This window comes from Chaetodon auriga, chromosome 16 (assembly GCF_051107435.1).
Source record: "Chaetodon auriga isolate fChaAug3 chromosome 16, fChaAug3.hap1, whole genome shotgun sequence".
NCBI classification, from domain to species: Eukaryota; Metazoa; Chordata; class Actinopteri; order Chaetodontiformes; family Chaetodontidae; genus Chaetodon; species Chaetodon auriga.
Window position 1 is genome coordinate 24,124,630 of NC_135089.1, and position 105,658 is coordinate 24,230,287.

Sequence of the window (105,658 nt, forward strand, 5' to 3'; positions counted from 1 at the left end):
CTTTAAAACCTACTTCTCACTATTGCCAAACTCATTTTACCATTCTCTTGCCATAAGTTCCTCTGTGCAGTGTTTGTGTTAATCTATATCATCCATATAATCTATCGTATTATTCATGATTCATATTCATCTCATTATTGTGTTTAATAAATAATCTTTTGCATACCAGTCATTGTCCGACGGTGTCCTTTTGAGCTGGATATAAGCAATCCCTGTACTGAGATTTCACGCCTTAGATTATCAGACTGATCTACTGTTGATTCATTCGTTCACTACATCAGCTTTAACAGATATAATATACAAAATCCTTCGTAGCTGACGAAGGTTGGTGCCCCGAGTAATATTAACGAATGTAACATTAATTTAGAGGTAATTCCCCTACAAGTGACTTGTATAAAAGTAACACAGCAAGAAAGTTTAAGTACCTCTTTCCTCCTCCTTATTTTGTGTCTCTGGTGCCACCACACGCATACAAAGTGTGAAATAAGACCGCCTGTGCTTTTTTGAGTGAGATACGGATTTCTGAAAGCACCCTGCCTGCAGCTTCCAAACAAGCCAATCGAATTCGGGAAGTGGTTGTTTCAAAGAGAGGATAGGCTTCCGTAGCCTACAGCATTTTTGAACAGTAAGCAGATACAGGAGCTATACATTTCAACAAGCTGTAAATTGGGGCAATAAAGTACCTTCTGAATTGCCCATATAGGCTTTTCAGTAAAATGATAATTCTGTACCATGATGCTATTTACGGTGTGCAATGGTGAATTAAGTAAAACACTAAACACTTTTTGTTCATATATCCCTCATATCAATTGTTGTTTTGCAAGTAATAACCACAACATGAACATGGAAGAAAAATAGGCATTCCAAAAATTCTGTGCAAAACTTCTGAAGCTATGTACATTATTGTTACGCCCCAGCCTAAGGGAGCCAGGACGCAACATAAAAGAGTGACAAAAAAATAAACTTTGTCTCCAAATCAACAAATTACTCTAAGCCTCAAAACCAGGTACAATGGTAAACCATCTATTTATTGTTATTAACAAAAAGAGACCTGATGTACAGGTAAAAAAAGGGCCACAGCCAAAACAAAATAGTGCTAAATATATACAGTGTAACAAACTACAACCCAAAACCTGGAGAAGATCCAGAACCCACCACCAAAAACCACACTACCAAAACTAACACTGCCATAATATACACCGGAGATCTGGGGACTAAGTTCTTCAGTCAAAACGCCAGAAAACACACGAGCCACTGCTTTCAAGCCGAGTTCCCCGGTGAATGAAAAATCCCTGGCTTAAGACACGCTGGATGCTGCAGCAGGGACCAATAGGAGAGCGACACCACTTGTTGTACGGAGGAGGGCAGGACCAGCACAGCTGCTAAAAAAAGAAGAGCACACACTCACACACAAAAACATGAACAAAAGGACAAAAGGACGCCACAGGACCACACAGGAACAAACAAACAGAGCAACACGGCCAGGGCTGCAACAATTATCTAATGGGGAAGGCTACAGGCCCAGATGGTATTAGCTCCAGACTGCTCAGGGACTGCGCAGATCAGCTCTGCGGGGTCCTCCTGCACATTTTCAACGTGAGCCTCAGTCTGGAGAGAGTTCCAACCCTTTGGAAAACTTCCTGTGTGGTTCCTGTCCCAAAGACCACGCATCCCAGGGAGTCCAACCACTTCAGGCCAGTAGCCTTAACCTCCCACCTGATGAAGACCTTGGAGAGGATTATACTGAACCTCCTCTGTCACCTGGTGGACAGCGAACGGGACCCACTACAGTTTGCATATCATCCAAGCATCGGCATGGAGGACGCAGTAATCTACCTGCTCCATCGATCTCTTTCCCATCTGGAGCATACTGGAAGCACGGTGAGGGTCATGTTCTTTGACTTCTCCAGTGCTTTCAACACGATCCAACCGTCACTGCTCAGGGGGAATACAGGGAGGTTGTAACCAACTTCATCGACTGGTGTGGACTGAACCACCTGTGCAGAAATGCCAGCAAGATGAAGAAGATGGTAATTGATTTCCAAAGGACTGTACCACAGACTATACCAATGAACATCCAGGCATTGGACATTGAGATCGTGGGGGATTACAAATACCTAGGTGTTCACCTCAACAACAAACTGGACTGGACAACTAACACAGATGCCCTGTACAGGAGGGGCCAAAGTCTTCTGCACCTGTTAAGAAGACTGAGGTCCTTTGGAGTATGTAGGACACTGTTAAAAAACCTTTTATGACTCTGTGGTGGCATCTGCAGTTTTCTACACAGTGGTCATCTGGGGTTGTGGAAGCTCTGAGAGGGACAGAAAAAGATTTAACAAACTGGCCAGGAGAGCTGGCTCTGTCCTGGACTGCCCTCTGGACACCATCGAGGAGGTGGGTGAGAGGAGGATGTTAGCCAAGCTGACATTGATCATGGACAACCCATCCCACCCCCTGCATGAGACACTGTGGGGCTTAAGCAGCTCCTTCAGTAACAGACTGCTGCATGCAGTCTGTAAGAAAGAATGCTACCCGAGGTCCTTCATCCCAACATCTGTCAGACTGTTTGACTCCAGCATCATGTAATGTAACAATGTGTTGATGCTGTCTTTCTACATCATAAACCTGCTTTTGTTTTGCACTACTGTTTTCAGTGCTAATAGTGCTCTAATACTCTAATCTGCTCACATTTATTCATTTCACCTGGTGCAATTTCTAAATTTCTAAGCTGCATATTTCTGTCAGCTGTGCAATAACACTATTTATTGTCCATATTGGCAACTGTGTTTGTATAAACTGTATATATTGTGCATATACATAGACCTAGTATCTCCCAAGTATTTTTCTCAGGTGGAATAGTATTTTCTCAGGTGCAATAGCATTTCTCAAGTGCAATACCACACATCATGTCAGTACTTAGTTTTTCTCATACGACTACTAGCAACAGTACTTTTTTATGGCATTTACTACATGTACAAATGTACATATACATAGTTTTTTTTTTCCATTCTGTATCTTGTATACTTCTGTATTTTTATTTTGACCTCTTTATGCCACTGTGCTTGCTTTTTGTAACTTGTGGGCTGCAAACATTTATATTGTACATGACACAAAGTACCACAGCTCGGTGCTTTCAACACAATAAATAATGTTGAATAATCTAATAAATGATACTAATGATTCACTTTTTTCTGTGTGTCTGTGTATCGCACAGGGTATATTGATGATTTGATGGACATGATTGGGTGGCACGGTGGTGCAGCAGGTAGTGCACGTGCCTCACAGCAAGGAGGTCGCTGGTTTGATCCCCGGGTCGGGCAGGAAGCTCCAGCACCAGCTCACAAAACTCATATAGGCTAGATACCTGTAATGACTGAGAAAATTGAACATTATGTTAGTCAACATCCGTATTCACATTTTTCTAATATGGATTCAGTGAATCCTTCACTTGTGCTGTATTTCCATGTACAAATATTCATGACTGTGGTCAATAAATATTTATTGTATATCTGTAAAATGTTAGACCGGTCAATGTCTCAGCAACCTAGTAATTGCTAGAAACCCCCTCCTCTTTACGTAAACAACCAGAACCTTCAGACTCTCTGCTTTCATATGATATCAGGCTTGTGTGGTTTGTGTGACGTGTTGAAATCAGCAGACGCGCAATTTCCGTGTTTTTGTTACATGCGCATATAATTTCTTGGGGTATGGATTATGTGACTTTTGGGTGGCAATGCTTGGTAGAGGCTTTTAGCTGAGTTTCTCCCCCGTCATTCTCGTATGCTACAAGTTAGGATTGGTGCCTCCGAGCATGAGCATTACCCATCTGAACTGCGGGCCTCTCACGCTGCCCCCTGTACAGGCGGCGCTTGTATTGAAGACATACATTTAGATACACGCCTCACACAACACACACTTATACAGTTTGTTTATCACATGTCTAGAACAAACATATGGTATGCCCAGGCCTTGGAACTGACCAATTATATTCTGTAACACATATGTGATTATTGTACAGGGTTTGGTCAAACCCAACATGATAAATGTGAACTTTGACAACTGTGCTCTTTCTGGTGGAAATCCTGCGGGAGCTCTGTCAGTCTGAAACCAGCGCTGTGAACTGAAGATTGCTTCGGACCGTTCTTGGGCTTCCAACAAAGAACTGGGCTAACAGTAACATGGGTGGGACAGCAGCAGCTCATTTGCATTTAAAGCTACAGACACCAGAAACAGCACATTCTGAAAGGGACTGAAACAGAGGGAAAGAGGGGGGCGAGAATCTTTTCCTAAAAGCTATTTCCAGCAAACAGCTTCCAAAACATGTTTTATGGAAATCATAGACCTATGTAAGTTACTGAAATAGCTTCATAATATGTCACCTTTAACATCAAAAGGTTAAACAAAAAATTACAGGTGACTGCATCAAAAAATAAATAAACAATAATAATAGATCATTCAAAACATTTTGAGAGTTTCATGTGTATTGAATGCATCACTTTCAGGAATTTGCATTCCACTGTTTTATAATCCCCAAATCGATTATTTTAATTATTCTCAGCAGCACCTGTCACCCCGCAAAATATTTCTACACACACACACACAGACACACAGACACACACAGACACACAGACACACACACACACACACACACACACACACACACAACCTCCAAAATACAGCACACTCACACACTCACAACAGATGGCATTGGAAAGTGGTCCGTGTTGCATTAAAAAACATGGTGGAAATCACTACCTCACTAACTAACTTGGATTTTATCATTTAAAGCATTTATCTGGAGCGGAACAACTGTTTGTTTACTTGCCTCAATGTGCTTCTTCTGGTTGGACAGTGAGTTATTGAACGCCGAGATGTTTTGCTTCAGCAAACACAGTACGCATTTGAAAGGACCTTTGTAGGACTTTCTTTCGGTGCTTGGGTTTTTTATCCCCTTAATCATAAACATGTCTTTTAGATAAGGCTGGGGGAGTTCTGGTGGTTGTTGGTCATCATGGTCAGCCTGCTGATCCAACGTGCTCTCCTGTTCTGTTCTGAAGACAGAAGTTGTTATATTGCTAGCTGTGCATGCGTGATGACGTCCTTCCGCTTTTACGTAGATCCCAGTTGAGACCGGGTAGGCTACTGTGATTGGCTCCCTTCTGTGATGAACACAGTGTGTGGCCAATTGCATTTTGGGTAAGAATAAGACAAAAACTGTAGTGGAGTAGAAAGTAAAATATTTGTCTTTGAAATGTAATTGAGTGAAAGTAAAAAGTATCCAAAACATGTAATACTCAAGTAAAGTACAAATTCTCAAAATCTGTACTTAAGTACAGTAGTAAGTAAAGTAAATTTACTCCGTTACTGTCCACCAATGCTTGTGGAATATGTAAGTTCATGAGATAGTATGTACTGCAATGTACTTCAAAGAAGCCAATATGTATGGAAAAATTATTTTAATAGGCTGCTATCAAAAGAATAAGCACAACTGCAATCCAAATATCCTTGAACATTATTATACTTTTCCTAAGTAAATCTTGATCAAAAGTTCAAGTACAAGTATAAACCAAATATACTTGGACATTTCTGTATATAAGCCAAGTATACTTACGTATAACTTTGTTAAGTATCTCTCTGCTAAGTACATCAAAAGTAAACTGAAAGTAACTTTTTTAGTTTAAAAAAGTATACTAATAGTATACTTAAATAAACTTCTTTTTTGTAAGGGGTGGTGTGATGTACCAAAAGCTACGGTTGCAGCTGGCTAACCTTTGATGGCTGAAGTCAAATTCTCGAAGCTAGTGGTTAGCCTTACATTGTTCTCAATGGCAAAACACACGCTACAACATGCAAGAATTCACACTAATCTATAAAAGAAACACACAGCTAATTATTTGTATACTTACATGTCCCTCGTCTGCAGGTATTCTACGCAAAGTTGAAAGTGACCCCTCCGGCTAATCCTGCCTTGTGTTTCTCCAACCAGAGCGATGTTGGAGAAACAGTCAGTCTTGAAGTGGTCAGCACACACCAACAGGTTTTTGCCAACTGTAGTGGGGACGTTGCCTTCAAAAATGAATTGAATCCACACCACTCCTCTGTCCTCTGCGACTGGGAGCCGATGGAGTGATTTGTGCTCATCTTTACAGCCAACAAGAGAACAAAAATGGCGGATCTGTGTGATCTGTGCGGATCTACTACAAAGAAGAGGGTGTCTGGAGAGTTTTAACCTACTATGCTTATCATTTGTGTTTAGAAAATCAGGTCAAAGAACCAGACAGATCATATGTATGTGTAATGGAGTTAATAAGTAGTAAGATTCCACTTGCCATAAAAACTCATCACACAACACGGAAACTGGTTGAGCACGTCCTTTTTTTATAAAAAGTTGTTTGTTTTAATACTGAATGAGCAGTCGGACCTTGCTGTCTTCCTGACGTGTATGTGTGTGTGTGAGAGGAAACCAAGACTGACTGTATGTTGATCCTTCTGCCAGATGTCCGAAATAAATGGCGAGTTTGCTAACAGTGACGGTCTTCGTTCTATGAGTTACACAACGCAACGAGAGAGTACGACGCTACTACATTTGCTTCAGGGGAGATGGAAGCTGCTGCCCTGGACTGCCAGAGCTACGGCTGTTTAAGAGACCTCAAGTCAGAGTAACTTTCTATGTTCTGAAATATGTCTGAAAATGAAAACTGTAATTTTAATTAATCTTACATAAAATTCCATTACAATTTGACTGAAAGCCTTAAAAGTTTGAAATTGATCTTGAGACAGATTTTCTTTATGAACATGACTTTACTGGTCACTTGTGCAAGATACAGCCACAGCTCATACAACCATACAACCAAGTTGATCGCATCATCTGGCTCAACTTCCATATTGTACACACCCCTGACTATGGGTGCCTACAAGGCATAAAGCCTATGACACTACAACAGAGTTTTTTGCCCGCTAGTTGTTTCAATGTTTCATTACTCTTGATGTTTGTAAACTGAGCAAACTGAACTTCTCTTCATCAGAATCAGGTTTGTAACAGAGTGCAGGCTTAAGTATCCTATAGATTTGTCCTTTATACAAGCTGTTGAACTCCAGCCAGGTGATACTCTGAACAGACAAAATTGTCTGTCATGTGACGCTTTTAGCCAGAGGGAATGGATTGGGGGGGGGGGGGGGGTGACTGGGTTTTTTCTTCCAGGTGTTGCATTCAGCTCCGCCTTCCAGCCGTCCCCCGCCCCCCGTCCCCTCGGGTCCAGGCTGACTGCATTCGAGCAGAGGGGCTGGCCACCTACACGCACGCCAGATTCACCACTGCCCCAGGAGCTCACTCGAATATTGAGGCACAGCACTGAGGAGAGGAAAGGCACAGTGCAGCTTATTTCAGCCGGCTCAGTCACCATCATAGTGGAACAGTTTACTTATTCTGTTTAGGAAATACACGTTTTTTTTGTCCCCCCCCCCCCAGAGCTAACCTCTTTCTCATCTTACTTGGAGCGGCATCACGGAGTTTTCTGCACTACCAGGATGTCGGAACTTTCCGTGAATGACCACCTCGAAGGGATTTTATCAGATTTTGAAGGTATGTAAAGTGTAATACTGAATTACTTTATTGCTGTTTGTTTTGTTCGGAACAAAAACAAATGTCGGGATCAGAAGTCTGCATCAGGTTTGAATACAGTGGCCTGAAATGGTTATTCTTTCTTGTTAAGTAAATAGCCACCGAACTAAAATATTCCAGAAAAAAAAGCCACATAGCCCGTAAAGAAAATATGATTGATTACTGTTTGTTAAAACCAGAGCTGAAACAATGGTTCATTCACAGATTAATGAATCAAAAGTAAATTGTAAGAAATCAGAACGTGGATATTAATAGTATGATAGGTAATAGTTGGTTTTTTTGTAGGTTTGGGGCTGTAAAGAATTTGTTATTTGAAGACGTAACCTCGTACTCCGGGAAAAAAACATGGAGATTTCCCACTATTTCCTGATATTTTATAAACCGCATTTATAGACCTATCCATTAAAGGCAAACACAGTGGCTAGATGAATCTAGAATCAAGATAACTGATAGTGGCAACCCTAGTTCAATCATAGGTTCATCCTCGGTCAGTTTGTGTGTGAGTGTGTGTGAGAGAGAGAGAGAGAGAGTGTGTGTGTGTGTGTGTGTGTGTGTGTGTGTGTGTATCATCTGAAATATTGTACAAGAGAAGTGGTTGAAGATATTTTCGCCTTATTTAAGGTCCCTTCTTCCATGTTGCATGAGCATTTAATTTAATTTCAGTAGCAAGAAATTGTTGGATTGTTGTGTGCGTCTAAGTTAGACTCACACTATAATTACTGGAGTCTGATGTAAAACAGCCTGGACATGTAAGAGGGGAACACTAATAACAGAGTGAAGGCAAAGCCCTGAAAGGCTTTATGTATGTGCACACTGGGGCTCTGTGTGTGTGTGTGTGTGTGTGTGTGTGGGGGGGGGGGGGGGGGGGGGGGGGGGGTGTGCATCATATCAGCAAACAATAGTATCTTTTAGAAGCAGGAAATTCAGCTCTGTGAAATGGCTGTCCTTCAAAACCCCTCAGCAACATCAACAGAACCTCAAAAAGGGGAAAGCTGTATGCAGTTTCATTTTTAAAGGAATCAGTCAAGTACACATTCCAACAAACAAAAGAGACTCTTGAGGAAGACCGTGTCCTATTGGCTCCAATCAATGAGGCCCGTTACTAAGTAATTTAGAGTGGTTGATGGCAGCATTTTAGAGTTGAAAATCCTCTAACCATCAGTCAACCAGATATAAAAAAACATTTTGATAACGATTCTTTGACTATGGCTATTACAGATAATGAGATATGTAGTAAACAGGACATTTGTGCAACAAAAAAAAAACAAAAACCTGTCATTACTCTCTGGTAGGGGAAGGTGGTATACTGGTTTTATCACCTCATCGGTGTCACATTCTCCCACTATATTTGCAAAACCTTCATTACAGTGATAAATGTTTTAGCATATTAAAAATAATTTACTTTACTGTGGCTGTGATAACATGCAGGTAGAGGGCTACGCAGAGTCTCATCGGACTGGATTTATATCCAGTAGCTTCTATTTTTCTCTTTCTGATGCTGACTTCAGTAATACAAAGACGTGGAAGGTCACATTACAAATAACACATGCCAAATTCTCTGCTGTTGGCTGCAAGAACCAACAAAAAAGGCTTCATCTACACCCACTATCTATCACCCACTAAATTCCATATTACAATGCATTGCAATCCAAAAACAACACTTTTCTGACAACATGGTCGCAGAGACATAGCGTTTTGATAATCCTCTCCAAAGTGACTACTGTACCTTAAAAGGCTGGTCTTATGTTACAGTGTGGATATGGAAAATACATGACATACATGTTTGTCATGTGATAAACATTTCACAAACAGTCAGTGTCATCCCGCTTCTCATTGCCTGTGTCTCTGTCACCTCTTTGGAATTTCAGTATAATCCATCACAGGATACAGCTGCCGTCGGTGACGTTAACAATATTTTGTTGACCTCTTTGAAACACTGTAAATCAGGCAAAGATTTTGAAAAAGTTGTAAAAAAAAACAAAAAAAAAAAAAAACAAAAACAAATTACGAGGGCCTTTCAATAACTATGAGTATCTTTATTGTGAGAACAGAGAGAGTGGGAGAGAATGTCAGAATAGACTTTGTTCTTTTTCTCAGTAATCCATCATGTCCTGGGACCCTGCAGGGACATTTAAACAAAAGGTGCCCTCTCTCCTTTCATTCTTACTTTCTTTCCACATTCTTCTGTTTAGACAAGTGTTGATCTGTGCCTTGAAACAAATTAGAGTGGCCTTTGGTCACAGACTGGAAACTGTACTGTATCTTCTTTTCCACAACTGTTACCTATTGATGCTTCAAACTGCTTGACAGTTTTTTTTTATCTTCTGTGCCATAGACACAATTAACATGCTTATCAATGATAGAGGCTGCATTATCTGAATCGGACATGATGATTATCTTCCAGAACTATCCTCTCTTAAAAATTATCCTGTGTTGAGGCTGTGAACCGGGTTCCTCCAGCAGCTCGGTTAGGGTTGAGAGCCCCAGTGGTAGAAGATCATCAGACGTCATGGATCTAAATTTGATTAGGAAAGAGGGGGAGCAATTGTGCCAACCAGCTGTGAAATGTTGGGTGAAAAATGGTGCCTCATTTTCTACTTTAATCAGATGGATGAGAGTCACTCTCTAAAGCAGGGGTCCTCAACTAAATTTGTTCAAGGGTTAGAATTTGTCTAAGCAGACACTCTGTGGGCCAGATTTTCAAATATACCAAAACTCATTTTGTTTTGGCCTAAGCAGCGTATTATTGTTAAATATTTTCACTGTCTTAGAACATTAATGTTATTTTTATTAGCCTGACAGACTCCCAAAAACTAGAAACTGGAAAATGCTGTCAGACCCCTGCCAAAGTGGCAGTCAGTGCTCAATACGAAACCCACAGTTCCACTATCAATGAATGAGTCCTTATTTCAACAAGACAATCCTCTTCAGGATCTCAGGAAGCAAAAAATGTAAACTCAGTACAACAGTTGGTCAACAAAAATTACCCAAAGTGACTTCATCAAATAGGCAAGCTTAGTGATTCTCTGACAAGTCTGGAGTTACCTCACGTAGTCTGGCCAGTGCACTGCTGTCAGCTCAAGGGAATGGCCAGCCTGAGAGTCAGGCACTTTGATGTTAGATCCATGGAGTAAGAGGATGGAGTTGGAGAATAATCATTTTCTACAGAATGGGTGAACTTTTTGGCTTGTCGCCAGGGGTTGGCAAACTAATCATCGATCACTCTCAGGATGGACTGGGCCTCTTCAACTGGTGAGAAACATTAGATGTGCATTTTCTGAGTTCAGCAATATACTGCAGGCTGGATGGAAAACCTTGGTGGGCCGGTTGTGCCCTGCAGGTCACCAGTTAGTGATCATTTATCTAGAGTTGTGTGATTTAGGGAAAACAACTTAAAAGGATTTTTGTATGTGTATCTTTATACTGCAAGCAGAAAAGGTTCCTTCCACTGTGTAAAAGTGAACCATGTAATAATGCTGGTGTTCAAAAACTCCAGTAGATTTGAGGTTTTGCAGAATCGTCCAATATAAATTCTCTCTTTGAGGAACAGACGGGAATTACCTATGAATTCATGTCATGATACACTGCTCAGATTGGCTGTTGTACCATGGATTCTTCTGCCTGCATGATACGTGTATGAAAGCTACATGATGTGGCCGATGTGTGTTGCACCTGACCATCACCTCTATCCATTGATATACAGATATTTGCTGTGTTCGAAGCCTGTGGACATAGTTATGAAAAACGTGTTCTAGAGTATATTACCACCAACATGCTACATGATGGTATTTCTGAGTTGTCCAACTTCTTCTGAAAACAGCACTTACGGCATTTGGGTGTGAAGGTTTATTTCATAGCCTGGAGTCAAATTGTGATTCCATCTTTAGAAGTGAGTAGGGCTGGGCGATAAAATGATAACGATATGTTTCGTGATAGAAAAATGCGTTCGATAAATCATTTGATAATTTTTTTTCTTTGTTGGAAGAAACCAGAAGTTGCGAAGCAAGGTTGGTTGCATGAACAAAGGCACTCGCTCTCTGGTAACCTAGCAACGTAGGGAGTAGTCACTGATAACTGGGAGTGACACGCTAACAGCCAGTCATATAACAGTATCATGTTCAGTTGCACCATCGCGTTGTCTCGTGTTTGATTCTTCGCGAGGAGCGAGATGCCAAATAGAAAGTGAGTGCTGTAGCGAGCGAAGAAATTGTCGATAAAACAGGGAAAGTCAGCTCGTCAGTATGGCAGTTTTTTGGATTTTGTAAGTCGGACCGTAGTGAAACCAATGTGGTCTGTATAGTATGCAAGACCGTCGTCCCCACCAATACCACAAACTTGTTTTATCACCTTAGCCGCACTCACCATTTGGAGTGCAGCCGTATTTGCCAACGTCCAACAACATCTGCTACCGCAGCACCACCGCACAAGCAGCAGACCACCATGCAGAGGTGCTCTGCTTCAGTGCCTTATGACAAATCATCTAAAAAGCATAAAGACATAAAGGAGGCAGTGGCATATCATATAGCTAAGGACATGCTTCCGCTGAGCACTGTGGAGAAGACAGCTTATAAAAATCTCTTACACGTGCTTGACCTCAATGTTATACCTGGCCGAAAGTACTTTTCTAAGACTGCCATTTGTTTTCTGTGTTACAGATGTAAAGTGTACCTCAGTTTATTTTAATTTCTCCTATGTTTATAAAACATTGCACATATTTTAAAACACTTTATTCACCAGAAGATTAATCAGTTTGTGAACGTCCTGGCACTAAACCTGCAGAAAAAAAGTTTTCAGGTTTCTCTGTTTACATTTTTACACTTTGCACTATTTTGTTACACTTTAGTAAGCATTTGTTACGTATTCTTTATTTTTGCACCTTAATGTTAAGATATAATTGTTGAGTGTTCATTGTGATTTTAGACTTTTATTGACATTTATTACGTGAGTGTTTTCCATGGTTGTGTTCACATTTCCTTTCCTTTCTGCCTTGATAGCTGAGTGGATTATAATCAAAGGAAGGTTAAATTTAAAATAAAAATATTTAAATGTATTTATCTCCTGGTCCTTATTTTAAATAGGTCATAAAAAAATATCAATAATTATCGATATCGACTGATATAAAACACTTATCGCAATACAGTTTTCAGCCATATCGCCCAGCCCTAGAAGTGAGTATAAACATTAGAGTCACTTGTGTGAATCAGCACAGTGAAGGCAAAAGAAGGTGTGTACTTGATTGGAGGAAGAGACAGGAGGGTGCCTCTGATTGACATGGGAGATTAGAGGAGTCAGTGGGGCTGCCCCCCCACCCCTGTCACATCCTGGTACTGCTCTCGAGCAGGGCACTGTCTGTTCAAAGATCAGAGAGGGTCCCATGACTTACCGACCCAGTGATCACACACACACACACACACACACACACACACACACACACACACACAGACTTTGTTCATAACAAGTGGCACTATATCAAAAACAAAGCAGATATCCCCCTTTGACATTCCAGCCTGCATTAACGCAGTGGAGCACAACAGCCCAGGAAGCTCCAGTCAGTGTGTGTGTTTTCTATCCGATAGTAGCTATCAGAGTTTTTTACAAAATGAAACAATGCACAGTTATACCAGTTGTAATACACATGAACACACACACACACACACACACACACACACACACACACTTGCATGTAACACAAATACTTTGCCCTGATCTCACAAACTAGTGTTTCCACCTAATCAGCCTAAATCCCACTCTGTCCTGAGCCCATGATCACAGACACACACACACACACACACACACACACACAGACAGGTAGCACTTGATATGACTTGCTCCCAAACCATTCTTCTATGATGGATTAGCATTTGGCATCAGAGCAGACAGAACTGTAGTCAGACATGTCTGGAGTTGCCAGGCCAATAATACATACTGGATCAGTTCTAATGAACCAGTGAGAGAGCGGAGACAATACCATTAGTGCAGGGAAAGTATGCAGACTGTTGTGTGAAGACAGTAATCTCAAATGAACTGAATGGATCAGAACAAAAAAAAAAAAAAGGAAAATGGCTGACATGGTTGATTGGTGACAAATTTGAAAATGTGAATGAGTTAAATACCTGCACACTAGCTATGGTGCTAATTGGTGAAATGGTGTCCATTATGATCCCAAAATATCATCTGCAGAAGTTGATATAGTTGCTTGACCTGCTGCATGAATGTGCAGGTCAACTATTTGTGGACTAAATTAGTGTACAGTCCCACTGAAAAATAGACACATAGCTACAAAAAAAAAGGTGGAACAAACCATGAAAACATCCGCTAAATGTTTGTGTGCTAACATTTAAAAAAGGGAAGGTAATGTTAACCTAGCACCAAAGACTGTGGATATGGAGGTAATGTTAATGCTACTTTCAATACACTGTCTTTTGTGTTAATAGGCTGTCATTAGGATGAGTTCAGGGTTAACGTTTACAGTCAGTCATCTAAATCCTCCCCTAGATGTACACTGAAGGAGCACTTTTGCATTAACGCAAGCTGATCCCCAACAGTCACCAGTATTTTAGTGAACTGATGAGTAAATCAGCTTGTGAATAATGACACAGTTCTGCAGTCTGGAGAACACCTGACTGCAGTAATGACTGATGGGCAGAATGACTGGTACACACAGAAGAGTTTGTGAATGACAACTTTATTCAACGATACCTGTATACATGATAAAATACTGTATACATCAAATAAATAAAGCTATAGCCTCAGCATGTTTGGAAGAAAAAAGATTCATGACAAAAATTAGACTAAACGTTCACTGAAGAGAACTGACAATGATTTAAATGGCTAAACTGTTTCTAATATTAATTTACATTTTCTTCAATGTTTCTTCAATAATAAAGAGTTGAACTAAATCATTATCTTCTCAATGAAAAATGTCTGTAGTGGGGTCTGTGGGGTCTTTGGATTATTATGAGTAACAGGAACACTTTTAGTCAGGAGGACATGTTGTCATTGAGTTTTTCCAAATTTAATTTGTTACTGCTTTGTGCAAAGAAAAGAAAATGGCTGTCACATTCACTGTATTGGTTTGGAGGTGGAGCTTCACAACTAGCATGGCTGGATACCACTTGGGGTAATTGTAAATACTGATACAACATAGGAAAGAACAACACAGTAGTGACAGGCTTAATTGCTGTGTTGCTCTTTCCTTCTCTCGACAGGCATGGCACACTGGCAGTTAAACTTTAGACACACTGTCCCTTTGATAGATTCCAGCTTCTGTCTAATAGTTTTCCGTGAACAGGTGCTTTTGAAGCAAATAGTAGCCAGACATCTCTGTATGAGTGTGTGTACATGTGGCTGTGTGTGTGTTCACATGTTTATGAGCCCCAGCCCTCAAGTGTTATTTTCAGTGTTCCAGCATTAAAAATGGCTGCTTGGAATGTGTCTTCCAGATGTGCTTTTAGTAAGTGGAAGTTGTTTAATGTTTTTATCCATTGGTGCGTATGATTGTGTTCACTGCACTTGTTGTCTTCTCAGTCAGAGAGTTCCACCTATATGGAATGTGCAGTCGGGGGAGAGGTTAGACATGAACATGCCCAGACTCAGAAATCTACTCGCACTGTGTCCACATCGCAGCCTCCTCTCCTCCCAGTGCCTACTGGTTCCCAAAAATTAACTCGCCTCACCGGGGGGTTAATTTTCTGAAGGACAGAGTTATTTTTGCTTTTATTTGCTTAGGTTTGAGATGGTTGAGATTTCAACCCGCACCCCAAAAGTAACACAACCTTTTAGTTCTGTACCTGAAGTAATAAAACTTTACCAAAAACAGTTGATTGTAGTTTTATATGTTAAAAAGAATAATAAAAGTATATGCTTATTTACTGTGTATTTTAATGGTGACACTTAACATTCACTTCACCCAGTAGTGCAAGCTATTATTTACAAGAATGGAAAAGTATGCTAAAGTCCTGTCTTACTCCACTATTAAACTAACGATTTACACACAAACAGTCTGATGCCCCAGACAAAACAAAATCATTGTAACAGTGATATTGTGGTGGTTGCATCAGCACCACGGACAGCACAACACATCAAACAAGCAGGACTATGACAGCTTGCAGCTTAGGAGACATTTTGTCATACTCTTTCACTTATCTATTACTCATTATTGGCAAACACACTGAAAAAGACAAGATTTTTAACCACCTAAAAGCTGGAAGACAATTCAGAAAAACAACTTAGACAAAAAGTCTTTGACTAATATGACTGTTGCCTACTTACTCCACTTCGATTGGTCAGGCTGGGCCTAACCAAGCTGGAGAAAATGACCGCCCAGACCTCATCAGCGGAGGAGGAGAGCGGAGAGTTGATGATGATACTTGCAGCTGGTTCCAGGTTTGGGTAAATCAGTCTTGAACAGAACTGATTCTTTGCAACTAGTGTTGTTTTTGGTGGCCTGTTTAAAATTTAGTCTTAGTCTAGTGTTTGTGTCAAGCTGTCATTTTAGTTTTTATTAGTTTTAGTCACGTTCATACTCTTTTTAGTTTAGTCGAGTTTCAGTGGACTAAAAGTCTGAGCATTTTAGTCTTATTTTAGTCGAAATTATCTGTGACTATTTTCTAGTTTTAATCGACAAACACTGATGACATTTTAGTTTAGTTTTAGTCAATGAAAATTGTATTTTAGTCTCTTTTTAGTAATGCAATTCTATTTAACCCAGTCAATATAGTATAAGTAACAACTAGTATAGACGGAACCAAAATGTTCTTTTAGCCAAACCCATTTCAAAATTCAAACAAGGTTGTATTATTATTATTGTTACCTTATAGACTCAAGAATACATCCATTCCAGACACGGAAGGCGCTCTGATTTGAATTTCCAACATATTTATTTTACCATCCAAAAGCCGGCTGGCCGGACATTGGTCCCGTTCTCTGTCAGTTGTCTGTCGTTAACGCTAACCTACCGCGGCTGCATCTTCTAAATGATGCCGCGAGTGGGGATTGAAGTGACATCGCCTGTGACTGCACAGTGCGACCTGAAGCAGCCTCTGAAGTGAGACACAGTAAACAGAAATACTGCAAAATAATAATAACGAGACTAAACGAGACGAAATAATGTTAAACATTTTGTCTCGTTTTAGTCAACGAAAATGAAGAGACATTTTAGCAAAATGTCCGCTGAAGAGCTTTAACTTTATCCAAGTGCATTTGTCTTGGCAATTCATCCAGTTTAGCATGTTTGGAGCTGTAGTGCTTGAGATTTGCCTTTTTCATAAGTCAGAGCGAGTAACAATAAACAACAGTCCGACTTAGGCACACAGGTTTGCCTTTTTACTGCACCAAAGAAATAATCCTTTGGTGAACTCCGAATCTGCTTTTGTTTTCATGACATTTTCGGTGATGCACTGATGTGACATCAACCGCTACGTGTGTGTTGCATTCATAGACTACTGAGATGGACGTGTTAGTCTACTATTTTGGGTATTGTTTTTTATTGCAGAGTGAAAATAATTCCGGTTGAGAGATTTTTTTTGTATTTCTGAATTGCTTGTTTTCATTTCTGAACTTCCTCGTAGACTGGGTCAGGCAGTCTCGTATATCAAATGGCCATTTATGATAGGAGGCCAGAGGATCCCCACCCATTTCAGTTTCTGCTTGGCATTGCCACTTTTATTTATTTATAATTTTATGACTTCATACACATTCCCAGGTCTGCTGATGCTTTGTTATGCTACCACAGCCATGCCTCCACATGACTGTTCAAAGCCTAATAATGGCTGAAGCTACAGCAGGAGTATGGGTTTAAAATAGTCCTAGCAGCTTATATTTACAGACAAATTAACAGTGCACCTTGCAGTGGACTCCAGTTGAGAATGCTGGTCTGAAGTCAGGACATCAGAGATTCGTGCTGACATGAGCAGAGAAGCAAGTGTGTCTATTGTATTATTGCTAATAGGTTAAATGATATATACACACAATATGTCATCCTTCATAAGTACTGTTACACATTACATGTGTACAATTATTTTTTTAATGTTCGATCTTGAGATTGCAAATGAAGTATGCATCTCCACATAGCCTACAGACACCTGCTGACTGTGACCCCAGACTTTACTAAGAAATTTATGGTATAGCTACATAATTTACATAATACATAAATAATACGTAATTTAGCTGGACATCATGTGTACTCATGAAAATGGATCACTTCTTTCACTGAAGATAAGAAAGATTTAGTTCCGAACAGCTGAAAGCTGCTAAGATTGATGATGTAAGTTATGACAACAAAATATTTCAGGAAGTTAAATTTTGATGTGTTGATCAAGAATTGGTACTCCCTCACATGATATGTGACCAGCCACGAGAAAACCAGCAACAAGGCTCCCGGGAGGCATTTTGAGTTATTTACAGATTTAGTTTCTGAGATTTCTAACAATGTCTAACACATGGAAATCTGAAATTATTTGAAGAAGATGTGGCTATTTGAATGTAGGCATTCCTCAATCTAGTTTAGTGAGAAATCCAGCCTGAAAGATTCTCACCTACCGGGGGAGCCAGGTAACACAGTGCTGCTCATTGCATCTCATTTACATGAGTCCAATCTGGTATCTGTTAGCCCGCAGGACAGAAACTATTGTAGTAGTTTGAACAATGGTTATCAAATAGAAATGGAAATTCTTTTGTTACAAAAAGTCCCTGAATAAAAATGAAAAACAAGAAAGGTAATATACTTCAGAGTTAGAAGGAGCAAATGTACATACTTATTTCTAATATTGAATAAAATAAAATAAATTCTGTCACTCTGTGGTGCAGTGGGATGGATCAGTCTGTGTTTGATCATGTCAGTCAGAGTTTTTTTCACCAATTCTGAAAAGGGAAAACAAAGAAAACCCTTGTTTCAGATCATAGGTCATGCTAACAGGCACATTAGCATCACAGTCAATGCTTTATTCATGCACCCAAAGGTGTGTTATTCACCCGTGGCTGTGTTATTCATGCACCCAAACGTGTGTTACTCACCCACAGGTGTGTTATTCATGCACCCAAAGGTGTGTTATTCACCCACAGGTGTGTTATTCATACATTATTCAAGCTCATCATCAGGTTGGTGTGTTATTCAAATTTTTAGCAGATGCTCACATTACCATATCTAAACCTCTCATTACAGCTTATAATATAACCACCTGATCTAACATAAGTTTCGATGTACATATCATTTAAAATGATAATACTGAGATAGAGCTAAAAACAATGTAAGGTATAGCCATAGCATCTAGCATGAAAAAACAGTTTGTAATCCCTGTATGTGATTTCGAATGAACACTAACGGAACGTTCAACAGTGTATTAATCAACCAGTGAGCAATATACAGGCATGTATGTGTGTGGCAATAGTATTTAGTGCAATCCCTCAAAGTGACAGTCCGCCCCGGTATTCCCCACAGTTCAGTTCAATTCAGTGTTTTCTTTATCAACAAAAAGTACATTCAGAAGTCGACTCCGGGTTTTACCACGGGTCTTCCCAACAAAATCAAAACAGGAGATCAAAATGTTGCATAGCAGGATAGCGTCTCTAAGCGCAGTGCAACAAGTGAATAAGGCGAATATGTACAGTACTCACAATACTCGGGACCTGACAGTCAGTCAGTCAGTCAGAGACGGTCAGGATTGGTGCCGGTCGTTCTTAACTCCGCAGATGCCGGCTGCTCCTGGGAAACTCTATGGAAGTATTTGATCCTCTTCGAGTCCAGCTGCTAACGTTCCTGACAAAAGTGATCCTTCTGCTACCGACGGACTTCAAGTCCTATTCACTATCGGCAATTCGCTGCGGTAAGTTGGCGTGCTCTGGCTCCTCTCTCCCACTGGCGTCTCTCTGCTCTGCTCATATGTTTTTTCTATTGGTCTTTTTCAAAACTGCCGGGCTATGTGGAGAAAGGGAATTGGATTTTTATGCGGCTGCATAAGTAGCCATGTGGTTCCCTTTTAACATGCAGCTGGCCGAAAAAAGAAAAGAAGTATGTGAATAGCCAAAGAAAGCCAGTATGCAAATTTTCTGTTGAATCGCCACACCCCCAACTGGGACCGAGAATTTCCTCTAAAACAACCCAAATTCAAATACAAAGTTTATGGTTTTAAGGCCCCCAATACTGTTATTTGAAACATGGAGTGGCTTCTTTATGATTTCAACTTACATATTCTGCAAAAAAACGAAAATCACTAATTTAAAAAAAAAAAAACGATTTTTCTTTGTTTACACAACTTGCACCGGGCAGACTTGTTGCTGGTTTTTCCGTGGCACATCACATATTATTAGCTTAAATCAGTTGCTACACTTTCCAATATGCCATCTATGCATGCTAGCATTGACACTATTGATCGCTTATAAACATCTCAAGTAATAAGAAGATTTCTCATGATAACTGGTTGATTATCTCTATATTATAAAGCTAGTTGTCTCTAGAATAATGGCATTAAAATACACCATTGCAAACATGGCTGTTCTTGGCTTCAGTGACATGTGGATGTGACTGGTCCTCAAGTCAAATGTAAACACACCTGTAGACTATTCAGTAAGCAACTAATGAGTCACCACAGCGTTTTCACTTAATTAGCCTAAATGAGCCTTCCAATATGAGACAGTTTCAGGAAAAAAAAGATTAATTTGGCCACTTCTCTAATTTTATTGTCGACATGTCATTAAATAGACCTGGATGTGGGATTTACAACTGAACATGTTAACACTTCTTTTTGACATGTGGCGCAGGAGGTAAAATGGTCGTCCAAGTATCAGAAGGTCGGTAGTTTGATTCCAGCCCTCAGCAGTCCACATGTTGAAGTAAGATAAGATAAGATGAACACCAGATTGCTCCAGATACTGTGCCAGCTGTGTTTAAGTGGGTGTGCATGGTTAAAAGCTTGTAATGCCATGTAGATTGACTGGGTGAATACAAACTTGTGTTGTACAAGGACTGTAAGTGATCATCAGACTTGAAAAATGCTATATAAATACATTTCATAGATCAGCAGCCTGACTGAGAATCACAGAATCACAGCATACATCAAGTTCTGTGAACAGACCATACTGCCAACCCAGACTGTACACTGCTTTTCCAATAGCAAGCCCTGGATCACCAGTGACCTGAAAAGGAGTGTTCAGCACGAGCTGAGGGAGAAGCTGAGGCAGAACAGAGGGAAGGACGTGTGGACAGGAATGAAGGACATCACGGGGCTCAAGGCAAGAGACAGACCAGCAGCAGGCAGCCTTGAGAGGGCCAATGAGCTAAACCACTTTTTCAACAGGTTTAGCTCACAGCCAGGAGTGGCCTTGCATTCTCCCGCCCCCTCACACCTTACCACTGTTCACGACGGCTTCCATAACCCCCCTCTGCCCATGCTTTCTCTCTCCAACCCTCCAATGGACTCAATTCCCACATCCCCTACCATCCCCCACTGCACACCCTCCACTAACACTATCCCCTGCCTGACTACGTGCCAGGTAAGAAGACAGCTGGAGATGCTGCACCTGGGCAAGACTGCTGGCCCTGATGGCCTTAGTTCCGGAGTCCTGAGGACTTGTGCCAGCCAGCTGTCTGTGATCCTGGGACACCTCTTCAACGTGAGTCCAGGTGCTGTGAAAGACATCCTGTGTTCCTGGCGAAAAAGTCTCCATCTGGCCCCAACGACTACCAACCCATTGCCCTTACATCACTGGTGCTGGTGACACCAACAGACTGAACAAACTGATCAGGAAGACCGGCTCTTTGGCTGCCAATTAGACACCTTTGAGGAGGTGGTGGAGAGGAGGACACTGGACAGACTGTTGTTCATCATGGACAACCCTAAACATCCTCTTTACCACCTAGTAGTAATAATTTGAATTGTCAATCTCTACCAATTTCACAAACCCCAATATTTCAATTTTACATATTATTTGCACTACTGCAATATTGCACAAAAATGTTTATTATTTACATGTATTTATCATCTGGAACTTGCACATATTTTTTCTGGTATATACTTCTGGCTCTCTCTCTCTCTTAAGAACTGCTGTTAATACTTGTTTATATACTTTGTTATATTGTATTTTTATTATATAACTTCATATCTAGTTATACTTATATTTTTAACAATTGCTATTATTCTATGTTTATATACAGAGTTATATCTTAAGAATTGCTGTTATTCCATGTTTATATGCTTAGTTATATTTTATGAGGACATTCTTTTTCTCTTAGTTTTATTCTCATCCTTGTTCTTCTTTTTTGTATATATTTTATGTTTATTTGTATGTTTAAAGCTGCTGCTGCAACAAAAGAATTTCCCAAATTGGGATCAATAAAGTAAAAGTCTAAGTCTAAGCCTAAGTCTCATAAAAGGCAAGTGTCAACAGATACAGCTCCATAAAAAACTTTCTGGACCTCACTAATTTCTAAAATTTGGCTATAGCCAAACCAGCTCAACTACAACCAAGTTAGAGAAATATGATTATGCAGCTTTTTTCATTTAAAACTAGTTCACAGCATTATTTTGTAAGTGTTTGCAGTCTGCTGTCTGTATGAGAATGATGAAAGTGTCATTTACTGACGAACATCGCTTCAAAAACAGGACTTCAAAGGGATGAGAGGTTTGAGCTCAAACTGCAGTGTTGTTAGCGCAGTATGTCCAACGCTTGAGAGCATCTCTGCTGCAACAGTAGTACCTGGAAATGCTGCACAGGTTTAGAAAGTTTAGTAAAATGCTGCAGTGGAACTTGGTCAGTTTCATTTGCTAGTTCGTTTTTATCTTCACCTAACCAGTGGAAACAGAAATCATCAACCCATAAAGGGCAGGATTCAAAATCACACCGAAAATCAAAGCAAAAAAATTTAAATCACAGGCTGATCCAACTTGCATGAATTTCATCACAGCAACTCATAATGTGTCTCAGTAGTGTGTCTGGCCCCCATGTGTCTGTATCCAGTTCCGACAACATCTGGGCATGCTCCTGATGAGTCAATGGATGGTGTCCTGGGGGATCTCCTCCCAGACCAGGATCAGGGCATCGGTGAGCTCCTGGACAGTCTGTAGCAGTACTTGGTGGTATTGGATGCACCGATACATAACGTCTCATAGGTGCTCAATTGGATTTAGGTCAGGGGAACGTAAAGGCCAGTAAATGGCATCAATGCCTTCATCATCCAGGAACTGCCTACACACTCTGACCAGATGAGCCGGACATTGTCCTACACCAGGAGGAACCCAGGGCCCACTGTACCAACCTAAGGTCTGACAATTGCTCTGAGGATTTCATCCCAGTACCTAACAGCAGTCCGGTTCCATTGGCTATGATATGGAAGTCTGTGCGACTGTCAAGGATATGCTTTCCCAGACCATCACTGACCCATCGCCAAACTGGTCATGATGGATGATGTTACAGGCAGCATAATGTTCACCACAGCGTCTCCAGACTCTTTAAGGTCTGTCACATGTGCTCAGTGTGAATCTGCTGTCATCTGTGAATAGAATGGGATGGCAGTGGCGGACCTGCCAATTCTGGTGTTATCTGCCGAATGCCAATTGAGCTGCAAAGTGCTGAGCTTTGAGCATAGGTCCCACTAGAAGATGTTGGACCCTCATGCCACCCTCATGGAGTCTGTTTCTGACAGTTTGGTGAGGAACATGCACACCAGTAGCCTGCTGGAGGTCATTTTGTAGGGCTCTGGCATTGCTCCTCCTGTTCCTCCTTGCACAAAGAAGCAGATAGTGGTCCTGCTGCTGGGTTGAGGCCCTTCTACTTCCCTCAACCCAGAGTTATAAAACAGAGTTCTTTACCCGGGGGTAGGAGAGCAGGCAAGGTCAAAGGCAGACTTGGTCAATACAGAGAAATCCGTTGGAGAATAATTGCTGGAGAGTCTTGCATAAGGGCTAAGAACAATCCGGCAATGACTGAGTTAGAGCCACTTAAATCTTGTGCTTATTAGTGATGAGTCCCAGGTGTGTGTCAGGTGAATGAGCAGATGGGCGTGGTGAACAGAGTGTGCAAGAGTGCTGGCAGAGCTGTTGAGCGGGGGGGCAATTTGCTTCCATTCACCGTTTTTTCTAATTTTCCTTTCTGAGGAAAAACTGTCACGTGACACACAATTATGATTTCTAATGATCAGGGGCCATATTCACAAACATTTAGAGTTCTCTCAGAGAGCTACTAACTTGTCCTTAAAAATTATAGCAAGGAGTCCTTGCTTAGGAGTGATTTAGGAATATTCTCAGAGCAACTCTGAGCAGGACGGGACTAAACCTTAGTGACGTGGCATGGTTGACCCCCTCGGTATGACACATTATAAATGATGTGACTGGTTGCTAAAAAAGACACATCATTGTTACTGATGATGGACAGTGATTTCGATAGGCCTAATCATAGAAGTAAGCCTCTATTAAGACATGGTGTAATTATAAATACTATTTTATGTAATGAACATCTTTGTTGAAAAATTGCAAGCTATACTTTGAAAGTAGGCTACAAAATATTTGAAAACGCAGGCCTACTTGGGCAGTAACCTCTTCATATGCTGATAGTTGTGATATTTATTTGCTTCCATTTGTTACCATGCTGTTTATTTTAGTACGTGATCTATTTGATAGGCCTATTAATGGGGAAAATTACCTCAGCTTTCTTCAGTTTTGGTGATTTTTGTTGTGAGTTTTGCTGGCCAACCTATACAAGTAGCTGCCTTAATTGACATAACTGTACCATAATCATAACTTTCCCATCAATTACACCAACACTGTGGAAGCATGCTATGTCCATGGATGCCCTTTTTGTGCCTGCAAGGTGCAGACATTCAGTGGAAATGAGATGAACTGCAACACAGTATGAGGCTGCGAAAGCACTGTTGTTGTGTGATCACTCTGCTGATGATTGTGACAGACCCAAGTCATCACTGCTGCATTTTTCCAGTTGGCGAATATCCTAGAGTTGTGATCACTTTAATTTCTGGCATTATAGTGCTAATGTATTGTGTTGGGTATGAGATGTGAGTGCATTTCGACTGAGATCGATCACAAACATTATCCCTGCACCATCTAATCTGTAGCATTTCCTTAACTCACTGTCATTCAGCGTTTGGAAGATATTTCTCCTACCTCTTTCTCATTCCGCCATTTTCTCCTCTGCTTAAGAAACTCTTAAGCCTCTTCAAAGTCCTCCTCCTTACTGCCAACAATTTTATCGTGAGGAGCTTTCTTAAAGGCTAAGATGCTATGTGAATAACTTTTATCTTTACCATTAGGATCTAACAGTAAGGAATCCTTTGAAAACATCATAATTCTAAGTATTTTCTTTGAATTTCGTCACTAAGAGCAACTCTTTGGTCTTTGGGGGACAGCAGAGAAGCAGAGAGAGAGAGAAATCCCATCACTAATGATTATGTCTGTTCATATTGTGGTGGAAAACACTCTTCATTTAAAAGATTTGTGGGGTGGGCAGGTCACTTACATGATAGAGCATGCACCCCATGTACTAAGGGTGTGCCCTTACTGATTCCAACTTGTGGGCCTTTGCTGCATGTCGTCCCCTCTCTCTCCCCCTTTCCACTTTGTCACTTTCAACTGGCAATAAAGAAAAACCAAGAAAAATAAGGTTAAAAAAATATGTATATGAGTTTGTGTTGTCAATATAACTGTAATTACTAATCACTACTGTGCTTTAGTACTACACAAAGGAGGACGCAAAAGCAATTATTGTGTGTGTGTATATGCATGTGCACACAAAGGAGGACACAAAAGCAATTATTGTGTGTTTGTGCACGTGCGTGTACACACACACACACACACGTGTATACATACACGCAGCATTGATTTCCTCTTGGAGGGAACGTCATCCTGACCAGTTGAACTGGAGGTTGTTCAATGTTTTCTTTATTCTGGGATTCTGTGTATTAGTGCAGCTGCTTAAGCAGCTATATGAACTTCTGTAGATGAGATGTTTTGGGGAGGCGACGGACACTATGTTATCAGTTAGCACCGTAAGTGGTGTTTTGATAATAAAATTGGTGAGGAGATATATGACAGTGTTCACTGTGAGAAGCAAAGAAGCTCCCTTGTACTCATGACGATCATTAGGTAGGGCTCGAAACAGCTGTAAAATCTATGAGCCTGTGACATAGGTTTTTAACTGCTGCTCAGTGTCTGAATTGCAAAAAGCCACTTGAACACATAGATGAAGCCCATGCTTTGAGTGAGATACGGATTTCTGAAAGCACCCTGCCTGCAGCTTCCAAACAAGCCAATTGAGTTTGGCGCGTACTCCTACATAAGAAACGGGCACATTTGCATATTCCCACCCACCAGCCACCACCCCCCTCCCCATCTCCCGGTGTCTCTCCACCTACCAGATACAGCGCTACCTTCTCATAGATCCGCCATTTTGTTATCGAAAGCACCGTGTTAGGAATCATGATGTCGAGGCGCCACACGCAGTGTTCTGTTGTTGGCAGTAAAGATGAGCACAAATCGCTCCATCGGCTCCCAGCCGCAGAGGACAGAAGAGTGGCATGGATTGAATTCATTTTTGAAGGCAGTGTCCCCACTACAGTTGGCAAAAACCTGTTGGTGTGTGCTAACCACTTCGAGGCTGACTTTCTCCAACTTCGGTTAGTATGAGGCAGGATTAGCCGGGAGGCTTTTTCTAAACAAGAGGTCACTTCCAACTTTGCATGGAATACCTACAGACGAGGGACATGTAAGTATACAAATAATTAGCTCTGTGTTTCTTCTGTAGATTAGCATGAACTCTTGCATGCTGTAGCATGTGTTTTGCCATTGAAAACGATGTAAGGCTAACCGCTAGCTTTGAGACTACGACTTCAGCCATCAAAGGTTAACCAGCTGCTACCATAGCTTTTGGTACATCACACCACAAGTTACAGTGCAGTCCAAAACATTTTGTGAAATACGTTTCTGATCTTGCAAATGATTTAACGCATGTTTGAGGGAAATGTCAGCATTTACAAATATTTAGCTGTGTTTATTTTGCAGTTTTCCACAAATTCACCAAGTAGTGTTTTGCAATATAGCACAAGCTAACGTTAACCACTAGCTTCTAGTTAGCAATCAGTATGGTCTCCATATGCAAACTCAGTGACCCAGTCGGTCAAGCGATACATACACAGATGCTTTGCTGGGTCTAAGCTTTGGGAGTTTGAGAAAATAATGCATTTGGAAATATTTTCTAAACTGGAAAATGTTAGCATAACCCACGGCAAAATGAGTGTATGGTTGAGACTGCTACATCACAGCACAATTTACACTCCAAGCCAACCATTCTGTGCAATGAGTTTCTTGTCTTGGAGTTTATTTATGAGTGTATGTAGCTGTTGGCATAGCTATACATGTAAAATAAGGTTGATGTCACTTCCCTTTTTTATATAGGCCAGTGCATCATTACAGTTACCTGCTGCTGATCAAGTGTAGCAGTGAGCTGTTGCAGCCTTTAGTGCATGAATTTATACTGTAACAGTGCTGTCATGTATGTATGCCCTGTTATCATAACAATCATAACAATATAGTTTTGTTACAGCTGTCCAGGCTACTGTGTCCTGCAAGGAATAATGTTGTAATACCGCATTGCAGTGAGAATGCTGATAGAGGACAAGCCATCACATCATCAGGGGATCCTCTTTTCAAACTGAGCTTTCCAAAGTCCATGAAGGGAGAGTGCAGAGCCAATCAGTGAAGACTGAGGCCACATTCATAAGTGTGTTTTGTTAGTTTTCTTCTTTTTTTTACTCAAAATAAACAACCTAAGAATTAACATTTATATTGTACATGACAAGAAGGACTGCAACTCAGTACTTTCAACACAATAAATAACCCAAGAAAACACACTTAAAAACCTGAGAAACTACAAAATTCAAAGTACAAAATGTTACTATATTAACATTTGTTGAATAATCTAGTAAATGATCCTAGTGATTCATGTTCTTGCGTATGTGTGTGTGTGTGTGTGTGTGTGTGTGTGTGTGTGTGTGTGTCTGTGTCTGTGTGTGTCTGTGTCTGTGTGGCTGTGTATTGCACAGGGTATGTTGATAATTTGATGGACATGATCATGGAGAAGGTCTTTGTCAACCCATCATCGTACAGAGCTGAGATTCTGAAGATAAACATCCTGCCGGACGTGTCTTCACAATGTGAGCATCCAGTCAAGGAGGAGGTCATCAAGATTGTCAAGATTCAATCAAGGGGGTGGTTTGAAGCCTCCGTATCTTCCCTGGGCATCAGGAAACTCCCAATGTATCTGAAGTACAACGCATGATGGGATGACTTCATGAATCTTCTGCCCAAGGAAGCCCCAGCACCAGCTCACCAAACTCCTATAGACTAAATACCTGTCATGTAATGTCAAGATCTGTATTCACATTTTTCTAATTTAGTTTCCTTCACTTATTTCCATGTACAAATATTCATGACTACGGTCAATAAATATTTATTGTATATCTGTAAAATGTTTCATATGAATAATTGTGTAATAGCATTTGCTTTGTAAAAACTTGGCTATATGTTCAGGAAAAAATATGATCTGAATTTGTGGTATTAGCTGACTATATTTAGTTTATTATGGTGTATGAACAGTGAAGTTAAGTAGGTTATTATAGATAAAACTCACTGCTCTGTGCCCCCATAGCTGTAAAGGACCGTAGTCAGCACTGTAATTGTTGCATGCGTTCTGCAGCAAGAACACATTTTGGCAAACAGGTTCTAAACCTGGATGGTCCATCATGCATGGAGTTTTGTCCAGTTACTGCAGCCGTCTTGTAACCTATAATGCATAACATAAGGTGAGTATCTGCAGTGGCATGTTCTCAGGCTCTGACTGCATTGTTGCACAATTTCCACATGTGTACTGATACAAACAAATAAAAAAATCATGCATGTATAAAGCTAAAGAAATAAGAAACCTTGCATACCAGTATTTGCAACCAATGATAGCACCCACATTTTACATTTGAATGTGTGTGCTTTCGCTAGCTACTTTTTCTCAGCCTGTGGTGAATGGCCAGTAGTGCTGGTCAGCAGTGTCATCTGTGTGCGCTCTGCCCATTCATTTGTAAATGAGAAGGAGGGCTGAAACTAACAGCACCGGTCAATGTCCCAGCAACCCAATGGTCGAATTTGATGATCGACACCTCTATGAACCAGAGATTCGAGGGGCAGCACCCAAGTTCACCATAGAAATACCAATGATGATCCAGAAGGAAGTATCCGCAGAGACAGTATATCGCATGAGGAGTGCTCCCCCCACCCCTCTTTATATAAACAACCAGGACCTTTGGACTCTCTGCTTTCATATGATACCAGGCGTTTGTGGTTTGCGTGGTGAAACTGAAAGTGAAATCAGCAGACACTCTAAAGTGGACATGCGCAATTTTTGTGTTTTTGTTACATGACCATATAATTTCTTGGGGTATGAATTATGTTTCGTTTGGGTGCCAACGCTTGGTAGGGGCTTTTAGCTGAGTTTCTCCCCGTCATTCTGGTATGCTACAAGTTGGCATTGGTGCTTCCTAGCGTGAGCATTGATCTGAACTGCAGGCGTCTCACACTTCTCCTGTACAGGGGGCGCTCATATTAAAGAGAAAAAAATAGAAAGACATTTTTTTGACTAACCATTCAGAAGCATCCTGCTGAATTCTCTGAGTCTGAGGCTCTGCAGGAGCCTCCCTTCCCTTCAGGATCCGACTCAAACAGTTGAACTACTGAAGTACTTGGTCTGTTCATTGCCACCATGTTTGCTACTTTCACACGGGTAGTGCTATGTGGGGCTACGCTCTCCCCGTTACCACGGTAACACTTTATGGGCGGGGTAGCAGGAGCTCATGTACATTTAAAGCTACAGACACCAGACACAGTGCATTCTAAAAGGGACTGAAACGGAGGTAAATAGAGGGAGGTGAGAATCTTTTCCTAAAGGCTATTTCCAGCAAACAGCTTCAAAAACATGTTTTATGGAAATCATAGACCTATGTAACTTATTGAAAAAGCTTCATAATATGTCACCTTTAATCATAAACCTAGAAATTAAATTGTGTTTTATGTTGATGTTTAACCATCTTAACTTTGTAAAAGCTTTACAAATGCAGCATAATGGATGATAAAGCACAAAGAAGGAGAATGTTCACATGCAAAGGCTGTTTATACAGGAACCAATCTGTCATCACATGCATTGACGCACACTATGTGTGTGTGTGTGTGTGTGTGTGTGTGTGTGTGTGTGAGAGAGAGAGAGAGAGAGAGAGGAGTTATTGTGTAAGAAGAGAGGATTAGGGTCTGCACAACTGTGAGAACAGAGGGAGTTGTAGACAACACACACACACAGAGTGGAGACGGGCTGCACCACTGCCACCGTAATTATTTCCCTAGCATTTGACACGGTGCCGGCAATTACCTGATACCTGGACTCCTTATCTTTTGTATTGAGGGCAGGTTCACACTTGTAGACTCAGGGAACCCAGCCGAGTCCACATAGCTCTCTCTCTCTCTCTCTCTCTCTCTCTCTCTCTCTCTCTCACATGCACATGGACACGCACTCTCTATCCCTCCCCAGCCTGCCTGGAGCCTATAAAGACTGTGAGCCATTAGCTGCTCAGGTAGGAAATGAAACAAGTTAGGTGTGTGATAAAAGGCATAGTTGATTGATGATTATTTTGTTTCTTGTTTATTTTTGCTTTGTGTTTTTTTTTTTTTCAATAAATTCTTGCAATAGTCCGTAAAACTGTCAAAAAATGGCCATCATAATTCCCCAGAAACCAAGGCTTCAGGAGTTTGAGCAGATGTTTATATTGCACCAAATCACAAGAGAAGTTGTGTCAGGGCACTTTCCCTATAGAGCTGCTCAGAACTTTATCTACGAGACCCAACAACCCCCCCGAGCAAGCCCTTGGTGACAGTGACCAGGAAAATCTTCCTTTTAACAAGTAGAAGCCTTGAGTGGTACAGTTAGAGGTGGACAGAGGTGGAGAGACCCAACTTTACCCCTGAGCAAGCACTTGGTAACAATGGCCAGGAAAATCTTACTTTTAACAAGTAGAAACCTTGAGCAGAACAGGTAGAGGTGGAGAGAGGGAGAGGTAGTGAGAGTGAGAGTGAGAGAGAGAAAGAGAAAGAGATTTGACTTATCTATCTCCTGGGTCACCTTGGAATGTCCCAGAATAATCATTACTGAACAGTGTTTTGAATTGAGCCCCAGAGCAAACAGAAGCTACCAAATTCCATAACAATATATTTACTGTAATATAGTCCATAGACAGAATTACCCGGACTACAGTGTCTCACTTGATAAATTCCGTATAATGTACATTTTGACAGCATTAATTCTTTCAGTATGACAACACAATCATGTCACCAGATACTCTTTGTAATCAGCTAGTTTCTCACTTTGTACACAAAGGCACTTCAGAAGCAGCTAAGCGAAACCAACATTAGTCATTGCGCTCAGTGAATAATGCATGAATAATGCTGTGTGTGTGTGTGTGTGTGTGTGTGTGTGTGTGTGTGTGTGTGTGTGTACATGTCACCGAGAGGTCAATGGTCTGCTCATACAACACATGGAGACTGTGTTTTAGTCTTTTTAGTCTTAATGACATGAGGAGTCCTGTAATTCCACCTTATTTCTCTAAGTTGAGCTGTATGGTTGAACAGACTATCCCTAGCATCATCTAAACAAGTGTAAATGCCCTGCCTTGCATGTGTTGAAGTGCTTTTCACCTTTAAAGGAAACATGCAAAGGAAAACTTTATCATAACATTTTATCTTTGTAGTTCTTGCCTTCAGTTCTCTTGGTTGTGATAACATTGTACTCATCAAATAAATTTGAGATCTTGTGATGCAGCAGCATTGCTAAAAATGGATCCAACAGGGTATGAAACACAAACACTTAAACAGGTCGTAAGCCTGCTGTAATATTGTCCATTGTAGTGTTGTCAAACTAACTGTGATCCCTACTGAAAAAAATGGAATTAACATTATAAGTATAAATATCGTCTAACAAATATGTTAAACAGCATTGTGATTAATTGGAATCTTAGACTGTATAGAAGAAGTGAATGGAACCTCTGGATCTTAACCATGAAACCAAAACAGAAGTGCCTTGAACCTGCTTTCTTTCTAAGCAGTAGCAGATGACTCCACTGGTTGCAATAGATGTCAGAATGTATAGAAATCTATCTAGAAATCTTAACTTTAAGGCGTGGCTGCCATCTCATTGACAAGTGTCTACGATGGCAACATTGATTAATTATCAATTAAGAATTGATTTTGTTTTCTGCCTGTTTTTGCCAGCCAAATTAGCATCCCTATTAATGTTACAGTGAACGTGAATTGCAGATGCACCTTGCTAACTTGGCTGATGACTTAGCTCTTTTGTCCAAATATGGTCATATGGTCACTGGTGATGGCACAAATGCCAAACTTGAGTTCTCAAGATGGTCCACAAACCACTTGGTGACATCACAGTGCCTATGTCCACTTCTTTTATACAGTCTATGATCGGTCTCAGAGAGATATTGAGATGCAAATTTCATGAAGTGAAGCAGGTAGCAGTTGTGGATGACTCTGGATGAGATTTCAGCTCTCACCTTGGAACTATAATTAAGTGCCCCTCCTCCTGTGACCCACCCACTCACTTGTCATGTCAGATTGCAGTCCAATTGAATGCCCTGACAGCTTTGACCTCAATTCACCCTTTGTATTTGCAGCTTGAAGGAAATGAGTATGTATGTGCGTGCATGTAAATGTGTGCGTACATGCGTGTGTGTGTGTGTGTGTGTTCAACAGAGGATGGGGACACTGTTTCCATACAAATGTCTAAAATCTTTCTGAACCCAGAATATGATCTTCTGAGCAGAGACAAGGGTACATTCACATACTGCAGTGTATATGTCCACACACACAGCTTTAACCACACTGTTGGAACTGTTAAACACAATGGATACTTTGGCTGTTATTAATAGTATGGCAACACGTACACATTCAAACCAAAAATTGTCTCTGTGTGATTTTATGTTTTCATGACATTTTCTTTTTGATTGTCCATATTTTTGAAATAAACTCACAAAATAATGGATGACAGGACTCACAATTTTACAATCTGCAGCCCTTGTGGTAGCAAAAGCAATCAAGTGAAAACTACAGTTCATTATAACTGGTGTTTAATTAGCGTTAGCTTTCAGTTCTTTCAGTCATAATTACATTATACCGACCAAATAAATTCAGAGATCCTGGGACATGGTGACAACACTAAAAAATAGGTGCAATGGGTCAAAACATGATTAGTCAGATGACCAGAGAGCGAGGTGGTAAGAGTGGATGCCAGTGTCAATCAATTGGAGGGTGGTGGGGGTTGGAGCGGGGCCATGAGGTGGTAGGAGGGGGGTGTCAGTTTCAATGAGAAGGTTGTGGAAGTTGGAGGGGGGGCTGCTAGGGCACAGAGTTTAGCAGGGTAATAGCTCTGGGGAAGAAGCTGTTCCTGTGCCTGCTGATGCGGGAACGGAGGCTCCTGAGCCTCCCACCAGATTGTAGGGGGGAAAACAGTCCATCACATTAAACATCCATCATATTGTACAGACTATGGCCCACCACAGGGTGGGACATGTAAGTTGCCTCCATTAAGTAAATTTGACCACTATCTTCCTCAAGATCAGATTTAAACAAAGTTATGGTAATGTGAGAGGTCACATGCTGTATATTCAGTGGGAGCTGCAGTTCAAATGGTATATGTTAATATCATATGGGGTAGATGGTGGGGTATTTTGGATGTCCATCACTTGTCCACCTGACATATATGCTAGGTGTAAAAACTGAGACATTTTAACATACTCGTATGTTATTTCTTTCCATCTGCAGCACTGAAGAGATCCTTCGACACTGAAGATGAGGACGGCATACCATCCTTTTCCACAGCTTCCCCCATCTCCATCCCCATTTCTCCCCCTTCCTCCCATATCTTCCTCAACCACAACAAAGCCAATGAGGGGCAGGAAGGAGGTGGCCGGTCCTCTTCATTAGCCTTCAACAACAACAACAACAACAACATAGGTTCTCCAGCTCATCACTCCCGCATCAGTCTGAGATCTAATCCCAACCCAGTGCTCAAGTCCTGTACTGTAGGCAGCAGCCTGTCCTTCAACAGAGGAACCATGAACAAGCCAGCCATCCACAACAATGGCTCGTCTGTGGCCAGAGCTGCATCCTTCCAGAGCAGGTTAAACCCCACAAGTTACTCCATGTTGACTGGGCCAGGCAGTGACAATGATAGCCTTCACAGCTCCACATCCAGCTTGGAGTACTCTGGAGGTAGTGGGGGTGCCTTCACCCTTACTAAACTGGGGTCATATTACAGCCCTTTGCCTCAAGGGGAGTATCACCGAACTCAGCCCCAGTTCCCACAACAGCACCTAGAGGGAGGTGCCAACTTGGAAAGAAACCCCAACCTAAAGAAGTTCTTCTCCCATGGGAGTGTTTTTCACTCTGAGATGGACCAGGGGCCAGGGTTGATGGGTTTTCCAGAGTCTGTGGGGGTGAACCATGGCTCCATGCCTTGTCTAGACCTTCAAATTCGTTATGGAAATGGAGCAATGACGAGTATTCAAAAGGGTGCAGGTGGAGCTAGGATGTCTTCAGGGCTGAGGTATACAAATGCTAATCCCAACTGGAATGATCGTCTTCATAATGACAGTTCCTTTGGGGAGGATGGCTACTGTGGCTCCAAAAACCACTCCCAGGGGCAAGGACCCCACATTCTCAAGGCTCCCCAGCCCCAGCCCAAGGCCAAAGGGACTCCACGTCTCAACAAGTTTCCCTTGGATCTGGACAGCTTGGTAAACAGCACCTCAGCCACCTCTACAATCAAGGCTCAAGGGCAGTCCATGAGTCACATCCACCCCAAGTCTTCTCCAAGGAGCACAAGAGACCACCAACACCACACTAGCCCACCATCTACCTTGGCCAGCCCTTCAGCTTCTGTCAGCAGCTTGGACAGTTCATGTGACACCCCTTCCCACCACCACCCTTTTTTGCCTTTCTCCCCAAGTTCTCCAACTCCCTCACAGGGCTCCATCCCTGTCTCAGACATGAGCTGCTCCCCAGTGTCCATTTCTATAGCCCAGATCCCCCAGCTTGAGATTCCCTCAGGGCCTCAAGTTGTTCAGTCGGTCTCTAATCTGCCCAACCCTGAGAGTTCCTCCAGCCCCAGATCCATCCAGTCTTTGGAGGATGGTGTGGGTGATGCCAAGAATAGTGTAGGCTCAATCTTACAGAGGATCGCTTCCTTCTCCCAGCATGTCGACACCATCCCAACAGTAGAGACCCAGCCCACTACTGTACAAAGCAATGGTGGGTTGTCATGTACATTTGGGTGTCCTACAGAGACCACTCCAAGATGGAATCACAGGATGAAGAAACAAGGACTGGGAGGTAAGATGGTTTTGGGAGTTCTTATTAAGTGCTTAAAAAAACTGCATTTGCAATCTTTCTTAACCATAAATCACTGCATGTGACTCATGAGACAAAAAGGGCAAAAGGCGTGTGTGTGTGTGTGTGTGTGTGTGTGTGTGTGTGTGTGTGTGTGTGTGTGTGTGTTCCAATGCATTACTCATGTTGTGGGAACAGAAATCTGTTTACACAGTCACATTGTGCGAACTCACTGCACTTGTGTGGAGATGCCCAGAACGTAAATCATTACATTTTAGGGTGAAGACTCTGGTTAAGGTTTGGGTGAGGTTAGGTTTAAGTTAAGGATAGGGCTAGGGGTAAGCAAGTAGTGGTTATGGTTATGGTTAGGTTTGGGTAACTGTTAGGGTAAGTCTCCAGGAAATTAATGTAAGTCTATGTAATGTCCAAAAAGGATGAAAGGCGAACATGTGTGTGTGTTTGTTGTGTAGTCTGTGTTTGAATGTGTCCTAGTGTATGACCACTGGCATGACAAGACCACAACATATAGAAGCACACACACAAATTTTCCAGTGTTATTGAGACTGATTTAGTTCATACAACTGGCATCCTATTAACCAGATTAGACTTTGATCAGAGCTCTCTTTCTCTCTTCTCTTTCTCTCTGTTTACATTGTGTTTATATGCACTTAAGTAAACAGAATACTGTTGGCTTTCTGCTTTAATCTTTCTTAAACATCACCCAGTAAATTGAAATATTACCTACACAATCAAATTTGCATTACACATATATGTAGAACTAATTTGCTGCAGCAAATATATTTTGAAGTAAACAAAATGCTAAATTTCTTATTAACATAATGAAGAAAATATGAATTAATATATGCGGCAAGTCGCAACAAGTTTGACACTATCAGTAAAATATTCACTACCAAAAAACAGAATTTTTTTTAATGGTTATGTTTAGACCCTGGCAGCACTTTAGTTTAGCAGTTAAGGTTACGACCATGATCTTGGTTTAATAAAGAAAAACCATGCAGTCTGTTTATTTACAGTTAACATAAACCACAATTTTTCCCTATCTATACCTAAAACTAACTACAGACAAGAGTCAGGATGCAAACCCTAGTCTGTGATGCTGATGGTCATCTCTGCGGTGACTTGGCAGTGTTAACGGTATTTATACTTATGTTACTATGTTACTGCATTTCTGATATCAAATGCAGTTCATAGGAAGAGTCCTTCTGTACTCAAATGCAGTTGTTGCCAGAAATGCTGTACATACACGAAACATATATTCAATTATTTTAATTAAAATAGAGTAAAATAAAATAAAACAATATACAATTACTTATATACAAACATTCTCGTACAAATAGCATATACCTATATATGCATACACCCAGAAAGTTTGTACAGTATGTGGAATGTCAGTTCCATGTAATTTATATAATGGTGTTGTGCAAAGGATGAGTTGAGTCTCACAGCTTGAGCAACCATAAACCTCTACAGCAAAAACACATGTAGTAATAAAACAGTGACAGAGACCATTTTTCTGCAGAATGAGTACTTTTGCTTTTGATACTTGAGTGCATTTTGCTATTAATACTACACTTTTTCTTTAGTAAGATTTTAAATATAAGACTTTGACTGGTAGTGGGGTGTTTTCAAAGAATTGCTTTTACTTTAAGGATCAGCTTGTAAGATTGAGGGGAATTTATTGGCAAAGTATGGCAGAAATTGAATCTAATATTCCTAAGTACAATTTCATTAGTGTTTAATCACCTGAAAATAGGAATCATTGAATGAGCTCTTTATATCAACAGTGGGAGTGGATACTCTTACATGGAGTCAGCTATGTTGCATCAACATTTTTGGATGGTAGCCTAGAGGAGCCTGTTTCTGTGAGTTTTGTGGCCACATACACAGTATTACATAAACCACAGTTTTGCCATACTCCAACACACCAGCAGGTTCCCTATTTTTATTTCTCCACCTCATGTGGAACAAACATTTATCGAGGCATACATATTCATAGGTTGTGTGAAAGTAAAGAGGTTTTAAAGCTACTTGTTTGTCTCCTCCCAGATGGCCTCTGGCTCCTCCTCTAACAACAAAGTCAACTTTTCTGTGTCTCAGCATCACATTTACAGAAAAAAAGTTACAATAAATGACATTTACTAAATAAATGATCAAGCTCAAAAACCAAAATATTTGTAAATCTAAATCTACCCCTATTCATTAGGATATCTGTTTTATTAGACAATTTCTACTTAGCAGTGAGATTCCAGCTGAGGTGGCTCGGGCATCTCTATCGGATGCCCCCTGGACACCTCCCTAGGGAGGTGTTCCAGGCATGCCCCACCGGGAGGAGGCCCCGAGGAAGACCCAGGACACGCTGGAGTGACTATGTCGCTCGGCTGGCCAGGGAATGCCTCGGGATCCCCCCGGATGAGCTGGAGGAAATGTCCAGGGAGAGGGAAGTTTGGGCGTCCCTGCTCAGACTGCTGCTCCCGCGACCCGGCCCCGGATAAAGCAGGTGAAAATGGATGGATGGATGGACAGTGAAATTTCAGAGGATAATAAGCAATATACATATGTCAAACCAACTAAGTTAGAATCAATAGACAAATTTGTTAACTAAACTACAACTTGTTAGTTTGTTAGATCCTCATATTAAATCCAATGCAAAATGAGGGCAGCTATGGCTCAGGCAGAGTGGATAATCTTAGGGTTGTTTGATCCACAGCTCTTCCTGGCCACATTTCGCAGTTTCCTCGGGCAAGATACTGCACTCCAAATTGTTCCCTCCAAATTTGTTATTTTACAGCATTTAAACCAAATAGTGCCTTAATTTCATCCACACAAATCATTTTTGGATCTAGAACATGTCAGTTAGATAGATAGAGGCCTGCCTTGCCCTAGTTTCTCTTTGATTTAGTCTGATGAGACACCTGGGTGTTTACGTGGGAATCTTGTCCAGTGCAGATTCAAAAAACTCACCCGAGTTGTTTAACAAACAGGAGGCATCTATTTTAAGGTGCTTGTGGGGATTTTCCTCTTGCCTCCTCCAGTCTCATCAGGGAATTACTCCAAGTCATGTAAGATAAAAGAGATTTAACTAGAGGATCCAACTCAATTCTAGCTTTGTTCATGTTCAGATTTTAACTCTGACTCTCCTAAAGGCTCACATGACATCAAGAGAGATAAACTAGAGCATGTGAGTGTGTGTATTGTATGATATGTAGGTTGTTGAGTAGCTGATTTTTTAAGGACATATTTGTTTAATTCCTGGCAATAATCATCTCAAATGCATACAGGTTTGCTGGGGGAGGGATGTACAAAAATCAATTATACTAGCATGTAGCACTTGAAAAATGCCCCGATATCCACTTCTTTCCGATCTGCATGATACCGTGCATGAATTTAGTCCTTTTAACCACCTTCTTCAAGAGTTAGCAGTATGCCATAGGTAAGCAGTATAAGCAGACGTGAAAAAAATGCAATAGCATTGCAACATTAAGGAAAAGGACATGTAAAAAACCCAAACTGCACAAGTCTAAATCCCAGAGATGTCTTCATTCAAAAAAAGCTACTGCTGTTGCAAATGCTTCACAATTTTATATACTGTATTTGATAAAAAATGTTCTGCATATATTTGGGCCAATATGCTAAACATCTTAATGTAAGTGTCTTACAGAGGAAGGGGATTCATGTAGCTGTAGTTGACAAGATCAGCTTGGGAACTGCTTTTCTTTTTTCTTTTTTTTTTAAATTGTCTTTTTTAATTTTCTGACATTTTAAACAATAATGTACATACAGACATCTTTCCAAATGGTCAAATGGTCATGGTCACACATCCAAACAACCATGGCACAGCTAGGTGGCGCAGCAGGTAGTGCGCGTGTCTCACAGCAAGAAGGTCGCTGGTTTGATCCCCGGGTTGGCCTTTTTGGCCTTTCTGTGTGAAGTTTGCATGTTCTTCCCGTGCATGCGTGGGTTCTCTCCGGGCACTCCGGCTTCCTCCCACAGACCAAAAACATGATTGGTGGCTCTAAATTGTCCTTAGGTGTGAGACAGCCGTTGACAACTGGGGTAGTCGGGTATAGAAGATGAATGAATGAATGAATTACCCAATTTGGATAATCTAGGGCCTCATTCCCAAACCGAGGGTCGGAGCGCCCTCTAAATCTTGCCAGCCGACTGTACACTATGGTTAAAATGATCTATAAATGGTTGCCAGATCCTGTACAATTTTCCTTCCTGTTTTTTCAATGAAAATTTTATTTTTTCTATCATTTTATAACATCTGTCATAAGATTTGCATGAGTTGGAGCTGTTTTTTGTTTCCAACTGAGTAATATTAATCTACGTGCCGGTAGGCTGACAAAAGATATCATATTATGCTCAGCACTGTTTTTAACTATAGTCGAGTCAATAATTCCTAGAGTTGCCACAAGAGGGTCTGCATTTATTGGTCTGTGTAAAATCTCTGACAAAGTCTGAAAAATATTGTTCCAGTAGTTCGATATTCTTGGGCAACTCCAGAACATATGGCCAATTGATGCCGGTTCAAGTCCACATCTGTCACATGAGGGGTCAGTTTCAGGGAATATTTTATGAAGTTTTTGTTTGGTCCAATGTAAACGATGTATTATCTTGAACTGCAGGAGGCCATGTCTCGCACATACTGAAGATTTATGAATTTGTGTTAGAGCTGTCTGCCATTGCTCCTCTGTAATCTCCATGTCTAGGTTGTCTTGCCAGTCTGATTTCAGATGATCCATAGTAGCTGTGCCTGTCAGATTAGATAGGTTTTCATATATATTGTATATACCTCCTTTCTTACAAGGATCCCGTTTAAGTATTGATTCCATTGAGGATTGGTTAGGGGTTTCGGATATGATGGATTATGCTGTCTAACAAAGCTCCGTACCTGTAAATACTTGTAGAATTGTGACCTTGGTATATTTTATTTTTCCTGCACACCTTCAAATGCTGGGAATACTTCATCTATAAATATATCTAAAAAGTTATGAATTCCTTTTTCCACCCAATCATTAAACATTGTATTGTTGAATGAAGGTGCAAAGGAGTGATTTTCGACAAGAGGGCTTTGAAGTGAGCCAGATTGCCACCCATAAAATTTTCGCACCTGACACCAGATCCGGGTTAGCTACTGATTCAGGGCATGCAGTAAGTAGAGTCTTCATGAATTACTGTTGGGAGTATATTTTCTAATCTGATTGCCATATTTTAGCTAAAATTTTAGTGTCTACATTTAGTAAACTCACAGGTCTGTATGATACTGTTTGTAGTGGATCTTTACCTTTTTTATGTATTAAAGAAATTGTTGCCTGATAAAGTGTTGTTGAAAGAGAGCCTCTTTCAATCAATTCATTGAAGACCTCCTCTAGAGTAATAGGTTCTTCCAATGAGCATTTATCCTCCTGCCCAATAGAGGGAATATTCAGACTGTCAAAGAAGTCTTGCATATTTCTAGAATTTCCCATTGATTCTGTTGTGTATAGTTTTGCATAGAATTGTTTGAATTCTTGATTAATTTCAGATTGATCTTTTGTTATACTGCAGAACCTGTGCGAATTTCAGCTATATATCTTGCTGCCTCCGATACTTTTATTTGGTGAGCCAATTGTTTCCCTATTTTATCCCCATATTCATAATATTTATGTCTGGAACGATTTATTAATTTAGTTGTCTCGGATGTGGAGAGAAGATTAAACTCAGCTTGCAGAGTTGTCCTCTTAGCAAGCATTTCAGGAGTAAAAGACGTTGCATACAGATTATGTAGTTCTACAATTTGTCTAGTTATATTTTGTCTTTTCTCATTCTGTGCTCTGACCAACTGAGCAGAGTAGGAGATAATTTGTCCTCGAATATATGCCTTTAGAGCTTCCCATAGAATACAGAAATATCTGGTGTCTCATTGATTTGCATGTAAAAGGTTATTCAAGATTTTGTAAATTCTGTATGGGTTTCATTGGATAGTAGACTGTTGTCCATACACCACGTTTTGGATGAGTGCCTACAGGGGAAGATTAGCTGCATTCTTAGTGGGGCATGGTCGGATAAAACAATGGCCTCATAATCAATATGTGTTACTGCTGTAAGTAGTTTTGAGTCTATAACGAAATAAACAATTCTGGAAAAGATGCATGTATCTCCATGCTTCTCTTATCTTAGCCGAATTTAGGGGGGGGGATTGTACAAAAAGACATGTATGTAACGGGCTAGTGGAGGACCCAATAGCAGTACCAGCCGATTTACAGGGAATACGGGGAAACGGACAATCGGAGCAGAGAGCCAGCTCAGAGGGAGTTAGTGTGAAGAGAGCGGATAGAACGCGAAAATCACGGACAGATTTCGGCGTCGTTGAAACCACTCTCGGAGGAAAATGCTCTTTGGAACCACTGAGGCAGTAAGATCTGCACACCCACAGACACAGGGCTAGGACAGAAGGAGTAGTCGGGAACAGGCGAGGTCGGACACCGGAGATCAGTCTGGACAAGAACGCTGGAGAGCCTGGCATGGCGCAAAGACAATCTGGCAACTGGGAAGAATGACAACGTGGCTTAAATACCCTCCTGATGACTCTCTTTGGCTAGGGGCGTGGCTGAAGAGCTGTAGCACAGGTAAATGCTATGCTGGACTGTGACAATGTATGCGTAACAACAGATTCAACAGATTAACATCTCTTAACCATTCAAACTTCACATCTACCCACCCCACCCCCCACAGCTTCCCAAACAAATAGTGGGGGAAAAGAGAATTTGTCCATATCCAAGGGCACTTTGCCATTTGACACACCTCAAAAGAGGAAGAAAAAGAAAGAAAAGATTAAAAGAAAAATAGACTTGGTCTCTAAGCTCCTTTCTGATATATATCCATTTTGAACCTCCAACGTTTGGTGTCTAACTGTATTTAATTTAAAACAGGAGTACATAGCAGTAGCAACATAAATGAATCACTGATTAAATAAACATGAAATAACTCATATTGGCTTCTCAAAGATAAAAATAGCTCATAATCTGTGTATTGTGTCTGTAGCTGCACCTGCCTTGATATGTTTAAGTGAAGATATTTAAAATTTAAGTAGAGGGCTGACACACAGAAGAATATAAGATTGACGGGGAAAAACATTATTTCACATAGTTCAGCTAAAGTTCACTGATTTATCCCATACATATGTGGACAAAATTGTTGGTACCCTTCGGTTAATGAAAGAAAAACTCACAATGGTCACAGAAATAACTTGAATCTGACAAAAGTAATAATAAATAAAAATTCTATGAAATTTAACCAATGAAAGTCAGACATTGCTTTTCAGCCATGCTTCAACAGAATTATTTAAAAAAATAAACTCATGAAACAGGCCTGGACAAAAATGATGGTACCCCTAGAAAAGACTGAAAATACTGTGATCAAAGGGACATGTTAATCCAAGGTGTGTCCACTAATTAGCATCACAGGTGTCTACAATCTTGTAATCAGTCAGTGGGCCTATATATAGGGCTACAGGTAGTCACTGTGCTGTTTGGTGACATGGTGTGTACCACACTCAACATGGACCAGAGGAAGCAAAGGAAAGAGTTGTCTCAGGAGATTAGAAAGAAAATTATAGACAAGCATGTAAAGGTAAAGGCTATAAGACCATCTCCAAGCAGCTTGATGTTCCTGTGACTACAGTTGCACATATTATTCAGAAATTTAAGATCCATGGGACTGTAGCCAAGCTCCCTGGACGTGACCTCAGGAGGAAAATTGATGACAAATCAAAGAGATGGATAATACGAATGGTAACAAAAGAGCCCAGAAAAACTTCTGAAGAGATTAAAGGTGAACTTCAAGCTCAAGGAACATCAGTGTCAGATCGCACCATCCGTCGTTGTTTGAGCCAAAGTGGACTTAATGGGAGACAACCAAGGAGGACACCATTGTTGAAAACAAATCATAAAAAAGCCAGACTGGAATTTGCCAAACTACATGTTGACAAGCCACAGAGCTTCTGGGAGAATGTCCTATGGACAGATGAGACAAAAATGGAACTTTTTGCCAAGGCACATCAGCTCTATGTTCACAGACGGAAAAATGAAGCATATCAAGAAAAGAACACTGTCCCTACTGTGAAACATGGAGGAGGCTCTGTTATGTTCTGGGGCTGCTTTGCTGCATCTGGCACAGGGTGTCTTGAATCTGTGCAGGGTACAATGAAATCTCAAGACTATCAAGGGATTCTAGAGAGAAATGTGCTGGCCAGTGTCAGAAAGCTTGGTCTCAGTCACAGGTCATGGGTCTTGCAACAGGACAATGACCCAAACCACACAGCTAAAAACACCCAAGAATGGCTAAGAGGAGAACATTGGACTATTCTAAAGTGGCCTTCTATGAGCCCTGACCTAAATCCTATTGAGCATCTTTGGAAGGAGCTGAAACATGCTGTCTGGAAAAGGCACCCTTCAAACCTGAGACAACTGGAGCAGTTTGCTCATGAGGAGTGGGCCAAAATACCTGCTGAGAGGTGCAGAAGTCTCATTGACAGTTACAGGAATCGTTTGATTGCAGTGATTGCCTCAAAAGGTTGTGCAACAAAATATTAAGTTAAGGGTACCATCATTTTTGTCCAGGCCTGTTTCATGAGTTTATTTTTTTAAATAATTCTGTTGAAGCATGGTTGAAAAGCAATGTCTGACTTTCATTGGTTAAATTTCATAGAATTTTTATTTATTATTACTTTTGTTAGATTCAAGTTATTTCTGTGACCATTGTGAGTTTTTCTTTCATTAACCGAAGGGTACCAACAATTTTGTCCACGTGTGTCACAGTTATTAACCCCTAAAGCCTAAGAAAAGGCTATACCGAATCCCAACCATTACCATTACTTGCGTGTGTGTGAGGGGGTGGGGGGTGTCAGCCCACTTAAGCAATCTTTTGGTTGAAGAAATCTTCGGCAGCTTTCGGGGAATCAAAAGAATGTCTTATTCCGTCGACACTGATGGCGAGCTTGGCTGGGTATAACAGACTGTAGGTAACGTTGGCCTCTCGGAGCTTCCTTTTCACCGGGTTGAAAGCGGCGCGCAGTCTGCTGACCTCCAGACTCATATCTGGAAAGATGAACACCTGGTCCCCTCCATACGTCAGTCGCCCTTTTGCTTTGCCGGGATCCAGTATCCTCTGCCTATCTGTATAATAATGCAGTTGGACGAGAAAGGCCCGGGGTCTCTCTTCTCCAGTCGGCTTCGGGGCTAGTGTGCGATGTGCGTCTATCATCATGGGGGAGCTGAAGTTCTCGGTCCCCAGCACAGAAAAAATCTGTCAAGAGCTTGATCATGTTACCTCCCTCGGCTCCTTCTTTAATGCGGACCAGCCGTAGATTTTGCCTCCTGCTTCTGTTTTCTAAATCCTGACATTTGTCTTGTAGTTTCTTACATTCCTTGTTAAGGGATTGTTGTGTCTGTTCGAGCGCGGTTACTCTGTCCATCATATCACTGAGTATGTTTCCCATCTCTTCTCGTTTGTTAGCTTCCTCTGTGTGTGCCGAGTCGTGCTAACTTGCCGGCTAGCTCATCATGTATGGCCCGTATGTCGGCTTTTGTTTCTTCACGGAGATGATGTGTCTGTCTTCATTTCTTTACATGATGACGCGATCACAGTTTTTACCTGAGCCAGTACTGCTTCTCTGGATAACTGCAGTTCCTCTCGAAGCATCTGCAGAGACAGTGTTGTCTTGGGAGTGGTCTCAGGTGTATCCACAATGGCGCTGTCCGCCATTTTTGAGCTGCTACCTGTGAATGGAGTTATCATTTTCTGTGTTTGTGTCGCTTGTTGTTTTCCTCTGTGTGAGCTCTTCCTCATGTCAGGGGTTTTGTTAATATTTAGTTGTGCCCCTTTTACGGTAATTGGAGGTTCAAACTTTTTTAGGATTGATTTATTTGGTGGAGCTCTTGTCCTCTGCTGCCTACTCCATCGAGCGGAAACCGGCAGGAACTGCTTTTCAATGGAGTGGTCAGTCTCACCCTGTGCTTTACTCAGATCGTTAATTTCCCATAAGAAGCATGAAAACAAGGGGCCATGGGCATTTTCTTCTACTCCATTCCTCTCCTCTAAAATACATAGAGGAAAGGTCAGATAGAAAAGAGCAACACAGAAAAAGTGTGGAAAAAAAAAAAACGTTCTGAAGAAAAAGTGTTCTAAAAATAAAAATCCATGTGTCTCATTAGTCAATAATCAAACTGTAGGAATCCAACCCATTTTCTAGTCAAGTCAATACTGTATATCGTAAAGATAAAGATCAGTATTATTCTCTCTGTTCCCCTCACCCCATAGATTATTCCCTGTTCATATCTCTCTCCACATCTCCTCCACCTTGAGAAAGCATTCTAATCTTTCCTTCCAATTTTCCACGCCTCTTGGCTACATAACTTCTGCATTCCTATGACTTTCCCTCATTCTTTCTGCTGCATCTCCGTCACATAAATAGTAATCTTATAGACATAACTGTCCAACAGCCACCATGATAAATATGTAGTGGCCAAGACCACTCTCTCTTTAGCTATCACGTCCAGGCTTGCCTAGACTACCTGTCCAAACCACCCTCTCTTTCTGATTCAAGCATTAATGACAGTGATTTAGGGAATAAATTCCTCCCCTGCAGATGTCTAAGGCAGCAAGCCATTTTACTCCCTCATTGTGTATGCGGTCTGTTTATATGTTAGTAAGAGGACAAACAATACTGCTGGAAGAGTAAGGGATAAGGATTGAGAGACACATACAGTAGGGTGTATTCTGTTGGGCTAATGCTATAAGAACAGCTCTTTCTTTTACTGTTGCATCAGATCAGCTGACCATTTAAAAAGATACATTCTGTTTGAAGGCCTGATGGCATCTAGTAAAAAACTTCAGAGTAAGTTTCTCACTCCAAGCCCTTCTGGAAGCCTCCTCTTTTCTCACTGCTGATCTCCTCTGAAGCCTCCTCTCTCCTTGTCTTCTCTGAAGTCTGCTCTCTTTTCACTCCTCATCTGCCCCTAGATGCATTTAAGGAATTTGAATGTCCTCCATGATGGTAGACAATTCCAGGGTCACTGGCTGAACAACAGACAAGTGTGGATGAGAGGAAAAATGATTAGGTGAATGGAAGGCACCTATAAACTCATATTAATTTGTCAGAAAGAAGAGAACTGGATTGTCTGTACATTAATCATTATAGCCTATATATTTGGATCTCCAGGAACTGCTTGCATTAGTTCCTAACAAGTTGTTTTATGTGACAGGCAGATGGTACCTTCTGTCTCTATTCAAAAATGCTCTTTACCATGGATGTAAATGATCTTCCTCCAACCATCCAGACTCCTTGCAGCTTCACTGATGTATTAGTCACAGCTGTTATGTATAATGTCATGATGATGTCATACAACACCGTTTTGTTCTCAGGGAAGCCCTGCCTTTAGGGTGCACCAACAGGGATCTTAAAAAGTTCAGTAATCTCTTTCTTGCAGTCTTTGGCTAGAGTCTATATCATTGAAACAGCAAGCACCCTGGACAAGAGACTGAATGAACACCAGAAACAGACAACATCAGCTGCTCTCTCCTAAATGAAAGGTGAATCCACCAAACAGAAAAGCCATTGTTCTTAATTCTTATGGATGTTTTTTTTTTTTAGAATCCACCTTATGACTCCATGACAGGAAGCAGAGGGAACGTTAAGTGTCAGAGTTTTTTCTAAGGGAACCTCCTCTCTGCTGCTGTTTGTTGCTGTTTCAGCTAGGTTGTCCTTCCCATTAGCTCAGATTAGAAGCCCATTTCCTGTCCAGTTGTTTGGGTCAAGGACCTGAAATGTGTTTCCTGCACCAGATAAGATTGGCTCACCCTGGCTGTTAAGGTTTATTATATGAACACACAAACCTAGGTAGACAGTGAAGAAGACACTGACGAAGGTGAAATGGGTCATGAAAGGCAAACATTAATAGACAAAATGACCTGACTGTAAAAGGGTCTTCAAAAGAGCTCTCACATATGAAATAACTCTAATGCTAACTTAAATTTTAAATACAAGGAGAAACAAAAAGAACAAGCAATTCAGGAGAGATGACTGAGTGAGGTTGAAGTTGAAAGGTGAGAGAATACAGGGGGAATGTGACATGTGGAGCAGTGAGATGTGAAGGTAAGACTGAAAGTGAATGAGTGCCCAGTAAATCAAAGCTCCATAAGACAACAGATGGTGGATTAGAGGCTGCTGTGGTGATGAGTCACATCGGTTAGTAAGTCTGTGTCATGATGAAATAACAGTATAACATGTAATAACAGTAATAACATGATGAAATAACAGTAGACACATTTTTTCTGTTAGTTGTCTGTTTTCTGTTTTAAAAAATGTGTTCCAATTTCTCTATGAAACTAATTGAAGCACAGAGTGCAATGTTGGATATTGACAAAGGGTGTAATGCAAAGCTGCTATGCATGAGTATCTGCATGTGTTGGTTTCTCAAAAATAACTGTAACTGTGTGATGATTGTACAAGCTGGGTAACAGATAAGCAAGAGGAAGGAGCCAAAGGCAGATGCTTGAGGCAGGGCTGGAGCATTTCAATGATTCAGTGCACAAACTAAAAGGTACAAAGGATGAGCCAGGCAAGAGTCAAAACAGATAATGCAGTCCAACAGAACAATACAGAGACAATGTCAGAAACAAAAATCAATTTATTGACAATAAGGGAAGGAACCAAAAGCGCACTCAAACTGAGTGGAAATAACTCAGAACTAAGCTGGAAAAACTGAGGCTGAGAGGCACAGCGAGCGGGACTAAAGACGCTGAAAAATAGAGCAAACAGAAGCATAAAGTCCAAAAGTTCATCAAGAAAATCCTGTTTCACAAAACTGTGTTACTGTTTGGTGGTTAGAGTGATTAGAGGCTGGCTAGTAGATGTCCCTGTGGTAGGTCCAGCCGTTCTGGAGGGAATGTTCTAAAGGGTCAGAAAAATACAGCCCTTGTCATTGATATGTCTCATTCACTCATTGCAGTCATGTGTGAAGGAAGAAGGGCTTTCTGTTTTGAGGCACGTACAGACTAATTACTGTGTGTGCATGTGTACATGTGTTTGTGTGTTAGGTAAAGAAGCACCTGCAGCTGGACTTGGCTTGGATTTGTTTCTAGTCTTTATAGTTGTCCTAACATGGCTGCCCTTTGGCTTGTCCAATCAAAAGCAAAAGCTGTGGAAACAATCGTGTGTTCCTCACACCTACTGAATGTGTATCTAAGAGTGGGATGAGGCAGGGTCAGGGTTATGAGGGCTGACTGATTTAAAGTTTTATAAAATATCCATATAAAACATGACAGAGTGTATTTCTTACTTGCACAGAATGTTTATTGTGCATTTTCCCTTTATGTATATGATGCAGTGTCAATTAAAAAATAAATACTTGGTGAAACTTGAACATAGGACATACCACAGAACTTCTTGAAGATCCTGGCCTGTTCAATTGTTAAAAGTCATTAGATTTTTTTTCCGCAGAAGTGAAAGATACAAGTATTAGTTCTCCACTTTAAGACTTATTCACAAACTGTATTAGAGCTACAGAACTTTCTTGGTTATGAGTTGTAATATGAGGAATTCAGCTGTTCACAGGAGATGAGCTTGATAGCTAAAGGCCCAGGCTCCCTCTCTGCTTTTGGAAACTTTAGGAGTCATAAGTAATTCTGGCAATGCAGTGGTGTAGTTAGATAATACATGACTTTTTAAGATAAGATGGTGCCTGACGATTTATGGCTTTGTGAGTAAGGAGAAGGATTTTAAATTCTATTCTGAATTTTGAAGGGAGCCAGTGCAGAGTGGCTCATATCAGAGAAATATGATCTGTCTTCCTTGTTTTGTCAGAACACGAGAACAAGTGCTGCAGCATTCTGGAGCAACTGGAGAATATTTAGCAACAAATTTGGGCAGCCTGATAATAAGGAATTGCAATAATCAATTGCATTAATGCATGGACTACTTTTTCTGCATCATTTTGAGACAGGAATTGCCAGATTTTTGCAATGTTATGTAGGTGAAAAAAGGCAGTCCTTGAAATTTGTTTCACATGGGAGTGTCCTGAAGACTCACTTGTAGTCTAGTTAACTGACTACTTTCTTCTGGCTTCACTGATAAATATTGCTGGGTATAATTTGCATAGGAATGAAAATTTATTGAGTGTTTCCTGATATTGTTCCCTAAAGGAAGAATAAATAAGGTGAATAGAATTGGTCCAAGCACAGAGCCCTGCAGAACTCCGTAGCTGACTTAAGCAAGCACAGAGGAGTCATCATTAACGTGTACAACCGGAGAGCGATCTGAAAAGTAGGATTTAAACCAGCTTAGTGCAGTTCCCTTAATGTCAATGAAGTGTTCTAGTCTATGCAATACCATGGTCAATGGTGTCGAATGCAGCACTAAGATCTAATAAGACTAGTACAAAGTCCTTTGTCTGATATAATTAGATCATTTGTAACTTTAACAAGTGCTGTCTCTGTGCTACGATGTACTCTAAATCCTGACTGGAAGTCCTCAAATAAACTGTTGCTGTGTAGAAAGTCACACAGCTGATTAGAAACTACTTTCTCAAGAATTTTTGAGAGAAAGGGAGGTTAGATATAGGTCTATAGTTGGCTAAAACCACTGGGTCAAGAGTAGGCTTTTTAAGAAGAGGTTTTACAACTACTTTAAAGGACTGTGGTACGTGTTGATAAAGACAGATCATATGATCTGATGATCATATCTAATAAAGAAGAGCCAATTGAGGGTAAAACTTCTTTAAGCAGCTCAGTTGGGATGGGGTCTAAAATACAGGTTAACATCAACAGGTGAAAAACAGCCTAAAACTACAACAGGTTTAATAACAATTTCTATGGTTTCTGTGTTTGAAAATAAATCAGTACCTATTGAGGGCAGGAGGTGATGAATTCTGTTTCTAATAGTAAGAATTTTATAATTAAAGAAGCTCATGAAATCATTACTGCTGAAGGCTAAAGGAATACATGATTCAACGGAGCTATGGCTCTCCTTCAGCCTGGCTACAGTGCTGAAGAGAAACCTGGGATTGTTCTTATTTTCCTTTATTAGTGAAGAGTAATAGGTTGCCCTAGCACTGCGGAGGGCCTTCCTGTATGTTTTAAGACACACTTGCCAAGCAAAACGAAATTTTTCCAAATTGGTGGAACACCTTTTCTTTTCTACTTTTAGTGGAGTTTGCTTTAATTTGCGGGTTTGGGGATGTATACCATGGAGCTAACCTCCTCTGTTTTTTACCTTCTTTTGTAGAGGGGCAACAGAATCAAGTGACACAGTGGACCAGTAGCGCTATCAACCAGATGGGCCAGATTGACTTTAGATTTTAGACTGCTTCTTTATTGATCCTAGTTTGGGAAATTATTTTGTTGCAGTCACAATTAAACATACAGAAAAACACCGAATGTATACAACAGTTGTTTAAAAAAGTAACAAAAAAGTAACAAAAAATATAAACAGGAATAAAAGTTTGTTAAAAATAAAAATATAACTAAGTATAACTAAATATAAAGTTCTATAATATGTATTACAATGTATAATACATATTATATACTATTGGAAGAATATAATAAAGTTTGAGATGATAAATAAATGTAAACAGTAGACCATATATATTGTGATATGGCATTGATTTAAACGCTGATGCGATCATATCCTTAAATTTAGCTACAGCACTATCAGACAGGAATTTTGTGTAGGAATTTTTGCCTACTGGTGGGTAGTCTGGTAATATGAATTCAAAAGTTATTAAATGATGGTCTGACAAAAGAGGATTCTGTGAGGATACTTCCAAGTGTTCAATTTCAAGAGTTCGAGAGTATAGTTAAAACTAGGAGTAGTTTCGTGTACATTCTGACAAGCAAACTAGTTTAATAATGACATAAACACAGTACTAAGGCTATCATTATCAACGTCAACATGTACATTAAAATCACCTACAATAATTACTCTATCTGTTTTAAGGTCTAAACCTGATAGAAATTCTGAGAACTCAGATATAATAATATATGCACATACGTGCATCCCATTCTTGTCAACACAGTACCTCAGGAACGCCTTGAGGGAACTTCTCCAAATTTTTCACAAAGGTTCACTTCAAATCAAGGATTAACTGATTAAATGTTGGTGGTCAAAAGTCAAAGTGACCACACAAAACACATTTTTGCCATAACTCAAGAATTCACACAAATGTCTCATCAGCAAAAATGAAATGATGATATTTTACATCAAAAAGGTCAAAGATCAACTTCACATCTTCATGTTGCTGCAGAAACACTTTTCTGGCCACACGATAACTCTGGAAAAAAAGGGAAGATTGTGACCTTATTTCACTTTTGGTCAGATACTGAATTGGTGACACTAATCTTGGGTGTCCGCCTTGAAACTGTGCTGATTGTATAGATCATCTGTGCTGCTGACTTGGAAATAAAGCATAATGGGAATGGGAAGGCATATATTTCCAAGGTTCACTGGAAATAAACTAATAGCTGCTGTAATGCTGCTGACGTCACATTTCTAACTCAGTCTGCTACTCTGGCTTCAATACAAAATACTGATCAGCTATAGCAACCCCAGAGGGTCAGAAACTCAAACTCAAATTTCCCAAATCCAATGCCATTAAGTGGAGACATTGTGTGTCAGGAGAGGCCAGAAAGTATTCTGTATACACATTTAGATTTTCTATTTTATTTGTTGTTCGTATAGCACTAGCTTCATGAACAGGAACAGTTAAATGTAGCCCTTGACTTCAAAATGTGTGAATATTTTATTCACTCTATTGTTCATTGTATTTACCACTTTTATATACAGTCAGGTCCAAGTTGTTGATGGACAGTTAATTTAAGGTCTCACATTTGTGTTGTGCAGTTATCAGGAGCTCTATTCATTTAGGGCTATCATTTTATTTTATTCATTAGTTTCTTATGCCACTAACTTGGTGAGCAGGAACAGATAAACGTAGCAGTTTACTTCCCAAAATTGTTTACTTTCCACATTTATATGTAGTATAGCAATGATCATGATAAATCGTAATATCGATCCCAATATTTATAAAATCTTGATACTTACAATACATATCAAATTGGCACTCAAGTTTCGTGATAGTTTCAAGGCAAGAGCCCTAAATGAGATTCACTCGAGGGAAATGTGGTCCTTGGTGTCAGGGGGCCACCATTCACTTCTAATCTAAGTGAGGCAGAGGGGCAAAGAAGAAGGTAGAAGAGAGAGTAAGGGAGAAGAAGAGAGATAGAGCAGAGGAGGAGAAACAGGGAGGAGGGGAAGATTTTGTGAAAGAGTGAAAGAAATTATGAGAAAGAGTTATTAAATTCCTTCCTCTTGTGCCACAGGGTAGTAATGTTCTGTCAGCAGTTGCCAAGTATACTTGGCTCTGTCATAACCATCTTCACCTCTTCATAGCCACGGTGAGTGTGATTTAGGATAGAATGTAAAACCTAATGATTTATTATGTTCTCCAATGTAATCTACCAGTGACACCCACCTAATGGGCTATATCAACCTGTCCAGCCCTGACTCATTGCCTTTAGAACACCATAAATAGTAGCTTGAATCTGGTTGACCCAGTACCTTTTTTCAGGTTGTACATTCAGAGTAGCTGTATGTAGTAGTAAGTAGGCCATTCATTGCAGGTTGAAATGTTCCCCCCTTAAATCAGCACTTGATACACGGTGGCTGCAAATACTGGTAGAGTGGAATTTAATATGATTCTGATTATTATTATTACAGAAAATATTATTCCAGAATTCCTCCAAATTCTGGCATATTTCATGTAAGTTAGACAAGTGGATTTGTCAAGGGTTGCAGTTCAATCCGTTGACCAGGGGCACTTGCAATGAGTTTGGTGATCAATGATGCACACACACTTCAAGTCTGAGCATTTCTGCAAAATTGATGATATTTTGCCCAAAGAGGATGTAATAGAAGCCTATATTTAAGTAACCATAACTCAGTGGTCATGGATCTGACTCACTTTAAGTTTTACGCAATCCATTCTTTGTAAAATGTTCTGACATTTCAAAAATCAACATGGCCTTCTATAACTGTTTGTTTACATCTAGGTGCAGATTCTAAACTAAAGATTTTCCTAACATATTCAAAGGATTGAGCAACCTTGGTGGAGTTTATGAGTGTGGAGTTTATGAGGAGTGTTTTCTCAGGACATAAACTTGACGTGTGAACGTGACGGGTGTGTCTATGTGTGTGTGTGTCTGTTTTTGTTACCTCATTGGGACCCTGTGTGTGTGTGTGTGTGTGTGTGTGTGTGTGTGTGTGTGTGCGTGTATATGTGTATGTATGTGCATGCGTGTCTTTTGATGTAAGGTTTGTTGTGGGCCCAGGGCCACACAGTACTTTACTTACCTTCACATCAACAGGAAACTGTAAAGCTTCAAGTACCACTCCAAGCAAAGGTTTAGAGTCTGACTCATCTTTAATAGACCCCTGTGTCCTAGAAGGTGTGTTCATTCTCTTTAATGTGTGTGTATGTGTGAGTGAGTGTGTGTGTGTGTGTGTGTGTGTGTGTGTGTGTGTGTGTGTGTGTGTGTCTGTTTGGGAGACAACCTCTTTGGTATGATTATTGTTGCCTCTTTAAACTGTATGGAGGCATTTGCAGGACAAACTGGCTCTTCTTTTGACATCCACAGCAGAGTTAACCCTTCAGAAATGTGGACTGAGGCTAGGAAGATAGTGTGGGGTACACCACACACTGTACACTTAGTTTACTAGTCATTGAGACTACGACTCACCCAAACATTTGCATCATGTCTTCCCTGGTTCTTCAGGAGTTTTGTCAGGTATGACAAAATGATGGGATGAATTTATAACATAAAGCTAGCATTGCAAACTGAAGGTTTGAAATTTGTACTGGCTTTTCACGCAGGAGGTGTTTTAGTAATGTTTCTCAGTTGTCCATCTCACATTTGTCTGAGAGAACAAATAAGTTTCTGTATCAATTAATGCAGTTGTCTACAAAGACTAACCTGAATCTTATTTTTATGCTTCAGGGTTATTTCCCTCTGTTTTATGCACCTAACTACAAGGATTGTGTCTGGGATTCTTAGTGCTGCTGCTATGCAGGTAACCAACACTGTACTGTGATTGAACTCATCCTGTGTAGATGGAGCATTGAACCAGCAGCTGCTGCCCTGCTACGTACTGCTTTCACCATGCAGCCTGTGTTGACAAGGTGTAAGGCATAGTTTACCAGGTAGGGAGGGTATAATGCATGGATACTATTGAATTGCAGGTTTCAGCATTTGGAACTAGATGTATATGAGGGATTAAGAGTCAGTCTACCTCCAAATCAAGGACACTCTTCTTTTTTTTTTTCTTTTTTTTTTTTTTTTAATTTGTCTCACACAAGTTGTCCAACTTTATGAGAGTACAGTACAAAATTTCTAGAGTACTCCTTGAAACTTAATGTAGATCAGATTTTTTTCCAAAAGTTTGCATACATATGATGGGGTTTGCAAAGCATCTGAAGGTACACAAAATATCAAGTAACTGTTAAATGCCATAGTCCACTGCAATTTTTCTCATGGAAGGCCAGATGCCAACATTGCACAGTTGTAGCCACCTAAAATTGAAGGTAATTTACATTAGTAAATACCCCCTTGTCTTTTTTACTCAAACAGTAAACCAACTATAATGCTTGAAATATTAGTAGTTCATTCCTACAGAATGCACTGAGATACAGACTGACACTGTTGCGCGGCATCATGGTCAATACATACTGTAGATTCCAAACAATAGTTAAAAAAGTTGTTTAGTTTGTCTGGCTATTGTAAGTAAAAGTTGTAGGTCCTCTCTGTGTGTGTATCTTTCTGTTCACCCTCAGCTTTTGGTTTCCCCCTACGGACAATTGAGCCCATTCAGCATACAGCAAACTATGGTAAAATGAGAGCTGGGACAGTTTCATTCAGCAAACTCAGTCTGACAGGGATCTACATGCAGACACACACTCCCGTTTTTTATGGTGTTTATGCTTCAGCTGGAAAGAAAGGTGGATGAGCAAAATAAGGGTGAGACAGAGCATAAACCTCCTCCTGACCATACCCAAGATAAGACATTTGCATTTTGGTTTATATATGTCCTTGTGGGTCAGCAGAAGTGTAGCTGCATGTGTACATAATCCTCTGTATCAGCAGAGCCCTGGGTGTTTCTGTTTGTTTGCAGTGTATGTGCTTTCCTCCAAAGCCACACCAAATCCCTGACCCTCACAACTATCACGACAGCCGTGCTGATTGATGTTTCAGTGCTTTTAAGGTGATAGTGTACTTCATCAGAAGTGCTTATGGTTGACCAGTCTTGGAAACCCTCTCTGAAATTGCTTTTTGGGGTGTTGTGTCCAACAATTTCTTCAACTTTGTGAAACTGACAATCCAGGATTCACACCCACTTAATGCAGTAATTAGGTGTGTGGGGATAGGAATATACGCAGGTTTTGAAAATTGTTTTTTCATGTGTTACACAACAGTTTCTGGTACTTTTTGCATTTACATCAGTGTCCAACATGAAGAATGGCTTCCTGGAGAGACAGACTGAAAATGTCCATCATTATCTCTATATTTAAAGAATCCCTCCTCTCTATGACAGCAGACAGTTCAAACATGTCCTTACTGCAACTCACAATCCCTGTAGGCCCTGATCAAGGTGCCTTCATATTACAGCAACTCTCTCCATCCCTATTTAATCGTATAAATTCTTCCAACCAACTGCTCTAGCTGAAACAGGTTATCTTTCGATTCATAAGACTTTTCCATTTTGCAGCACGACAACCCAGTGTTACAAATCTCATTTTTCTTACAGATAACATCGATTTTGTTTTCTAGTATACATATTATTGGATATTTAGTATTAATTATTATATTAGCATTATATTATATTATAGTATTATATTAGTATTAACCTGGAGTATCTCTGTGAGGGCATTTGTCACCAGTGACCAAAGGAAACTCTGAGCAGGGCATTTCCACAGAAAAACTGAGAGCAGAGCTTTCATTTTATTTCATTTTACTGGGGTGATATACACCCTATGCAAGATTGTAATTTGAATGATTCTGCATCAGACACATTTGATATTACTGAAGAATTTCATATTCTTTGTTTGTTGGCCGCTGAAAAGAGACCCCTATGTCTTTCTCCCAGTTAGTCTGAGTTACTCAGGGTTGAGTTACTCTGAGCTGTAGAGAGGATCACAAGTTTATATATTGTAGAGACTAGTCCTTTCCTGGTAACAACATCCTGATATTTATCCTCAATGCCCTTCCCTGTTGCAGGTCACACCTCTTAAAGCTTATCAGATTATGAAGTATATTGTTTGTAAAGCAAGTAGCACGTGGTGGTAGCACAGATATCTGCCTCCTGCCATTGACTAATGGATTGTCTCTTAGTGAAAATTTAGGATTATGCCAAAATTGGCAAGATGGTAGAGTGAATCCTGTAATTTTAACCCTTTTATGGACTAATCTAGCAAATAAATAATATGATTATTGAGTTCTGCTGGAGGAAAGCCACAAAGAAGCCTAGTATACTTCACTATTGACTTAATTATTCGATATAGCTATTATACACTGTTCAAAAAAAGTTAAGGGAATACTTAAATCACACATTGGATCATGATGAACAAATTATTGAAGTTGAAAATCTTTACTGATGTACAATTTGCCTAATTTGTTGTGAACAAAATTAATTAACAATGGTCAATGGAAACCAAAATCACCAACCCATTGAGGGCAGGATTCAAAATCACACCGAAATCACACCAAAATCACACCGTGACTCAGTAGTGTGTATGGCCCCTGTGTGCCTGTATGCACTCCAGACAATGTCTGGGCATGCTCCCGAAGAGTTAGCGGATGGTGCTCGATTGCATTTAGGTCACAGAAACATGAAGGCCAGTAAATGACATCAATACCTTTGTAATCCAGGAACTGCCTACATACTCTGGCCACATGAGGCTGGGCATCGTCCTGCACTAGGAGGAACCCAGGGCCCACTGCACCAGCTTAAGGTCTGACAATTGCTTTGAAGATTTAATCTTGGTACCAAACAGCAGTCAGGATACCATTGGCTATGACATGGAGGTTTGTGCAATCCTTCAAGGATATGCCTTCCCAGACCATCACTGACCCACCCCCAACCGGGATGATGTTTACAGGTGGCATAACGATCACCACAGCGTCTCCAGACTCTTTGACGCCTGTCACATGTGCTCATTGTGAACCTGCTGTCATCTGTGAAGAGAACGGGGCGCTAGTGGTGGACCTGCCAATTCTGGTGTTCTTGTCTGGTCAATGCCAATTGAGCTGCATGGTGCTGGGCTGTGAGCACAGGTCCCACTACAGTACGTCGGGCCCTTATGCCACCCTCATGTAGTCTGTTTCTGACAATTTGGTCAGAAACATGTACACCAGTAGCCTGCTGGAAGTCATTTTGCAGGGCTCTGGCAGTGCTCCTCCTGTTCCTCCTCGCACAAAGGAGCAGATAGTGGTCCTGCTGCTGGGTTGATGCTCTTCTACGGCCCTGGCCAGCTCTCCTTGTGTAACGGCTGGTCTCCTGGTATCTCTTTCATGCTCTTGAGACTGTGTTGGGAGACACAACAGGTACCGCTCCATGCTACCAGTAGTGACAAGGACTATAACATAATTCAAAACTAGATTAGAATCAGCCAGAAAGGATAAGGAGAGAGCAATTGTCTGTGTCCACCACATGCAAAACCATTCCCTTTATGGGGGATGTATTTCTTTTGCTCCTTTATGTGACAGTTTGACTTGTTCTTTTTGAGTTATTTTGTTATTATTATGAGGGGTGCCAGCCAGGTCTCTCTCCTGGCATTTAAGAGTAGTAGGTCAGTTTATAGTTTAGTTGGTCAGTTTGGTTTTTCTTTTTCTCAATTTAAAGCAAACCGCACAAAGGATGTACATACATATAATATGACACCCTGCACATTGAATGAGGCAACAGAAAACACACAGCCCAACACAGTATATGATGCAAAAAACAGTGAAAATGTATTGAAAAGTGCTGTACACGATCCCCAAAACCCAACAAAACAATGCAATATTTACACGATACCCACAATCCCCGATCCAGTCCACAAACAGCGCAAGGCAATCAACCAAAAACTCCACCCCTCCACTTCCTTTTGCTCAACCAAAAACGATTCAGTTCATGAAAAAAAAAACAATAAAGTTCGGTTCAATTTAATTCAGTCCAGTTATTAACAGTCAATCCGAGCAAGAACAGGGAAGAAAGAAAAAAAAACCTTCAAGCAAACCAAAAAGAAGAAGAAGAAGAAAAAAGTGCTTGATTCACTTACTGAAATAGTCAGTCAGTCAGTCCAGTCCAGTCCAGTCAAACGGGGGAAATCCAGTCCGGGTTTTGGCTGCTGGTTTGAGGAAGTGAGTGACCGGCTCCAGTGACAGATGATTTGGTGAAGTGGATAGCGGCGATCAGGGAGTGAAAAGCGCTGACGGAGATCATATATAGGTACAGGGGATGACACACAGCGGAGGATGAAGACTGCAAGGGATTAAACGGCCTCACTTGAGCGTGCTGCTCGATGGGTCTCCTACGCTCTCTTTCCTGCCCTCCACAGAGTGCCGGATATGGGAGTAAGTTGAATGCCGGCGCGAACTCTTAACGAATGGGTGCGCGAAACGTGGATGGGTGTGTGTGTGGGTGTATCTGGGGTGTGTTTTAGGTGCAACTATCCTGGTGCGGCAATCCAGGTTGTCACAACCTGTTGTCACTTTCACATTCCAAAGCAGGTGTAACTGAGTCACAATCACTTGTGCTTCCTAAAAGGACAGATTGATATCCCTGAAGTTAAATTGACTTGATGTGACACTGTGATGAGTAGTGAATTAGCTAGAATAAACATCTACTTTATTTTGTATCCAGAAAAAGTACTGAATATAGTCATAAGCCTTAGCAGGGACAGTATATACTCCGTAGGTGTGCATAATGCTAATAAAATGTCATCTGTATATAAATTAGATTTAAATTCCTAACTTTCTATTTCAGAAGGTTCACAAACTATTCTATACTATTCGATTGGTATGTAACTATATCAAAACCCATGATACGATAATACCTCGATTAAAAAGTCTGAGATTCTGTATTTATTTTTATATTTAAAAAAAGAAAGAAAAAACTTGAAAACATGCCCTTTATTAATAAATTAGTGTGCACAACACTTTTTATTCATATAAAATTAGTTTTTAACTTAAAGTGCTTCTGCTTTCCTGAACAATGTACAATTTCAAAACAAAAACAACGCAACAGTCAATAGCTGTCCTTTTATAAAACAAAGAGCTGTTCCATCAAGTTGGTAGTTGAACTGCGGTGAAAAAACTTTGCTACATGTCTCACTCGACCAAGCAGATGACTGGCATCTGCTTGGTCATACATTCAAACCTACTTGTAAAGCGAGATTTAAAGTGTGTGCAAACCACTTTTTGTGGGGACCGTCCGGCCTCTGTCATCGATACATCCATATTTTGTGCATTTTCTGAAATGACAGAAATACTATGATGATTGTTGTTATTCTTCATGTCAAGCTCCAAGCTGGGTGCTTAATAGTGCTAGATAGCATCATAGCTCCACAACAGCATCAAACCATATTTTTATCGTGAGATTCTTTATATTGTGACATTCCTACTATTTGGCTCACATTTTTGACCCATCCTTCTTTCTACCTGTTTCAGTTATAACATTATGCCTGCCTTATCATCCAATTCAAATATTATCATCCATAACGTGTAGTGCAGAGGCAGTTTCTTTGTGAATGATAGTTTGAAGTTCAGATTTCACGAATAAAAAGTCTCTTTTCAGACTCATTTGGGTCCTCAGTTTATTTTCATTATCTTTACATCAAGATATGTTTCATTGGGCCAACATGTTGACTGACTGACATCAGCTTATGTTTGAATATGTTCATGCAGCAATTGCAACTGTAGTAACAGCTAATGTACAATATGTCCTTTATAGATGCATTTTCATAAATATGCTGTAATACTCCAGAGAAGACAAGTAAATCTGTTTACATTTAGAGTAAGAATTGATTGGGTTGCACATTCCTCAAAGAGAAGATTCTTATCTGTTGATGTTTTCATTGTTGATGCTTGAGATCATTAGTTCAGTTTTACTTCCCAGACATTTTACACAAAGTTTAGATAAATGCTACTCACTCACTCACCTTTCATTCACCGCAGTGTATCTCAGCTACAAACTCTGATGTTTCTCCATTTGTGTATGTGTGTGCTGGAGAGAGAGGGATTGTGCAGGTGTGCTTTTTCACCACTGGGGGAAGCAATGAATCCTTGTGAAATTTACCATCGTCCTATAGAACAGTAGCTCTTAAAGCTGGGTGCTTCATCGTATCCGACAGGCTCTCCAGCTACATAATACAAGAATGACGGTTGTAATCCATAATTCTAGTTTCATAACTTACCATCTTATATATAAAGTAGATTGAATGTTATTGGTTAGCAATTTAACAAGAGAAGAAATCACTTTAAGGACATGCTGCCTCTCTCTCAGACATCTTACTGGTGATATAAAACATCACTACAAGTATTGAGTATGTTTTGAAAAGATAGCCAGATATTACAAAAATGTTGTAAAAATTGTGATATCTAAGAGCAGTATTTAAAAACAACAAAAAAAAAAAGCATTCTTTTAAAAGTGGGCTGCTGTGGCTCAGGGGGTAGAGCGGCCGTCCACTGATCAGGAGGTTGGTGATACGATCCCTGGCCTGGGCAGTCCACATGCCAGATACTGAACGCCAAAAACTGCCCCTGATGCGTGTGTGTGAGAATTCATATGTACATCGCTTGGATAAAAGCATCTGCAAATGACTAATGGTAATTGTAATTAAAAAAGGCATCAGTGTGGCATGTTTGAGTATCCATGCAACAGTGAAATGAAGCCCAGTCTGAGTAACAGAGCAATGAATTGGAAGGGCTTATCCGATGCCAAAACATAGTTTTGCAATAGTGTAAAACATGATGATGACTAGTTGAGTTGATGAGTAGTTGAATTATTTTGCAGCCAAAACTCAGCTCGGTTCAACTAGGGAGCTGAAGTAAGGCTTTGGTTTAAGGCCTCAGTATGGTTAAAACAGACTATATACAGGGTGACATTGTCTAAAAGTGTCTCCACCTATTCTGAATGGCCCCAGTTGCTTTCCTAGCTGCATCCCACAGCCTTGATCTTTTGCCAACCTCAATGCATTTTTTGCCTATCTTGGTAGCTTTGACACAATGATTGTTCAAATGCCCAAATTTAGGCGGACCTGTAAAATATGATTTTTTGTGCCACTTTTTTGTTATAAATGTATACTTTTCTGTGCATTTAGGTTCCAGAAATAGTCTTCCTTATTGTTTCTTGGTGAAGAGCAATTAAAAAAAAGAATACAACAGTGAACACATTTCCCGTTTCTTTGTTGTCCCAGGCTAAATATCCTTTTCTATGAAATGAATTGTATTAATAGTATATTTTTGCATATAAGTGGGTTCATTCAAACATGCAAGTGCATGTATATAGTACCCTCTCACCCCCCACACCCAAAAAATAGGGCTCCTACAGACACAGTGTAATCTGAACACTGATTGTCTCTCTCCCCCACATTTTTGAAGTCAGAAAATTTCAGTTGCTGTTAAATGATCTGAGAAGCACTTTGTTTGAAGCACAGTGGGACCTTTTGGGGTGGCCATGGAAGCTTTCATTGCTGATGTTAGACAAGTCTCTCTTAGATTCAAGACAACGCTTTTTAAAGAAGTTAAAATTAGCCCCACCTTGACCGTGTATAATAAAAATGCACATCACTGAAGACAAGGGCTACACAATCACAGTCACAATGACCATTTTTCACTGACTCACGGCAAAGATGATCAGACTGTGAGGATTTGGTACAGGTTTAGCCACACACCTGGCCAGTTGGCTAAGTATGATATTAAGCTGCTGCAAAAGGGTCAAGGTGAAGTTGAAAGGATAATTACAATATGTCAGTGTTTACAGTGCAGTACAATACAGTAATTTAAGGATACTTTGTGTCTTGGTTCTCTGTTTGGTAATTTAGCCCACAGGGTGCCGCTTTTTGTCACATCCACTCATGTTTCTTACCTGCTGCCATTGTCACCTCATCTGCTCACCTGCTAGTTTTCCACACTCGGCCACGCCCATCAGTCCACTCACCTGATCACACACCTGAAGTTCATCGCAATTGTAGGGGAATTACCTCTAAATTAATGTTACATTCGTTAATATTTGCCGGGCACCAACCTTCCTCAGCTAAGAAGGATTTTGTATATCATATCTTGTAATGCTGATGTAGTGAACGAATGAACCAACAGAGGATCAGTCTGATAATCTAAGGCGTAAACTCTCAGTACAGGGATTGCTTATATCCAGCTCAAAAGGACACCGTCTTGCACACGACTTGTATGCAAAAGATTATTTATTAAACACAATAATGAAATGAATATGAATCATGAATAATACGATGAGGTAGATTAACACAGACACTGCACAGAGGAACTTATGGCAAGATAATGGTAAAATGAGTTTGGCGATAGTGAGAAGTAGGTTTTAAAGGGGAAAGGGGACGCGAATATGAAGAGAATTTAAACAAACTGACAATATCTCAACCTCACGGACCAACTCTTATTCAAAACCGCTTGAATATGCCTACTTTGTCAGCGACGTTCCTAGATGTCTGCCCCGAACTGACACGAAGAGGCTCCGCGCCATCGCCCGTCACTCTGATCTGCACAGCGGTCTGCTGGACGAATCAAGCGAACCACTGTTGAGAGCCGGTGTTGGACAGGGATGTCTCGGGAGCTGAGGGTCTTCGGTGTCGGTTACAGATGAGGAACGGCTTCTGATGGTTCTTTAACCCGGACCAGCGGGTCAGCAGCAGGCTACAGGTCTTCGGTGCGGTCAGTTAGTTGTTGGCCGTTTGGCAAGGCTTTTGATTACTAATAATAAGATTGAGAAATTCTTCGATGGCCGGTCGAAAATGTCTTCAAAATTATTATTACGTGACTAGGCTTGAACAACAAAAATAGGAATTATGCAGCTTGGCGTGGCGAGCAAAAATGAAAGTTTCACGAAGATTAGAAAAGTGCGTTTTCTGCAGAATTAAATCAGGCCACTCTGTGTAGTTGTGAGCAGCAACAAAAAGACTGAGAAAATGATGGAGCGGAAAAATACTTGAAAACTAAAGAACAGAACTTAACACAAACTAAGACAAAACGAGACGAAAGAAAAACGAGACTAGAAGAGAGAAGAAACTAAAACATAAAACTCAACTAGACTAGACTGGCGTCCGTTGTGCGCAGCTAACTTTATCATCACTCCAGGGCGTGTCTAATCAAGAGGACGTCACGCATGTGGGATGGTTCGCAGACGCGCAACGTGATTTCATTTCACAGAGCGAGAAATAATTAATGATTCATACGAGGGCTCATCTGCTTCTCACTATGGTCAATCGAATATATTTTAAATGATCAATTTTCAATGGCACTTCAACAACGACATGCGTGTTCACTACATGCGTTAGACAATTCTTATGAATAACGACAACTTTTTCTGACACTAATCCTAATAAACATGATGACTAAGGGTATAACAACTTTAATATGATGAAGGAATAAAGAAGGGCAGACTATATTTGCCGAAATGATTATCGCTATTATGGTTACTTATTAATAAATGTATCCAGCTAAGCACATTCAGCCTAACCGCTATGAACCTCTAGATGGCAGTATGGTTACATGGTAGAAACTCAGAGAAAATCTTTGAAATAGTTAAATTCATAGTTTCGTCATCCTGTAAGTTAGAAAAACCAGGAAAGCATTGTTATTGTACAGATCACGAGCTTGGCAATGTAATAACATCTACAGTTAAATCAAATGTAGAGATTTGGTTAATTTGGTAGGTTAAGCAAAAAGGCACACAGACATACAGAACAGTTTGCTTCAGGAATGTCTAATTTACAACCCATCAGCATTATCTGGTTTGAAGATTCCTTTGAGACATGGCATTTGTCCTGACCAGATGTAAATTAGAAGTAAAAGTGTTATCAGTGACTCTTGTTGTCCTGAAAGAGTGTGAGAAGATGTCTCTAAACCAGACATCCTGTCTCTGCCTGGGTTCACACCTTCCTGTGAACTTTCCAGATGGTCAATAACTCTTAAAAGTCTGATTGTTTTATCACTACACTTCTCCTGAGCAATGCAAAGAGGGGAGAAGAGGGTCAGCTACAGACCAGTTCTGCTACACAATCAACCCAGCACGTAAGCAGCTCTCCCAGACAATTAGATTGTCCAGATTGTTCTTTGCAGCATGCAAGACTCTCCAGTGTACCTTATCGGATTGCTTCCAGAGGGCGCTCACACTCTGGCTACATTCATTGACTCTGGGGCAGATGCCAGTATCATGAATGAAGAGCTTGCTCACCAGCTGAGGATTGATCTGGTTCCCCTCTCTAGATCCAGGGTTATGGGCCAGAGGAGAGATCTTGGGTTCCCACTCACCACATCCTCAACTCCAACGTCATCGCCAGATTCCACCAGCAGTACCCAGACCAGCCCACCAGAACCTTTGAACCCCCTTTGACAATGTTGCAAAATCATCTTTGCACTCCACTGGACTCCTCCAACAAGAAGGAGCTGGCTTTGGACATCAAAATATGAAAGATACTTTGACACAATAGTCTTTTTCAAAATAGGCAGTTCCTTTCCTCAGTGAATCTTAAATGATCTGCGTGAATGTCTTTGGTTCTCAAAGTAAAGACTCCACTCCTAACTTTAGTATGGAACCTTGACCCTGGGAAATTTTCAACAAATCCAATACCTTGTGCACTTCCTTTCCTATTAGATTACTAAGCTAACCAAACAGCTATGCCCTGAGATGATGATATACTACTCAGGAAAGCAAACAAAAAGATTGTTTATCTTAAAGAGGATATTGGAGGAGTCTCAGACGACCCAGAAGGATCTCTTTTGGCCAGCTTCGTGCATGTGGCTTTTGAGCAGTCCAAACGGATTGTTCAAAAGCAATCCTGCAGCAATCTCTGGTTATCTGTGTTTTCACACAGAATATTCAGTAGATTTTCGAAAAGTCAATTGATCATGCAAGGGAAGTTTGTAGTGGGGTGGGTGAAGAAGTGGGACAGGAATGTGAAGTGTCCAAGAATCATATAATGTCGGTCATGTAGGAATGTTGTCACCTCCTAGTGTTCAGTTAGCAAAGTGATTCAGTCAGCTCTATGTCATTTATGGGAAATAAAAGGAACAACAGGCTGGGGACCCAGGACATATATTTAAATGCATCATTGCAGCAGAGGCAGCACAGGAAAGAGGCAACGAGACAGTTGAGAGAACACTGAGCTACTATCCATTTGTTTTGTGGGTTTTTTTTCTGTTGTTTTTTTTTTTTTTTAAATCTGTTCAAACAACATAGAACATAGAAAATAAGCTTAACCTTGAATTAAGTTTAGGTTTGTGTCTTAAAGCAATACATTAAATGCCCATACTCCACCATCCTGCCCATTAAGAAATCTCTTCCTAACATTCTTCCAGTGTAACAGATGGAGGACAAAATCCACTATCCTTTTTAGCTGAGTTTATAATGAGGCTTTAGTAGTTGAAATGAGACCAATCAAGTTTAGACTAAGACCCGTACTCTTCACAACAACTCAATCTGTCAGACTTCAAACAGCCCCTTCTGGATCCATGAAAGGCTTTATACCAGGTATGGAGAACCTCTGGCCAGGAGACAATTGATATGGCTCACAAGGCAATTCTTAAATACAAAAAAACATTACGTTTTGTTATCATTAAAGAAAATAACAAATAAAATAAAAAGCTGCAGCAGGAAGCAAATCAGCTGTTTTCAGTGAAATAGCTCTGATAAACCCACTGTACAGTAGCTGTTCAGCAGACAGACAAAGTTTAGGACTAGCACATGAACATAATGAATCATATCTTTTGCCCACTCCTTGTCATTTACAGCTTCTGCGTGGAAACAGGGCCACAAAGTATGCCGAAAAAAAATGTAATGTTATTGTCATCTAACAGTATTCTCTTTTTGACTGATATAGTCAGCAGAAGATGTAACCAGGAAACAGTTTCCCCTTCATGCCAGGAAATGCATCATCATCTTTCACACACACACACACACACACACACTCATCCACACTCAGTCCCCCCCCCCCCCCCCCACACACACACACACACACACACAGGCTGTGATATGACATCCTGCTCAGTTGGACAACAGTATGTCACTGCTGTGTCACCAAACCAGGTAAAGAACAACTCTCTTCTTCATGTTTTCAGCCCCTTTAAACAGCTTCTAACTGTGCCACAGTCCTTTGTGTTCATGAGGTGAATTCTTTTCATGTGCTACTTTACACTCATAGTGGGGCACGTGTTGTTCTTTGGTGAAAGTGTTTCAGGGTTGGCACTTCAGATCTGAACATGTAAAAACTAGTGAGTATGTTGGCATCTTAGCACAAGGAACAAAGAGCAGAGTATACTGACAATATTTTAACTATGCTATAAACAGAAATTAATGGTTATTTTAAATATGAGTGATGAATATGTGATAGAAAAGACTTTCCATGACTTTAATGCTTTTCATAAGATTAATATGAACATATTAAATATGGTTTAACTAATAGTGCCGGGTTAATGATTGGAACATTATACTTTTTTGTCTGTTTGTGGGTAAGTTGGTCTTGTAACCATTACACTTCCCAGTGTGTCAGTACTGTCACAGAGATAGATAGATAGATAGATAGATAGATAGATAGATAGATAGATAGATAGATAGATACTTTATTCATCCCCAAGGGAAATTCACAGTCTCATGAAAATTGTGTTATTGTGTTGTACTTTTATCAGAATTATGCTGCAATGCATCGATTTACATATTTTTGCAACAGTCAACAAACCCCATCAAAAGATTAGAAATGGTATAGTTTTATGTCCACACAAGGCTCAGTGATGTCTAAAACAGCTGGCCATTGTTGTTTTTTAGAAAGGGTAAATCAAACAGGAACAAATAGTGTATTGTTGGGGACTATATCAACAGCAGATTAATCCACATTTCAATCAACAAATAAGTAAACTTAATTATATACAACCTTTCGTACCGGTTTGTGCAATTCAAAGTTGCTTTACAAATGACTGACAAACTGATAACAAAACAGTACTAAGTAAAATGTATTAATAAAACTAATCAAGTAGATTAAGAGAAACAAAATAGAAACTAAATAAATTAAATGAAAAACTTGAATTAGTGTTTCGCGCTTGTATGCAGGCACAGTTACAGTTACAGTTTGCCTCAATTTCTGCCCAGACTTATATGTAGTGGAGACAAGGTGGACACCCAAGATCAATTCAGTATCTGACCAAATGTGAAATATTGTCACAATCTCCCCTTCTGCTTCTGAGTTATTGAGTTGAATTGACAGAATGGACAGAAAAGTGTTTCTGCAGAACATAAGGATGTCGCAGTGAAGTTGACCTTTGACCTTTTGGATACAAAATATCACCATCCAATGAGAATGTGATATTTTGTCCTAATTAGCATAGGAATTCTTGAGTTATTGGGAACACGTGTTTTGTGAGGTCACAGTGACATTTGACCACCAAAACCTAATCAGGTCATCCTTGAGCTCAAATGAACCTTTGTGCCAATTTGAAGTTTCTTCAAGGTTCCCGAGATATTGTTTATTGTGTATTGAGTATTTCTTTCAGCAGGACACTGTAAACTACAGTTTGTATCTGTGACAATGAAGGAACATGTCACCCAGTCCAACAGTGCAGGTCATTAGTGTGTCTTACTAGTAATAGACAGCTTTGAAACTCCATGTCAGAGAGAAAAAACATGTGTCAGGCGATGATATTCACAAAATGTCTGACTAGGATCATTTCATAGTTGATTTGGGTCTATACACGGGACTGTTCTGTCAGAAGTCAAACACTGAACTTTTGTGTGACAGCTGAAGTGAAAATTGTTTTTTTTTTTAAAAGCAACAGCAATCTTGCTAACAACATCTCACAAGATCTTCATGGAAGTTAAAAAAAAAAAAAAAAAAAATCTTATATTTACTGAGTTAGATGGAAATGTGTTACAGCTGATTGTGTCTTGATTAGTCTGCCCTTTGAATTTGACTTTTTAAGGTCATGATAACATTTTGATTTTTCGGGGGGGGGGTTTTTTCAGCTTTGACGACGATTCCAATCTTAGACTATCAAGCACTGATTTGTAAAGATCACCAGCATCATTACTGGTTTTATGCCAACAACCATCATTTTATTTTCAAATTCTTCTTTAATTTTCACATCACACTAAGGCCGTATGGTCAAATTTAAATAATGTAATGAAAATATTATAGAAAACAAACAAACTGTTAAACATCGAAACAAAAAGAAGAGTGACTACATTTCAGAAGGGTATTTTACAACACAGTGTTTGTGTAGCTACACGTACAGCACATACACACAGCAACGTGTGAAGCGTGCGTGTGTGTAGCAGCATGGACTGTATGTGTGGCATAGCCTACAAGCCTGTAGTTGTTATTGACGTAATTTAGGGGAAGGCAAAAATGTTGCCATACCAGTGACTTCAGCGAGGCAGGAGGACTTTCCAGTTTTGTTTCTCGGTCACCTCCCACAGTACCCATGGTGTCAACTTGAAAAGTGCAGGTGCAGGTTACGAGTAACCCCTAAATCCCTAACCTGGTCACCAGTAACCCCACAGCCACTCTAGACAATGCTTTAAATTCCACCGGGTGCACTGCAACGCGTTTCAGAAGCAGCCCAGAAGCGGCTACTCTTTTTTTAACAGATGCCGCGTTTAGCTTCACAGAGCAGATCTAACCAGGCAGGTCAGACACAGGAACAGCACAGAGAATCTGGTCAATTTAACACCCTGTGTAGCCTCCTTATTGTAATCCATGGTAGAAACACAAACATCATGGTATAAGTGGTGGGGTCTGATGCCACGTGGAGGACACGAAAAGAAAACATTTAACTGTGTCGCCAACTAACCCATGGTAGAGACACAAACATCATGGCATCAGTGGTGGGGTTTGATGCCAAGTGGAGGACGGAACAAAACTGCCTTGTAAAATGAATGATCAGCCATGCTTGGCAGAATCTCAGGGTAAGCTATTCTGTGTTGTCTTTGAATTGTTGTTTTGTTTTATGTTCGGACACATGCAGACATGCACAAGTAGGCAGAGGTGGTGATAAAAGAGTACTGGGAGAATCGCTGATCCTGCTTTTGATTTTGATGATTTTAAATTGAAAGCTCATTTCCGTCAGTTTTTGATTTTGAAAATCATGACATCCCTAACAAATACTGTAGCAAACCTGTTTCACATGTGGTGAAATTGTTCTGTTTAGATGTTACGGGTTTATTCTTGCTGTCGGTTATCTTCAACCGGTAGATGTCTATATTCGTTAATGTTATTAATTACTACAAACCAGTGTCAGAGTGCTGTGTGTTATTATGGTTGATTAGAAGGACAGAGAGGCAGGTCCAGGCAAGGAGTGTAGGAGTTTTACCGGTTGAGTTGTCATTATTGAGCAGATTTCCTGTAGGGCGTGGTCACAGCGGACAGTGATCAAGTTTAGCGGAATAGACGCACTATTTGTAAGATATGTTCCTTTTCCTGGTATTTCATCATAGCGGTCCTTGGCAGTAAACAACAATATGTATTTTTAATATATGTAACTCAACAGTAAAATATTTAAACACATCATCAGTGCAATAGGCATATAATAATCTGTCAAAAGGAGGGTTTAGAACCAGACATAATGTACCTTGGAGCCTGGTTGCGGCATAATGGATAAGTCTAATATTCCTAAATTATTAAATTAAATCCTAAATTAAATGACTTGGCTTTCTTCAAGAAAGAAAGCTTTTCAAGAAAGAAAGCTGAAAGCTTTTTTTACAGTACAGTAGCTTAAAGTTAATCTTCTGTACTGTAAGAAAGTTAATGCGGAGTTAAAATATCATGGAAGAAATATTTTCGTGTTGTAGAGAGCATAATATACATTCAGAAAGAGCCATTTGAATATGTTCCACCTTTGTAAATAGTATAATTTGACTGTGGATAAATATGTTATTTATATTAATTTTAAGACCATTAATTTATATTTTCTGTAGATTTTTTGATGGCCCCATTGGTGATATAGGTCCCGTGGCAGAATATGCCTGTATACAGAACCACCTACTATAATTTATCAAAGGCAGCAAAATGCTGTCTGAAACAGGGCTAATATTTTATTATCCACCTCTCCCTGTAATATTAGTCTGATTTGAATGAACTTAAGTTTCGGAATTGTGTTCTGCCACAGTTCTTTGTCCTTTGTCGGGTTTTGTAATGGAGGATATGCTGCTCATGTTAATGCACTTACTACCTGTCAGACAAATTGTGAACAGGATACCAGTAAGAGCTAAGGATAGAAACTGCGTGTGTTGTAGATAGTGACCTAAAACTTATGGAAAACACTAATATGATGAGGTTACCCTTAGCACCTAATTCTGAGTAATCAGGTATGAGACGGTCAAGTTAAAAATCATATTGACTTAGAATCGACCATGTGTCATAAAGAAAGCATTTGACTTGTGTATTTGGCTACATATATAATATTATATTAATGTATTAATTAAAGTTTACTCTCTGCCATAGGGCAGGAAGCTAAAAATCCTGTTGGCTGAACAGGAAGCTTCATTTTCTTATAGAACATTTCTGTTGCAGGTTCATACTACATATCAACCTGAATAACAAATTGTTATGAAATTGGTTATTGTGTTTTCCATTGTAATGACAATTATTGATTGTTAATTTTCATTTAGCATCTTTTAAGGAGAATATTACAGTTATACATTGAGTATGTTAATCAAAATATAGACTGAAAATGAATGAAATGATTTGTTCTGCAAATACATGTAAAACAGGTTGCATTACTAAGTAGTGTCTTCAGGTTTTCTTGTCAGGCTGCATGCAGTCCCAACAACCGCCAATCAAATCATTAGAATGGCCTGTAGCAAGAGAAGTAAAACCCAGAGGAAAAAGTCCCCAAATCACTCACTGCTGTGCGTGCTTGGTAATAACTGAAATTTATGCAGATTGAGCTCAGTGGCATTTTTATCAACGCAGAGCTTGATAGGTGGAGTATGCTGTTGAGAGTGATTTTTGTGCCTAAACCAAACCAAAGCTAGAGAAAGTAGAGAAAGTGAAAATGTGGAAAGAAGTCTAATAATGAGTCGCTTTAAGGAATTGTAGTTTGATGGCTGCAGTCATGAGGTGGTAAGAGGTGAGTGTGAGTGTCAATAGGAGGGTGGTGATGGTTGGAAGGGGGCTGCTGGGGCATGGAGTTCAGCAGGGTAGCAGCTATGAGGAATAAGCTGTTCCTGTGCCTGCTGGTGCAGGAAAGGAGGCTCTTGAACCTGCCAGATAGGAGGGGGGCAAACAGTCCATGGTTGGGGTGGGAGCTGTCTCTGCTGATGCTATGTGCCCTTCTTAGACACTGCTTGCGCTGGAGGTCCTCTTTGGTAGTTAGCTGGGCACTGGTGACGTACTGGGCAGTTTTCACCACCCGTTGCGGGGCCTTCCACTCGGAGGTTGTACAGCTGCCGTACCATACTGAGATGCAGTTTGTCAGGATGCTCTCAATGATGCAACAGTAGAAGTTAGCTAGGATTTGGGGAACCAGATTTCTTTAGTCTCCTCAAGAAGTAGAGGTGCTGTTGAGCCTTCTTTATCAGGGCAGTGGAGTTGAGGGTACAGGAGAGGTCCCCGGAGGTGCTGATGCCAAGGTCACTGAGTTTGTTGACCACCTTGAAGGGAATGACTGTGTTGAATGCTGAGCTGCAGTCAATGAACAGCATCCTCGCATAGGTGTTGTTGGCTTTGCTGGTTGGTGGGGCTGTTGTTTTTGGCTGTGATGGCCTGGATGCTCTGCAACATGCAGCGAGGGTCGGTGTTGTTGTGGAAGTGCTCTTCAATCTGTAGATTCTGTTTAGCTTCCCTGATGCCCCTCTTCAGGTTAGCTCTGGATGAGCCAGGTGTATTATTACTCCTATGTGATATCACATAGGATATCAGGTGTATTGTTACTCCTATGTGATATCACATAGGATATCACATAGGAGTAATAATACACCTGGCTCATCCAGAGCTAACCTGAAGAGGGACATCAGGGAAGCTAAACACTCTCAGAAGCTACAGATTGAATATATATATATATATATATATATATATATACACACACACACACACACACACACACACACACACACATCAATCTTTTAGTCGGGTGTATTATTACTCCTATGTGCAATAACAATACTCCAGTCAGGAGTACTATCATCCTACAATATCAGTTCATATTTCATTATTCCTTGATTATATTGTTTATATTGCTTGTTTGATATTTAATGTCCTTTTAACTGATGCCCTCTATGTTTGCTATCCACTTTGCTGCTGTAATACCTGAAATTTCTCCACTGTGGGACTAATAAAGGTATATCTTATGAGCTGTAGGCCATTGTGTGGCCAGATCTGAAGATAGCATCACGTTCCTTTAGTAGGAGGGGGACCTTACTGTTCATCCAAGGCTTCTGGTTGGGGAAAGTTCTTATCTGTTTGTGGGTGGTGACATTGTCAACACGTGTTGATGTAATTCAGATCGGAGGAGGCATATGAGCCAATGTCTATGGATCCTCAGTCCAGTGTGGCACGGGTGACGAATATACAAAGTCTGTGTGTTGGAACTTGTGCTGGAATGTGAAGTCCGCTCCCTCTGGCCATACTTTAGCAGTCCTCACTGATGACTTCACATGTCTGATGAGTGGTGTGTACTTGGGTGTGTAACAGTCAGAGGTGATCAGACTGTCCCATGTCGGGGAGGGGGGTGGCTTTGTAAGCCTTGCAAATGTTTGTATAAACATGGTCCAGGGTTTTGTCTCCTTTCATGGGGCAGGAGACATTCTGGTGAAATTTGGGGAGAACTGTCCTCAGGTTGGAGTGGTTGAAGTCTCCAGCAACAATAAAAGCTCCATCAGGGTGTGCAGTTTGTTGTTTGTGGATAGCAGCATAGTTTTTTCATTGCTAGTTTAGCATTAGCATCCAGGGGATATAAACTGCAGTTATATCACAGTGGATGTAAACTTTCTAGGCAAATAAAAAGACCTGCACTTGATCATCAGATATTCTGGATTAGCAGAACAGTGGCTTCCAGTGATAACAGTGTCTGTACACCAAGCTTTGTTAATGTAGACAGATATAGAATGGTCTCATGGGACTGCTCTGCTATTCTGTCCGCTCTGAAGATGTGATGTCCCTGCAGCTCCTGCTGGGTTACTGTTGTTCAGCCACGTTTCAGTGAAAATCATGACATTGCAGTCCATAAACAGTCTCTGTGAGGTGATCCGAAGTCATAGCTCATCCATTTTGTTCGCCAAGGACCGAACATTAGCAAGGAAGATACCGGGTAGCGATAGCCGGTGCGGGGTTAGTCGTAGCTTAGTCCATAGACCTCCGCGCTTCCCTCTCCTTTGTTTACGATCTCAAGCTGCTGATGGTTGCTTCCGGTTGGTGTAGCTGGGTCAGTCGGCCTCATTGTCCTGGTGATCTCATGTTGTCCCATTGCTGCACCGGCCTGTCAGCTACTTCTTCTCTAAAGCAAGTCCTACCTACCAACATTTAGCAGATGTTTAAATGCACTGATTGAACCATTAATACTAGATTTATGAAAGAGAACATTTTATTTATTGTAAATATGCCAAATTTTTCAAATATGAAAAACAGGAACCAATATACAGTGGACTATTTCTTTCATGCCCCTGGAGAAAGTCCATAGACTCCCTTAAAAATTCCATGATTTCTGAGTTGTTGTGTTTGGAGAAACTTCATAAACTTTGTGAAACACTGTGTCAATGACAAATAATAATTATTGTAATAAATATTATAAATTAATGTCTATCTTTCTTTGTGTAAAAAACGTATTAGTTTGTCCTGGTATGTGGGCTTCTATAAGAAGAAGAAGAATCGGGGGGAGACATTCCCCTTTATTGTCACACATCATGCACATGCAGGACACTGCACACGAAGGTGAAATTTGTCCTCCGCATTTCACCCATCCTGGTCGTCCTTCCTCCGCGGCAGACCAGGAGCGGTGGGCAGCCAGACCGGCGCCCGGCGACCCAGCTCGTTGTCACCATTGGTCAGGTGGTGATCTTCTTGCATGTTTTTTTAATGGGGGTATATTTTACGGAGGATACCCCAGGTGAACACGGGGAGAACATGCAAACTCCACACAGAAAGGCCCTTTTTTCACATTTGGTCGTTTCAAACGAAAAGATGTACGTGGTTATTTGCATATGGAGCAGGAAAGTTGAGATTCAATCACATGTGGCCAGTCGATACTGTGACGACTCTCTGAGCAGGCCTCGCTCACCATGACCTGGGTGTAGGGTCATTGGGGAGATGCTGTTCACCTGGTCTGGCTGCAAGATATATAAGCTGGTAGCATCAGCTTGTTTTCAGTGTTTACCATTGCTGGATTGCTGGTTACATACTACCAACGAATGCAGGATATGCTTCATACTGCATACTGTATTTTACAGTAAAACTGTTAAATGGATTTATTTTGCAGTATGCTAGGCCAGTCTTAGCCAGTTTCTGGTTTTGAAAAGTGAAGGTAAACAACACGGCCACTGGCAAACCACCACTACTGTGTAACATCCTTAAAAAAGATCAGTTATAAATGGGTATTTTTACGATTTTCCAAAAGATGAACATTGAGAGATGTGTAACGCCTATCTGGTAGCTGGAAGGAAAAGGGATTCACTGTAAATGACATGAGTTAGGGGAAATTCTCCCTGTATTTCTGTTGCTTTGGAGGTGTAACATTTCCCTCTTATTCTTGCTTCAATCAAACTTTTCAGAAAAATTAGATTGATGGTATTTTTGATCACGTTAATACCAATGCTGGTTTGCATTAAGTATGTTTCCGCCTTGGCAATAGCTGTGTAATTTCAGTAAAAACAGGGGGTACAAAAATGTTTGATATTGTATTTTAAATATCTTATAGGTGGTTGTTGTGACTGTTCCAGCATTTTGTGTAGTGGGGCACAGTGGTGAGATAGACTGCTCTAATGCATACTGGATATTTTTGCAGAATCACTACGACATGCAGGTATTTTTGCCATACTACAAATTTGGCTTTTGTTTTCAAACTGCATACCATATGCTACATTTTGGCTTCAGTTAGTAGTACTGCTAGTATTGTAGTCGGTGTAGAATACAACCAATGTCTTTGCAGTATTGGTGGGGGAGTGACGACCTTCTGAGCAATCCTCTCTCTCCAGGAACCTGGTGGGTCAGATCATCAGGGAGATGCATCTCACCTGGTCACCAGATATAATCTGATGGCTGTCAGCCAGTTGCTCTCTCCCTTGGGTCCCACCCTGTTAGTTTTGTTATGTAAAATAAACTTGTGTGTTCTCCCCTTCTTTGCCCAGCCTTGAGCTGGGTTGTGACATGCATGTGGAGACACATTATAATGCCACGTGTGAACCGAGGTACTTGGGGTTGTCCATGTGTGATCGGATCACCCAAGACACATCCTAGTGCCAGGTATAAACAGGGCTTGCCTGATAGCTTAGCTGCTGCTGGATAAATGACTGTGACATGGAGGAGGAAGCTGGGGAGTGGGGAGAGAAGAGGGGAGGCGTAGTCCTTGTCCTCTCAGGGATTAGTTGAAGCTCGTTGGTCCATTTGCATGTGAATGGATCCTAGAGCTGCTTTTAGCCACCAACATCCCCCTCCACCAACTTCGCTCTCCCTCTCTCTTTTTTGTCCACTACTCACACTCCTCCTGACATGAGGGAGATCCAGGAAGACGGAGTGAAATACTGAGGGCGAGTGCACAGCCATCACTGTTGCAGCAGACAAACCTTGTAGAAAGAGCCATTTAGAAAGCACAGACGGCTCTTCTACTCAAATATTTTCAGAGAGTGCTTCATTGCCAACAAGGGAGTCACACAAGGAAGGTAGGAATTTTTTTTGTTTCTCTGATCCCCCGTGGTTATCGGTGGAGTATGCTCAGTCTCCTGGGTTAACAATGAAAGCTGACAGGACCGGTCCCCTTTGGCGGTCATGAGGGTGGTTTTTGGCGGGGGGCGTAGGGGGCTTGAGTAGGGAGTCACTGTACTTTTGAAGAAACCAGCCTCAACTGGCTTCTTACAAGCTGTTGAATCAAACAGATCCTTGAAGTCTGTGCTGTTGCTTTAAGTGAAATACTCAGTGGCTTTCAAGAGTCAATCTTCGTTATAACTTCTGGATTAGCAAGCACATTTTTCAGTTGAGTGCCTCACTCACTTATCCAAAGACCCCTCTTTATAGCATGAAACATGTTACAAGACTGCAACAACTAACATTCATTATTGATTAATTTGGACATTTTTTCTTGATTGATCAGTTAATCATGTGGTCTATAAAATATCAGAAAAAATGACAATCACATTGTCCCAAAGTAATGTCATTAGACATATTGTTTTGTCCAGCCAAAACTTTTAAAACCAGAACATATTCAGTTTACTTTCACTTTCATGACAGAGAAAGCATGGGTCGAGAACAGTGGGGTTGGAAAGAAACCTTTATATACAACAATTTGGGTAATAATTTACCCAAACTGTTGTAAATATCATCCCTTTACAGACCCATCTGACCGTTTGTGCTTGACGCCTTGTCAAACTTAGTTGGAATGTCCCTGTCTCTTCAGATCAATACGGGAAGATGGTGACATTACAAGAATACAGCATCAAAACTGAAAGACAGTATGGCAGAAACTATACAAACAAGAGTTGACATGAACTGAAATTACCCTTAATAAGCTACTTTCAAAAATAAATACAAGTAACCCTTTCTATATATAACTTAAAAATGTCTTTTACAGTAATGTCCTGGAAAAGACAAGCAGAAAATATAACATAAAACATAAAGGTTACATGTTTCAACTCCACAAAAACAACGACCACAAACTAATATTGAAATAGATACATAATGAAGATGGTAATAAAGTGTCAAACCAAAACAAACTCAGCAGGTTGTTCAACAAATTCATATTCTTTAAGAGATACATTGAGTTATCTGGTTACTATTATTGCACCTGGAGAAAATTCACTGTCTATACGTATTTCTGTGACTCGCATGTTATCACTGCAAAATTGAACAGTGATTACATGAAAAACAATTGTTTTAGCAGTAATCAGAAGTTGTATCTTCATTGTTTATATGTATGTGGATGAATATTCATGTTTATATGCCTTATTTTCCCGCTTTTATTTTTCCCTCTTGATTAACTTTAGATGTCTATTAAGAGAACTCTAAGCATTTTAAGTCAGTAGGACATTTAGCACAATGACCGTTTGTGTGGTTACTTCCTACTCATGTGGAAGAGGAAGTCTGTTGTGGGCAGACACTGGTGCATTTATGAACTATAACATCATCTTCTTCGAAATGATACTGGACTGCTTGGCAGTTGTGCAGCTCTACAACATGGCGATACAGTTGAATTTAGATGAACCTGTGGACTCTACCATTCACTCTTTTCTCTTAAGGTTTTTTTGTTGAATTATCTACCGCCTTGGAACTCCTAATGTAATAGGGGGAGCAGAGTATCACCACTGCTCCTCTGCTATGTTACTCATCACTCCTGATGTTTTTTCAGTGATATCAGTAAGTGTTTAAGTTATGCTTTTGAATAGAAATTGTTTATTTGTCAGTCAGAGGGATTTCTTAATGAGGATAATACCAGAAAACCAACAGTTAAAGTATTAATCACAATCACCCTTGATCAACTGATCTCACCCCAGTGTGGTGTAATAGTAGATGGTATACTGTTGTTCCTTCACACCATGTGGTAAATGCAAACATTTTATCAGTTGTTTACAGAGGACAATCACTGTCATAGTCCAAATGTTTCAAAATGTGATCACTGCTGGCCTCCCCCATCTCACCAACCATGAGGTTGATATTTTGATGTCCATGAGGGCATAAACACCTCTAAAGAACACAGATTATCTGATCTTTGTTATGACATTGTGTAGTAAGTGTTTATAGGATGACGTTGGGAAACCATTGAGAAATACAAGTTAAAATATGTTCCCCTCTGCTTTCATATTGTATGGGATGTGATTTTTTAAAAAATATGCTGTTTTTCAGTCTAGTGTGCATCAGTGGAAAAACTTTCTAATTCTAATATGGACACCTGTAAGGAAATTAGATAATTGGAACTGCAAATGTCAAAATAAACAGCAAGGAGAGACATGGAATAATACTTGAGGCACCAGTGCACTTCATCTGAAGTGCTTGTCATATGTTTTCATGGTTTTGGAAACCTCCTCACCCCACACCTTTCCGACACTGGGTTTGAGGGAGCTGCAAACTATCAATCCAAGATTCTTACCTACTCCATGCATTAGCCAGGTGTATCGAGATGGTAAAATAACCAGGATTTGAGCTTCTTTCTCAAGCTCTCTTTTTTCATTCTTTACACAACTGTTTCTGTCACTTTTGGTGCTTACATTCAATCACAGCACCATAAATGCCTTCCAGTAGAGACTTTATAAATATGTGCACCACTATCTCCATGTTTAAATGATTATCTCGTATCCTCCCTTTCTATGATGGCAGTCTTTTCTCCCACTTCTGGAAAACACATCATACAAGTTAGTTCTTTTATAGTAAAACCTGGCCTCTAGGCCGTGTTCACGGTGGTATGTGCTTGCAGAAAGACAGTGGTGGTATGTGCAAAGCTGATGGCAATGAGACTGAAAAGTTGGAGTTGATTAAAAATAATATGTATGGGTTGTCCCTCAACCAGCCACTGCAGGACTGAATTTATCTGTTCAATTTCAATCCACCACTGAGATCCGTTTGCCTTCAGACAAACTAATATTTACCTCCAGCTGCTGACATAAGTCTGAAGACAAATACTCGCTCAGTTAGAAGAAAGGAAATCCATCTCTCTAAAAACAACAAGACCAAAGCATGAAATTTGTCATTGAATATACCAAATATATTTCATGAAGAGTAGCAGGTGATGTGATGTAGTATATAGTGTTTAGTGTGCTCTGATACATGATTGTTTAAGGTACTTGCCACATAACTGCACGGTCGTCATTGAATGCAGCTGTGGACTGTCAGGTGTTGATGCATTGTTGATGGGGGCTTTCTCCTGTGATTGGACACACAACATTTCTAGTCACCATAAACTGTGCAAATTTGTGTGTGTCCACTGATTACTTGAATTGTTACTTGTCTCCACAGTTACATACTGAACTACATGCCAATCAGTTGGCATAAAATTAGTCAAATATAGCATATACATCTTATCACATTTCATGGTATGATATTTTTAATGACATTTAGTGTGATTATTTACATTTAATAAAAAAAATATATACCAAGACACAAACGATTGAGGAAATGAATAATACTTGTTATGGTTGATGACACATTTACATTTAGGAGAATTCATCAAGCTATTCCTCTGATGAAAAAGCCCACAAAATTAGTCCTCCAAGTCTCCAAGATAATCTGAAATTGTGTGTGAATTGCGTGAGGGTAAGATATCCTTGCTTTAAGCAAACAAACAAATATATTTACATCTTTGCTTTATTCATATTATTTTAAGAGTGAAACACCTCCTGCTTCAGGAGAGTTCCGTATAGTGCAAAATATAAAGATGATTAAAAAACCCAGACTTGTCTGTGTCACTCATGTTGCCCTTCTTTGCCCTGACTCATGTGGATTAGTTCTGGTCCAATGGTTGTACAGTTGGATATTTATAGCTCATTAAATTATGTGGACTAACACTGTGTGTGTTTGTGTGTGTGTGTTGTGAGAGTGAGGCCAAGTAAAATGGTACAACTTGTTGAATCATGCAGAAACACACGAACATACTGTCATTCTGGTTTCAGGTGATTGTCAGTGTATTTGACAGCATTTGCTGTCCATACAAACACACACACACACACACACACACACACACACACACACACACACACACACACAGAGTCTCAAGGTCTCAGGGGGATTGTCACTGCCATCCAATCCTCTTACAGCACAGACCAGACTTCACGGACACACTCACATGTAAGAGAAGGGACAGTCTGTAGTTCATGTACATATGCACCAGCTAAGATCTGAAAAGTATGCTTGTTTATGTGAGTGGACATGCTTGTGTTAGCCTCGGAGGAACCATATGTAGTTTGTTGTCACTTGTGTGTGTATGATTGTTATATCCAATAACAGACAAAAATCTCTGTTTGGAAAACAGTGTTCAATTACTACTGAACTACAAATACACATTTTGCAGACATTTGTTAATATGTTCATGGAAACTTCTAAATCTAATAAATTAAATTTTATAATTGAGAGATTCAGATGAGGTAGATATTGGTCTCATGTCTGTGTTAATTACTGAACTGATGAGGGAATTGTTGGGTCTCTGTAGATAAAAGAGCTTGGCCTGTACCAGCTCTACATGAAAAGTGTCCTGAAACAACTTTTGTTGTGATTTGGCGCTATACAAATAAAATTGAATTGAATTGAATTGAACTGGCATCAGGACCTTGTTAACCCAGCTTAACATGAAAAGTAGACACAGTTTGTGTCATATGCACTCAAAAAGAGATGTAAAAATGGTTTTGGAGGGGAGTTATATACATGTGTTAATCAGCAGAGCAGTTCAGTCAGGACCACTTCAGTCAAAGAATATTTATTAATACTGCAGAAATTACATTTGCCAGTGTAGCACTGTTCTGGGACCCCCCAGTCAGCCGAGCCATCAGCCAATGAAGCAAGAATTCAAATTAAGCTTGACTTCCGTGGCCTTTCTGACGTTGTACTATGCTTCATTAATGCAGTGGTCTATATTTAACGTGTGCATCATAGTACACAAAAAACACCTTGTGTAGATCAGAGAGCAGTGCATGGAGAGCAGTGGATACAGAATGATTGAAAAACTTGGGGACACACTTCTGAGCTGTATACACATCTGCTGTGTTTTCTGTGGTTGGCAGTGTGGTGGAGGTGTTCATTGAGCACTATGCATGCAATGTGTATTAGAGTCACTTTAACACTGAATAGTAAGGAACAAGCAGGTTTTTTCAGGTTTAGGTGGATTTCATGCCATGCCAGGTCAATTACAAATATTTGGGTGGGACTTATATGACATAACTCCCCCTAAAACCATAAATTGTAATTTTTACATTCCTCTTTATGCACAGATTGTACAAATTGGGGTAATTTAGAAACCGTTTTGTCATTACATAGTTTGTCTAGCATATACAACACTGACAAGTTTATTTTCAGTTGTTAAAAGTAAGATAATAATTGTTCAATCTGCAGAACCTGCCAGAGAGCTGAAGACGGACCTACTCACCCCAATGGAGGAGAGACAGAAGAAGGAGAGAGGCATCATAGGACAAGTGCAAGGAGATGAGGACAAGAGCCAAGGACAAGCAGCCACCATGAATACCCACAATTCCATGACAGAAAAAGAGGATAAATGTGTAGGGGTTCATACAGAGATGGAGGAGAAGGGGAAGGAGAAGGGAATGGAGGAAGGAGAGATGAAGAAAGAGATGGAGTTAGAGGCAGAGGTGAAGGTGGAGTGCCAGTCTGTGCCAGGCCTGCAGATGAGCTTCATCCAGGGTACTGACCTGTTCGGCTACGTGGGCATCGAGGCAGTACTGGACCAGATGAGGAGCAAAACCATGAAGACCGGCTTTGAGTTCAACATCATGGTGGTTGGTGAGTCTCACACACATGCACACAAACATAGAGAGTGACCAATTATTATTTATTGTGATAATATATTATTATTATTATTTGGTTATTATTGCATTTACTGTGTCTGCTTTGTTATGAAAGTTACACCATCATTGTGCTGATGCTAGAGTCTCAGGAATATGCACTTTGAGATTAATGGTAAATGGTAAATGGATTGTATGCGTGTACCGCTTATCTAGTCCAACTACCACTTAAACGCTTTTACAACACAAGTTTGTATTCACTCATTCACACACATTCGTACGGTGGCTAAGCCATCTGCTCATTACGAGCGTTACCCATTCAAACACACTTGCACACCAATGGCACAGCATTGGGAGCAATTTTCAGTATCTTGCTCAAGGATACCTAGACATGTGGACTGCCAGGCTAGCAATTGAACCTCCAACTGCCGAGGCCAGGGATTGAACCACCAACCTTCTGATAGGTGGACGATTGCTTTATCTGTGTACCTCCTGAGCCACAGCCCATCACACTGATGGGTTCCCAAACACAGACAATTTTCGGATCTCTGCCAATTTGTTTTCAAGGGAAAAGTAATGTAAACCAGTGGCTTCCTTGAGTAGGTATAACACTTATTCACAAACCTGAAATACTAGTCATATTGTGAAACTCAGATGAGGAAAGAAAACTTATATTTCAAGAGGAAGACCCCAGATTCTTATCTAATGGGGTGTCAGCTACATATCAGCATTCTGACCTGATTAGTCGGCCTTAACAAATTTTATGTGTAGTGAAGATGCACTTGTCCCTTTTCTGAAATAATTTGTTGAGCACACTCATGATGAAGGCAATTGTGGAAAAGATACTTATCTATTACTTAATAATCTATTAAAACTTATTTACTTTTTCTTTTTTTTTTGCAGTCATTAAAGCAGGTTTAAAAGAAATACATCTTTTAAAAAAACACAGCAAAGTTTTGTCGAACAAAGATTGAACAGAAAGCCTGACAGAATGTGAAAAGTTTTAGTCTGACTTTGTTTTATTGTGACAGAGTTTTCACCACTGTGGCACCAGCAGGGTTTGTATTATTGCCTTTTTTATAAAGGCGTGTAGTGTGCAAACACAATGACAGCCCATTATGATTAGTCAGTAAAGAAACTGCAAATATATTAGGAAATACTTGGAATATTGATAATTAGGGAATGATTGTATGTATATTTAAATTATATGATAATCAAATGTGAAAAATTGTGTTTAAAAATAAAATGAGCTCATGCATGTAGCAGAAATGGTTTAGCTGTACAGAATGACAGAGGTCCAGTGTTTGCTGTCAGATTGTGATGTGAGCAATATTCACACTTCAGCATGAATGCATAAGGCCAGAAAAAGAACACAAGCTGAATGAATGTTTCTAATACTGTTCAAATTCAATCAGCAGTAGTAGTTTTCAGGATAATTGAGGGTTGTTAGGTCTCTTCCTCACTGATATATTTTACTTTGTTTTTCTACTGGAAGAAGAAGTATGGTTCTGTGCAGAGGAAGTGGTTTTGAGAGGGTATTGAGACACACACTTCCCCTGCTTTTTGATTGAAAACAGGAAGTTTCCCCATGGTAATTATTTATTACTCATGTTTACAAAACGAATATTTACCGGTGTGTGATTGTGTTGTCTATCAGTGTTTGCCTGTGTGGTCATACACATGCTCTTGCTTAAATAGAAATGTATCGGGACCTTCATATTGGATCCTACATACTGTAACATGACTAAGGTACTTGTCATCATCACATCAAGTCTGTTAAGGTGCTGGGCTGTGAGACAGGACCTTACTTGTTGCCATGTACATAATGAATACCAAATACCAAAATCTTGACCTGTAGTCCTGCAAACAAACATGGGTGTACTCTGCTGCCTTAGATAATTACAAGTTCCCACTGAGAGGTGTACTAGTGAAGAGGTAGATGAGGTCTCTTGTGATTCCCTTAATCAATATCTAAATAATATGTTTAATTGAGAATATTTGAACTTAAAATTAGACAGCACACAACACATGGCTGTTAAACTTGGAACGATTTGCCATTTTAATTAGTCAGTTCACATAGGAATATTTGTTTATATAATTGTGCAGCATAGCTGATGTCTGCTATCTTTGCTCTTGGTGTAGAAACATAAGCAGATATTCATGGTGTTGTGTTTCATGTTTACCTGAGTAAAGTCGAAGATTGACTCACCTGTGCATTGTGTTTATCGGAGCTGGTAATGAGGTTAAGCTGAGTGGCAATGCATCGTTGGTAATTCTCTATTGGTTTGTCTCCACCAGTTACCCCTTCCACATAACACGTCTTTCCATAAGAACGCCTGTAACATTTTACAACACTTTTAATATTTTTGTTAAATCAAATACTGAGTTTTGTAGAGGAACAGGTTTCTATTATGAAAAAAAGTTGTTGGTTCGATATCGCTGCTAAAACCTGAGTAAAGTATCAAAAAACTTAATGTGATACCCGCTGCTTTTTTACTTTTGTCACATACATTTATCCTAATGGTCTGAGGGAATGAATCAGTGGCCTTCCAGTTACAAGCTTGCTTCAGAAGAAGCTTGCTTAGAAGTTATAATGGTTCTAATCCAGCACTGACATTATGGTTTGATGGATCAGGGACCTTGTACAGCAACTGAGAACTTTTATTGTCTTCTTCAGATAAGGAGATGTGGCAGAAATATATACTACAAAATCTTACGCACGCTTAAGAGAATGGTTAAAAGCATTGGTTTTATGTGTCTGCAGGTCAGAGTGGTTTGGGGAAGTCCACGCTGGTCAACACTCTGTTCAAGTCCAAAGTCAGCCGGAAGTCCTGCACACCCAACTACGAAGAGAAGATCTCCAAAACGGTCAAACTGCACACAGTCAGCCATGGTTAGAAGCCTCCCTCCCCCACCACCACCACCACCACCACCACACACACACACACACACTCACTAACAGATGAGAACGAGCCCTTTGCCTGATAGATTCAAGTGCCATAAAGTCTCAATGGTCACAATTAAAGGAAGCACAAATGTCCAAAAACCAATGCATGCAACACTAACAAATAAAGCCTGCATTGTTCTGTCCACTCATTAGTGGTAGTACAAGTAGTACAAGAATAGTGCATGAACCACTCAATAACAACCACAGGCATTTAAGTCCTTTCCTACCTTTAAAATGCCTTTCTCCTGGATTTACGTGTGGCCATGATTAGAGTAATGAAATCCAGGGCAGGGCTCAAACAATGTCAACCACAACTGGCAATTTGTTACGGATAACATTCATTAGTCTAGCAGTAGCTAATGGTAGCCAGTTTAGCTAATGTTAAAGTTCAAATTCATGATAGACAGATCTGAAATTACACATGATAACTGGTTTTGGCATGCCTGACTCATGACTGTTATTTGTTTGTTAATTTCACTTGCCTCGTCAAGACAGTTGGTTAGTTAGTTAGCTATCTACCTAAGATGTAGCCTGCAAGGTACCTGACCTGCAGAAGCAGGTAATAATTCCATTGGTGTCCTTGTCATTTTTTTCCACTTAAGTACTGCTGCTCGAGATTGTCTCAGCCTCTGGGCTTGCAGCTTTGAGATATCCAATCAGCTTGGGGAAATTTTGTACTACCATGTACACAAACAATTGAATAGCAGCAACTCATTCACTGGAAATTGTTTTAAAAGAAAACCTTAGGATAAGAAATTAAATGTTATCTTCTGAAGTCCCAGCCCCCCCAAATCATTTTCTGGGCAGCAGATGTGTTCAGCAAAGTCATGAGTTAGACTGTGATATTTTACAGTATACAAGAGGAAAATGTGACTTTATGGTGAAGATAGAGTCCGTCTGATTTAGTTGTGTTGTTCTGTAGGGAATCCACACCTCACCATGCCCCCACCAAGACAAAAGGTCAAAGAGTTTTCCAAAATCATTTGGAAGCATGCATAGATCAACCTTAGGTCTATTGTGTTCAGGGAGCATGTTCATGAAATCAAGTTGGTGTGATGAGGAAGTGAGACTTGCCGCCACATGACAGGACTGTCAGAATGAAACTGGATCATAGTCTTTTTCTTTAAATGTGAAATTCCAAGTGAACCAGAGCTGATATTACATGTTACTGACTTCAGTTATTTTGAACAGTGTACAGTTATTCTTGACAATTTGTTAATAAGGACTATTATTTGTCACCATAGTTCCCTTCATGCTTCTGTGTGACATCTCTCACTCACACTGGCACAGTTGTGTATACAGGGTGCAGTGGAACAGGAGGTTGGGCCCACATGCAGAACACCAAGGAGGCAGGTATAAGAAACAAAGCAAGCTTTAGTGAGATAAAACAAGAAAGAGACCAAGCAAAACCCTAAAACAATAACACAGATTTTTGCTGGAAGTCTTTACATTTACCACCAATGCTTGAGAGAGAGTGTCGTCGCCCCTGGCTACCAGCTCTTCTCTACTTATAGTGGAAAAAAATACTCTCACTCCTGAACATTTCCCAAAATACAGTGTGACGTCTCAGGCCAAATCTCCGAAGGCCTCACTGCCTATAAATCCAGTAGAAATTGGGAAGTGAAAAGCAGTAGCACAACTGTGGCCCTCCAGCAACTGTAAAGCACGTGAGAAACTTAGTAGAAGGTATGTGTATGTGTCAATTACTTCAATTACTACAGAATTCAGCCGCACGAGTGCTGACGAGGACCAGAGGGCGGGAGCACATTACGCCAGTTTTAAAATCGCTGCATTGGCTCCCCGTGCATTTCAGGATCGATTTTAAGGTTCTTTTATTAGTTTTTAAATGTCTTAACGGTCTTGCTCCTTCTTATTTATCTGACCTACTTTTACCCTACCAACCCTCGCGGACCCTGAGGTCCTCCGGTACTGGCCTCTTAATCATTCCAAAAGTAAGAACTAAAACACACGGGGAGGCGGCTTTTAGTTATTATGGACCCCGATTGTGGAACAGCCTGCCGGAGAGCCTCAGTGCCACAGAGACTGTTGATGTCTTTAAAAAGAGGCTCAAGACCCACCTTTTTAATAAGGCTTTCAATTGATTTGTTTGATTTATCTTATTCACGTTTCTTAGCATATTTATCTTTGTTTGTATCTTATTTTAGTTGCATATTTTAACAACATGTTTAATTGCTATTTATTTCATTTACTCATTTTATTTCATTTTATGTTTATGTCTTAGTCCCTTGGTTTTTTAGCTCCAGCGTTTCCTCATGGGGGTCCTTGGTTTTTAGGTCAAGCGTTTCCTCATGGGGGCCCCCCTCACTGGGAACTGCTCCTGGCCTACTGATGGGGGCGCTGCTGAGGGGACGGCTCTGGCCTGGATGGCTGGAGGCCTCTGCACCTTGGTGTGGGGTCTCCTGTCTGCCTGGGTCGGGTGGTCTTGGGCGGCACCCCCCTGGTCATGAGCCAGGGGCCCTCTCAGTGTGGATGGCCCCCAAAGGTGGCTTACCCCTTATCTTGTCTGTATGGGTGTGTGTGCGCGTGCGTACGTGTCTGTGTGTGTGTTTCTGTATGTATTTATGGGGGCGGGAGGGCTAGGTTTTCTTCTTTGCTGTTTTTAGCCTCTGTGAGGCACTTTGTGTTGCTTTTTAAGTATGAAAAGTGCCATATAAATAAATAAAGTTTGAAGTTTGTGTGTGTGTGTGTGTGTGTGTGTGTGTGTGTGTGTGTGTGTGTGTGTGTGCGTGTGTGAAAAATTTGTAAGAAAACAAAAGTGCAAGAGTTTTATTGCTGCCGTTGATGATCTATTGATGCAATAGCATTTATCATCTATCTTTAACAGATCAAACCACTTCATCACATTGGTACAAAACTCATATAACTATCCAATATTACCTGTATCAGTCCTGCTCATTCACTACATTGCCCATGATGCCCTAATACAGGTGATATTGAAGTGAGGGCTAGCACAGCATAAACTTTGTGGCCTCTGTTAGTCAAATAAAGTGTGCACATTTTTTGTATACCTATATCATCATTCTCAAGTTTTAAATGTGTTGCAACATAATTACAATTCCACATCCATCTTTTGACAGTTGCCATGATGCATGCCATTGTCATGTACCGACTTCTAAGATCACTGTAATACATGTATTATCTCAATCATCGTCTCATATACAACATAAAGTGAATAAAAGATGATCAGTCTATACATACATATATAAATATATATGTGCGTGTGTGTGTGTGTGTGTGTGTGTGTGTGTGTGTGTGTGTGTGTATTGTGTATATATATATTATATAATAAAGTACATCACTGCCTTTCTTGGTCAAATAGCCCTTATATAGCCTGGAGGTGTGTTTGAGGTTATTGTCCCATTGGAAAACAAATGATAGTCCCACTAAGCGCAAACCAGATGGCATATTGCTGCAGAATGCTGTGGTAGTCGTGCTGGTTAAGGGTGCCACCAACAGTGTCACCAGCGAAGCAACCCCACTCCATCATACCTCCTCCTCTATGCTTCACGGTGGGAACCACACATCTAGAAACCACCCGCTCACCTTTTCTGTGTCTCACAAAGACAGATGGAGCCAAAAATCTCAAATTTGGATTCATCAGATCAAAGGACAGATTTCCACTGGTCTAATGTCCATTCCTTGTGTTTCTTGGCCCAAGCAATTCACTTCTTGTTGTTCTACCTCAGAATTGGGTCACAGCTTCTTTGCAGCAATTTGATCATGAAGGCCTGTTTCACGCAGCCTCTTCTGAACAGTTGATGTTGAGATGTGTCTGCTACTTGAACTCTGTGAAGCGTTTGTGTGGGCTCTAATCTGAGGTGCTGTTAACCTTCGGGCTCTGAGGCCTGTAACTCTTGGTCTTCCTTTCCTGTGGCGGTCCTCATGAGAGCCAGTTTCATCATAACATTTGACTGCACTTGAGGATATGTTCAAAGTTGTCATAAAGTAATGATGGACTGTCATTTCTCTTTACTTAGTTGAGTGGTTCTTGCCATAATATGGGTTGGAACAGTAGTCAAATAGGGCTATTCACTATACAGACTTTTATACCAACCCTACCTCTGCACAACACAACAGATGGTCTCAAACACATTAAGAAGGCAAGAAATTCCAGAAATTGACTCTCGATGAGGCACATCTGTTAATTGAAAACCATACCAGGTGATAACCTAATGAAGCTGATTGAGAGAATGCCAAGAGTGTGCAAAGCTGTCATCTAAGTAAATGGTGACTACTTTGAAGAATTTAAAATATAAGGCATATTCTGGTTTGTTTAACATTTTTTTTTTTTTGCTTTGTTTGTCTTCGGTATTAATCTACAATGTAGAAAATAAAAAAAAAAAATAAGGAAAAACCATTGAATGAGAAGGCGTGTTCAAAGTTTTGACCAGTCGTGTATACATATGTGTGTGTGTGTGTGTGTATATGTATGTATGTGTGTGTGTGTGTGTGTGTGTGTGTGTGTATATATGTGTGTGTGTGTGTGTGTGTATATACATACATACATATCCAGTATATGCTCCAGTATAAATATATCAGTATATAACAGTGACAATGGACTTAAATGATAGACTTTTTTCTGTTGCTCGACTTTCCTCAAACATTCACACTTCTACACAAGAGTGTACACATCACTCTGAATTAGTGAAGGCAACGCTTTGATCTCCTCATCACACAAATACACGCACGTTTGTCTCACTATTCTTATGAAGATTTTTTTATTCCCATAGCCAATCCTAACCCTCATCCTTAAACCAAACTAAGCCTAAAACTGTTGTTATGGCATTCCTATAACCACAACCTAATTTTTAACCAACCCTCAATGCTGATACAGCACTAATGCTAAACTTAAATCCCAATCACACACACAGGGATCATAGAATGGACTGAAAACCATGACACGGTTGCTTTACTATGGAATCCACAGTATAGTATATTCTGTACCAAATTCAACTCAGTCCAGTTTGAGATTTCATTTTCTACCATAGTTTCATGTTGGCTGTAATTTTGACACTTAAAAAGATTATTTGCTGGATTATCTGGTAACCATAAAACCATTTAGCCATGGCAGAGACATTTGTAAGTACTGCACATGTAACTACATCACCCTCTGTCCTTCTCTGTCTAGTAATTGAGGAGAAGGGGGTGAAGATGAAGCTGACAGTAATCGACACTCCAGGATTTGGAGACCAGATCAACAATGAGAACTGGTGAGTGACAGGAAGGTGGAGACAGGTGGATTGTGGTAAAAAAAAAAACAAAAAAACTGGCTACAATAGTATTTGCAAATAAATATATTCTTCATTCTTTATAGAAACCCCATTAGCTTCCCCAGAGTGGTCGTTAGTCGTTATATTGACACATCAACAAAAAAATCTAAATTAAAATCACACTGAATAAACAACACCAACAGTGTGAACCAGGCACAACATACTAACTGATATCGTTCATTCATTCATTCGTTCATTCATTTGTAATCTGAGACAGAATTCAGCAGGGTTAATGAGAAATTAAGTCTTTATTAGGTTATAGAAGAAACCCAAACATTAATGACCTTTATAGTAATACTACACCAAGTAATCACAATAGCACCCACACAATCTTGTTCCACACTTGCCACCAGCAAGAATTGTTACAACTGAAATTTCATAACATGTTATAATAGGCAAAATTCTAATGTTACATATAAGATTTCAAAAACAAGATTTTATGAATCTCTTCAGATTTAGATTTTTCTCTTGACTTACCTTTTAATTTTTTGTTTATTTTCAAGAATCCTTAGTCAGTGCAGTCAGAAAAGAATAGTAGAGTAAGACATGTTGTTCTGTTTGCTCTGTGCTTTAGAAACCCACACTAAGTCATTACATTTTATACTTGGTGTCATATACTCAATACATGTCTGAAATAGTCGACCCACAACTTCTTTTTCTGCTTGTTTTGAGGCTATTTACCTTAAGTCTGGTCTGCAGACATGAAACACATGATCAGTTGGTTTGAGGACATTGCATGTCCTGTCTGTGTGTCATGGCTTATGGTCCTGCATTGTGCTGACTTTCAGAGAGAGTGCATAAATATTTCAGTCTTATTCATATAGAATCACATAGAGGTATTAGATGCCTAGTGTTTCAATTTTAAAAGCATTTACCCACAATTCAGCATGACATATACTATCACTGGAAATCAAAACACAACGAATACAAAAAATCTAGCCACAAGTGGCATTGTGGGTTTAAGCCCTTATCCACTCAACAGAAAAAAGCAACTCAACAGGGCAAAATTGAAACCGCAAGCAGCAAAGGTTGGATTTCAGATTTCATAAAGGTGAGTAAGTAGTGAGACCAATCACACACTTGTTTCATCATCACAAAGCCCGCAGCATTTCAGTAATTGTCCACTTGAAGTTCTGCTTTATTTCTCCCTTCATCAGATTTGGATAAAGCCCGTGTTAAGAGACAGGTAAAAGTCAGTAGTTTAAATAAGTATTCAGAGAATGTGCTCAAGAATACTTAAGGTAATCTTCTTGGTCTTGGTGATTACCACGCAGGTAGACTGCCAATTCAATGATTCAACTGGAGCAGATGAGTCTTGATTGCCTGATTGAGAGCAGCTGTGTTCAGGAGGAGAGGAGGCCAGTCCCAACCTGTCAGCCCCGTCCTGTAGTGACACAAACTCACACATGACAGACAGGGGAGAGACAAACAGGAGACAAAAGGAGCGGAAAATGCAAAGACACAATGGGGAAAAGGAAAGGGATTGGGAAACTGTGGATCCCCACACCCAGTGTGTATGTTCAGGAGATATCCGTCAAGGTAGACCATTATGGTCCAGAGCATTTTTTTTTTGTAGAGCACATGTCAATTGAGCTCATATTTCTTGAGAAGCACTTGCACATCATTTGCATAGGGGACAAGTTTCATCATTCACAGTAATTCAAGCCACCTCAGCAGAAAAAAAAACAAACTATTATTATTATTATTATTATTATTATTATTATTATTATTATTATTATTATTATAAAACACATCAGTAAGTGATGCTGTTGCACTGGGTGACATTTCCCTTCATTACATGAACATACCGGCTGTATTTTGACTCAGCCCTGCATATGCACTGTCATGCTGCCCAAAATGCTCTGTAAGGATTTATGTCTTCACATCCAAAATGATTAATACACAAATGAAAACATTTTTGGTTTTAGTCTGGTCATGGGACAGGAAGAAAAATATACAATAATGCTAACCTTATCCTTCAAAGACACGGCCAGAATTTTCTAGTCACTCACTGATTCTTCTCTGCTGCTTATCTCCAGCTGGGACCCCATAGTTAAGTACGTCAATGAGCAGTATGAGAAATACCTGAGAGAGGAGTTGCATGTCAACCGCAAGAGAAGAATACCTGACAGCAGAATCCACTGCTGCATCTACTTCCTCCCTGCCACTGGACACAGGTCAGTACTAACTTGTTGCTGCTCAGCATCACATTTCTGAGATAACACAGGGCTGTTCATAACTGATTAAACAAAGATTTTTGAAATTGCTGTGAAGACACAAATTTGGAAATCACTACTGAGATTGTTATTTCATGTAGGAACAAGACTAAGGTGGATTTATAGTTGCTAGTATAGCTAAAAATAGTGAATTTGTTTTGTTTTGTTTCAGCTGTTGGCTATGATGGCATCCGTTTAATGCATTCATCCAAGTGGATGATCAAAAATAGAATAATGTCAACAACAGACTGTCATCAAAAACAAAATTACAGGCATGCAGGTTAGATGGAAAGAGAACAAGTGTGATGGAAAGTGTCAGGAATTATTTGGTGTTCTCCTTCATCTGTTCACCAAAATGTAAAAAAAATGTATGTTATGTTTTTATGCTAAATTATTGCCAACAAATCCCATGAAAAGACCAAAACCAAAAATCAATGAATTTATCCTGCTAACAAATAATGTTAAAGTATTGTCTGTATATACAGAACATTTGTCGGTGCCATTGACCTTGTCTGTTTGCCAAACTAACCAGATATCTGTCTTTGCTTCCAGGTTACGTGCCATCGATGTTGAATTCATGAAGAGGTTAGGGAAGATAGTGAGCATTGTACCAGTTATCGCCAAAGCCGACACACTTACCATTGAGGAAAGAAAGGAGTTCAAAGAGAGGGTAATGGAACACACATTCATACATACAAAGTTTGTTTTCTTTAGATTATTTTTTTTTTCTCTAGATAATATTGATAAGATTGTGCGACATGAACAACATCTGGTTTCTCAGTAAATCTTCCCTTTACCACCATGCATGTGTTCAGCGCTCATAAATCCTACCTTACCAAAATCAATGTAAACCAATTAGTCTGATCCATTTTACCTGTGTTTAACCTGATTTGACTTGACTGTTTGACAGATAAGGCAAGACTTGGCAGCCAATGGGATTTGTGTTTACCCTCAGAAAGAGTATGATGAGGATCCAGAGGAACGCATCCTCAACGACAGGATCAGGGTAACGTCTCTGCTCCACAGCAAGAACTCTTCTATTACTTTATGTTCAACTAAAGATAGATTGTGGGAAAGTTCATCAAGAAATGAAAAAATTGTTGTTTGTTAAGAGTCATGCTGCCCATTACAGCTCGCTATTATTCTGTGGCCCGGGCCTATAGTGACCCTAACCCCAACCTCATTGTCTCTGTACTGCACTCTGACGATGACAATAAAGTTTAATCTAATCTAAATCTAAGTACTAACCCCAGGAACCTCTGGGCACTGACGCTCATAGCCCATTATTTTTGTTTTGTACAATTTTAGAGTGGAAAAAAAAGAAAGGAGTACCATACAAAAGTTTGTGCACCACAACAGATTGGAGGTGTCATAACTTTTACCAAGGTCTCAGATCTTAATTAGCTTGTTAGGGCTAAATATTCTGACTCCTCAAACCTTGTCCCAACAATCAGCAGCCTCCTCTAACTCACTCCTCTAAGCAGCTGTGTAGTACTCTAAACTAAAATAATTGATGCTCACAAAGCAGTAGAATGCTGAAAATGACAGCAATTTTTTTCAGATTGTCATTTCCTCAGCTTGTAATGTAATTGAGAAAAGGCAGTTAACAGTGGAGGTCAAGTTGTGGTCTGGAAAACTAAGAAAACTTTCAGAGAGAACTGCTCATAGGATTGCTAGAAAAGCAATTCAAAACTCCCATGTCACTGCAAAAGATCTTCAGGAAGATTTAGTAGAATCTGGAGTGGTGGTCAGTGCTCTGCTGTGCATTGACAATTGCAAAAATATTACCTTCTGAGTAATCAGAAGAAAATCTTTTGTAGGCCTTCACCACAAAATTCAGCTTCCAACATTTGCAATAGTATAGAAACATAGAATAGCAGCAATTCTGAAAATATAACTGTGTAAAAAATATAAAATATAACTCAGTATATAAACAAATATTAACATCAGTTCTTGAAGAGAAAGAGAGCCAGAGCTATAAACTATGTACCAGAAAAAATATGTGCAAGTTGCAAGTGATACATAAATGTAAACAATAAACAGTATTGTGCAATTTCACAGTAGTGCAATGTAAACACTGAAATATTGGGGTTTGTGACATTGGTAGAGATTAACTGTTTAAATTACTGTTGAAAAGCGTGATGGCTCATGGCAGGAATGATTTTCTGAAGCAGCCGTTGTGACAGTGGAGCTTGAGTGGTCTATTGCAGAAGGAGCTCCGCTGTCTGTCCACAAGGTAGTGAAGAGGATATTGGTTGGTTACCCATGGATACAGTCTGTCCAGTGTCCTATTCTCCACCACCTCCTGAGAGGTGTCTAATTTGTAGCCAATAATGGAGCCAGCCTTCCTGATCAGTTTTTTCAGTCTGTTGGTGTCACTGGCTCCAATGCTGCTCCCCCAGCACACTGCAGCAAAGAAGAGTGCACTGGCAACAACAGACGGGTAGAAGATTTCTAACATCTTGTTGCACACGTTGAATGATCTGAGCCTGAGGAAATAGAGCCTTCTCATCCCCTTCTTGTGGACAGTGTTCATGTTAGTTTTCCAGTTTAGTCTGTTGTCTAGGTGCACAAGGTATTTGTAATCCTCCATCACTGTGACATTCTCAACCAGAATAACAGTGGTTGTGTGGTCATCCTGTTCCTTCTGAAATCAGTCACCATCTCCTTGGTCTTGGCCACGTTAAGCAGCAGGTGATTTCTACCAGACCATTCCTCAAAATTGTCCACCACTGCTTTGTATTCCTCCACTCGTCCATCCTTTGTACACCCCACAACTGCTGAGTCTTCCGAAAACTTCTGCAGGTGGCACAATGAGGAGTTGTACTGGAAGTCTGAGGTGTACAAGGTGACAAAAAAGAGACAAAACAGTCCCCTGTAGTGCTCTTGTACTACTTTCCACGGTCTCAGACAGAACATTGCTGAACAAAGTATCAGACAAACTGTGGTCTGTCTGTCAGGTAGTCAGTAATCCAGGAGATAGTGGGCGCACTGACACCCGCTGCTTCTCACCCAGAAGCAGCAGCTGGATGGTATTAAATGCTCTGGAGAAATCAATGAAAGTGATCGTCACAGTGTTGCCACTACAATCCAGGTAGGAGTGAGCCCGCTGCAGCAGATGAATGATGCCATCATCCACACTCAAATGACGTTGGTAGGCGAACTGTAGAGGGTCCAGTGATGATTTCACCTGCGGTCGGTAGTGGGCCAGGATCAGCCTCTCAGCACCGTCATCATGACTGAGGTAAAGGCAATGGGTCGGTAGTCGTTGAGGCCAGATGGAGACTTCTTCTTTGGAACAGGAACCAAGCAGGACGTCTTCCATAGGACCGGGACTCTCTATACATTAGCATACAGTAGGTCTAGTGTGGTGTTTTCTCTGGTGGGCAGTTAATAAATTGGAATGTTGGCAGAGTTTTGTCAAAAGAGTTGTGATTAAAGTCCGCATTCATGACTACAAACACTTTGGTTGCTGCGTTTGTAGCTCCGTTACAGTGGAGTGGATGACGTCACACGCTGCTTTCCCATCAGCTTTTGGGGGGATGCAAACAGTGATCACAGTGGTGGACGTGAACCCCCAAGGCAAATAATAAGGCTGCATCCCCGCAAATAGCAACTCAATGTCCAGGCTACAGAAATAGAAATCTGGGATTACACCACTTCTCATTCAAAAACTATGCAATCCCTCCAATGCAATCCCTCCTCCCTTCTTTACGCTCCGAGCCATGTCTCTGTCTGCCTGCACACAGCTGAAGTGGGGTACCTCTAGCTCCAGTCTGGTATGTGTGAGTGAATCCGTGACTCAATAAAAACCATTAGGCCACACTGTCGGTATTTCCAGAGTCCTGACCAGCACAAGCTCGTCCATCTTATTTGCCAGAGACCTCAAATTTTGACTCCATTTCCCATCCACTTAATCCTAAGTAGATCAAAAGCACTGCTATCATCAAAGCCAAAAATTTTTAAATACAGATAAATTGTTGTCCTATTTTTATTGATTTATTTACTGTCATGTGGCTCAGCCTAATTGAGCATATAGTTGCAGAATATTACCGAAATGCATTCCTTAGTATTAAAAAAGCATGGGGAAGAAATACTTGAAAAGTACAATTTTATAATACTGACATTATAAAGCTCATATGTTATAATGAATGAGGGCAGCTGTGGCTCAGCAGGTTGAGTGGCTCTGCCAAACCGAAGGTCGGTGGTTCGATCCCTGGACTTGGCAGTCCACATATCGTATTCTTTGGCAAGATAATGAACCCCAAAACCCTGATTCTGTGCCATCGGTGTGTGAATTCACATGTAAGTTGCTTTGGATAAAAGCTTCTGCCAAATGAGTAATTGTAATTATAAATGAATTAATGATCTTGACTGAGACATGCTCATATTGTGTATGTGTTTAGGACAGCATTCCCTTTGCTGTGGTGGGAACAGACAAGGAGCACCAGGTCAATGGAAACAAGGTGTTGGGCCGTAAAACGAAGTGGGGAATCATTGAAGGTAAGGCATCTGTAAAACTTCATATACACCTGGTATTATCATTTACTTATCTCTGTTCCCACTGTGTGCAGATTGTGATCTCACTTTTAGCAGAGCAGATGATTAGGTTCAGCAAAAGGGTCAACAACTATAGCAGCTGATCCAATGCAAGCGGAAACTACTTTTACACAAGACGCTTCATTTTCTGACTCTGGAATACATATCTCCATATGGACTATTTCTTTAACTACCATCTCTCCAAAGATGGCACCCTCACTTCTTAATATAATTTATCTTCTTACAATAATTAATAATAAAATTAATTAACAAGAATAGGTGCAGATAAATAGTTCCCATTGCCCTCTGATAACATTTTAATCGCCATTTTCCCAAATTGGATCATGTGGAGTCTGATATAATTAAATCAATTGGACATACAGATGTAAGTCTCCATTCTATCTGCAAACTGATTAGTCCAACACAAGGTCATATTATTATTATAATCAGTTACTTCACTTTAAACTGATGTTTTTGAAAGCCAAACATAAATCTTTTTTGCTTTCCACAGTTGAAAATGTGGGGCACTGTGAGTTCGCCAACCTGAGAGATCTCCTCATCAGGTGAGTTTGACTATTGCAATTACACTTGATTCATCAAAAAAGAGCTGAGATATGTGTAATTTCAGATGCAGATGTTTAAGGGACTACTACATTCAAGATGGATGTCATGTGACCAACAGCAGCTGAGTGCATGCTCAGGCTACTTTTTGGCAGAAGTGGACAACACACATGTCCTTGAATTTTTAAAAAAAAAAATTCTAAAACACAATGCTACAATAGTAACAAACAAATTGTTCAATAATTATCTCATACTGTGTAAGCATAACCATTTTACTGACCTGCGTGTCATAGCGGTCCTTAGTTCTCTATAGTTCTCTCTTAAAGTCATCAAGGTGTTGTTAGACGCGCAGATACTGCTGCATGCGAATGCTGAAGTGGAATTGTTGTCAGCCATGTCTGTTTAAGTTAAACAGTTGGTCCACCATCTGACAACCAGGACAGGATCTGCTATGCTCCTCCTAAATCTAAGGTTTGACAAAGATTATTAGTATACTTAGTCAGAACCGCTTGTCCAATGGTCAGAAACCTCTTCCCCACACCTTTCAGCCATCATATTAGGGGGCGCTGTGTTCAACCATTTCTGTAACTTTCCACAACTGACAATCCAAATTCGCAACTACCAGGAGTATGTTGCCTGTATACCTAGAGTGCGAGCTGTGTCAGATGACATGGTTCTGCTGGCTGTCAAACAACTAAGTTCCTCTCTAGTATTTGTAATCTCTCTTCAGGTCTGCACACAATACATTCAAGCATGGTGTTGACGTCACCTATCACATACTGTTGCAAAAAGTGCAAGGATTGTTTTTTTTTTCTTATGATTGCTAGTTTAAGCAATTTTAGGGGGGGTTGACATGTCAGAAATGTATAATAGAGAGAAATGTCACTTCCTAAAGAAAGAATGCTTAGCCAGTGGGAGCTTCATGAATTGCATTTTGGTTTGAACCTGATTTACCAGAAAGAGAATAGCAAAATTAATAGCCAGCTGGGAATCTTTCTGTCTTTGTTTTCTGCAAAGGTCTCACCTGCAGGACCTGAAAGATGTGACACACAATATTCACTATGAGACCTATCGTGTACGACGGCTCAATGAGAGTAACATGAACTTCGGTGAACTGAGCCTGTCCACCTGGCTGCTGGAGAATGGAACTGCTGACAAATGTGAATCAGAGAGTCATCTCTGATCCCTTCATCAGCCTTCTTCCTGCAAATGCTGATGCTCCTCATCCAATCACAATGAGAGATGGGAATAGAGAGTTATTATTATTATTATTATTATTTTAAATTAGATGGAGATTTTTTTTCGTTTGCGTTATGGGACAAACTAGTGGATTGTTTTTAATGAAAAAATATATTTGAGTTTTACATTAAGACATAAGGAATACATCAAATATTGATATATTTTCTAATGGGAGCTACTTTATGGCACAAGGCACAATCAGAGGAAGCATAAACATAAGTCTCCTAATTTTATCTAAGCATACTGGCATCTGCTAAATTAAAGGTACATTATATGGTCAAAAGTATATGGTCAGTCTAGGCCTTATCACCCATCGTGGACCTCACTAATGCATGGTGGCTAGATGTAAGCAATGGAGCATCACATATGGGTGGAATGTTCAGGTGTTGTCATACTATGTACAGCAACGTATGCACTGCAGTGCATCATTCTTGCTTAGGTCAAATGTGTTAAAATGTGTGTCATACGAGAAGGCAATCATGACGCTGTTGGTTCAGTAAAGGTTTTGAATTAAGTTCGTCACAGAAACAACAGTGAACATCAAGCTGCAACCAAAATTTAAAACATATAAATTAACCCCCCAAAAACCTCTAATATAAAAATGTGAACCTGCTGCAATGCCAAGCACTGCCCTGTTGATTTTGACAGTATCTGTTCCTAAGAGTACCGTTGTCCTCAAATGTTGCCAGAATTAAGTCAGCCAACATGCTGTAGAGAGGTGGATGATGTGCACTTTTGGTTTAAGTTGCTTTTTGAAAAGATGGCTGCCTTTTATACTTCTGACCTAATTAACAGCAGATATAACTGACTGCAGGAAATACAAACTAAAGGATTAATCTGTAGGATTTTGGTGTACATGCTGTATTATACCATTCTCCTTGCTGAGTTTCATCTTCTTTTTCCATTCACATTGTATCTGTACAACTGAAGATGCTCCCTTCAGTCCACATTTAAGTGCCAAAACAACAAAATGCTTAATTTGTTTATTGTCTACCTCTTTTACAGAGTAACCACACCCAAAAACGTTTTGGAATAATTGACTTTTATTTATCACTTGAGACAGACAGAATACATCTAGTCATGAGGTCAGTAGAGTGCATAATGCACTACTGATAACATTTATTTCAAAATCACTAGTAACACAAGTTGCTCAGTGCTCAGTATGAAGCATTCAGTTCAAGATCATAATCCAGTGTCATTTTCAAATTTCAATGATCCAGATCAGGTTTTGAATAGGGTATCAAATGTAGGAATTATAACCTTTATTTTTGTAATTAATGGTTTCCATTTAGTATTTTTCAGTTTTAATGGCTTTTATCCATTACCCTAATGTTTTTTGTGTGTTCATTACTTATTTAATACAATGGAACAGTATAAAAATGGCATAGTTAAGAAGAAAACAAAAGGAAACTGACAGCACAGTCATCACTCATAAAATAATACCCCTTTTAAGTGCCGCTGTTGCTTGTAAGATGGATTTGATGGATTTATTTTGTTCCCACCAGAGGGCCAGTCTTCGTCTGGTTCAAACCTTCTTGCCACAACAGATCAATAGGCCTGCAGACAAATTAGTACAGGACAAAATATTATAAGAAACCATCTGGAAAAGCTGTGTTGCTTGCATTAATTTTTTTTTTTTTTTTTTTTTAAAGGATATTGTGGTTGACAGGGACCAGGAGAGTAGGATGTAATAAACGGTAATAATAATAACTCTAAGAATAATCTCAGCAGCCTGGGGGGTGGGTTGCTGCAGCACCCTCAGCAATTCTCCTTCTACTCCTGGAGCAGACAGTGTCATCTTGGTGTGAAATGTCCTCAGGAACAGCTGCACCTTGCATGCATTGCATATCAATCAACGGTGGTCAGTAAAAACATTCCTCAGCATCATACATTGCTGTGGAGTTGCTAATGATTTATCTGTGTCATTTTTCCCTTTGAAAATTAATTTGTGGAGTTGAAGAAATGGAGAGCTTTTTATTGCTGAATGTGGTCAAAGGTGTAATTTTTTTGCACCTGTAAGCACCTAACGATGTCATTTTGTAGTGACACTCCCTGGAGTCCACTTCTACATCACTTCAGCATGGTAAGAAGTTAAATCACTGGAGGTCAGCAGACACACTTTTCAGATTGTTCAGCTGTTGTCAAGTTGTTCTTCAATGAGTAGACATTTTTTCTGTCTACTTAAGTATTACTTATTAACATGTATTTCTGTGGACTTTACCAGTATTAAAGTGCAACTCAACTCCATATTGTTGAGAGGAGATCAATTTTACTGACCTGAATGGATTCATAAATTCATGTCTATTGTATTTTGGAACAGACCAGGTGTGTTTTATTTGTGATCACACCCAACTCTGTATGTAGCAGTGTACTGTAAAGTGCTGTAGTGTACAGGGTGTGACCATAGTAGGCAGCAACTGCTAGATGGCAGCACAAGCAGAATTTTCAGCCTGGGTGTAGTTGAAATAACAAATTGATCATGGGTGATAAATGACTGGCTTAATGTGGCAGGCAGAGCCAGTGCATTTTTTATATGGTCCTGCCTGTATAATTTGGATTAAAACTGCATTTTCAAATATGTTAACATTAGTGTGAGCATTTTCACTTGCTAGCTCCACCCCCACCATTTGCAACAATGTCATCAATATAAAAATGGTTTGTGGTGCCAAAACAGTTGGACACTTGTTATCTAAATCATTTGTTTAGAAGTCAAATGATGCTGGGTCTGTTTGAAATGTGTTTGGTCTATCTCATGGTAATCACTCACTGTACTTACCAGTTTCTTATTTGTTTGCAGTTTTAGTTTAAGGAGGCTCATCTTTATGTATATTACATCATTGCAACAATCTGACTAATTACACATTTTGACTTCTCATAGTAGGAAAAGCATAACTAACATTAACAAAGGCGATTTATTCAAGTTGCCCTGTTAAGCCATGACAGCGAGACAGTGGGCCAGTACGTATAATACCAGAACTCTGAAACTTAGCAGCAAAATTCAATCACCTTTCATTTATTATTTACGCCTGTGCTTTTTCTACTGTGATGCAAAAATGTAAAAAAGACTTGTGTAGCATGATTACTACTGTAGAATTTTACATGATGGCATGTGAAATGTTAAAGTGGTTAATGGTTAATGTTAAGATGACAAAGGATGCTCAGCTGTCTTTCCATGGAAAATGAAGATAAAAATATGTTTTTTTGAGAAGCTTAATATGAGTAGACTCTATGTAACTACACATAACCTTGAGTCAGAGTAAGGTCCATGTTAATACACTAACATCAGTGACATGCGGTCCGGGGAGGCAGGGGAGGCAGTGCCTCACCTGTTAAAATATAATCTAAAAAAACTTGCTGTGGTTTATAAATTCATTAGAGGAGGAAATTCACACTTAAGCTCATGACTGTTCTATAAATTTGTTTTCTGCATGATTTCAACATTTCTATGGTCAAAATCGCTAAATTTACGCATTTCCTGTTCAAATACATGGGAGAAGTGTGAGGTGAGGCAGCGATGAGCTGTGCCTCACTTCTGACCGCACTGTGCCACACACACTGACTGACACGGGCAGTTGGCACATGCCCATTGCTGTCTCTTTTTATATTGGCCATCAATGTGCAGTGAAAATGCTCCGGGTGAGGCAGAAAGTACCATGCCGCACTGATAGGTGGTAGTGCTGAGCTGCGTGCTTTCCTACACAGAGGGCGATAGTGAGTGTTCAATTTTAATTAATAAGAGCGAGATCTGCCAAAAAAAAAAAAAAAAATTGAAATTTTAAAAAATTGAATTTGACCTTATATTAAATATTCTTTTGTTTTTCTTGTTATCGTATTGTTGAACAGTGTGGAATTGATTAAAGCATAATTAAAAGCTTTTAAAATAACTAAATGTTTCAATTAAGGTCAAAATTGAAATATAAGCTTCTATTTTGGGTTCATATATTTTTACATCTGACTCCAGAGGAGTCAGTGCCTCACCAATCATGAACCTCACCGCATGTCACTGACTAGCATACACAGTTTGCCAGTAAAGCTAGAAACATGTAGTGCATAATCAGTAGCATAAATAAGCTGAGTGTTGGTCTCAACTCACCTGATTTTGTTGCTACACTTTTATTGTGTTCCTAAAGAACAGAAAATACATTTGACTTTTTTTTCAAAGTAATGGATTAACTAAGTGGCATCCAAAATATCAGAGTCCCTCCCCCTAACCTATCATCCACAATTTAATCAGACCCTCCACAATAGCATTTCATTTTGACTTGGGTCACGTACAGCTTGTCAGACATTCAGTGTTACTGTCCTCTTATCTCTCAGCCCTGCTCTGTACCCTGAACTTTTGTGTCAACCTCCCACCTTTGTGTCTTATTATCAGCATGTACTAACAGTTCATGTATGATTATTGTTTTTCTAAAGTATTAATGATAACACATCAACACTGTTGATTTACAATTAAATACTTATCACCTTCTCAGTCTAGTGTGAAGTCATTGTAATGCATTTGCTGTTTGAGGTCAACCTATTGCCTTTCCCACTGCACTACCAGTACAGCTGCTGTACCACATACTAGCTGGGTAACCAGCCAGAGAATCACACCAACAGGGGCCTCAAAAGAACCCCGGTTAACTGTGTATCAGCAAGAGTTTCACAATAAAGTTGGTGCTGCTGGCATCTAGGTTTTGGCAATTTGATTAACTGCACATTTGTTGGGGAATTTTTCCACTAAATAATAATATCACAAAGGATGGTCCAGAATTATTACATCATATAGTGGGCCTACTTGTAGACATTAGAAAAGGCTGTGATTTTAAATCATCTCAAACTGGCTGATACCTAGGTCTAATTGTTATAATACAATCATAGTACTAGTGGATTGGTTTTCGCCTCTCTGGGGGTAAGCTGCCATGATGCTTAAATGTGAATTTAGAGGTTACAGGGTACATATACAATGCACAGAGGGCAGTATGTGTGGGGTCACTTTGGGACTCACAAGACAGAAATTAGGTAGAAAGTAGTAGAGTCTGATATACACTGACTTTTAATCTTTGTATCCTACATTTCCAATTAGGCAATTTAATAGCATCTTTTATTAGATCCTCCCTGCCTTCTAAATATTCACTCCTTTCAAGACCCACACGTCCAATTTATAATGCATGCTCTCTGTTGAAAAATTTAATTTCAAATTTAATTTCACAGCCGAACTGATCATCATCACTGAATATCATCAGGGTTATTTTTTTATTTGAAGTGTGGAGGGTTTTGAGGACGAAAAATGGATATATAGATATATAGATAAATAATTATATAATGTAATGCCTATTAAATGGTATTACAAGTCTTGGTGTTATCCTATACTCAGATCTAAACTTGAAGTCCCACATCAACAATATTAAGAGATTATGAAAACTTCATTTCCTCATTTCGTTCATTCCATGCTTGGACCATAGTCCAAGTACAACCATTTCTCCATCAAAAAGATGCTTAAAAACAGATTCATGCCTTTATTTCAAGCTTACTTGATTACTGTAATGCATTTTTAACAGCCTCTTGAAAAAAACACTGAGAGACTTCAGCACAACCAAAACTCAGAAGCCCAGCTATGAATCAGAACCAAGAGGAGAGATCCTGTAACATACAGAATCGATTTTAAGGTCCTCCTCTATGTATACAGAACTCTTAATGGACAGGCACTAAGCTACATTACCAACTCCCTGATTTATTTTTTGCCTTGTGGAACACACTACCTATAGATATCAGGGAAGCCAGCTTGCTGAATATTTTCAAAAGAAAGCTAAAAACATACCTCTTCACTTTAGCCTTTAACTAGTTCTGACTTCCTGATAGAGGTCTGAAACTTTTGTACTTGACCTCGTGCCACACTTTTTTTTAAATGCTGAATTTTACTTGATTTTATGGATTCTATGTAATTTATTTTTACCTAGATTTATTATTTTATGCTGTCATTTGATGCCTTTTCCTGATTTTTATTTTCATCCTATTTACTCTATTTATACCTGTATTTTTTATTTTATTCTGTGGTTGTATGCATTGTCTTTATTATTATTATTATTATTATTATTATTATTATTATTATTATTATTATTATTAAATGCATGGTTATTATACAAAACAATCCCTAAATAAATGAGTAAATAAAAAATTATCTTATGCTTAATTGTCACCTTAAATAAATAAATCACAAATGAGACCTAAATATAAATGGTAAATTTACTTGTGTATTTATTCATTTACTTATTTATATATTTACACATTTGCATACTTTTTAATTTGTCTAATAGTTATTTTCTTATTCATTGATTCACATATGTTGTATATACTTTCATTTATCCAGAGTGCAACTTGCTGCAGCAATACAGATAACACGGTTCACTTTACCCATCAAAAGTCAGGGGGTCTGCCCTGCGTTTGGCCACTTCAAGATGGCAGCACCAGGTGTGGAGCATAAGGAAATCCTGCAATGGTAGATATGCTGGCTGTAGCTGAGCAGATGGAGGCAAATGCCAATTTCATATGTTTTTTTAGACCAGACTGAGAGCTTTTACGGAATGAACTGGAATGATGTTGGCCCTGACTAACACAGAGATTAATGAAGCTGTGTTCACAATCCTCGTGGAGATAGTCCAGCAACTAAGTTTGCAAGGTGATATGATGTTCAAATAAAAAATATGCCTTTCAAGCTGATGGTCTGTGGCCTTGATGGTATGATTGGTAATCTATAGTCACACAGTGGAAATCTGTGTTCATAGTTTCTATCTCCAAGCTTCTTGAAATTCATCGCAAAAGCATGGATCCAAGAGATTGTGTTTAAGACAGCTAATTTTCTTATTCTCTCATTGCTTTTTGGTCTATGCAGTTCTTTTTTGGGGTTTGAAGTTTTTAT

At 40.0% G+C, this 105,658-nt stretch overlaps 1 protein-coding gene across 5 annotated transcripts; it reads left to right on the forward strand.

Annotated features, from left to right (window-relative positions):
• The first annotated feature begins 7,483 nt into the window (after positions 1–7,483).
• septin12 (septin 12) lies at positions 7,484–103,231 on the forward strand. 5 transcript variants are annotated; one of them, XM_076752140.1, is made up of 11 exons: positions 7,484–7,585; positions 33,490–35,058; positions 81,558–81,962; positions 84,729–84,857; positions 90,061–90,142; positions 92,242–92,379; positions 92,971–93,088; positions 93,329–93,424; positions 96,825–96,921; positions 97,469–97,520; positions 98,536–103,231. In XM_076752140.1, exons 1-11 carry the CDS (start codon positions 7,531–7,533, stop codon positions 98,699–98,701), a joined length of 2,907 nt encoding a protein of 968 aa, XP_076608255.1. In that variant the 5' UTR covers positions 7,484–7,530; the 3' UTR covers positions 98,702–103,231. The 5 variants fall into 5 exon arrangements, with proteins under 5 accessions (XP_076608255.1, XP_076608256.1, XP_076608258.1 ...); XM_076752141.1 differs by lacking the exons at positions 7,484–7,585; positions 33,490–35,058 and adding an exon at positions 58,604–58,719; XM_076752143.1 differs by lacking the exons at positions 7,484–7,585; positions 33,490–35,058 and adding an exon at positions 66,360–66,421.
• The last annotated feature ends 2,427 nt before the right edge of the window (positions 103,232–105,658 follow it).

Bases quoted from the DNA above. Each gene is read 5' to 3' on its own strand.
- septin12 (XM_076752140.1), top strand. From the start codon at position 7,531: ATGTCGGAACTTTCCGTGAATGACCACCTCGAAGGGATTTTATCAGAT. The intron at 90,143-92,241 runs GTGAGTGACAGG...GCTTATCTCCAG, and splicing joins CAGATCAACAATGAGAACTG to CTGGGACCCCATAGTTAAGT. The intron at 93,089-93,328 runs GTAATGGAACAC...ACTGTTTGACAG, and splicing joins GAAAGGAGTTCAAAGAGAGG to ATAAGGCAAGACTTGGCAGC.